The sequence below is a fragment of the Microtus oregoni genome, unplaced genomic scaffold (assembly GCF_018167655.1).
Source record: "Microtus oregoni isolate MIOR12 unplaced genomic scaffold, Mior012 000025F_ref0000491, whole genome shotgun sequence".
Lineage (NCBI taxonomy): Eukaryota > Metazoa > Chordata > Mammalia > Rodentia > Cricetidae > Microtus > Microtus oregoni.
The window spans coordinates 6,611,762-6,755,940 of record NW_024543084.1 but is presented as its reverse complement, the minus strand read 5'-3'; positions in this window follow the sequence as shown (position 1 = coordinate 6,755,940).

The window sequence follows — 144,179 nt, the reverse complement described above, 5'->3', positions numbered from 1 at the left end:
GTCCAGTAACTAAAAGGCCAAGAATTTCATTGTCCAGCATCCACATTGTATATACCATGTATCTATTTATCATTCTATAGATGCATAGAAAAACACTTATTGTCTATAGTGCTTTGTAATATCAGTGGTTTCACATATCCACTGGAAATTTTGTATTTTGAATTCACTGGCCAAAAGACAACTGTATTAACATCTGTCTCATCTGTCCCATGTTACACAGATTTAGTTAAATCTGATGGCACCAATTTGTAAATCACCTGATGAAGAGTCAATTTCTTATGTATGACATAGTGTAAAAAAAAAAATTAGACGTGTTTTTTTTTAATTTTTTTATTATTAGTGGTGGGAGCATACATGTGATAGTGCGCCCTGGGTAGAGAACAAATTTGGGAAGGCAGTTCGCTCCTGCTATCTTTATTTGGGTATTGGGGTTTTAACTTAGGTCTTCTATCTTGCACATTAAGCATGTTACCTTATGAGCCATTTAGCAACCTCTACAACTGTGTTTTTGAAAGGTATATTGCTAAACAGTATTTTATGTGCATATTTTTGATATTATGCACACTTTTTTTAAACATGGAGATATTTTATAAATTAATAATAAGTTTTTAAAAAAGATTTATACTAACCACCTAAAGTTATTTTCCTAAAATTTCAGGGTGTAATAAAGCATCCTTTGTTTTCTTATGAGTAGACAGTGGGGTAAAATTTTAAAGAAAAATTCCATTTGAAGTCCCTCAAACAGAGTATAGTTAAGAAATATGTCTTTAATATACAGGACTTCAGATAACAGATTCTCAGTGTATTTTAGGAGTAAAATTTGTCAGATCTCTTCACGCTAGTGGTGCTCATGGTTTCAGGCCAAAAAAAAAACTAAAATAAAAATTACTTCTTATAACTCTGTAAACATTTACCTTTTGTGTTATTAATCAAAGCAAGAACTAAATGAATCTGACATGTGTTCATATGTGTGAGAGATATAATATAGTTAAGTAAATATAGTGTAAACAAATGTAAATATTGTTAACTCTTTAGTATTTCTATGAATGCTAAGAATTGAATGACCCATATTCATCTCTTTGGGTGGGGGAATAATATCTAGTCTAGAAAATTCATACTTCAGACATTTATAGTTAATATAATCCCCATTGTCAGTCTGATGAACTTGAGTTCTAGCCCTATTGTTCTCACCAAAAGTTGAATCATTACAGCATATGTTTTAATACCCTCAATACTATCCAGTTTCTATTTACCACAGTGTCCTCATTTTATATGCAAATTATGCTGTAGTTTATTGCCTACATAAACCATAAACCAGAGTAATTTAACATCTACACAAAATACCTCCATGCACTGTTCTCATAGACTATTGTACACAACAAAACTAGTCATCAATGGCGTCCTTCCATTTCCTAAGCATTTTATTGCAATTATAACTGATACAAAGTTTGAATACATGATGCCCCTGAGCATGTCAAAAACTTTTACTATACCACAATTGCCCACTGCTCGTTATTATTTCACACAATGCATGTATTTCAATAAATTTCTAAGAATTCTAGACAACTGAATCAAAATAACTCTATATTAAACCTACTATCATTTAAGATTTACATTATTATTATTGACTTAGTTTGGGTTTCTATTACTGTGAAGATGCCATGATCACACCATGCTAACTCAAATAAAGAAAAGAAAAATGTTTTATTGCGGTGGCTTACAATTCAGGGGTTTATTCCATTATTGTTATGGTGGCATACAAGAAGACATGGTGCTGGAGAAGTAGCTGAGAATCCTTCATCCAGATCAGCATCATAGGGGGCTGTTTTCATTCAGAACACCACATTACACTCCCTGTACCTCTATCATAATACAAAATGGCATTCTGTTCACCTTCAAAAGTCCCCATAATCTGGAAAAGTCTCGACAGTGTCTAGAAGTCCAAAGTTCAAAGTCTCTTCTGAAACTCAGCATAATCTCTTCATTGAAGGTCTTTGTAAAACCAAAATGAAAATGTAGATCACATACTTCTAACATACAATGTCGCAGAATATACATTACCATTTTAAAAAGGCAAAAAAAGGAGCACAGAGAGGAAATACTGGATAAAGCAAGACCAAAGATCAACAGGGCAACTCCAAACTCAGCATGTCTATATTTGATGTCACAACACTCTTCAGATCTCCAATGCTTTTGAGCTTTGTTGACTGCAACATACTTTCCTCTCCTGGGCTGGTTCCACAATGTGGGATTTTTTGACTGTAAAGCAGCTAAGTAACCAACATATATTCTTTAAAGGTATTTTATCTTTAAAATTTCTGTCTAAAGATATGTTGCTTTGGAGAAGAGATTCTTCTTTTGTTTCTACAGAGGATAAGAATCTGTGAATTGTTTCCAGACTAGTATGGTTTTATAGACCAAGACCCCCGGAAAGGTTGGATGCATATGGAATAGAACTTAGGTCTGGGAGAAGTTGGGGAGGTGTTGAGTATGAATAAATACTATATCTGAAATCCTCAAGTAATTGATAAAAGTATATTTTAAAATTATAGATCTTTTAATCTCTGAGGTTTCTGAGATTCCGTTTCACTTTTGTATTTGTTTTTTTGGCTGATTTATCTTTTATTTTTTTGAAAATATTATTCTCACATACAATATATCTCAACCACAGTTTCTCTCCCTCCATTCCTCTCAGCTCCCCACCACATTTCCTCTCTCCTATATACTTTCCCTTCATCTTACATTACAAAAGAGCAGTCCTCCAACTCCAAAAGACAACAATCAAACACAACAAAATAAAATACAGTAATACAAGGCAAAAGTGCTCACACTGAACCTAGACAAGGCAATTCAACAAGAGAAAAGGAGTCTCAAGAGCAGGCAAATGAGTCAGAGACACACCTGTTCCCACTGTTCCCACTGTTAGGAGCTCCACAAAAACACAAAGTTATCAGGCACTACATATTAGCTGAGGACCAGGTGAAGACCCATGAAGTCACAGTACTTGTCAGCCTGTGAGCCTATGTGAACCCTGCTTAGCTGACTCAGTATTCAGTGTGCTGGTGTGCTCCAGTCTCTCTGACTCCTACAGTCTTTAGGCCCTCTCTTCTGCAGGGTTTCCTGAGCACCAAGATAAAAGACGTAATAGAGACCTCCAGTTTAAACTCACTATCTCCTCATAATGTCTGGTTATAGGTCTTTGTGTCTACTCCCATCTGCTGCTGGAGAGCCTCTCTGATGACAACTGGACAAGTCACCAAACTATGAACATGGCAGAATATCATTAGGAATTATTTTATTTATATTTTTAGAGCAGTGATGTTTGGTTTTACTCTAGGTCTTGGGGTGTCTTGCTCCTATGAGTTTTTTCTCCCTTTTACTTTGCTGTGGGTCCTACCCTTCATACTCTTCATATATTTTCCATCCTTTTTGATTCTAAGAGTTAGACATTTAATTTCACTTTTCAAGGTTTTTATTAAGATTTGTCTTCTTTGCTTATAACAAATATGATTATAATTTATTATTTAAGAACTTTATGACTCTGTTTATAATTCTTATGAGATCATTACATTACTTATATCATTTCTTGATTGCATTTGATGATTGAGTACAGATACTCCAGCTCATGATGTGATGGTGATTTTTTGTTTTAATTCTATATTATCTTAGTGTTTCATGGTCTACTGATCTTATATAAATGTTTTGTTTTAAAAATCAACATGTTGACATTGAAACAGGCTATAAATTATTTTACTTTAATCCATGAAGCAATTGACATGTGTGTCTGTCTGTATATCTTTGTACACCTCTGTTTTGTGGTTCCCTGAAATATATCACACAAGACTATTTTCTTTCATCTAAAGTTTTCAAATGTGAAATATATATGACTTTTCTACTGTTGTCTGTGATTGATGGAGCTGCAGTTAAAATTAAGGCTAGGTTTAAAACTCAGGCCCTTAAAATATTGACAATATGATACTCCCACTTATTCAGCCCATGATATCCAGTAAGGATTTTACTATTTTTAAGCCATTTTCACATAGTTTGGTGAAATCTCCCATACAAGTATGTGAAAACATATTAATTTGGGAATGGAGTGTTTCTGGATGTACATATGATGTCTGTGTGTGCACACATGTGCACGCCTGCATGCATGTGCATACTTCCTCTGTGACTCCTTTTGTTTTCCCTCTTCTTTATTCTTGTCTGTATTCCCAGTATGCAGTAGTAGTTATTCTTTATGCTCTAGTGACTTATTATCCCTGATATTTGACATTTACTTTTTAAGCTAACGGTTTTCTGATTGTGAATGATCCAGTGTCTCCCTAATTAGCAGCTGTGTTCTGACAACATTGATTTGGAATTAGAAAGCTGTGGATAATCAAGTAGGACAGTAATGTAAGGGAGATAGGTGTGTCGGGTCAATTTAATTTGTTCTCAGGAGTTAACCTTTCTGAATAGCTAACTGCCACATCTCTCCACATCCCGGCAGTGACTGGGACAGGCAAACAATTGCTAGGCCAGACTGAATAATTCAGAAACAGCTTTTAAATGTATTTTTGAAGTATCGTGTGCCAAGATCTTTCGAGATTTAATCTACCTTCGAGTAAAACATTTAAAGTAAATTAAAAGTAACTGTAAACATGTATAAGAAATTTAATCATGTACGCTTATAAATAATATCAAAAATAATAATTTCAGCAAATAATTAAACGGCATCATTTCATTTGGTTTATCTTAATGATTCAAACTAAAAAAAAGTAGAACTGAAATGCATTAGAAAATGAACATATATGGAAATTTGGGATAGTTAATCTGTATACGTTAACAATATATTAGAGGACTTCATCATAAGTAGATAGATAAATGGTAAGTGTACTGCTTCATATGAATCCTAGTTATAGTTTAGGCACAGTTGTTATTTCAGACTCACCATCACAGAAATTTGTTTCTAATTATTTATTTGTTCACCACCAAATGGGATAATATATCTTTGTGGTAGGCTCTCCCTTCTATTTTTATTTTTATAAAATATATTCTATTATATTTAAAGTAATTTTTAAATTTATAATATAGTTTGCTCATATTTTCCCCTCCCCCAAATCCTTCCAGATCTTCTCCCACTTCCTACCCACCCAACTTTAAGTTCTTTCTCAAAACATTAACAAAATGCCCAACACAACAAAACAGAGAAAAAAGATTACACCCTCCCCTCAAAAAAAAAAAACAAAAACAAACCTGACAAAAATTTACCCAAATAAAAAAACACACACACCACAAACCTGAGTAGTACAATATTTGTTTGTCAACTACTCCTGACCTCAATACCTGACCTGCAGTGGTTGATATAGCTGCTGGAGACAGATTTGGCTAATTTGATGAGCATTTTTTCATATGCTTTCTTTCTGCTGTTTCCTGTTTCTTTTGCTGCTCTGATATTTCTCTAACTATGTGCATCATGGATAACCTTTAATCTTTCTGTAATAAATAAACAGAAGTAGATCAACTTTACTGGCCATGACACTTAAGGAAGTGCTAGTCTGCTTGACCAGAGCTGTATTTCCTTCAGAGTCCATCAACGGGACTTTACGAGTCAGTTCAGATTTCCCTCCATTTCTAAGAATCCCACATTCTCCTTTATGACTAGATCTAGATGAGTAGTTGAAGCTGAAATTCTTGAAACATATTTTTCTTTTTACAAAAAGGTGTAACTAATAATGAATGTGACACCAAGATATGCCCTTATTTAGTTTAGCTCTAGAAATTATGGAAGCAGGAAGAATGACTTCTGACGTTCCTGAGGAAAATTCCTTATGCTCTTGTTAAACAGAACTTGCAGGGCTGACAAGGCAAAAGAAGAGAAAGAGTGAGCTACATTATAGAGAATGGTGTTAGTTTAAATATGATTTTTGTATAAGTGCTTCAGACAAAGCTTTCTTGTTGTGAAGATATAAATTGATATTTCTGTACCACAGTCTAATTTAGCCAAGCTTAGATTGAGTGTTTCCTGTTTAATCAAGCTGTTCCACCCCCTAGTACCTGATAGGCATCACGGAAAAAAAATAAAATATTCTCTATGATCCTGAAATGTGCACTATTTGGTCTCTTTGCTCTTTTTTTTTTTTTTGGTAGGAAGGAGTTGATTGTTTTGGACTCTAAGATTTAAAGTAGATTATTTCCTTATGCAGGATTCTCTTCTGAATGCTGTAAATATTTTTCTACCATTGAGTAATAAAAGACGCTTCTTTTATTAATATAGTTAGACTGGAAGAGATATAGAAAAAGAGTAGGCAGAGTCAGGGAGATGTCATGTAGCTGCCAAAGGAGACATATGCCTGGGAACCTTACAGGTAAACCATAAGCATCGTGGTAAGATATAAAATAATAGGAAGATATCATTTGTATTAATTTAATAATATTATTAAATTATAATATAATTATTAATATTAATTTAAGATATAAGAGAGAATTCATAATATGCTTAAGTGACTGGTCAAGCAGTATTGTAATTAATATAGTTTCTGTGCAATTATTTAGGAGCAAAGAATTAAAAAAAACAGATGTGGTTGAAATAATGAAGGAGGTCTGGATAAACATACAGTTGTAACAAATGCATGACTAATATAAGGGCATCATACTGTGAAGCTTCACTAAATCAAAAATTATAATTTCTAACATTTAGGATATTAGAGAGAAATTCTCAAATATTTTAGAAAGTTTTAGAGAGATCTCAATGCATCGTGAAGAAAGAATGCACAAAATAATGAGATTTAGTGGATATGCTTCCAGAGAGGTTTTGCTAGAAATCACATAAGGTCCTCAGTTGTCAATGTAAGTAAAATTGAGTGCTGTGCATCTTTTCTGAAAGTGTTCTCAGAAATGGGTGACACACGTTTGAGATAAGAAAGCAGATATGAATTTATTTTTTGAGGATTTGCAGTCTATGTATTTCTCAGAAATTCCTGGTGGGATATTTTCCCTTTAGTCTGAAAAGTCTTTGTGATGAGTTTTTTTTCTAATTGATAAAATAATTTGTGTTTAGTTTATTGTGGAACTCATTGCGGAAACCCTGTAATCAATTCTCAATTTTTAGTAAACATAGTTAAAAAGTTTACAATGCTGTCCTTTAGCAGAAATGTTTCATGCATTTCTTTCCCTGTTTAAAAATGATTTTTGACTTTATTATTTATTTACTTATGAATGTGCATGTATATATGTATATTTGAGGGTAGTCCCATGCCCCCAAACAGGTGGTGATCAGAAGACAACTTTCATTCTTTCTTTGCACCACGTGGGCTCCAGGAATCAAATTTAATTTAGTATTTGGCAGCAAGTACCTTTTCACACTAACCTATCTTTTCAAAGTCCTATCCATTTCTTATAGTGTGGTAACTACTTATTTTATAAGGAAATAAATGTTGTTTGCTGAAAGGAGGGTAGATCTTATGTTAATAAAAATAGTGATAGTGCCTTAGGCGAGGGAAGATGACTTAGTTAATATTAACAAATTAGTAGCATTTATATACCTGCCAATTTAAGATTAAAGGCATAATTAAAGTTTTATATAATAGATCAAATTTTGCCAATAGACTAAATATTTGTCAACAATAAAATTTTGTAATTCTGTAATTTGTCAGGAATGTACCACGCAGTAGAAATTTTAAAGTGTTTTTCTTACAATTAATGAGAGAACTACTCAACAAGTTAAAGCTTTACATGAAAAACCTACAAACAGCATTTGAATCAAATCTAAACAAGTTTTGCAAAGGTCATTCAGGGAAAGGTGACAACAGGAGCTTGTTCCATAGCTAACAAGGCATATTATTTTTACATAAGATCTAGCTTATATTCCTAGCACTCACACACAGCTGCAACTCCATCTCAGTTACCTGAATTTATGATGTCTGCAGGCCATTACATGAATGTGTACAGACCCACCCAAATAATATGCAGAATTAAAAATAAAATCTTGAGAATAAAACACAATTCCCATTCTCTAAGCTTGATTTTTTGCACATTACTAAGAATACCTTGTTAATAGAGAATCATTCACTAGTTTTATAGCAAGATATTGAATTTTTCATTGTAGAAATTATATGTCTACTCTATATCTTGGTGTTGGTTACCTTTCTCATACTCAGGCTTGTATTTTGGAATTAGGTTCCTGAATCCTGAATCCTGATTAGGTTAGGTTGACTTGTCTGCATGCTAGAGGGTTATTCTATTACCTCCACTCCCACAGCTCTAGAATTACAGGTATACATTGCTGCCAGTATGGCTTTTACATGAGAATTGTGGAATAAATTCAGGTCCACATGCTTCTACAACAAGCAATTTATCAGCTGAGTTATCTCCCCAGGATAACCTCATAAATTTTGTAATAACTCTTAATTGTATATAGTCCATTTAGTTATACCTATGCCATATTTTTTAAAGTTTTAATACTTTACATTCCTTTATAGTATACACTAGCCACATAGGGTATTTTACCCTATTTTTTTCTTTTAGAACATCCTTTAATTAGAGACAAATTCTATTTTTTATTCAAAAATTTCTTTTATATAAAAGTAATTTCTACTTTTTAAAAAATTTCCTTATCATTAGCATATTTCACATCAATAACTTTTGCTTATTTTTATCACATTGTTTCAGTATTATTTTAAATAAAGTTTATGAAACATTTTAATAAAATGTTTTGAAGATCCAGTGGAAGCTGAAACACAAGAAATAAAGATACTGCATATTCATTATCTAATAGTTATAAAGACGCGACAAACTTGGAAACTTATCTGTATTTGTTACAAAAATAAAGTAACTTTTTATTAGATCTCAGGATATCTATAGATAACAACTGGAAAATGCATTTGTTAAGAAAGGATCTTTTTATTTGGTTCTGAGAAGCAAATAGAAGGGTGGTCAAAGTCTCTCATCTTTGTCTCCTCCATGTTTTTGCCTCCTTTACTTTAGGGTCAACTATTTACCTTTGTATTAATCAAGTTATTTCATTAATTGAACAGCTTTTAAAAATAGTTTATTTTTTCTCCAACATCAAATCACAGAGATAATTATTGTCCTAAATATATTATATAAAGAGAATTTAGACTCATGGTACAATAAAACAAACAGGTATCAGTGTGGCATAAGGTGGCATAAGCTTATAGTCAGGGTTAATGTTTTTTAAGAGAGTCTTTGTATCCCTTTACATCCAAGTTATCTAGAGTAGTGACTCATGTTGGACTGGCCCACATAAACACACTGAAAATGTGTTTTTGAAATGAACCAGGAGCAGTTGAAAACTGTGTTAAAAACATTACAAAAGACTCGAGATTCTGTCCCACCCAGTCCCACAGTTGTTCAGTCTCAAAGAAACCCACAGAGGTTTATATTAATTATAAACAATTTGGTATATTAGCTCATGGTTATTATTAGTGAGCTCTTATATCTTAAATTAATTCACAATTCTTGTTTATGTTTAGCCATATGGCTTGGTATCTTTTCTCAATGAGGCATTCTCATCTTGCTTCCTATGCATCTGGATGATGACTCTGTGCCTTTCCTCTTCTCAGAATTCTCCTAGTCTGGTCACCCAGCCTATATTTCCTGACTGGCTAACTGGCAATCAGTGTTCTATTAAACTAATATGATTGACAAATCTTTATAGTATACAAGAGCACTAAGCCACATCACTACTGACTGAGTAGTAGTTTGAAACCATGACCCTGAGATTAATATGGGTTCAGCTTTGTCAAGGATCCCCAGTTCATGAATTCATCCATGACCTATCTATTTTCCATAACTATTCCCAGAGAGTGCTATTTAAGATGGAATTCCCATGCATTAATATTAACTTAAAAATTTTTTGAGATAATCGCCTCCATCTTGAACTTTTGTCTCAAGACAGTAGCCTCGAAGCATGACATGGAGTAGGGCTTTATCCAAGCAGGAAGTTAGGGTAATGAGCAAATTAATCAGAGAAGTTCTGGAATTAGTAGTTTATACCCATAGTATTGGATTACCCTTCATTGATGAATGGATAATGCAGCCTTGACAATCTAGGCATATCCATCATTTTCTTCTAGCTGGCTGGAAGTCAAAGTAGGAACATCTGAAAACAGCAAGCAAAATAACCTCAGGTAATACACAGGGCTCGGAATCAGTGCTCCAGTTTTTACCTGGTGAGAAGCCTCCAAAGAAGTCACTCAGCAGCTGGCAAGACAAACAGAACTGGGTTACCAAACAGGGATCAGTTATAGAAACATGAAGGTGTGGTATTTCATAACTAGCAATAAAACATAACTGAGAACATAAAATTTCATTTATTTGAAAGGTGATTTGGAAGGCTGACATGATTTAGTGAGAAATATTTACTACACACATGCTAGAGATGAGAAAGAGAGTATGTCATTGTAACACCCACAGGAAAATTGAAGGGGCATATGGCTGGTGTGCAACAAATTATCTTCTAGGAAAGCCTGGACAATGTTTTTGGTACCTGATTAAAATATTAATGAAAAGGAAAGACATTAAAATTTTCCATGAAGAAGTAGGAAATCACTAAAATTGTAGCAGATAGGCAAGAGAGCCTATTAAGAAGCCACTCTACTTGGGTATACAGTATCCAACATCTATTAAATGTGAGAGACTCTGTTGGAAAAGAAACAATTTTGATAATAGTGCAGAAAAAAATTTTCTCTTAACTCACTGAATTTGATTGAGAAATTTTATTTACATTTGAATTTATATATTTAGCATATACTAATATAAAAGCATAGCCAAAATCCAGTTCTATAAATATTTGAAATAAAACTCTAACGAATAAATTCTCTTCTTTGGAGACTTGTTAAGCTTACAACAAACACCTATGTTGAAGTAAAACAGTGTGCAAATGTTCTAACACTTGAGGTAATGATAAAATAGGTAATAAGAATACAAAAAGAGAAAGTTAAGATACATCAATCTGTGACTGGAGAAATGGCTTCAGGGTAAAGATTGATTGCTGCATTTGCAAAAGACCTGGGTTTGGGACCCAGAACTCACATCCTTGCTCACAAATATCTGGAATTCCAGTACTAGAAATCTGACACCCTCCTCTGATCCCCATAGGGCATCAGGTGCATACATTAATGCATTTACTGAAGTGCGGGGAAACACTCACATACATAAAATAAATCTAAATAAATACTTTTAAAAGATACACCAAATTACTGTGGTGCATTATGAAGCAAATCATTATTCATTACAAATAAAGTCATATAAGACATTGGAATTTTTGATGAATGAATGTTTAGTAGCAGCTCAGAGGATCCCTATCCTTACTTAAGGCAGGCTTGGTATTTTTGGAAATTCGGATTGTTATGAATCATTTCTAAGATAGATAGATAGATAGATAGATAGATAGATAGATAGATAGATAGACAGACAGACAGAATATTCTTTTCCTTTAAACTCTATTTTTGATCATTATTTTTTTGAGACAGGGTTTCTATGTGTAACAGCCCTGGCTGTCCTGGAACTCACTATGTTCAAGGCCAGGTTGGTCTTGAATCCACAGAGATCCACCTGCCTTTTCCTTCTCAGTCCTGGGATTAAAGTCATGTGCCACCACCACCTTTTAAGATGATTTTTTTTTGTCCATTATTTTTCCTCAAGTTCTTTCCATTTTCTTGGCTTTAAGTGCTCGCTTGTTAGAGAGGAAACTCCCTCTGACATACTCAAATCCAAGTAACCCATAGGTATGGAACTGTGTAAAAAATGTGCAAATATTTAGTATGGTACATTCTCTTAAACATACAGCCATTAGGCTGTGCTTTTTTGGAAATCAGTGCTTTGTGGTATACCAGAATTAGCCAAATAAAGATAGTAGTAGCCAGTCCTGCTTTCAGGCTTTTAAGACTCTTTGTTGGGCCTGGCCAATGAAATAATGGAGACAGGCAAGTTATATATGCTTTGCTCAAGAACAGTTATAAAATATAAGAATCATATTGTCATTTGGGACTCTGTGCTAGTATGAAGGATTTTGATGAGAAGGAGCTTCACCATTGTGAGCCTACCTTTGTGTCATTTAGACATCCATTTGCTCTTAGATCCTTGGGGGGTCATAGGTACCTCTAGTTATTCTAATAGTATAGGTACAAGGGCTTATATGTTGGTAGGAAAAAATACTGTTATCTAGACTTTTCTACAAATGTCACCCTATGACTTTCAAGTGTAATATCCTTGGTTATATTTATTAATGTCTTTGTTTTCCAAGATAAACGCTAAGTAGTCTGATAATTTCAACTGACAATGAAATTGGGAGTTAATGACTCAATTTTCTCTACTTATTTAATTAATATATTAAATATTTATCATTAATCAAATAATAATTGGACCTAATTTAAGATCTCTACTCTAAGGATCTTTGGAGTCTCTGACATTTTTCTCTCAGCTCTTCTTAAATGTCTAGCAGAGAAGCTGCACAATGGAGTCATTTCTACCCATTTAATTCATAGTATATTTCTGACTCCAGCCTGTCTTCAAGTTTGATACAATGTTCACAGAAACTAATCCACAAACGTAGTTACTTTTTTTATTTATTAAAAATTTCCACCTCTTCCCATCCTCCTATTTCCCTCCCACTCCTCCCACTCCCACTTCCCCTCCCTCTCCAGTCCTAAGAGAAGTCAGGGTGCCCTGCCCTGTGGGAAGTCCAAGGCTGTCATCCCTCCATCCAGGTCTAGGATGGTCTGCATCCAAACAGACTAGGATCCCAAAAAGCCAGTACACGCAGTAGAATCAAAACCCGGTGTCATTATCATTGGCTTCTCAGTCCGCCCCCATTGTCAGCCACATTCAGAGAGTCCAGTTTGATCACATGCTCGTTCAGTCCCAGTCCTGTAACGGCGTAAATGAATGCAGACAGAGTGTAAAAATATATATATATAGCTTTAATGTAGAAATAGACTTACAGAACCACCGTTCCCGCGGAGACCAGGAAAGCAGAAGCAAGCACTCGGAGCTTGCTCGCCAAATTTATAGGCAGACATTAGCCCGAGGCGAACACGCCCCCTAAGGGGCGGGACTTATCCCTACATCTCCCCTTTTTGTCTAAATAAGACAGAACTAAACCAAATACAACTACATACAATAACAACAAATAATAAATATAACAAACAATATTGAGAACAAAAGCTTTGCTAAACATTCTATCTCAAGGAGTCCAAATAATGTAAAGAGTAACTACAATTATATAATCTTCAACTCAGTCAAAGATCTGAGAAGGGAATAAACACTACTCAACAAACGAGATATATCCAAAATGTGCAACAATTGACAGAGACAACTGACTACCTGGGCAATCACCCAAAGTCTCGTTTGCAATGTTGAGTCAACCAATTTTGGCTAAGGCCTAACATAACTGACATACCATTATTAAAGGCAAGGAACTTTTCAAAACTATCTTACCCTGTCTTGGCAGGATATGACAGTCCTGTTTTATCCATTGATGCACGCTCTGTATCTGTGTCAGTGGTTGAGGTATGGGCATTTCTTTGCCCAAAGGCTAGTTCTGCCAAAATAGAAAGGCTCCAGGTGGAGTGTTTTTGGTGCTCAACATTCTCTCGGGAATAGAGCGGTGTTGCCAGGAGCAATTGTGTCTCACTATCACGAAACTCTGAGTTAGATTAAAGGCCATATTCTACAGCTCTTTGAAGAGGTTGAAGATTATCTATCTATACTGAGTATAATCTCTATATATCTAAAGAACCTGATTAGTCTAATTATAAATGACAAACTTAGATGACTATTTATCTATATAATTCTCAATATCTATCTAACTTAAAGACTAAGACAATAAACGACTGTGAAACAAATGAGGACAATGACCTCCAAATATAAACAATGTACAAATATACATTGCAGTAGGTAAATATATATCAATACACAAATATTATATAAGTATCTTAATCAGAGGTAGAAATGTACACTGCAATATGGTAAATATATACAATATATATATCAATACAATATATGTCAATACATAAAAATGTTTTAAACAGAGGTAGAAACATGCATGCGTACAATAGTCCATATAATTTAACTTTGTTTCATTATACAAGAATTGATACCAATATATTTGTCTAAAAGCAGTAACTCACAATTATAAATCTATTATCCCATCATTCCCTCTTTTTTTTTTTCAAAATGATCCTTGAGCTTATAAAATTCCTCTCCCAACCCTCAATCATATACTAATTATAATCAACCCCTAAATGATGTCCCTAAACCCAAGGGCAAACTTTACTGGGAGAGGGGACGTCGTTCTCTAGAATTACTTCCAGCTGTCATAGGGGCGACGTTCTTTCTGGGGGATCCTGTGAAAGTAAAATGATGGTTAAATTTCAAGATCAATGTCTTTTAAAATTGCAAATAGTCTCTGAGTATTTTCGTGCAGGTCTGGCCAAAATGTTGTATAAGATGTGCACCATTTCAGCCAACCAAGTTGGAACTGTCTTGTGCAGCTGGTACCAAAAGCAGGTCTTATAGTAGCGCTATCAGTATCATGACGTCATATCAACCAGGTGGAGTTGTTGTTATGGGGCCCCATCTTCTTCCTGGAAACTTCAAATGTCACTTCAGGAAAAACTCATTGTTCATTATGAAAAACTTAAACATTAATCATATAGACATATATATATATATTCAATGAAAGACATGATAGATATATTCAATGAAAAGTATGATAGATATGAAGAGAAGCAAAGATGTTTTCTAAACTCATATTTCTTTCTGTCCCATATCATGGCTCTTGACATGAGACAGAAACTCCAGAAACTCTGGGTTTTTCTCTTACTAACAGGCTTGGAATTGGAGAGGGACTGAGCCAGAGTCCAACTTCAAAACCAGCTTTATAAATTTAGAAATATGGTTTAATATTACTTACACAACCCATTCAGTTGTCTTGATATTTCCTATTGGGCAGGTATTTTTCCATCTGTCAGTATCCAAACATCCAGGGTCCCTTGAATTTCTCAAAGATGAGTGTTTTCCTGTGGAGATAAGAACAGAACCCTGGCCCCATTCTATATGTTTTTCTTACCACCTGTATGAATATCATCGTTGTGGATGAGTTGTCATTTCTCCTTTCCAAGAGGTTTCTCCTCTTCAAATCGAAACTTTATTAATTTTGATGGTATCCACAATTTTTCTTCTCCTGTGGAAACAAGAGCAAAACCCCTTCCCCAACGTAGCACATCTCCTGGCTTCCACTGAGAGGTCAGCACATCTTTGAAATAAATCGGTTGATTTAGTTCAGCAGACTTTTCCATTATCCAATGTCTTTCTGCTGCTGTCGTTCCTTTCTCATTAGCGTTAAGAAAATTCAAGGTTAGTAAAGCATTATGTAATCTATTTCTGGGGGTATTTTCAGTCCCTTTCTGTTTGTTCAGCATATCCTTTATAGTACGATTTGATCTTTCTATAACTGCCTGACCTGTAGGATTATTTGGTATACCTGTAATGTGTTTTATATTATAATAATCAAAAAAGCATTTCATTTTCTTAGATACATATGCTGGACCATTATCTGTCTTTATTTGCGCAGGTATACCCATGATGGCCATAACTTCCAATAAATGTGTGATTACTGAATCAGCCTTTTCTGAGCTCAGGGCAGTAGCCCATTGAAAACCTGATTATGTGTCTATGGTGTGGTGTACATATTTTAATTTGCCAAATTCTGCAAAGTGGAACACATCCATCTGCCAGATTTCATTCCTTTGGGTGCCCTTTGGATTAGCCCCTGCAGGCAGTGGCGTTTGGTTATAGAAAGAGCAAGTAGGGCATTTCTTTACAATCTCCTTAGCTTGTTGCCATGTAATTGAAAACTCTTTCTTCAAACCTTTGCTATTAACATGATGTTTTTTATGAAATTCAGAGGCTTGTAGCACACTACCAATCAATAATTGATCAATTTCTGCATTACCTTGTGCTAGAGGACCTGGCAGACCCGTATGGGATCAGATGTGTGTTATGTACATAGGGCAAAGCCTGTTCCTGATCAAATCTTGAACCTGGAGGAACAATGAGGTTAGTTCAGTATCATCAGGTATAAATTCAGCAGTTTCAATATGTAAAATAACTCTTTCTGCGTATTGTGAATCTGTAACTATATTAATAGGTTCTTTAAAATCCCTTAGCACCATAAGAATGGCATATAATTCCGCCTTCTGGACAGAAGTATACGGACTTTGTTCCACCTTATCCAAGTCTTCTGATTTGTAACCTGCCTTCCCTGATTTATTGGCATCAGTATAGAATGTACGGGCTCCAGTTATTGGAGCATCACGGACGATTCGAGGAAGAATCCAAGAAGTTCTCTTTATGAAGTTAAGCCGCTTGCTTTTTGGATAGTTGTTATTAATGTCTCCCAAAAAATTAGCACAAGCTCTTTGCCATGGTTCATTATCTTCCCATAATTTCTTTAGTTCATCAGCAGTGAAAGGCACTATAATTTCTGCTGGGTCTATGCCTGCTAGTTGACGAAGTCTCAGCTTGCCTTTTATAATTAACTCAGAGACTTTTTCCACATAAGTTTTCAGTTTCTTACTTGGTTTATGTGGTAAAAAGATCCATTCCAAAATAATATCATCTCTCTGCATTAAAATTCCTGTAGGAGAAATTTTTGATGGTAGTATGACGAGAATACAATCGAGCTCTGGATTCACCCTGTCCACATGTGCCTGTTGTAATTTTTCCTCAATTATTGTCAGTTCCTTTTCTGCTTCAGCTGTTAATTCTCTGGGACTGTTTAAATCTTTATCACCATCCAAGGTTTTGTTCAAGTGAATTATTAAATCAGGTGTTATTCCAATAGCTGGTCGTAGACTGGAAATGTCTCCTAACAGTCTTTGAAAGTCATTAAGAGTCCGTAGGCGATCTCTCCTAATTTGTGCTTTTTGTGTCTTAATTTTTTGCAAACCTATTTTATAACCTAAATAATTAACAGAATCTCCCTTCTGAATCTTTTCAGGAGCTAATTGCAATCCCCATTTAGGTAAAAGTATCTTTATTTCTTCAAACAGTCTGTTCAAGGTATCCATGTTTGAATCGGATAACAAGATGTCGTCCATGTAATGGTATACTATAGATTTGGGAAATTTCTTGCGTATTATTTGCAATGGTTGGTTCACAAAATATTGGCACAGGGAGGGGCTATTTAACATACCCTGGGGGAGAACGGTCCAGTGGTACCTCCTCGAAGGTTGAGAATTGTTATAAGTAGGCACTGTGAAGGCAAATTTTTCTCTATCTTCTTTTTGCAAAGGTATAGTGAAAAAACAATCCTTTAAATCAATAACTATGAGAGGCCATCCTTTTGGTAATAAAGAGGGCAAAGGAATTCCAGATTGCAGAGGGCCCATAGGTTGAATAACCTTGTTGATGGCCCTGAGATCTGTCACCATTCTCCATTTACCTGATTTTTTCTTAACCACAAATACAGGAGAATTCCAAGGGCTGGTAGATTCTTCTATATGTCCAGCATCTAATTGTTCTTGTACCAGCTGTTCTAAAGCCTGTAACTTTTCCTCAGCTAAAGGCCATTGCTTTGTCCATATTGGTTTCTCAGTCAACCATTTTAGAGGCAAGGCTGTTGGTATCTCTGAAGGGACATCAATTGCTTGTTCTTTTACAGCCCGAATGGCCAGTTTTCTCAGTTTGTAATATCTTTTAATATTATTCTCAGAAATATAGGCTCTAGATTTAGCAGGAATGTTAATTTCAGTATTCCATTGTTGTAATAGGTCACGACCCCATAAATTCATTGCGATATTGGCTACATATGGCTTTAATTTTCCTATTTGTCCCTCTGGCCCTATACATTCAACCCATCTCGTGCTCTGCCTTACTTGAGATAGGGTTCCAATTCCCAGGAGCTGAACATTTACATTCTGAAGAGGCCAATACAGATGCCAAGATTCTGGGGTAATGATACTTACATCAGCACCTGTGTCCAGCAGGCCAGTAATAAAAATGCCATTTACACACACTCTCAGTTTAGGTCTTTGATCATTTATAGAAGTTTGCCAAAACACACGTAACTTATCTTTCTGATCATTATTGCTTGTAACAGTAGGCATGGGGCTTCCTAATTGTCCTGATGAGGCACGTTCTCTGCAGAAACTGGATATGACTGAACCATGTTTGCCATGGGGGCCTGTGAGGCCCCCCCTCTCACGTTTCCCGGCTGTATCAGGTTGCCTTGTCTATCTCTTATAGACCTGCATTCATTCGTCCAATGTCTGCCCTTTCCACATCTTCTACATAAACCTGAAGGCTGAGTCCTCCTATTTCTGTTATTTCTAGAAGATGCATTATTATTATTATTTCTGAAAGATGCATTATTATTATTATTATTATTATTATTTCTGAAAATCCGTTGTTTACAATTCCTTTTAATATGACCCATTTTTCCACAATTAAAACATTTGGTATTCTGGTGTCTCCTTTTACCATTGGAAATTGCTTATTCTACCCATGCTACAGTGCCATAATCAAATGTATCGACATTGAGTGTATGCAAGACCCATTCTTCCAACGGTGCTGATCTGAGCTTTAAAGGACCCAAAATCCTTTTGCATTCCACATTTGCATCTTCATAAGCCAAAGACTCAATCATTATACGTCTTGCTTCTGGGTCAGATATTCCTATTTGTACAGCCTTAGTTAATCTTTGTAAAAAGTCACTAAAGGGTTCTCTCTGACCCTGTTTAACTCTGACAAATGATTCCATTCTCTGTCCTGGGTCTTGTACCCTGTCCCAAGCCCTTAAGGCTGCTGTAGTACACATGGAGATTGTGTTTTCATCCAAATTAGCTTGTTCCTGAGGATCAGAAAAGAGCCCTTCACCTAGAATTTGATCTAGGGAAATGTCAATTCCCTTCGCTTTTTCCTGCTGTTCTAAGAGTCTAGCCTCTTGCCTGAATAAGCATTTCCATTTCAATTGCGGTCCACTCTCCAGTACCGCAGAGCTCAGCTGGAGCCAGTCTGAGGGGGTTGCTCTGCTTGTCGTGGCCCAAGATCTTAGCATCTCTTTAACAAAAGAGGCTTGCATCCCAAAAGTCATGACAGCCTGTTTTATTTCCTTGAGATCATTCATACGCACAGGCTCCCATGTATCCTCCTTGATGACCCTAGGGTTTTTGGAACCAATCACCTTCTCTGTTGTTATTACTGGAAAGGCAGGTAGAGCTGTAGGTAGAGCTTTGTGGAAATTGTCCCGGAGAGACTTACCCACAGATGTAGTTAAAATTTTCCTTTCTACACTTTGCTCTTCCTCATCAGAATTTAGAAATTCCTCAATCTTTTCAATTCTATTCACCATTGCTTTCTGCAATGTCTGAATCTCCTGTCCAGAATTATGTTCCAAAGCCTTCATTGAGGATTCTAAAATATGAAGTTTGTCCGTTAGAGATAACATCTCATCTTTGGCCATAATTTTTATGGCATAAACCGTGCCTTCTTGTATTGACAATCTTTCCGTCAATCTGTCATAAGCTTTAGACAAAATCCGATTGTCACATTCAGCAGTTTTGATTCTCTCAGTTAATGTTTCATTTCCTACAGAAAGGGACTGAATCTTATGGTCCAGATCAGCTGTTCCCTCTTCCATAGTAATGAATTTCTCCTTAACATCAGCCTGAAGAACTTCAACCTGATTCTTGAGAAGATTGTTATCAGCCTGGAGAACTTCAAACTGATTCTCGAAAAGATTGTTATCAGTCTGGAGAACTTCAACCTGATTCTTGAGAAGATTGTTATCAGCCTGGAGAACTTCAAACTGATTCTTGAGAAGATTGTTATCAGCCTGGAGAACTTCAAACCGATTCTTGAGAAGCTTGTTATCAGCCTGGAGAACTTCAAACTGATTCTTGAGAAGATTGTTGTCATTCTCAATTGTTTTTAAGCGTTCAATCTCTACCTTAAGAATCCTGGATTCGTCTCGTAAAGACTTTATCATATTTCTATTATCAAACCATTTGGTGCCAATGAAAACTACGAATCCCAGAAGGATCCATATATGTGGGGTGATAGACACCTCTTGTAAAATCTCCCACATGGTACAATTAAAAAAATCATTAAATTCTTGAACAGTAATGTGTTCAGACATTTTATTTATAAAAGAAAATTTTTTTACCTGCAAAGATCGGTTCCTGCCAGTGGTGGTCTCTGTGTTTTTGGAGCCTGTCCTAGAACTAGCTCTTGTAGACCAGGCTGGCCTTGAACTCACAGATATCCGCCTGTCTCTGCCTCCCAAGTGCTGGGATTGAAGGCGTGCACTACCAAGGCCTGGCAGGCCTCAAACTCACAGAGATCTGCCTGCCTCTGCTTCCCAAGTGCTGGGATTAAAGGCGTGCTCTACCACTGCCTGGCTGGCCTCAAACTTGTGATCCTCCTGCCTCTGCCTCCTTCAGCAAATCCTACCGGCATGGGCCACCACAACCGGCCAAGTCACTTTGTAACAGACCAAATCTGACGCTGTGGCAGCTTTTGTTGCAAAACCGCAAGTACTTGAGCTTCTGCTAATTCAGGCAGTGGGGTTCCGCTGCAAAACTTAGCCAAGGCAGGCAGAATGGGCCTGTGTCGCAGAGTGTGTCTCGGACTCGGCACTGGGGCCAGAGTCACAAACTGAAAAACAGCACCGGGGAGGGTGCTGTGTTAGCTAGTGGGCTACCCGCTTGAGTCGGGGGCAAAATAGCCCGACGTTGGATGCCAAAATGTAACGGCGTAAATGAATGCAGACAGAGTGTAAAAATATATATATAGCTTTAATGTAGAAATAGACTTACAGAACCACTGTTCCCGAGGAGACCAGGAAAGCAGAAGCAAGCACTCGGAGCTTGCTCGCCAAATTTATAGGCAGACATTAGCCCGAGGCGAACACGCCCCCTAAGGGGCGGGACTTATCCCTACACAGTCCAGTTGGCCTTGCTGAGCTCTCATTATCAGTCCCACCTTCTCCATGGGTGGACGCACCCCTCGCAGTCCTGACTTCCTTGAAAGCACACATTAGAGACTTAACAGCACATCTGAAAGCTCTTTGGGCTGAAATCAAAAAATAGAAACACAGAAAACAATCCAAAAAATCAATGAAACAAAAATCTGTTTCTTGGAGAATATCAACAAGATTGACAAACCCCTATCCAAACTATTCAAATGGCAAAGAGAGAACATGCAAATTAACAAGATCAGAAATGAAAAGGGGGACATAACCACAGACACAGAGGAAATTCGGAGAATCATTAGATCTTCTTACAAAAGTCTGTACGCAACAAAATTGGAAAATGTGAAAGAAATGGGAAATTCTTTTAGATAAGTACCATATACCAAAATTAAATCAAGAACAGGTGAACAATTTAAAAAGACCCGTAAGTCGTGAGGAATGTAGTTACTTCTAAAAGGTGCATCGCATCCTCAAATTTTCTTTGATACTCTGTATCTAAGAAGTCTTTCTGACTTACTACAAGGTTCATTTAACACATAGATGCTTTGTATGTAAAATACATCAGTCATTAAGGATAAAAAAATAAAGTTTAATCTGTCTTACATAAATTCATTAAGTAATGGAGAGAAATAAAGTTATTGGATAATAAAGTGAGAAATGATGGGTAGGGAATTATGCTCAGTAGGGAAGTGCAGTCTTTAATTAATATGTAAAGTATGTTAGCTTTGTTCAGTTTTTATTTTATCTGTATAAAATATTGGGATTTTTGGTTGTACCTATTTAGATGTCTAGGAATCATTTGTAAGGCTGATGTGAGGAAAGAAGTCAGGAATTAAGAATAACAGGAGAAAACATCAAGAAAGAAAATTAGTATAGATGAGAGTGTTACTAAGCCAGGTCTAATCACAGAAGTTTCTCCAGACTTCCTGGAACCTGTCACCACCATGTGACTCTTAACTTGTTGTAGAATATTATTTTAAGATGTGTTGCATTTGCTGATGCTGTGGAATGTTTGTTTTAATGACGCAAAGATGTGCTGCATTCATTTATGTTGCATTTGTTTAACTCCATGAAGCCGTGATTCTTTGCTTGTCTAAATCACCTGATGGCCTAATAAGGTGGTGAATGGCCAATAAGAAGGATGGAGAAAGAATAGGTGGGGCTGGCAGGTAAAGAAAATAAATGGAGATATCCAGAGAGAGTGATATTAAGGGCTTAATACCCAGCAACACAGCAAGCCTAGAGAAAGAAGTAAAATAAAACATACAGAATCGAGAAAGATGGAAGGCCCGAGTCAGAAGATAGGGTCATTTGGGGTAAGAAAAGTTGACTAAAAACTAGCTAAGTGAAGGCTGGGCATGTACAAGTAAGTAAAAGTCTCTTTGTGCTTATTTGGGAACCAGGTGGCAACTCCCCCTATAGAGCTAAGAGTAAAACAACTAACAATATTAGCCTACTGAATAATCCAGAAAAATCCCCCAACTAAAGTCATTCTGAGAAAAACAAGCCACAGTAATGATGGCAACTAATCAAAGATGGAGAACAAGTTCTTATTAGCACTCTCCAGGGCACAGTGACATTAAAAGCATTTAAAATGTTAAAATGTATTTTTTTTTTGTCCTGTAAGTAACTCTTAACCATATAAAAAGTAACTCTTTCTCAGGGTAATGAAGTCAGCTTATATTTAGTAGTCATAGCCAGTTAGGGAATCTTTTCCCATGGTGTCTGAATGAAGGAAAATAAAATTGAGGTACAATTTTTTTAATTTATTTATTTATTAAGGATTTCTGCCTCCTCCCTGCAACCGCTTCCCATTTCCCTCCCCCTCCCCCGATCAAGTCCCCCTCCCTCATCTGCTCGAAGAGCAATCAGGGTTCCCTGACCTGTGGGAAGCCCAAGGACTGCCCACCTCTATCCAGGTCTCATAAGGTGAGCATCCAAACTGCCTAGGCTCCCACAAAGCCAGTACGTGCAGTAGGATCAAAAACCTACTGCGATTGTTCTTGAGTTCTCAGTAGTCCTCGTTGTCCGCTATGTTCAGCTAGTCCGAGAGTTAATCACTATCTGGAACAACAATTAAGTTGTTTCACACTATTTATTTTGGGTCAATAAATCAGATAGCTGGCTATATGTCCTTGACAAATAACATTGTATTGTTTTATGAGTAGTTTTTCTTAAAATCCATTTAACAAGGCATCTGGTCTGATCTAAAGTTATTTTGAAGTTCTATATCAGTTGATAGTGTGTTGCTATCTTGGCAGCTGGGAAAATACAGCTTTTTTCTTAAGTTGTACTCCTAAACAGTTCTATTTTTTTTTTCACCAAACTGTATTTGACACTTTTTAAAAACTGTTTTTAATTGATTTTATTGAGCTCTACATTTTTCTCTACTCCTCTCCCTTCCTGTCCCTTCCCCTTCAAGCCTCTCCCATAGTCCTCATGCTCCCAATTTACTCAGGAAATATTGTCTTTTGCTAGTTCCCATGTAGATTAGATACATGAATGTCTCTCTTAGGGTCCTCATTGTTGCCTAGGTTCTCTGGGATTATGATCTGTAGACTGGTTTTCTTTTCTTTATATTTAAAAACCACTTGTTAGTGAGTGCATATGATAATTGTCTTTCTGGATCTGGGTTACCTCACTGAATATGATGTTTTCTAGATCCATACATTTGCCTGTACATCTCAGGATGTCATTTTTTTCTGCTGTATAGTATTCCATTGTGTTTATGTACCACATTTTTTTAATCCATTCTTAGGTTGAGAGGCATTTAGGTTTTTTCCAGGTTTTGGCTATGCCAAACAATGCAGCTATGAACATAGTTGAGCATATGTCCTTATGGTACAATTGAGCATCCTTTGGACATATATCCAAAACTGGTATGGTTGGGGTCTTGGGGAAGGTTGTTTCCTAATTTTCTGAGAAATTGCCATACTGGTATCCAAAGGGCTATACAACGTGCACAAAACTCAAGTCAAAATGGATCAAAGACCTCAACGTAAAGCCAAACACATTGAACCTCATAGAAGAGAAAGTGGGGAGTATGCTTGAATGCATTGGCAAAGGAGACCACTTCCTAAATATAACTCCAGCAGCACAGACACTGAGAGAAATAATTGATAAATGGGACCTCCTGAAATTGACAAGCTTCTGAAAAGCTTGTCAACAAGACAAAACAACAGCCTACAGAGTGGGAAAATCTTCACCAATCCCACATTAGACAGAGTTCTGATCCCCAAAATATATAAAGAACTCAAGAAATTGGTTATTAAAGGAACAAATAATCAAGTAAAAAAAGGGTTGCAGACCTAAACAGAGGAATCTAAAATGGCTGAAAGACACTTAAGGAAATGCTCAACATCCTTAGCCATCAGAGAAATGCAAATCAAAAGAACTCTGAGATTCCATCTTCCACCTGTAAGAATGGCCAAGATCAAAAACACTGATGACAGCTTATGCTGAAGAAGATATGTGATAAAGGGCACACTCCTGCATTGCTGGTGGGAGTGCAAACTGGTACAGCCCTAAACCAGTTCTTAATGGAAATTTATACTCCCTGATTTGGGTATCATCACTCTGTTTATTTTATTCATCTAAACTCTGTACAGGCTAACATTATTAATATTTATTGGATAATACAGCTAAGGAAGGGCCACCTCTTATCAATAGACAAATAAAAGTGCCCAGCACATCAAGAATGTATTTATGAGATGCATGCACACATGGCACATTGTATGCAGGTTGTGGGGAATTCCCCATAGCTAATAGGGAAAGTATGTAATTTAGCATATATAAAATTACAGGCATAAGGAACAGATACTCTGGAGTCTGTATATCTCAAAGTCTTTACAAAAACAAGTTTCTATTAATCAGGAATTATTTCTTGTGTGTTGATATATCAATTGTTCTCTTCTGCTTTTATATCAGCATGGCTTCTAAAAATCAACCTCATATCTTACCTTGACTTTCAATAAAAAGAACAGTTTATAAATAATGAAAAGGTATATTTGGACTATTCTTTTAATGTGTATTTCAAAAGCTATCAACGTTTGGTGTTAGGACCCCCCCCCCCCCCCCCCCCGTCGGCTACTGGCGCGAGTTCGGCTTGGCACTAGCCTCCCTTCCTCAGCAGCAGCCTTGTTGGCGGCAGCCTTGTGGCCTGTGTCTTGTGCATGGAGCCAGCAGCTTAATACTTCCAGTCCCCACGCACCCTATCGTCTCCCTCCCCACATGGATTTAAACTCCACAGGCCTGCGTAGTCTCTGCCCGCGTGGTTTGCTCTTTTCTGAGTCATTTTTAAATCTCCCTTGCAAGCACAGCTCTTAAGTGGCATGAACCAGAGCACGTGGTTGCTGAAAGCTGCAACGCCTCAGGGTGACTCTGTCACGTGGAGGCATAAGCGGCTTCCAGGTTGCTCTTCTCTACCCCTGGATTCTGGGTTTCTGGTTCCGTCTCTGGAATTGATTTAATTACATTTACTTTGTTGAGAAACTTGCATTTTCCAGTTTTTAACATCTACTAAGGTACTGAAACAGGACCCCATTTTCATCAGGACTAGGTAACAGCGCCACCTGCTGGATAATAGGTAATATGGCAGTTTTCGTTTCTAACGCAAATTTTACTGCTTTGTTTCACTAATACAATGAATTAGTAAATTTATATTTACTAATACAATGGATTATATCATACAAGGTTTATATGATTATGGGGATACCTTAATTTGCCTGTTACTAGGTTTCAGTTTTCTTTTCCATATTCTATCATTAAGGAAGAATATGGCACTCCTAAGAATGATTGAATCTTTACGTACTAATAATGGACAGAAGAATATGGCACTCCTAAGAACGATAGAATCTTTACGAACTAATAATGAACAACTAATTGACAGGATTAAAATTATTGAAAATCAGAGGTTATCTGAACAAGTGGATACTATAACAGACAAAATTGACTTCATATCCAAGGGTATTAGAAAGTTACCTGAAAGGGTTCAGGCTGTTGAATTTGACGTTCAGACTTTATCACAAAGTTTTGATAAGGTAACAGACAGAATGTACCTCCAAGATGGGAATCTACATGATATACAAGAAAAGTTTAAGGAGGACATGCTATCTTTGATGGAAAAAAATTAAAGCTTTGGAATCAGGTGCAGAATGGGGACCAAAAAATTGATACCTCAGTGAAATCACTGGAAATATATACAGGTCAGGAGATTCAGGATTTAAGAGAGACAATGATAAAAAGATTTGAAAAGATTGGAGAAATTATTGCAGCTGGTGAACAGAGTAAGGAGGCACAAGGACAGGATACAATGCCTCCACCAGCTATTAGAACTGGCTTACCCAGGGTTCTAGCAACATACCCTATACTTAATTCTGACAAAGCGTCAACTTCTAAAGGCTCAAAGGGAGTCAGAGAAGCTAGATGGACGCCAATAGCAATGAATGATCTAAAAGAAATTAAGCAAGCTGTTGTTAATTTTGGCTTGCACAATGCATATGTAAAGGAAATGATAAGGACTTGGGCTTCTAATGCTAGAGCTAATCCCCATGATTTCCATCAGTTAGTATCTGCAGTTTTAGATAATGGACCTTCCTTGATGTTTGGAATTTATTTCAGAGAAGAATCCAAACATAAGGAACAGCAAGGAAGAGCAAAAGGTGTCGAGGTTTCCCAAAATCAAATTCTTGGTGCAGGAGAATATGCTGATCCACAGGTCCAAGCTCTTTATGACGATGAAGTACTGTGTCTATGTCACCAAGCAGCTTTAAATGCTTGGAATAGGATACAAGATCCAGCAAAAAGGGTTGAATCATATACCAGAATTAGGCAGGGACAGAGAGAACCCTTTATTGACTTTTTGCAAAGATTAATTAAGGCTCTGGACATAGGGGTAACAGACCCAGAAGCTAGACGAATACTTCTTGAATCTCTAGCTTTTGATAATGCAAACATAGAATGCAAAAAGATAATTGGGTCTTTAAAGTCTAGATCAGCACCTATGGATAAATGGATTCAGCATACGATGAATGTTGAGACGTTTAGCTATAATGATGAATCTTGGGTAGGAGAAGAGATTTCCAAAGCAATGAGGAGACATCAAACTGCCAGGTGTTTTAATTGTGGTAAATTAGGACATTTGCAAAGGGATTGCAGGCAAATAATTTGTAGGAATAATATCTCTTCTGGGAATGACAAAAATAGGAGACCTTGGCACTTCAGGTATATGTAGGAGATGCGGTAAAGGCTGGCATTGGTCTAACGAATGTAGGTCAACAACAGACAGACAGGGCAATCCGATATCATTGGGAAACTCCTTGGGGGGCCTATCGCAGGCCCCCAAGCCAACAGTGGCCCAGTCATTCCCAGTCACAGTGGAGAACGTGCCTCACCAAGAAAATTAAAAGTTCCAATTTCTGCTATAAAAAGTAATACTGGTCTAAATGATGAATTACGTGTGGAGGATGAGTCAAAAAAAAAAACCCAGTAGGACAGAGTAAACGTATATTTTGGCAGACTTCTATTAATGATCAAAGATCAAAGCTAAGAATCTGTATAAATGGCACTTTTATTGAAGGCTTATTAGACACAGGTGTGGATGTAAGTATCATTACCCCAGAATCTTGGCATCCAAATTGGCCTCTTCAAGAGGTAGATGTTCACTTCCTGGGAATTGGATCCCTATCTCGTGTAAAACAAAGCACAAGATGGGTTGAATGCATAGGGCCCGAAGGGCAAATAGGAAGACTAAGGCCATATATAGCCAATATTGCCATACATTTATGGGGCCGTGACCTGCTACAGCAATGGAATACCTAGATTAACATTCCTGTAGTTCCAGGAACTCAAAATTCTGGGAAGGATATGATGAGGTATTATGGGAAAAGGTCTCCAGCCATTCAGGCTGTACAAGAACATACAGCAAATACCAAACCTTTAGAGGTACCAACAGCCCTACCTTTAAAATGGCTAACTGAGAAGCCAATATGGATCATACAGTGAACTCTAGCTGAAGATAAACTACAGGCATTGGAACAGCTGGTGCAAGAGCAACTAGATGCTCACCATATTTAAGAATCAACCAGCCCTTGGAATTCTCCTGTGTTTGTTGTAAAAAAGAAATCTGGTAAATGGAGAATGGTGACAGATCTAAGAGCTGTCAACAAAGTAATTCAACCTATGGTCCCACTACAATCTGGAATTCCTTTGCCTTCTCTGTTACCAAAAGGATGGCCTCTTATAGTTATTGATTTGAAAGATTGTTTTTTCACTATACCATTACAAGAAAAGGATAGTGAAAAATTTGCCTTCCCAGTGCCTACTTATAACAATTCTCAGCCTAATAGGAGATATCAATGGACTATCCTCCCACAGGGTATGCTCAATAGTCCTACATTGTGCCAATATTTTGTAAGTAAGCCATTGGAAATAATTTGTAAACAATTCCCCAAGTCCATAATTTATCATTACATGGATGACATCTTGTTATCTGATTCAAATAAAGATACTTTAGAAAGGATGTTTGAAGAACTAAAGAAAGTCTTGCCTAGGTGGGGATAACAAATTGCCCCTGAAAAGATTCAAAGAGGAAATTATATTAATTACCTAGGTTACAGAATAGGGTTAGAGAAAATTAAAATGCAAAAGGCACAAATTAGGAGAGACTGGTTAAAGACCCTTAATGACTTCCAAAGATTGTTAGGAGACATTTCCAGTCTATGACCAGCTGTTGGGATAACACCTGATCTAATAGTTCATTTAAACAAAACCTTAGATGGTGATAAAGATTTGAATAGTCCAAGAAAACTGACAGCTGAAGCAGAAAAGGAACTGACAATGATTGAGGAAAAATTACAGGAGGCACATGTGGATAGGGTGAACCCAAATCTTAGCTGCATCCTAGTCATATTGCCTTCCAGAATTTCTCCTACAGGGATTCTAATGCAGAGGGAAGATATTACTTTAGAGTGCATATTTATACCTAATAAACCAAGTAAAAAATTAAAAACTTATGTGGAAAAAGTCTCTGAATTAATTATAAAAGGTAAGCTGAGACTTCGTCAACTAGCAGGTATAGACCCAGCAGAAATTATAGTGCCTTTTACTACTGAAGAAATAAAAAAGTTATGGGAAGACAATGAACCATGGCAAAGAGCTTGTGCTAATTTTTTGGGAGAAATTAATAGCAACTACCCCAAAAGTGGTAGACTTAACCTCATAAAAAGAACTTCTTGGATTCTTCCTAGAATTGTACGTGATGCTCCAATAACTGGAGCCCATACATTCTATACTGATGCAAATAAATCAGGGAAAGCAGGTTACAAGTCAGATGAACTGAGTAAGGTGGAACAAAGCTCTTATAATTCTGTCCAGAAGGGAAAATTATATGCCATTCTTATGGTGCTAAGGGATTTTAAAGAACCTCTTAATATAGTTACAGATTCACAATATGAAGAAAGAGTTATCTTGCATATTGAAACCGCTGAATTTATACCAGATGACACAGAGTTGGCTTCATTGTTTATCCAGGTACAAGACATTATCAGGAACAGGCTTTGTCCAATGTACATAACACACATCCGGTCCCATACAGGTCTGCCTGGTCCTCTAGCCCAAGGCAATGTTGAGATTGGTCAATTATTGATTGAAAATATGTTGCAGGCCTCAGAATTTCATAAGAAGCATCATGTCAATAGTAAAGGCCTAAAGAAAGAATTTTCCATTACTTGGCAACAAGCTAAGGACATTATAAAGAGATGTCCTACTTGTTCTTTCTATAAACAAACACCGTTGCCTGCAGGGAGTAACCCAAAGGGTACTAAGAGAAATGAAATCTGGCAGATGGATGTGTTCCACTTTATGGAATTTGGTAAATTAAAATATGTACACCATACCATAGACACGTATTCAGGTTTTCAATGGGCTACTGCCCTGAGCTCAGAAAAGGCTGATTCAGTAATGACACATTTATTGGAAGTTATGGCCATCATGGGTATACCTGCACAAATAAAGACAGATAATGGTCCAGCATATGTATCTAAGAAAATGAAATGCTTTTTTGATTATTATAATATAAAACACATTACAGGTGTACCAAATAATTCTACAGGTCAGGCAGTTATAGAAAGATCAAATCGTACTATAAAGGATATGCTGAACAAACAGAAAGGGACCGAAAATACCCCCAGAAATAGATTACATAATGCTTTATTAACCTTGAATTTTCTTAACGCTAATGAGAAAGGAACGACAGCAGCAGAAAGACATTGGATAATGGAAAAGTCTGCTGAACTAAATCAACCGATTTATTTCAAAGATGTGCTGACCTCTCACTGGAAGCCAGGAGATGTGCTATATTGGGGAAGGGGTTTTGCTCTTGTTTCCACAGGAGAAGAAAAATTGTGGATACCATCAAAATTAATAAAGTTTCGATTTGAAGAGGAGAAACCTCTTGGAAAGGAGAAATGACAACTCATCCACAATGATGATATTCATACAGGTGGTAAGAAAAACATATAGAATGGGGCCAGGGTTCTGTTCTTATCTCCACACGAAAACACTCATCTTTGTAAAATTCAAGGGACCCTGGATGTTTGGATACTGACAGATGGAAAAATACCTGCCCAATAGGAAGTATCAAGAAAACTGAATGGGTTGTGTTAGTAATATTAAACCATATTTCTAAATTTATAAAGCTGGTTTTGAAGTTGGACTCTGGCTCAGTCCCTCTCCAATTCCAAGCCTGTTAGTAAGAGAAAAATCCAGAGTTTCTGGAGTTTCTGTCTCATGTCAAGAGCCATGATGTGGGACAGAAAGAAATATGAGTTTAGAAAACATCTTTGCTTTTCTTCATATCTATCATACTTTTCATTGAATATATCTATCATGCCTTTCAGTATATTTGTACATTTTTTATATTTGGAGGTCATTGTCCTCATTTGTTTCACAGTCATTTATTGTCTTAGTCTTATGTTAGATAGATACTGAGAATTATATAGATTAATAGTCATCTAAGTTTGTCATTTATAATTAGACTAATCAGGTTCTTTAGATATATAGAGATTATACTCAGTATAGATAGATAATCTTCAACTTCTTCAAAGAGCTGTAGAAAATGGCCTTTAATCTAACTCAGAGTTTTGTGGTAGTGAGACACAATTGCTCCTGGCAACACCACTCTATTCCCAAGAGAATGTTGAGCACCAAAGACACTCCACCTGGAGCCTTTCTTTTTGGCAGAACTGGCCTTTGGGCAAAGAAATGCCCATACCTCAACCACTGACAGAGATACAGAGCATGCATCAATGGATAAAACAGGACTTTCATATCCTGCCAAGACGGTAAGATAGTTTTGAAAAGTTGCTTGCCTTTGAAAATGGTATGTCAGTTATGTTAGGCCTTAGCCAATATTGGTTACTTCAACGCTGCTAATGTGACTTTGGGTGATTGCCTAGGTAGCTAGTTGTCTCTGTGATTTGTTGCATGTTTTGGAAGTTGTTTTACTGAACTTCCTAATTACCCAGGTAACATTATTTCCCTTCTCAGATCTTCGATGGGGTTGAAGACTATATAAATGTAGTTACTTTCTCTCATGACTTGGCCAAGTTATTTATTATACAAGACCTAAGCTAGTTAGAATAGGTTATTTGTACTTATTGTATATAATTTCATAGTAGGTTTAGAACTCTCTTATTTAAACAAAATGGGGAGGTGTTGCGGGAGGTCCTCTCACTCCTCCAGCCTATAGTCGCCGAGATACCAGCCCATTGGGGCGTGGTCTCTCTCCCTTTAAAAAAGCGGCCACTTCCCTCTCCTCTCTCTCTTCACTTCCTGCTCCGCTGGCGACTAGACTCCCTTCTTGGTTGTGCAGAGGGCTGACGGTGATCTGTAAGTTTTTTCCCCTTTAAATAAATACCACCCTATTAATCATAATTCCAAACTGGTGTAGCATTGTTTGTGACTTAAACCTTCACCTCTCCCCCTTCCTCTCCAGTCCAAAGAGCAGTCAGGGTTCCCTGCCCTGTGGTAAGTCCAAGGTCCCCCCCCCCTTCGTCCATATCTAGGAAGGTGAACATCCAAACTGGCTAGGCTCCCACAAAGCCAGAACATGAAGTAGGATCAAAACCCCCTGCCATTGTCCTTGGCTTCTCATCAGTCCTCATTGTTCGTCATGTTCAGAGAGTCCGGTTTTATCCCATGCTTTTTCAGTCACAGTCCAGCTGGCCTTGGTGTACAAATAATATTTTAACATATACTTCAAACTCAGCTCTATGCTCTATCATATATGTACTCAAATGCATAAAGCAAGCTCATTTTCAGTACATAATTATGTTCTCTAAAACACTTAATTAATAGATAAAAACATAATTTGTACCTTTGAACTGAGTAGAAGACAGTGGCAGACAGATCTAGTGGCTTAATGAATCTAAATGTAAGTTTAATTTAACTTGTTTTCAAGACACACATTTAATCAATGCACCTGCAGGTGATTGCTGACTTTTAACGTGAAAATCATGTTTTTCAGGTAGATTGAAGAGGAACTGCAAGTTTGTAGCTCCATAAAATATGAATAATGAGGTTAAAATAGCAATTTAATAGGGGACTGTTAGAAGGATGAAGCTTTGCCTAAGGAGAGAGTAACAAATGGATGTTAGGTTAGACTCCACAGGGTTAAAATGCATTGAAAATCCTAATGTGTGCAGCATACAAGAGCCAAGCTACTTTACCCCAAAGAAAAAGTTCATTTGAACAACTGGAATATATTTACTTTTTGTTAGATCAGAAAAAAAGCTTTTCAAAATTACCTCTCCCTTACTCATCATTACACCCCAGAAGAAGTAGAAATTCTGGATTTAACCCTTTCTAAGCAAAATGCAAAATGAAATAAATGACTAGTGTGGCAACGAGGGCATGAGAATCTTCACCTTCTTGCTGAAGTTACATCTTCTGACATTGGATCAGGATAGATTTTCCTAAAGAGTTAACGCTCAGTACTTATGAACATATTTATGAGATAATTAAGCATATTCTAGAGATAGACATTTGGTTTCTTATTTTAAAATGTAGCCTCCTAGCTGTAGCTCTCCTACTAACTCCTACACAGTATATATATATATATATATTTTTTATTGAGAAAAAAAAATTTTCTGCCTCCTCCCAGCCTCCCACTCCTCCCCCCTCCCCCCACTCCTCTCCCTGTCCCCCCACTTCTCTCCCCCTCCCCCCACTCCTCTCCCCTTCCCTCTCAAGTCTGAAGAGCAGTCAGGGTTCCCTGCCCTGTGGAAAGTCCAAAGTCCTCCCCCCCCCCTCCCATCCTGGTCTAGGAAGGTGAACATCCAAACTGGCTAGGCTCCCACAAACCCAGAACATGTAGTGGGATCAAAACCCAGTGCCATTGTCTTTGGCTTCTCAGCAGCCCTCATTGTCCGCCATATTCAGAGAGTCCGGTTTTATCCCCTGCTTTTTCAGTCACAGTCCAGCTGGCCTTGGTGAGCTCCCAATATATCTGCCCCACTGTCTCCGTCTGTGGGTGCACCCCTCTTGGTCCTGACTTCCTTGCTCATCTTCTCCCTCCTTCTGTTCCTCATTGGGACTTTTGGAGCTCAGTCCATTGCTCCTACACAGTATATTATGTTATACTATTTAATAAATAATAACCCCCTTATCCTCCTTTTTTAATTACTAAATTTTGCAAGTGTTTCTTGTACCTTTTTATATACCAGATTTGTGTTAAATATCATTATTATTTTTTTTTTACCAAATAACCTAAACTTTATTTTTCTCTTTACTTAAAATGATATTAAATAGCAAAAGGCCATAAAACAAAAGCCAAAACACGAAAAAAAAAACCCTCCTCAGAACAAAATATCATTATTTATTATTATTTCCAATCATCACAACTGTAATGTATCTTGGCAAGTGTTCCTGAGTAACTTATACAAAATAGTAAGCCATGGAAAGAAATCCAACAACCTCTCTTTCAGTTCCTGCAACAGGTTCCCGCCTTAACTTCCTCAATGATGGGCTGTGGTCTGATCCTATAAACAAAATAACCCACTTTCTTCACAAGTTGGTTTTGATCATAAAAGTATAAAAAACATGAGAACATAGCTTGTACTCTCCATAATCTGTGTTCCCAAACTATGATGGCTATAGTTAGTTTTCTTTTTGATTCATGGCATTTTCAAATTAGGGTAAAAGTATTGAGTCATAACTCCATCATAAAGCCAGGAGGACCTGGAGTCTGAGAATGATATCAATAATGCCATATTGGAATACAAGAGAAAAATCCTGAGAAAGAATCTTCACTGACAATGCATAGTCCCTAAATGAACTGCCCCTGGGACAATTGTGCTTAGAAGCATGGTAAGGTGAAATGAGCAGTGTATGTATATTGCAGTCTCCTTTGCATAGAACTTGATACACATATCATTCTGAAGTACATTTGTTACAATGTCCTCTCTTTATAGGAAATTCCAGCCCATACCTACCATCGCACCTATTGATGTGGAATTTCCCTCTGTATGCTGTGCGTGCCATTGGTTAATAAACTTCTTTGAGCCTATAGAAGAACAGAGCTGGGAGGGGAAAACTAAACTGAATGCTGGGAGAAAAATGATGGGGTCAAGGAGAAGCCATGGAGCAGCCACCGGAGACAGACAGGACAAAACTTTGCTGGTAAACCACAGCCATGTGACAATATACAGTTTAAGGGAGATGGGCTAGTTTATGATATAAGAGTTAGCTATTGGCTAAACACTATTGCAAATAGTATAGTTTCTGTGTGGTTATTTTGGTTCTGAGAAGCTAGAAACAAACAAGCAGCCTTTGTACAGCACCCTGTAAATAGGCATATTGCCTCTCAATACTTCCTTTATTCTCTAATTTTTAAAAGGGTGGATATGAAGAAGTAGCATGTTGCCTACCTCTGTTGCAGTGAATCTCAAAGTTCCTAATGCTATAACCCTTTAATACAGCTCCTCATGTTGTGGTAACCCCTAACTATAAAATTATTTTGGTTCCTACTACATAACTGCAATTCTGGTACTGTTGTGAATTGCAATGTAAATATCTGCATTTTCTGATGGTCTTAGGTGAACTCTGTGAAAAGATTATTTGACCCCAAAAGGGTTATGACTCACAGCTACAGGAATGTGACTTAAGTAATGATTACCTGTGCAGGAGGTTCAATTTATGACAGTGATCAAACCACATGCACATGTTTAGGATCGTAGTCATACATTATGGATTATCCTTGCACGGTGTGGTATGCAATGTGATGGTAGTAGCAGAGGAATGATGAAGATTGCTCTCCTGGAACCCTATTGCAGTGAAGATACTCTTAACCATAAGCCTGATTTCCAGTGGACTATTTAAGGCAAAAGCCTCATAAATTAATTCATTTTGTTGCAGAGGTGTCAGTTCTTTCTGTTAAATATGTTCAGCTTATCTGGCATTATCGGTGGAAATAGATAACTGGGCAACAAGCTATATCAAGAAGCACTTTCAGATAAGATGATGATTTTTCTATGAAAATTGTGTTTTTATGTAAACCACAGCCCAAATATAGTTGAACCGCAGTCATATAACACATTTTTCTCCAAATTGTGCCCTGTGATGCATCTATGACCTTGAAGGGAAATGTGTTTGGAAAGGTTTAGTGTTGCTCTTAAATAGGGCTATATTTCTAACATATTAGTTTCTGGTGTAACTCTTCAGAACTTGAAATCAATACTTTAAGTTTAATGCCATAAAATGAATTTCCTTAAAATATACAAAGACGAGACTTGAATACTGAAGATGGGAAAACAGATAGTTTTGGTAAAACAGAAAGTGCCCTATAATTCTCAGTATTCTATGCAGGAAATTTTCCTTTTCTCCTTAAGACAAGGGGGCAGCAGTATCTATTTTTATTGTTTTGAAGTTTGAAATAGATGACAACATTGTAGACAATCTTGGCTATACACTAGGATCATATTTCAACATTCACAAACAACCAAATTAATTACAATCATTTAATTTTCCATGTTAAAAAAAAAGGTCTGGCTCTGATCATGTAGATGTCCAGGCTCACAGACAATTAAATTCAGATGTACCATGGACAGTGCTGAGTGTATAGCAAATCAGTTTTTACAGTGTTCTTTGCATAGCTGGTTTTCAAAGAACTCAAATCAGTTTTGTTATCTAACCTGGCTTGGAATAGAAAGTTAGAGTTTTTCTCTTTACTTTTGAATCAAACAATTGTTATAAACACTTGAAACATGCACCCCATGTGCACTAAGTGATCATGTTACATACTGGGAAGAAAGCTAACTTTGCCATACACTCTTCTCCTTGAATTGTTCAGATGTCTGTAAATCCCTGGGGAATATGTTGAGTACATTCCTTAGGCATCTGTTAAGGACTCTTCAGGGAAATCTTTCTTAGCAGAGAATGGAAAGTGGCATGACTTACCATGGTGTATGCAAATGCAAACAAGAATTCTTTAGAGGCAGCTGAAGTAGAGGGAACTCATTACTACCAAGTGATAAATTTCTGTCAAGGATTGTATTATTTGTGAAAAAATTCACTTCTGCATGTGGCTGGCATACAATAACTCCCTGAGACTAGAAGTTCACCCAAACTTTTGTGGTGGTTTACTTTATTTTCATACTCAAATATCCCTGACATTGTGCAAGTCAAGACTGTGTGACTTTGAATACAGAGAAAAATTACACCATGCAGTACAAACATCTGTTCTTGCTCTTAAATGCTATAGAAATTCCTACAGCCAGTAGCCTTTAAGTCATCTGCCCACTTGGGCATGGCCTCTTATACTATAAGTGGGGTAGGAGGTCCTTCTGTATTTGTGTTGCTTTCATTGGTAAAATAAAGAAACTGCCAGCAGGGTGATGGTGGCGCATCCTTTAATCCCAGCACTCGGGAGGCACAGGCAGGCGGATCTCTGTGAGTTCAAGACCAGCCTGGTCTACAGAGCTAGTTCCAGGACAGGCTCCAAAGCCACAGAGAAACCCTGTCTCGAAAAAACCAAAAATAAAATAAAATAAAGAAACTGCCTTGGCCTTTTGATAGGGCAGAATCTTAGGTAGGTGGGGAAGACGGAACTGAATGCAGAGTCATATGCCTAATAGATAGAATATATACTTGAGACAAACAGACAAGCAGTGGGAAAACACACAGAGCTGTTTTTATGAAAAGGATGCAGTTATTAGGGAAGAAATTAAGTGACACCTGAGAGAAATTACAGACAGAAAGAACTGGTCATTTACAGTCAGGAACTCACGGCCTTAACAGGTGGGACTCCCCATCAGAGAGTCATTCATCTAGTAGGTCGACTTGCTGAACACTCATTGTCACCTTTTGTATACTCCCATGCCAGCTCTGAAGAAGAACTCAGTTCATTTATGAACTGTTTAAGAGAATTAAATCAGACAAATACTAGGGAGAGCTAAAGCTCACACAGTTTAAATTTGCTCTACCCAAATAATCTGTTCTTCCCCCTTAGGCTATTCTGAATACACCAGACACTTGAAAATATCCCTGTAACTTTTATCCATCTATTTCTTTAGCCTAAAATGAGGTTTAATTTATTTCCAGTTCACTGCAGCTCACCTGAAGTGAAGTTCCTCTGAAATTACTTTGAGTTGTTTGCTAATAGACTCCAGTTAAACTTAATTATTCTTTCCCTATACCATCCTATGCATGAGAGTGGCTGTGGCCAGGATATTCTACCCCTATAAGCATAGACAGCTATTTGCCAAACAGTGTCTCTCTTAAATCAGAAATAGTTTTGTATCATCCCATGGCACGTACAATGTATTTTTTAGATAGTTTTTGATGATGATGTAGAATTGACTAAAGCTGTTTGAGAAATGTTCTTGAAGTTGGGGATGTGAAGGCAAAAATTTAAAAGTTAAGCCAAAAGTAAAATGGAAATGCACATTTTTGGTGTCAGATTATTCTCTCCACCTTCAAAAGTATAGATACAACATTTCCGGCAGCTTGCTCTTCCTTGCAATACCAACAAGACTTTTTCCATCACAGCCAACCGTTTTACTCAGTATTTGTGGTTAGTAAAGCAGTTGAAATAAATAATCCCAGAATAGAATTATCTCCCCCTCAAAAAGAACGAGAAGTTCAATCATTTCTACTCTTGAAAAGATAGAGATTCTGTGTAGAAAGACTTGTTATCACTGAATCCAGATTTCCTTATCTGTGATCCAGAGGATATAATCAATGGCATAAAACTTTTGCCCCACTTTTTAAACTTCATATGTTTTCTTTTCTTTTATTTGAAAGTAAGTTTTTTTTCAAGATAACACATTCTTATTAAATTTTGCCTTCCCTATCTCCTTTCAAAATCCTCACCTCCTCACCTATCCATTTCCATATCTTCTTCATTGTTCTCTTTTTTGAATTATTTCTTTCTTAATTATATTTTTCCTTTTTCCTTTTCATTAAAATGGTTGTTTTTTAATACAATATATCCTGATTAGAGTTTCCCTTCATTAAACTTCTCCCAGTTCCTATCCATCTTCTCTACAGTCCATATCTACTAGTTTTCTTTATCTCATTATAAAAGTACAAGTTTCTATGAAATAAAAAGAAAACATAATTAAATAAAATATAATGAGATAAATCAAAAAACATGACATCAATGTTTGACAAGGCAAACAACGGAAAGAAAAGAGTCTCAATTGATGTCATAACAACCAGAGGCCCACTCATTCACACAATCAGGAGTCTTATAAAAACACTAAACTTATTCCGTGCTCCCCTGTCCAACCTTCCTTTATCCCAATCCTCCTGTTTCCCCAAGGCCCCCCCTCCTTCCCTTCTAACTTTTCTCTCCCCATCTCCCCTTACCCCATCCCACCCCGCCTCCAAGATCCCAATTTTCTCCCTGGCAATTTTGTCTACTTCCCTTAGCCAAGAGGATAACTATATGTTTTTCCTTGGATTCACCTTCTTACTTTGCTTCTTTAGATTCACCTATTGTAGACTCCGTGACCCTTATTTATGGCTAGAAACCAATTATGAGGGAGTACATCCCATGTTCATCTTTTTGGGTCTGGGATACCTCACTCAGGATAGTGTTTTCTATTTCCATCCATTTGCATGCAAAATTCGAGAAGTCATTGTTTTTTTACCACAGCATAGTACTCCAATGTGTATATATTCCATACTTTCTTCATCCATTCTTCCATTGAAGGGCATCTAGGTTGTTTCCAGGTTCTGGCTATTACAAATAATACTGCTATGAATATAGTTGAACAAATGCTTTTGTCATATGATAGGGCATCTCTTGGGTATATTCCCAGGAGTGGTATTGCTGGGTCCAGGGGTAGGTTGATCCTGAATTTCCTGAGAAACCGAAACATTGATTTCCAAAGTGGTTGCACAAGATTGCATTCCCACCAGCAATGGATGAGGGTACCCCTTCCTCCACAGCCTCTCCAGCAAAGGCTATCCTTGGTGTTTTTGACTTCAGCCATTCTGACAGGTGTAAGATGACATCTCAAAATTGTTTTGATTTGCATTTCCCTGATTGCTCTAGCCAGTTTGAATGTTCACCTTCCTAGATATGGACGGAGTGGGGAGGACCTAGGACTTACCACAGGGCAGAAAATCCTGACTGCTCTTTGGACTGGAGATGGAGGGGGAAAGGAGTGGGGGGAGGGGGAGAAGGGTGGGAGGAGGGGGAGAAGGGTGGGAGGGGGAGAAGGGTGGGAGGAGGGGGAGGGAAATGGGAGGCTGGGAGGAGGTGGAAACTTGTGTTTTTTTTTTTTTCCTTTTCTCAATAAAAAAAAAACGAAATACAATAACTATTAAAAAAAACCACTAAACTGAAAAGTAGGTACATAGAGTTCTTGGTGCAGACCTCTACTTGTTCCTTCAAACTCTGAGTTCACATGAGCTCTGTTTATTTAAAGAGAGTTTTATTTTTATTTATTTATTTATTAAAGATTTCTGCCTCCTCCCTGCCACTGCCTCCCATTTCCCTCCCCCTCCCCCGATCAAATCCCCCTTCCTCATCAGCCCAAAGAGTAATCAGGGTTCGCTGCCCTGTGGGAAGTCCAAGGACCACCCACCTCCATCCAGGTCTAGAAAGGTGAGCATCCAAACTGCCTACGCTCCCACAAAGCCAGTATATCTGTAGAAGAATGAAAATAGATCCATATCTATCACCATGCACAAAACTTAAAGAGAGCTTTAAATAAATAAATAAAAATGATCTATTTTTCATTCAGTAGAATTGTCCATTTTCCATGAGTTTATAAGCTTTCTGTTATTGTGTTTGATGTGGGATTCTCCTGTGGATGCTTGATCTCTCAATGTCCTTGATTCCACTCTGACTTTATACTATAGTTTTATATTACAATATGAAACACTAGAAATGGTGAGACTTTCTGCTGTTCTTTTAGTCATCAAATACGCAAATCAAAACTATTTTGAAATTTCACCTTCACCTTTCAGAGTGACCAAGTTGAAAAAAAAAATGATAGCACGTGCTGTCAAGGATGTGAAGTAAGGCAAACACTCATCCATTGTTGATGGGAGTACAAGTCAGTACATTCACTGGAAACTTTGCAATGGTTCCTCAGAAAGCTAGAAATTGATCTACCTTTCTGAAGTTTTGAATGGCACCTTACTAATTCGGAAGACGTTCTCTCCATAGTTCTATTTAGCTAACAAATCAGAACACAGAGAGACAGTACATTGGGTCATCAAAATGACTCATTGAATAAAACACCTTTCACTCATGCTGTGTTAAATCTAGAAGATCTGCACATAGAAAGAAAAAAGCCAGTGCCTGCAAGTCATCTTTTGGTATCCATGTGTACATACACAAACAGAGTCATATACATTGACTGTAGTAAAAAGTGAATAAAGATCCAGGAATTTCTCTGTATACCAATTTGGTTGCTTTATGTAGAAGTTTCCTTTTAATGAATTTTGTTTTATTCAAAATACCAAACATTACTGTTATAAATGAAGTCATGGTGGTTGTAGAAGCATGATCACGAATGAGATAAACATGACCCTTGCTATATAGATTATATACTTTCACTTTTTATTTGCAGAGGATAAATCCTTTTCTCCTTGAATCTACATTCATGAAAATAATTGCTTTTAAAGGACTTGATTTCTGTTCTCTGATTCCCATTAGGAAAAGTCATAGTTTCCTTGAAAGTTCCTTTATTACCTAATTAATATTAGAAGTAAATCTGTCATTAGTAAACTCTTATTTCAGTCTGTTAGGGAAGTGTGCTCTGTTCTATTTAAACCTAAAATATTTATACTTTGGCACTGGTTAGTCCCCCAAACTCTTTTATAATTGATTCACAAAACCCTGAGTATGGTTTTCAAGAGAACTGGGTTCATGAAGGTAGATGAATGTGGCATTCTCTCACTATTTTCCCACGCTACACAAGGTGTAGCTTCCCTTCTCATATTTATGAAGGCAATTTGTTTAAAGTGTCTAAAGACTTGCTTCAACATTTGCTGATCATAACTAGTTTTCATCTTTCTTGGCCCTTTGAATAAAGTCTGTGGAAAACTTCTGATTGCAAAATAGCAAATTTCACTGTTATTAATTATCTCAGAAAATCTAAATAAATGATCATATAATCACAAAGACAACAAAATTAACAGAATTCTCTCACATATATCTGATTTCTACCTTTCTTGATCTTTGGTAGAACTGGTTTAGAACAAAGTCTGATTTATGTCCTTTCACTAGTATATATTGTCATAATAGAAAGTCCTGGAACCAGTAGCTTATTCTAAATTACATTTGACGATGTCTTCATTGTATTATTTATGTTGTCATATTGAGTATTGAGTTAAATGATGATGTAACTGAACAAGCAAATAGGCCAAATATTTAAGATGGAAAAAAGCAATATTTGAGATGGAAGTGTTTTTCTCTCATCTTTGAACAAAAGTTGAAAAAAAAAGTGTTTAAAATCTCTGGGAGGGATACATTTAAAGAAGTGATTAACTGAACACATTCATAACAATGGTTCTTCCAAGGTAATTTGTAAAAGACAACAAATATGAAGAAAGAATAATTAAAAAGATAAAAGTATTGAATTCAACAATATTCTTCATTTAAAGAAAAATGAACAAAATTAAGTCAACACAAAGTGGCACTACTCTGTGATTGACAAATCATCCCAAACACTTTAAAACTCCAATAGTCCCTTTCCTGAAGCACTAGAGTAGCAGAACAAGCTGAAATGCTATCTAAATGAACAGACTTCAGGAAATAGAAAAGCTGCTCAAATGTAACATAGCAGCTTAACAAACAACTTCCTTCCTGAGAAATCTTGGCAGAGTAATGAATGGAAAGTAGTCTATTATCGCCAACATCAATGGACTTAAAGACTCTCCATCTTTTATATTTAACTGACTGTGGTAAGTAATTTGTACCATTGAACAATGATGGTAAATTACTTAGCTGAAAAGAAAATAAACTCCTACTAAGAATAAAAGCAACTTTGATGTACAGAACAAAACAATAATGAATTGCTGTGGAAAATGAACTTCTAAATATAAAAACTTTCCATTCATTTTGGATAATGAAATAAGGGAAGGTGTAAATGGATTCTATGTGCTTTGCAAGCAACTTTGTAAAACGGAAATGTTAAGCCTACTTAGTGCACCACACATCCAGGGAAGCTTGGCAGTGCAATGCTGAGTAGCAGATAACAACAGTTTTACTTCTTACTGTCTGCACATTTTAGTAACAACATGAATCACCTCAGTTTTCTACTTTTGGCCAAGTATAAGTCAACTTCAGTACACCTATTGATGCTGCAAACAAATGATGTCCTAGGGCTATCCTGGCATGTCTAAGTGACTCTGAAATTAAATGTAGGTCATTGCTAACATACAAATAAACTCAAAGGCACTGAACCAATAATTAGAATTAATTTTTAGTATTATTGTCTGTCTTTGTTGGGAAAATTCAGTAATACTTAAAAACATAATATAACCATTTCTGCTTTAATCATTTATAAAGATGAAGAAATATAAACTTTTTTCCTCTGTGTCTGTGAAATATCCTGTGAAATAAGTTCAGTCAAAATATTTTGTAAAAGAACCTAATGCTGAGTGTGTAGGAAAGTTAGGAGGATCTAGGAGGAATTGGAAAAATAATTCTCAGTCTCCAAATTTCTCTAAAGATATTATGATTGTTTCAATATGAAATGTTTTTTACAGGCTCACGTACTAAAGGCTTGGTCTCCAGTTGGGAAATGGTAGAAACTTTAGGCTTTGAAGTCTACATGGGAAATTTGTGACTATAGGCATTCAAAGATTACACCTAGTCCCATTCCTTCTTTTTCTCTTTGTTTCCAACTGTACCTGGAAGGAAAGTGAGTTCAAGTGTTCTAGTCTTTACAGGGGCACACACACACACAGAGAGAGAGTGAGAGAGAGAGAGAGAGAGAGAGAGAGAGAGAGAGAGAGAGAGAAAGAGAGAAAGAGAAGGGGGGAAAGAGAAGTTAATTTAGTTGTTTGAAATCCAAGCCAAAGCAGGATACAAACTTTATATTCAAACAGGAGGCTGACATACCCATAAAACAGAAATTTGATACAGATATCTGAATCTGAGACAGTGTACTCTTTTATTCTATCCATGACTTATATTGTGTGGATGGGATAAAAGGGGTTATAGGAAGTACACAGCTCAACTTTCTCTACTCTCCTGAAAGGTAAGAAGAAAGGCAGACACAGATAATGTGAGCCTACAACATTCCATAAAGTCCCATCTCAGTCATGAAGAGTCAAGTATAAACAGATTGATCTCCAAAAAAATCAGAAGGAAAGGTTACAGTTAGCAGACAGAACAAACACTAGGCAATTCTAGCAGATAGTAGACAATGGTAAGAGAAACTTTACCTAAAGGATAAGGTGACTGAATTTGTGCCTAGCATCACAGCCTGCCCCCACATGACACCTATAGAGACTGTAACCAATGACAATCCAAGGAAAGAGATCAACCATAACATTAGAACCAGGAAGTAACAAATGGTGTCATAATACATTTTATTTAATTTATCCTTTTGTTAACCTGTTCTGAGTTTTGAAATATTTTCCCTTTGTACATTAATTACTTGGTAATTGTGTTTTAAATTTTGCTGGAGAAAGTGTTTTGGGTTGTTGTTTGTTTATATTTTTGTCCATATGTCTTTTCTATCCCAAATGTGATGTACAATATTATCTTAATTACTTTATGTATCTCTAGATTAAATAGTTCCTCTCTTGATTTCTTATTGCTTTGATAAAAAATCTCTAGCAAGATCAACTTGAGGGAGCAAATGTTTGAAGCAGTTGGAAGGTATAGTGCTTCAAGAACAGAAAATCCTAGCAGCAGCAGCTTCAGGCACCCGGACCAATTGCACCCACAGTCTGGAAGTAGAGATTGAATCCGGGAACTCAGCTAGCATTCTCATTTTTATGCAGCACATTACCCAAACCCAGGAAGTGTGCCACATAGAGTTGGCAGGCTTTCCCACTTCAATCCACCTGAATTAACTAATCCCCTGGCCATGCAAGCATGCTCTTCTCCAAGGTGACTCTAGATTTCAAGTTGGCAATCGAGTTTAAAGACAGTATGATTCTTTTCTCTCTTATATTACTTCATCTTTCTCTCACTTCTACTCCTGTCTCACTTCAATATTCACTCTTAAAATGCTTGAAGTTGCAGAATCTCTTGATATTTTAAGGTACACAAGCAAAATGCACAATTGCTGTCAAGTACCAGTTAGCACATGGTCTCCTGCCAAATTTTTATGTTTCTGACAGCAACCAGTTTCTGTCATAAAAGCAGTTGGAAACACAAGTCCACGTAATAGAGACTCATAAAATACAGCAAAAAAAAAGCAAAAAGAAAATAATACCTGAGGAAAAATAAAATTGGAGAGAAATATACAACAGACAAAAAATACAAAAATAAGAGACACTAATCTACTGAAACGTTTTTGAGCTCAGTTTCTTTTTCTGGTTTTTCTTTTTATTGTGCTATACATTTTTCTGTGCTTCCTCCCTTCCTCCCATCTCTCCTTCTACACTCTCCCATAGCCCGCATGCTTCCAGTTTGCTCAGGAGATCTATTCTTTTCGCTTTTACTATTTAGATGCATGTATGCATCTCTTTGTTGTCTATGTTCTCTGAGGTTGTGGATTGTTGGCTGGTTTTCTTTTAGTTTCTATCTAAAAGCAACATATTTGAATTTCTGCTTCTGAGTTACATCACTCAATATGGGTTTGTCTAGGACCATCATGGTTTGTTAAACATATGCAAATAAACAAATATATTACACCACATAAATATAATTAGAACAGGAATTTACACAATTGTTAAAAGATACTTAAAAATAGCATTTGATAAAGTCCAATAACTTCATAGTAAAAATTTTTTATGAACCAGGGTCAAGGAAGGTGTCGGGTAAAGCCACTTGCTATTATACTTAATGATATAAATTTGATCCCCAGGATCCACATACTAAAAGGGGAGAACTAACTTGTACAAGTTATACAATGACTCTCACCCATGTGTTTTGACACATAATTAATATAAAATAAAATTATATAATAAATATTATATAATAAATATATGTTCCTTAAAGTATAAGAACAGAAGAAGGTATCAACGTGTGAAATCTATAACCCACACTGTATTAGAAGGAAAACTGAGATCTCTAAAATTTCAGACAACATAAAGAGGTCCGCTCCCTCCATTCTTATTCAATACATGGCTAAAAGCTTTTAGCTAGATAAATGATGAAAGACTTTCTGAAAGAATAAAGATGGGGAACAAAGGAGTAAAATTACCCCTGTTTGCAGATGGTATGATCTTGTACTTAAACATCCTTTGAACTCTATCTGGCAGCTCTTTGATCTCACACTTTCAGTAAAGTATCAGGTTTTAAAATCAACAAACAAAAATTAGTATCTTTCCTATATACCCACATTGAATTTGATGAGACTGAAATTAGGAAAAATAGCCCATTCATAATAGCTTCAAGGCAAAATGCCTATGAATTAACTTAATCAAGGGAAGGTACTCTTCTTTGAAAACTTCAAGAGAGTAAAGAAACACACAGAAGATTAAAAGACAAGAAAAATACAGTGAAATGGCTACAGTGGTCTACAGATTAAATTTAATCGAAATCACACTTCCAGTTATATTCTTTTCAGCATGAAAAACTTAAATTTTAACTGTAAACACAACTTCAGAAAATATATATAAAATACAGTGCTGGAGGTATCTAATACCTGTACACAGATACAGGTACACAAAAAACAGTAGTTGCAAAAACCTTACATTAGACCAATGGAACAGCAATTAGAGAATTCAAAAATGTGATATGGGATGTCCCTTCTGTATATATGGTGCTTTTATTGGTTAATGGATAAAACTGTTTTGGCTAATGGCTTTGCAGAGTAAAGTGAAGTGCGAAATCTGAATAGATATATATATATAGAGAGAGAGAGAGTAGGCAGAGTCAAGGAGACACCATGTAACTGTCAAAGCAGAAGCACACTAGAACCTTACTGTTAAACCACAGCCTTGTGGAAATACACAAATTAATGTATGGGTTAATTTAAGATATACTAGCTAACTAGCTAGATACATGTGAGCCATTGACCAAATATTGTTTTAATTAATATAGTTTCTTTGTTGTTGTTTTTTTCAAGACAGGGTTTCTCTATAGTTTTGGATCCTAATCTGGAACTAGCTCTTGTAGACCAGGCTGGTCTTGATCACACAGAGGTTCACCTGCCTCTGTCTCCTGAGTGCTGGGATTAAAGGCATACATCACCACCACCAGGCATGTAATTAACATAGTTTCTGTGTGATTATTCAGTTCTGGGTGGCTGGAAATGCAAGCACAGTCTTTGCTTACATAATGGCACCTGCTGTCTTGGGCCTGAATCCACATAGGATCTAAAAAAGCTTAAGAAAAAAAAAAACCTCTGAATGGGTCATAGTGTGTTTAAAAAATATACATAGGCTTGGGAGAGAGAAGAAAAAGAATATAGATAGTTATAAAAATGATAATTTGAAAAAATAAAACAAAGTCTTTAAAGAGACAGTAAAAGTAACATAAAAGAGTACCACCAGTCATAGATTAATGGAGTAATGAAAAATAAGCCACATAAAGACTGAAAATATACATAGTGTTTGGATTATGTATGTTATTGTGCTTTTTTTGAATTTTTTGGCTACAGAGATATATTTGATTCTAGAGTCTGCTAAAGTAAACCAACATATATATTTTAAAGGTGTGTTGATTTCAAAATTTAAGTCTAAGGATAATATTTTACTTTGGAAAAGAGATTCAGATTTTGTTTCCACTGAAGATAAAAACATGTGGATTCCTTTGAGACTAATGTAGTTTGGTGGAACAGGACCCCTTGAAAAGTCTCTGAAAACCTAAAAATACTTCACTCAACAATCAGCAGGAAGCAGTTTGATGAAAACTATACCCAAATTCCCAAAATGATTGTTTTAAAATGATTTCTTTCATTTAAAAGTGGTTGGGTAAAAATTGTAAATGGTCACAGCCAATCTCTCTTTTTTTTTTTTTTTAAAAAAAGGGGGGATATATGATATAAAGATGAATATATTGCATTGGTATGGATCTTAGTCTATTGAAACAATATTGCAAAGTTTCCATAGTGAATGTACTGACTTGTGCTCCCATCAACAATGGATGAGTGTTTGCCTTACTTCACATCCTTGACAGCACGTGCCATCATTATGTGGTTTGCAGAATCATAAGAAGAAACCTGGTATATGCACTATAGGAGATAGAATAGTCTAAGATATAGAATGTAGTGATTCAGCCTTGCCTGATGAATTGATTGTGAGAGTTGAGATATAATTAGAGGTAAACATTAATCATTAGAAGCAAATCTTTCTTTCATTTTGCATGGTACTGTAACTACAAATGTTGCCAACTGGGAACACTGTTGCACCTGTAGGTGTGCTTAGTTAGAAAATGTCCTTTGTCGATTGCTGTACTGCTTATGTTTCTATTAGCTAGGCTACAAGTCAAGTAGGAAGGGAGATCAAAGAACAAACTGGCAAGTATTGTAATTTTTATTAGATGCTTAAGGAAATAAATATACCTGTAAAACTGTACATGCAAACTATTGAAACTGTATAATAAAAAAGGCTCAGGCTATCCGGGATCACTTGTTTGAAACATGTAATCAGACTTTTCTTCATTTTGCCAACTTCACGCATCTATCCCAGGTCAGCTCAGATCCATTAAGAGCAAGGCTCTCAGCAGGTGATCCCTGAACAGGCCTGATAGGATGGTAAGTACTGAACATTTGCAGTGTGATAAAACAATTTCTATCTGAGGAGCCTGCAGATCCCCTGGCTGGGAGTGAGATCAGTTGAGCAAGGGTAGATAATCCACTCGGGAGGCAGAGACAGGTGGATCTTTGTGAATTTGAGTCCAGGCTGTTATACAGAGCAAGTTCCAGGCAGACTTCAAAGCTACAGAGAAATCCTGTCTCAAGAGAAAAAGTAAGAAGTAGCAAACACAGTTTTCAAGATGAATTTTCTCTAGTAGCAGAGGAAATAGTTTCAAGAATATAATGTAATTTTATTTAAAATCAATCAATCAATATATAAGAAAGCAAGATTAACAATTCATATTATTTATGTGAAACTTTAAAAAATAGCTGTAAAACCCTCACATTAAAGGATACCATCAAAAGAGTAGATGGGGAAACTCTTTGCATACTGTACCCTAGACTGAGGGCTTATATATAAAATATGTAAGGAAATACACAATCTAATCACTAAAACCAAATATTTAATTAATAAATCAGTGAAAACATTGAACAAAAATTTCTCAAAAGATAAAAAGCAAATAACTGATAAGCATTTAATTTGTACATTGGCTAACAGGTAAAAGCAAAATGAAACCATAAATACTCCTTCTCATTGCAGTCAAAGTGGCTAATATCAAAAAATCAAATGACAATGAAAATTGGTAAAGCTATGGGGAAAGAGGAACTTCATTCACTGCTGATGAAATTGTGTAGTGTTGCAACTACTATGGAAATCAGCATAGATATTTCTTAAATCTTAAAAAGCAGAAAAATTGTGTGAGTCTGCTTTACAACTCTGACAACAGAAATACTAGCATAGTCATGTTTTTCTCACATTACTCAGAAGAGCCAAGATACAAGCTAGTTGAGGTACCAACAAACAGATTCATGAACAAAGAAACTGCTACATGCAGCAATGGAATCTTACTCAGCTACACATAAAAATAAAGTCATTGCATTTGCAGGAAAATTGGTGGAACTGGAAAACATTATTTTAAGCCAGAAACTCCAAAATCAAATACTGACATTTTTTTTTCATACACTGATCCTAGATTTTATTTTTATACATGTTGGGAGTCAACTAGAAGGTGGACCATTAAAGGGGGAAATGATTCTTAATTGAGTGCTGGTAAGGAAAATAAAGAAATAAGCTGGATAAATGAATACACATGACTTAGAAGAATAATACAGAGTAGTATCAGGAGGATGGGATCCCAGAAATTTAGCAGAAGTTTGGCAGATGTGGAAAAGCATCAAGGAGTAAATGTATATAAAGCTGCTATCTGAAACTCATTCATTCTCTGAACTAATTTCAAAACTATTAAAAATGAAAAATATAAAATTTTTCATAGATGCTACTCTTCAGATGGTGTGTCCATATCAATAGAATCTCTGTATCATTCTTTAGAAATTGCAGTTGAAATGATCCTTTTGGTTTTGTGTAATAGTGATAGTGTTGACAATAACTCATCCATTAAGGTGGGCCTGTTCATACTGCAATGCTCATCAGAATGGAGAGAGTTGATAGTCAACACCAAGGAGACAAGGGACTCCAAAATATACCACGATGGGCCATCATTTTTAACCTGTCGCATTAATAATAATCAGAGAATGACAAAAGTTGTATCTTTTACAATAAATTTAAAGTTAACTTTTTTTTTTTCTTTCCCTCTTTACATCTCTGTAAAGACCAAGCCGGAAACACTGGGGTGTTACTGAAATCGTATATTTGCTTCTGTTCAGGTTCTTTTATATACCTTGAAATCTCCAAGGGTACGCTAATATTATGTAGAATTTATAACTATTTGACTAAAAGGGAATGAACAAATACATTCATGCAAACCTGCCAAATACTGATTTGAATCCTACTGACCATACAGTGTCTTTCTAGAATTTATTTGATATTCAACACATGTCCAGAATCAATCAGCAATTTTATCTAAGTCTAAAATTGTATAACTTATATTATTTTATTCCTTTTTATTAGGCAAGGTATCAGTTGCAAAGCAGTTTGGATGTTAGTTCCTTAATATGTTCAAGGTGAAGGTTTAAAGTGTTCAACACTAGAATATGTGAACGGTTTCCAGTGCCCTAACTCAGTGTTTGTATTCCCCATCACTATATAACAGTCTGAACAACAAGGGACATATCTACTCTTTTACCTGTCTTGAATCTGATAATGACATATAAAGGCCCTCTGCCTATGGGCATTTTCAAATGACCTGTAGAAGAAAAGAGAAATAGTTGGCTTCCTAGGCTAAGTGTTAACTAGATAGATTCTTGATTTATCCTATTAAATGGTCCCTCAGCTGCCACAGCTGAAATCAAAATCTATTTCTTTGCTTCTCAGAATAGCGCTGTTTATGCAGTTTGTCTGATTTATCTCTTGATTGTAATAGAAAAATCTCAGTGTCAAATGATCCTGAGAATAAGAAATAAAATTGGAAACATATCTTCATTTTGCCCACATCTTTTGTTCATTTTTCAAAAGCCCCAGTGTCAACTGCTGAAGGGTAATTCTGTCACTATTTTCTTTATTTTAGTTACTTGATTCCAGGTTGCCACAGATGTGGAGTTACTATGATGATGGGAAGGCACTGATTGCATCATTCCAAAATAGGATTATAATAAGGAGCAAGTAAAAAGAATTCTGCAGCAAGAGAGGAAAACACCTCCTATGTATGTTTTCATTTCCCTCTTCTGATTGTTTTAAAAGCCTTGGAGCTCACTGTATGACCTTTGTTTGGGCACAGTAATACGGTTCTCCATTGACTGAGGCACTGTTGTATTTGTCTGACTATTTTTCTACATGTGAAGTAGGGTAAGGTATAACCACACAGAAGATAGAATTGGAATCAGGTAGCATAAAAATTGAGTAAGACAGGTCCATTTGTAGACAATAGGCCTTGAGTCTGGCTGTAGTTGATAACCTAGTAAAGGAAAAATGGGTCCTTGAGTGAATTAAACCTGCTTTTGCACAAGCACAAAAGCCCCAAATTAAACAGCATTGTCCTTGAAACAAAAGTGTGTCTCTGAAAATAGCTAGGAATAAAAATTTTTCCAGAAACCTTCTGTGAGTGTGAAGACAGCTCTCAGAAAAGCTCACATTATTTTGAATGTATACTTGACAAAAGGTTTGTTCAAGGACAAAGGATAACTTAATGATATGAGAATGAATTTTGATCAAGCAATGTAAATAATCCTCCTTGATAAAAAAAAAAAACAAGCAACGTTTTATGATGAAAGTAGCTCAGTGTGGTTAGCAACCCAAAGAGTAGAAATACCATGGAGAGTGTCACAGAGCAGATTTTCCTAAGGGGTATGTTTAAATTTTTCCACTTCCATTTAGCTTGGGCTTGACCAAAATTACATATGCACACAATAAATAAATAAAAATAAGTCTAAGACTGTGGGGGAAAGTATGGATTTTCCAAAAAGTAAGGGAGTTGAACATTTTCTTCATAGAAGAGAACTTTTGATCATTTAGTCATTACAGTCTGTAATTACATTGAGTCCTTACAGCAAAACAATGTGTAGCTATTATTGCCATTACTATATCACATGTTCGGACCTATAATAAGATTTGTTTAGTATTTATGTTTCTACAGCTAGTAAGTGGCAATGACAAATTCTAAGCCTAGTCCATAGTCACATTCCATATATTTGCTCACTAGACAATCTGCAGAACTGTCAAGGCTGAATAGATTGGAAAATGACTCTTGGCTCTATAATACCTGAGATAAACATCTGTCTGCAAGTCACATGACATAATTATGTATTAAATTGTCAGAAGCCATCAAGTTATAAAATATACTATAAGTATATAAATCCCAACATTTTCTCCAATACAGTTGAAAACTATTTCTTTTTAAGAGCAAGCTGTAGCATATCCAGTTTGCAAAGATTATGTCAAATGTGCATAAAGCTAAGTGAAACTATACTAGGGTCTATTCACAAACATAGCCATGTATAATAATAATAACCTCTAGTTCCCCACAAAATTGACAGTGACTAGCAGGTGGGTTCTTGCTCTCTTTCAGTTAAGGAATCAAAACATAGAACAAAAACTCATGTTAAAACAAAAGTAGTGTTTATTAGTAAGACTCCTAGGGTACAGGAAAGAATACCAGAGCTTAGGTGAACACAAATAAAATAATCCCAGGATAGCTTAGAATTGAGTATAATAAAGGAGTTCTTTATTTAGGGTAACTCACACATCATAGTCCTCTGCACAAATGGGAACAGGAATGGAATCCAGTATCCAGGTATGAGAGAAAAGAGCGCAAGAGAGTAGGTGGATACGCACCATTTTATTTCCAAGGCCACATTCAATCTGGTCCAGCCTCTCAAAAGCTATTGGCTGAAGGAGGTTCCCCATCAGATCTGAGTTTTTATTTGAATTGAGTATCTATACAATTAGTGATTTTCTTCCTTTAATCTATTGATCTGAAGATGTCCTTTGTCCCTTCTTGTTCAGGTATTGGTTTTCCAGTGTCTACCCATCAACATGGAAATCACTGCCATAGTGTATTCTATCATGGTGTACTAGTACAGAAACAAATCCAGGGTTCTTAGAGCTAAAATCATCCTATTTTACTTAGTTGTATTAGGCTGGAGAGATGGCTCAGTGGTTAAGAGCATTGCCTGCTCTTTCAAAGGTCCTGAGTTCAATTCCTGGCAACCACATGGTGGCTCACAACCATCTGAAATGGGGTTTGGTGCCCTCTTCTGGCCTGCAGACAGAATATTATATACTTAGTTGTATTAACACAAAAACAGAAACTTACTTTTGGGGAAAACGGAAATTGACCTATGAGAAAATGCTGAATGAATCTATTGGAATTAGGCTAACTGTGTAATATCAGAAGGTAATTTTGTTGTTTTTGATTATAGAACAATTTTATGGGCTCTAAATGGCCATATAGAGTCTCAAAAAAAACAGATCCTAATTTGTCTGTGGTGTTTCTAAGCTGATTTAAGGTACAAACTACAGGTCTCACTTGTGAGTAATGAATTCTTGTGTCAAGTGCTAATAGTTGTCTCTTAAGAATTTCTACATTTTTTGTTATATTTCCCCGATGAGTATTGAAGGAAATGTGGATGTCCAAAATTAAACACCTTTATATTAAATTGGTTTGAAATTCTTGTGTTCAAATATAATTTGGGTCTGGGGAGCAGCTGAACCTCTAATTTCCTTAGCAGCAAGGCTAACTGTTTCTAGGGATGTACCTAAAGATGTGGGAGTCCCCTTTGTGTGTTGTAATTACAATTAATGAATAAAGAAACTGCTTTGGACCTATAGCAAGGCAGAACTTAGGTAGGCAGGGAAAGCTAGGCTGAACCCTGGGAAAAAGAAGGGAGGAGTCAAAGAGAAACCATGGAGCTGCTGCCAAAATCAGACTGGCTGAAACTTTGCTGGTAAGCCACTGCCACGTGACAATACACATATTAATAGAAATGGGTTAAATTAATAGATAAGTTAATCAATAAGAAGCTAGAACTAACGGCCCAAGCAGTGATATAATTAAAACTGTTTCTGTGTAATTATTTTGGGTCTAAGATAGCTGGGTTACGTGGAACCAACAAGCAACTCACTCCCTCCAACAACATAGCATTTGAGGACAAGAGACAAAATGTAGTTCTTTTTACACCTTCTAATTTATTGAGTACCCAGGTTACTTACACCAATATGAAATATTTAACTTTTGGAAAAAACTAAACACTTGGAGATAAATCCTGAGTAGACATAGATAATTATTTTCTAAGTCAGTAGTTGTTAAGTATTGTCTAGAGTAAGTAGAACAATAACTTGAAATGTCTGTCAATTTAAATAGAGTTCTGACTGAAATATCATCTCATAAATATTACTAATGTTGTATGTGAGAGGAAAAGTATCAGCTTAGGACTCCCAGGACCAAGTTCTCAGCACAAAGGCAATTTATTTGCCCCAGAGGAACAGAGGGCAGGGATAAGGGACAAAGACAGGAGACAGAGAATGAGGGATAAGAAGAGAAACAGGGAAAAAGGGCAGAGAAAATGGAGCGGCAAAGGAATGCTTTTGGATAGAGAAGAAATCTGGCACATAGGAAAATGGTAGTTAATAAGGGTATAAGTGGAAACCCTGTGGTGTAGGCATGAGGTGTTTAATTTAAATTGGGCATGTTTAATGGGTGAGCTTAATAGGGATTTTGATGCTGAATTTCAGTACCTTGATAGCTGGACCTTGGTAGTCAGTTTCAACAAGAGGATTTGGCCAAGTAAGGGACTGGACCATGTAGGGAGGCCTAAAAATATGAGCCTATTTCAACATTGACCAAACATCAGAAAGTTGGAACTTACGTCTAATTTCTTCAAGGTTATTGTCAACAGGTATGCTAATAGCCAGACCTTACACTCCAGAAATAGAGAAGTATATCTGTTCCTATCTTAAACAATAGTTTAAGGATATAAGTAAGTTCCAGTTCCCTTAATGAGATAACTTTGGATTCCTCTCAGTGCATGGTTTGTCTACAGACTGTTTTGGACTAGGGTGTAAGCTTGACTTATTTTGTTCTAGCAGCAGGATGTATAACTACGACTGTAGCCCACAACCTTCAATTGGTATGTTCCTTTTCTTCTATCATGTTAATGTAGTTCTTAGTCTTACTCCTACCTTTTGGGGGCAGGAATATTTTAAGAAGTTGGAAATTAAACATGACCCTCAATTTCAGTACTCACTGTAATTCTCTCCTGATCCTATCCTATGTTTCTTTCTCCATTTTATTATTTTCATTCACATCTTCATTTTTTAACTATATTCCTAAATCCCCACTTTACTACCCTGGCAAGAGTTATTTTTGTCGAGACTGGTCCCCACCAACCATGTGGGGTATGTGGCTGAATGTTTTTTCTATCTAGCTGGTTCCCCTTGACCGATTTCTCTCCTGCTTGCTAGTTCCTGCACTTATGAAATAAAACTCTGAGGTTTAATATTAGTTACAATTATTTGTCAATGACTTAGGCCTCTTACTAGCTTTCTCTAACTATAAATTAACCCATTACTGGTAGTTTATATTTTACCATGAGGCTTATGAGTTACCAGTGGTGTTCAGTGCTTTGGCAACTACAAGGTGTCTCCTTGACTCTGCCTAGTCTTTGTCTGTATCGTTGTTTGAATTTCCCTTTTAGTTTCACTCTGCTAAGCCATTGGCTCAAACAACTTTATTCATCAACCAATAAAACAACACATATACAGAAGGACACTCCTCTTCAAGAATATAATCTAGTAGGCTTTAGGAAGGCAGAGTGAATTGAGAAGGGTGAAGTTTTCCAGATCCACATGTTTGAGTTGTATAGAGTCTCTTCAGCATATACACTTTCAAACTCTCATTTTAATATTTATCATAAACCATATTGACATCTTTTCTGACATTTTTTAGGTATTCCATCTTTGTCTTCATCATTTCCATTCTGGAAGCGTACAGTTCTCTCAACTTAGGACAAGATCTTCTCCTACAAAAATCCTTTCTTACTAGATATTCTTCTTTATAATATTCTTTGTAATGGTGTTTTTCTTGCTTTTTTTTTTAATGTCACGAGACAGACTAACAGTTAATAAATTTCTCATTTTTAACAAAGGAAAACTGAATCCAAATAAATTAAGATCACCTGTACACATGTTAGTAAACAATGAGGCTTTGGAAGTTACCATGAAAACTCAAAACACAGGACAGCCAAAAATTTGTGTTCTGTACAATTCACGTAATGGTCTATATGGTGTAAGTGTTTTGTGTGTGAGTAAGTATAAGCAGAAGTTAAAGATAAGCAGATGGTAGATGGTAAAACACCAAGTTGATGCTTGATACATCCAGTAGAAATAATTGGGAAAGCCCTCAGAGAGAACTGAATGCATACACGTTCCCAGTTCTTGGCTCACTTTCCCCACTCTTATTCAGTCCAGGGACCTGAGTCCAGGGGATGGTGTTGCTGAGAGTGGACTGAGTTTTTTCCCCTGTTTTATTATTATTTTATTTATTTATAAAGAATTTCCACCTCCTCCCCATCTTCCATTTCTTTCTTCTCCCCTCCTCCTCCCTCTCCAGTCCTAAGAGCAGTCAGGGTTCCCTGCCCCATGGGAAGTCCAAGGTCCTCCCCCCTCCATCCAGGTCTAGGAAGGTGAGCATCCAAACAAACCAGGCTCCTACAAAGCCAGTCCATGCAGTAGAATCAAAACCCTGTGCCATTGTCCTTGGCTTCTCAGTCAGCCCTCATTGACAGCCACTTTCAGAGAGTCCGGTTTGATCACATGCTCCATCAGTCGACATGGGTCAATTTTTATTCTTCTATGTGCTGATTGATATCCAGTTATGCCAGCACCATCTGTTAAATATGTTTTTTTTCCATTTGATATTGTTTGCTTCTTTGTCAAAAATCAGGTATTCGAAGATATGTAGATTAATATCTGGGTCTTCAGTTTGGTTCCATTGGTCCTTCTGTCTGTTCTTATGCCAATACCAGGCTGTTTTCAGTACCATAGCTCTGTGGTTGAGTTTGAAGTCAGGGATTATGATAGCTCCAGAAGTTGTTTTATTGTACAATAGTTTGGGCTATCCTGGGTTTTTTGCATATGAAGTCGAGTACTGTTCTTTCAAGGTCTATGAAGAATTTTGCTGGAAATTTTGTAATTACTTGAGTTAAATTTTATATCTATCATTAATCCTTTGAAATAATCTATTTATAATGAGTACAGCAACATTTAAAGTCATGTATGTGAAAGGACTTGGTGTATTTGCAGGTCTCAAAAATATAAAACAGTCAATTTAAAGGATTTTTCTACATAAACTCAATGATTTCTGAGAAGTATTCAGAATGATAATACAAATTTATGGCTAGTAATATAATATTAGAGAAATCTTAGTCACACTTTCAAAGAACACAACATTTAATAACTTCATGTCATACAGGTTTCAGTTGAACAAATGAATTTGGATTTATTGAGAGATACAAAAACAGTAAAATGAATGGCTGTCTGGTAAATAAGCTAAGTTAGTAAAGTATTTCTAGAAGGAACAGTTTGGTCTTAAGGAAGAAATAAAAACTATTCAATAATAGCAATAATAAAATTTGTCACAACATTGAAAACTTCATATATTTTAAGAAATTAACTGATTGCTAATCAGTATTACTCATTTTAAGTAAAATTTTGGCATTAAGACCTAAGTAATTCATTTTTTCATAAAAATATGTAGTTGAAACATTTGTTTTAACCAGATGACTTAATTTTTTTTTTAACAAAACTAGGAAGGCAGATCAGTAGGCCTTGTCTAACCAAAATTTAATGAGTTGAACACAGAAAAATCTACTAAGGCACTCACTTTCTCCATAGATATTAACAAAACATATCATGTCAATCCTTTATTGATACCCTTAAAATCAAAGCATATGTTAAAATATAGATCTATGTAAGAAATTATTCTGGAACTAATATAAGTGCAGTTATTAAAAATAGATTCTGTATCATATTTACTACATTTTAAATAATGGATGCATCATTTAAATTACTGAAATGTCAGTCAATCATCCAGTCTACTAATTAAGAAAGGGGGAAGATAAATATACAGCTAAGCAATCAGCTTCCTTATAACAGAAAACAATGTTGCATTACAGGCATATAGTACTACAGGTAATATTTTGTTGATGCTGAGTAATTTTTGTCTGTTTTGTTTTTGTTCTATAATTCTTCAGGTCAGGCTGACCTTGAATTTGTTGCAATCCTCTTTCCTGACAATATATTTTATGCAGTCCAAAATGAATGTGTGCTCTGGGTTCCAGTCACCATAAGATAAATTATTGGTTTATTGAATATGTAACTTAATTTCTCAGATACTGCATGAATCCACCTAAGGAAAAAATATTTTCCTTATTGTTATGACTTTACTCTGACAAGAAAATTCATGTTAATTGAATATGTAACTTTATTTCTCAGATTCAGCACAAATACATCTAAGGACAAAATATTTTCCTTATTGACATGACTTTACTCTGACAAGAAAATTCATGTTTCCTTTATGAAATAGAAAAATTCTTGAAAATTTATTTGCAAAATGTTGCTAATATGTGATTTTTCTCCCAAGTATCATTTTAATTGTACAGTATAGATTTTATTTTGAGATATCTTAGGCTACAATTTCTAAAATTTATTTTGGGCTCATAATTAAACTAGTTACACGTGGCTGCTTGTGTTTTCAGATAAGTTATCAAGTAGCTAGTATTGTTTGTGACAGTATTACCAAGACTACCCTTGTTCTTGTTGAAATTTGTTTGCATAAAACTGCTAATTGCTTCTACTACTGCCAGGTCCCTCTTCATTTTCAGTTTGCTTTCTTTGTTGCTCATTTTGCTGATTGTGACATTCTCTCTCTTTCTCTCTCTCTCTCTCTTTCTTTTTTATTGCATTGTTTTTTGAGGCAGAATTTCTCTCTGTAGCATCCAAAGTGCTGGAATTAAAGATATGCACCACCATCGCCCACCATGCTATACTCTTAAGAATAAAAAAAAAAAAATCCTTGTTATTCAGACACTCTCTCCCTTCTTCCTCTCTCATCTCCCCTATCTCCTACTCTTCAACTGAAAACATACTTCTGATTTTAAAGATATCTACTGAATAATTTTCAAGTTTCTACAGTATATATTTCTTTTTCAATGAAACATTCAACTACCTGTACTCATATCCAAGTTTTAATTAGACATGTATGTATGCATGTCTAAAAGAAGCATGAATTTAAACCATTGAAAAAAATCATTTTTTCTAATTGCTTTCCCAGTAATTGATTATAAATATAGAGGGAGGAAAGAAAACCAGTGAATGATTATCACAAACCAAGTCCAAGTTTTATTACTGACAGCTAAAATGAATGGGGTTGGGGATGACAGGACAGAAGAGAAGAGAGAGAAGGAGGGGGATAAGGGAGAAGGAAGGAGAGAAAATAAAAGTTAGAGAAACCAGCCATTATAGGACACAAAAATGCCAGAGGAAGTCCTGGGTCGATGAGGGGAAATGAAGGACTGATCCTGAGCTTGAAAGTCAGAATTTGTTACATCTTGATTTCACTGTGTTTATCATTGGTTCAAAGTTGTGCAGAATGCCAACATGCTTGTGACTGCAAAGCCATCTCCCAAGTGCTGGAGAACATTAGCAGGCCTATGCGTATAAGAGAGTCTCCTTCTCTATCTCCTCTATGCTTCTCCTTCCTCCACCATGCCAAAAAGAAATCTTTTTCCATTGCAGAGTCTCACTATAAAAATTAAGACAGAATCAACAAACTAATATATGCGAAAGTGCTGTGTAAGTAAAATGTTGTGTACTGAACAATTTGTGTTTTTCCTGAAAGGATACCATGCTGTCCTAAAACACACAGAGAATTTAATAACAACCTTATGCTAAGAAGATTTCCAGGAATATTTCCAGCTACTTCAAACTTTCCTCCATTCTCATTCCTTTTTCTGTCACTATTATTTTTTTTTTTGATATTTTAACATTCTCTGGGTATGAAAGATACCAGAGGTCACTCAAATCCATGAAAAGCAAAAAAAAAAAATCATTGAAATAAAAAACTTTATTGTGTACTGATTTATCAGGATTTATTTGTGTGTACTAAAAAATTATAGAGGTCATAAGTAACAGTAGGGACTTTATTTAAAAAGTACAGTTGGCCCACTGAACTGGAAACTTCCTAGAATCAGCTGGAGATTACGTAATATGTGTGGTTTATTCCTCCCCTAAGGAAACTGTCTCCAAAATTCACCTCTCACTGTATGTCTGGTTCATTGTCTGTTTCTAAAGAAAAGTCGGCTGTAATAGAAAAAGCACCTCTGGGATCAAGGTGCTCATACAGTTGATGTGAACAGTATGCTTTAAGGGCCTCTGTAGGGATTCTGGAGAAGATTTGTTCAATGGCTCCTGGTGCTGTGTTAATTTCTTTCACCCAAAGACCTTGTGTGTCTACAGGACCATGTGCAACATATAATATTATTTATAGTAGTTATACTTATATAAATATTTTTGAAAATGGATTCTTATCTCATACAAGACAACCAAGGCACAATATCCCACACTTCCACTCCTCCCAGAACTGCCCCCACCACACACACGCACACACGCAATGCATACACCCACAGCTCCTCTTTTCCTAATACACTTACCCTCTGTCTCCCTTCAGAAGAGAGCTGGCCTCCAAGAGTCAGCAACCAAGCATAACAAAACACAATACAATTAAGACAAGACAAAGGCCCTCACACAGATGTTGGACAATGAAACCCACCAGGAAGAAAGAAACTCAAGAACAAGCAAACTAGTCAAAGACACACCTTCTCTCACAATTAGGTGTGTCACACCAAGCTAACAGTCATGACACATAAGCAGAGGACCCAGTGCAGTCCCAAGCAGGCCTCGTGACTGTTGCTTCAGTCTCCCTGTGCCCAAATGAGGCCTGCTTTTCTGATTCAGTGGGCCATGTTATCCTGGTGTCCTCCATTCCCTCTGAATCCTACGACATTTTGCCCTATCTTCCATGGGATTCCTGAGCTCTGAGGTGAGGCTGTGGGTTTCTGCATCTGCTCCCATCTGCTGCAAGAGGCAGTCTCTCTGATGACAACTGGAAAAGACACCAATCTTTAGTGGAATACCATTAGGAATCATTAATTATTAATTAATTATTATTATTATTTCACTAACTATTTTATAGATCAGTCATGTTTGGTTCTACTCTAGGTCTCTCGCTGATGTTGATTACACAGTTTTTACAGTGGCATCTAGGCACGTGGGATTGAGAGGTTTCTAGATCTGGAGGTTGTTTTCTGATTTTTGTCTTTGTTGAGTGGGTTTTTTTTTTTTTTTGCTTTTTTGTGTGTTTGTTTCTGTTACTTCTGTAGATTTTGGAGAGTATGATGATTGTGTGTTGCCTGCTATGAAGTTTTCTTTGGACTTCATAGTTTTGAGCCATGACTATTCAAAGTAAAATGTACTTCTGGAAATTGGGAACTGATGCTTACAACTGGGTTTTGGCTAGGAATCTGAAGGACTTCGTAGGAGGGAAGGGAGACAACCTGCTTATTTTGTCTCCTTAGAATGGGAGAAGACAGTGAGAAGCAGTCACCTCAGAAGGTCTGTTATCGTGCTATGGATGAGACTGGGTGATTTGATCTATAGAAAGATCTACAGCTAGCCTACCTGCTTTCCTGCCTTTTTATTTAGTAGAGAGTACTTGCTTGAGTTGGGGTCTTGGATAAAGCAAGAACTAGGAAGAGGGACATTGGCAGGGGAATGTCTGTGGGCCCACAGAAGGTGTAGGCAGAGTGGGTAAGAAGGTTTTAATAAGTGTTCTGTTCAGAGCTAGGAATGAGACTGAGGGATTGGATATGGAGGAGAAGAGTCAGGGGCAAGAGTAGTAGCAGACAGCAGTCAGCTTACCTGTATCCCCGGCCTCCTGTAGTGTTCACAGGGAATACCTCCTGATGCTGAAGGCTGGGATACTGGGATGAGCTGTGGAAGGAATGTTTGAAGAGACAGTCTTTGTTTTTTATTGGGTATAGGGTAAGAGAGAAAGGAACACTGTAGCAGATTTCCTGCTACAGAGCTGGGATAAAACTGGGGGGGGGGGGGGGGGGGTGGGATCTGTAGAAGCAGAAGAGGTTAATCCACCTTCAGCTTTCTTGTTGCCCCAGTTGGGGGAGTATTCATTGGGTTAGCAATGAGTTCCTGCTGGGTTGGTTGCTGGGACAAATCAAAAACTGGCTGAAGGAAAGCTAGGAGGGAATGGTATGTGGAATCCACAGAAGATGTGGGAAAGGGGATGGAAGGCTGGAAGGAGTGCTTTGCTCAGAGGTGAGCGGAGAAACTAACAATGCTTCTAAGAGAACATGTGAAAAAAGCCTTTAGACATCCCTACATATATCTTACAGTTGGAGAAATAGGATTACATGGGTACAAATGGGCAGATCAATAAGCCTGAATTTTGACAACAAATTTAGTGTTGTTCTACTATACACACATCTGTTCTTGAAGACAGAAAATACTATGCACAGTGATACTTGGCAGAATTTTTCTAGGTTAGAGCAGCGCAGGATGCTACAGGAGTTGCATGGCATCAGCTGATTTGACAGCATGATGTGTAGAGGGACTGACGTAGACTGACTGGTACTACCTGTTTTCTTTCTTTCTTTCTTTCTTTCTTTCTTTCTTTCTTTCAGATTTCTGCCTCCTCCCCGCCACCGCCTCCCATTTCCCTCCCCTTCCCCCAATCAAGTCCCCCTCCCTCATCAGCCAGAAGAGCAATCAGGGTTCCCTGCCCTGTGGGAAGTCCAAGGACCACCCACCTCCATCCAGGTCTAGTAAGGTGAGCATCCAAACTGCCTAGGCTCCCACAAAGCCAGTGTGTGCAGTAGGATCAAAAACCCACTGCCATTGTTCTTGAGTTCTCAGTGGTTCTCATTGTTACAATTCCTTTCACTCACAGAAAGTATGCCAACTGGAGACCTCTTAGTACCTTCTGCGAGATGTGTTCTATGCTAGATGTTAAGATCCAAAGAGTAAAATGTCATAGTGCCTTTAAGGAGTTGACTGGATGACCATCAAAATCTTATTACAGTCTATACTTCTTTTTTTTTAAATTTTTTTTCTTTTTTTTATTGAGAAAAGGAGAAAAAAAAAACAAGTTTCCACCTCCTCCCAGCCTCCCATTTCCCTCCCCCTCCTCCCCCCCTATGCCCCCTCCTCCCACCCTTCTCCCCCTCCCCCCACTCCTTTCCCCCTCCCTCTCCAGTCCAAAGAGCAGTCAGGGTTTTCTGCCCTGTGGTAAGACCTAGGACCTCCCACCTCCGTCCATATCTAGGAAGGTGAACATCCAAACTGGCTGGGCTCCCACAAAGCCATCACATTACGTAGGATCAAACCCCCGTGCCATTGTCCTTTGCGTCTCATCAGCCCTCATTGTTCGCCATGTTCAGAGAGTCCAGTTTTATCCCATGCTTTTTCAGTCACAGTCCAGCGGGTCTTGGTGAGCTCTCAATAGATCAGCTCCACTGTCTCAGTGGGTGGGTGCATCCCTCGTGGTCCCGACTTCTTTGCTCATGTTCTCCCTCCTTCTGCTCCTCATTGGGACTTTGGGAGCTCAGTCCAGTGCTCCAGTGTGGGTCTCTGTCTTTATCTCTATCCATCACCAGATGAAGATTCTATGATGATATGCAAGATATTCGTCAGTATTGCTCAAGGATAGGGTCATTTCAGGTTCCCTATTCTCAACTGCCCAAGGAACTAACTGGGGACCTCAGCTTGGGCACCTGTGAGCCCCTCTAGGGTCAGGTCTCTTGCCAACCCTAAAGTGGTTCCCTTAACTAAGAATTGTGGTTCCGTGCTCCCCTGTCCAACCTTCCTTTATCCCAATCCTCCTGCTTTCCCAAGGCCCGACCTCCTTCCCTTCTAACTTTTCTCTCCCCATCTCCCCTTACCCCCAACCCACCCCACCCCAAGATCCCAATTTTCTCCCCGGCAATTTTGTCTACTTCCCTTAGCCAAGAGGATAACTATATGTTTTTCCTTGGGTTCACCTTCTTACTTAGCTTCTTTAGATTCACCTATTGTAGACTCCGTGACCCTTATTTATGGTTAGAAACCAATTATGAGTGAGTACATCCCATAGTCTAAGAGAGTGCAAAATACCACAGTGTGGGCCAATAATTTCTGGTATTCCGGATAGGCATCAGAAAGGCTACAAAAAGTTTGGAGGGATTGGAAGACACAGAAGACCCCATGCACAATTTACATAACAATTAGTATGTTTTATTTGCAAGTTCTAACTTCTTTAACAAAGCACTCGATACAATAACGACAAATCTAAAGGTGTTAGAAATATACTGCAAATTATACTGAAATAATAAGAAAAAGATTCAATTTAGTGAAGTAACTGGAAATCTCAGACAAATATTCCTTTCAGCAAGTTCCCATCATGATTTGTTCTTCTATGTTGCTGTGCTTGATGTTAAAAACAAGATTTCCCCAAATTCTCAGAACAGAGCATCTATAATTTGTTGTCTATTTCTTTTAGGCTGGTTTGATCAAAAAAGGCTTAATAGTGATTCCACTGAAAATGCACAAAACATTATACTTCCACTGTAGAGAAGAAAACCAAGACTTAAAACATGAGGAGGTTCTTTTTTGTAAAGTTATAGGAAGAAAGACAATATCTATATATCCACATATAGTACATATATATTTATGTTTTACTGCAAACGGGCACTGTAGTACATATCTATAATCACAACATACACAAGACTAAGGCATTAGGATTACCACAAATACATTATAAACCCGAAATTCATAATGTTATCAGAGCAGGCCTAAGAAACAAGCTCTTTTATTACAACAATAAACCCCTAATAAACAATAACAAAAGTAATAACAACATAAATCAGCATTTCGTGGAGTATTAATAAACATTTTGGAATCATGCTGAATTTAGAATTTCTAAATGCCACCTGACAAAGGAAGCTTTCTGCTGCCAAATTTGGGCCAGTTATTCTTCACCTAGAAAGTAAATGAACTTTAGAGAGATCACTGGCTCTCTATCTAGAAGGGAAATGGGTACTCTAGCTTTGGGAATGCAAGTTAAAAAAAAAACTCCCTTGTGGGTTTGATAATATATAATAGCACAAAGAAAATAAAGAGTCACAGCTAGTTAAGCCTACATGTAGAGAATTCTTTGCTCAATATGAAATATTGTTGTCATATCAATCTCAATATTGGAATCTTTGACGTACTTAATTCTGTCACATAAAATCTGTATTAGAATAATATTTTTTTTTCTCAACTATAGACAAAGCTCTCGCTCTAGCTACCATTACATCCATAGGTCCACATAAGCCTCCTCTTGAGGGGACATGTAATTTATAGTGGAGCATTTCCTCTGACATGTTGATACAGAGTGTAGACACAGCTTCAGAATGTGGCAGCAGCTCTGATCTCTGTCTTTAGCAACGATGCTGCTGACAGACACAACACAGCATGAAACCATTATACTAGAGCCTAAAGTAATCTAAATGATATACTTAATGTTTGTTGGAAAGGCATGGTGCTGATTAGTTTTACAAAACTTGACATAAAGTAGAGTCACCTAGTAAACTGTAACTAAGTTGAGGAATCATCTTCATCATGCTGACCTCTAGTCTTGTCTGTAGCCCATTTTCTTGATACAAGCCCATTGTCTTTATATCCCAGTGTGATACAAAGGTGGTATTAGGTTGTGTAAAAGAGAATTCTGTTTTTTTAATTATTATTTTTATTGAGTTCTACATTTTTCTGTGCTCCCCTCCTTACCTTTCCCCGCCCCTTCAACTCTCTCCCATGGTCCCCATGTTCCCGATTTACTCAGGAGATCTTGTCTTTTTCTATTTCCCATGTAGATTTGCTCTATGTATGTCTCTCTTAGGGTCCTCATTATTGTCTAAGTCCTCTAGGATTGTGACTTGTGGGCTGGTTTTCTTTGCTTTATGTTTAAAAACCACTTATGAGTGAGTACAGGTGATAATTGTCTCTCTGTACCTGGGTTACCTCACTCAAAAAAAGAATTTTGAATAAATCATAGAGAAAAAGCCAGAAGACAACACTCTTATACAGTCTCTGCTTCAGTTACTGCCCTGATATCCCTCAATTAAAGACTGTGATCCAGGAGTTATAGCATGCTGAGGAAGCCTTGGAGAGCAAGCATATTTCCTTCATTGTTTCTGTCTGTTTTCTCGATTAAGTTCTGCTTTGAGTTATCTCAGTAATGGACATGAATTGGGATGTGTAAAGCAAGTAAACCTTTGCCTTCTCAAGTTGCTTTGGTAAAGGAATTTTATTCCAGCAACAGAAAATCAACTAATACAGAAACTGGTACCAGAAAGTGGGATATTTTTTAATGGTACTGATCATGTTATCTTGAGAGAACTGTAGAAAGATTTTAAACCATGCCATTGAATACTCAGAGCATAAGTAGCCATTGTAGAAGCTTAGAGGAGAGGATTGTTGAGAAAGCTACAAATGATGGATATTTGGGTTATAAAGTACGCAAAGACTCTGTAAGGACTGTCCGTGTGATACTTTGATTTAAAAATCTGTGGTTTCTGATTACCTTGGGCTGAAGATTCAGCTGTGATTAACAAGAGATCAGTTCCACTGAAGCAAAACATGTGCTTTACTGGGAAAATTAACACTGCCTAGCTTGGATTGAAAACTAGCTATCAAGCCGGGTGGAGTGGTAAACGCCTTTAATCCCAGAACTCAAAAGTCAGAGGCAGGAGGTTCTTTGTGAGTTCAAGACCAGCCTGATGTACAAGAACTAGTTCCAGAGTAGCCAACAAAGTGACACAGAGAAACTAAGTCTCGAAAAACACACACCAAAAAAAAAAAAAAAAAATAGAAAGAAAACTAGCTATCATCAATTTGAGGCCAATGTCATTGAGGTGAAATCTTCATAGAAATATTTCCACGGGGTCAACATGCAGGGCTGTGGTCCAGAGGAAATAAACACTGTATCTGAAGCTGACTAGTATGTGTGGTAAAATATATGAGTCTCCCCCTGTAGTAACATTGGTCAGCAGTAAGGAGTGCTGAAGCAGCTGAGGCTTGGGAGTATTATAGGACAGGTGGGGTAGTTGCTATGTATTGCTTTGGAGGTACACACTAGAGAGAACATACTAGAGAAGACAGGACCGTGAAGCAATGTGCATTGACAGCTACAAGTGGGAAACAATGCCATTCTGCAGCTACAAGATAAACTTTGTGTGCTACAGATGGTAAATCATAGAACGGAGTCTGCTCAAGCCCTTTGTAATCTAGAAAATTCTAAGTGAATTCAGGGCGTAAGACACTGAGCTGCTTACACTGATGGATATTGATTTTTGCCTTGATTTGATTATAACTATGTTGAGCTACTTCCCTCTTGGATTATTTGTTAACAAATAAGTGTCTTGACTTGCGTTGGTTTTACAGGAGCCAGTCAAGATACAGTGGACATTTCAAAGAGATGATGACCTTTTAAAACGTTGAAAGTTTGAAAGACCATGGGATTTTAAAAAATTTGACTGTGTTTTATAATATAATATTAACAATAACATGAGATTTTAGGGATAAATAGGAAAGGAAAGTTTCCTCTGAGTTCTACATTCAGAACAGCCTCAATACTGCTGACTGAGATGACCTAGCATCACAGAATACTCCCAACAGGACTTGACCATAATCCTAAATTTTGTTTGGGTACACATAAGATTATCGGCACCTCCATCAGCAGCAAGTATCCTGGAAAACAATGTCTACATTCTCCAAGAAAAAAATGTGGATGTTTGTCTTTGTTTAGTTTGTTTGTTTAAAGTTATTACAGATAATGGTCAGGAAAAAGCTAAATAAAGTAGATATGATTCAGAGGTTTGTTGTTGTTGTATTGTTTGTTTTGTGCTGTGGGAAAATGCTTTTGTACACGATAAAGATTTGTCACTCATATTGGTTTAGTAAAACTCTGACTAGCCAGCAGCCAGGCCAGAAATATAGGCAGGGCAAACAGACTAAGAGAATTCTGGGAAGAGGAAATGGAGAGGTCAGTCACAAGTCATATGCACAAGAAGCAAGATGAGAATGTGCCACTGAAAGAAGGTACCAAGCCATATGGCTAAGTGTAGACAAGAATTATGGGTTAATTTAAGTTGTAAGAGCTGGTTAATAAAAAGCCTGAGCTAATAGCCCAAACATTTTATAATGTTTTAATATAAGCCTCTGTGTCTTTCTTTGGGACTGAATGGCTATGGGATCAGGTGCGACAGAAAATTCTGTTTATATATTGAAAGAGTAAAGGAGCAAGAAGGAGAGAGACACTAGGAGGTAGAGAGAGTGGCACAGAAAAAGACACAGAGAAAATTGAAAGAGGGATTGAGGGGTAAGGTATACAGTGGTTTCTCATGCTGTATTTGCAGGGTTTTTTTCTTGAAGCTGTAATTGAAGGATTTAATGTCTTTCCAAAATATAATAAGTAGGACAGACTATTATATGAATTTTCTTCAAAATAAATTTATGGGGAGAACTATAGTATCCAAAGTTGAAACCCTATCTACCATATCTACCATGCACGCTTTTCTTTCTCTGTTCTCTATGGTTAATGCTGCTTAATAGTATCTGATGATGGCCCCTAATATCACTAGAAGAAAAGATTTTCACTTGCTGTTTTGACCTTATTCTTTCATGTTGTGACAGACTGTAAATCCCCTTTCTTCTCCTACTGCAAGTTTGTATGCTAAATTCATATGAAAAGAATATTAGTTACTTACCTCACTACTATGATAAATGCCCTAAGTAAAGCATTTAAGGGAATATTTATTTTGTATCAAAGTTCAAGGGTAGATTTCATTTTAGTGGAAGAGTCATGGTGACAGTAACCCGAAGAGGCCAGAGCTCACGTTTTATCTGCAATTAAGAAAGCAATATGTTAATCCCAGCACTCGGGAGGCAGAGGCAGGCAGATCTCTGTGAGTTCGAGACCAGCATGGTCTACAGAGCGAGTTCCAGGACAGGCTCCAAAGCCACAGAGAAACCCTGTCTCGAAAAAAAAAAAAAAAAAAAGAAAGCAATATGTGATGAATGCTGGTGTCCAGTTTACTTTCTCTTTTTAATTAAGTCTGGAACTCTAGCCCCAGGTATTTATGGTAGAGAGTCCTACTTCAGTTAAACTAATATTGGAAAATCTACACAGGTATTCCAAGAGAGAAACCTAACCTAGATACCTTGTAAGAGTAAACTCAGAGGCTGTTCTAGTAGGTGATTGTAGAATGCTCAGTCTTAGGCTAATATTAACTCTGATACAAAGTATCCTGGATCTCTGTGAGTTCAAGGCCACACCGATCTACAGATTTAGTTCCAGGACAGCCACCCAAGCACAGCTACACAAAGAAACCTTGTCTCAGAAAACAGAAAAAAAAAGAAAGAAAGAAAGAAAGAAAGAGAGAAAGAAAGAAAGAAAGAAAGAGAAAAAAACTGACAACCAGGATAAACATACTCACACTAAGGATAACTTGATATTTTGTAGTTTTGTTGGGGGGGGTGGTGGGATTGTATACTTGTATGCGTATATTTGTGATGTGTGCTTAAAAAAAAAAACAATCTGTGTTTGAGTGTTTTGGATTAGTGTGTCCTCAAAACACCTTTTAATAAGACTTCAGAAGACTATTTGCTGTATTTTCTCTCATTGTTGAAGATAAGTAGACTAGTAATATATTCTCTCCATTACTTTGTATCATTGGCTAGCAAATGATTTGGCTTCTCTAGATTGGTAATAAAAATTATAATTTCTCATGATGAAGCAAATGACCTATACACTGCCTTCAAAGCTACAGCTTTAATCCTAGCCATATTGCTTAGCAAATTAAAGACTTATGTGGTCAGAAAAAGAGAGGTATACAGTAAAGATAGATTCAGATAGAAAAAAAACACCCTCTAAACTATTTATAGTGTGTTTAAAATATATATGTGGGTTTGGGAGAGAAAAGAAAAAAACAAAGTCCTAACAAAAAGAAAGGGTAGTTGGGTGTGGTGGCACACATCTTTAATCTCAGCATGTGGGAGGCAGAGGCACATGGATCTCTGTGAGTTCAAGGAGGGCCTGGTCTACAGAATGAGTTCCAGGACAGTCAATGATACACAGAAAAACCCTGTTTCAAAAAAACCAAAAATTACAAGTAAAAATAAAAGAAATAGTGTTTAAAATAAAGTCACATAAAGATGAATAATACACAGAGAATCTGGATACTGTGTGTTATTGTGTTGTCTTTGAATTGCTTGATGGCTGAAGAAGGAACAACAGCTGCTAAAAGACATTTGATTATACATGCTACTGGATTAATCTAGCATATATTTTGAAAGTTCCTTGACTTCAAATTTTAAGTCAAAAGATATGTTACTTCTGAGAAGAAGTTTTGTTTTTGTTTCCATGGGAAATAAGAGGCTGTGGATTCATTCTGGGTTACGAAAAATCAGATTTGATCAAGGAAGACCCCCTGAAAAATCTCTGATATAAGTGGATGGCCCAGGAAATCCAACATTTCAGAGAACCTCTGTTGGAGTTTCTGCTGAATTCTACATCCAGAACAGCCTCAAGAATGCTGGTTGAGATGATAAAGCCTCAGAGAGTATTCCAGTCAGTACTTGACCACAATCCTAATTTTTTTAGGTCCCCATAAGATTATCAGTGCTCCAAACCAGCAGGAAACAGCCCAGAAAATTATGCCTACATTCCCCTCAAAAAAGATTATTGATGTTTGTCTTTGTTTAGAATGCTGATTACAAGTTGTTATGGACATTGATCAGGAATAAAGCTAAACAAAGAAGATTAAATTCAGAGTTTTTGTTTTGATAAATTAAGGGGGAAATCTGTGGGACAATGGCCTCATACTCTGTAAAGTTTTGTAACTTATACTGGTTTAATTAAATGCTGATTAGCCAGTAGCCAGGCAGGAAGTATAGGTGGGGTGATCAGAACAGGAAAATTCTGGGAAGAAGGCCCAATCTGCAGTCATCACCCAGATGCAGAGAAAGCAAGATGAGAGTACCTCATGAATAAAAGGTACCAAGCCATGTGGCTAATACAGACAAGAATTATGAGCTAATTTAAGATATAAAAGTTGATAAGAAGCCTGAGCAAATAGGCCAACCAATTTATAATTAATGAAGACCTCTTGTTTTTTCTTCGGGACTGAATGGCTATGGGACCAGTTGGGACAGAAACCTCTGTCAGCAATCAGCAATAAGTTTATTTAAGCAAATAGTTTTGCCTCCTTTTTTCCCTATAGGTTACTAACAATATGACTTTGTTTCTGTTTTCTAGAATCCAAATAATTTATTCACATATAAGTGCTCTTACTGTCATTTGATGTCAAGATAGTCACATTAGGATGGTTTTTATTGGAGGTGGCATTCTAAAACACATTCAATACTTAGGATAGAATTGTACAATATCAGTAACACAGTCAGATAGCAGCTATGACCTCTCTGTTCACAGACAATGTTGTGTGGCTATATTGAAATACAAAGATCAGCAGTGAAAGAATTATTTTTTAAAAGAGGAGAATAATTTATACTGTATCCTTATTCTTTTATGCCTGTATCATAATGGAATAAGATTCTCTAGTGGCCTGGCTTTTCTTAACAATCCTGTATACTCTTGAGAAACAAGAATGCCAAGGTTCAATCAGTCTGTCCTAGAAGTAGTTCTTGTAGACCAGTCTGGCCTCAGACTCACAGAGATTTGCCTGCCTCTCCTTCCCAAGGAGATCAAAGGCGTTCACTGCTATGCCCCAATGTAACAGTAGTTTTGAATAGAAAATTTTACCTAGTTTTTTCACTTTTTGACATAATGATGATTTTCAGAGTTCCAAGTAGTCAAAGTGTTCACAAAGAAGTCTTCATGAATGACTTCCATGGTTCATGGTACTACAGTGGATAATGTTGATGTCAATGAACTATGCTGCCTTCAGGTTTGTACTTCTGTCAGTTGCTATGGACAAGGAAGCTTCATTTTCTGTGGTATCAATGACTGCAGACTTATAACTGAGAATGAGAGGCATTGAAGGCTTCTGTGATACCCAAAGGAAAAAAGAAAAAGAAACAGTCAAGACACAAAGCTGTTAAAGAGAGTCCATAAAAACTGTGATAAGGATACTGAAGTGTAGCTTTTCACAGTCGATAGCTTTTTCTTAGGGGCTGGGGAATGACTCACTTTTCTTTGAGGTGCTGACCACTGGGATTTTGAACATGCTCCAGTAAGTATATGGACAACACAAATTGGACTTGATGGGTGTTTTGGATGAACTGATTTTTTTTTTTTTAGAGGGACAGGGGAATAATGGGAAGCAAGTGTGATTGCACTGTACAAAATTTCCTAATAATCATGAAACTATTAGGTTGAGTGGGAAAAAGAAGTATAGCCTAGTTTCAGACCACTACATGAGTCCTTGTCCAATAGGTATGCAGGTGAGGCAAACCCCACAGGGACAGTCTCAGCAAAGACCACTGAAATTTAGAACAGCGCAGAATACTACTGTGACCATGCAACCTGCACATGCTCTTCTCTCTTATAAAATTGCTGATTCTCTTGAAAGTTTTTAGTCTCACTTTTTCAGTCGTGCATGGGACAGATGAGATCATTCTTGGTAACCCCATTTTTTTTCTCAAATATTTTCCCCTAAATTCCTTGGAAGCTGATGCTTCTCAGGTTTCTTGTTTGGGGTTTTCAGCTGTCCCTCCACATTCTCAGAGCTCTTCTGAGTCAGTGCTGATAGGATTGGAGGCAGATCATCCCTATTTCTGGAAATACATTTTGAACAAGATTGTTGTTCTTGAAAATGTGTACCTATATCAATCACCTTTTAGATTTGAAAGGACAAGATGTACCCAGCTGAATATTCAGCCAAGCTATCAAAGCGATAAGTATTGTTTTGTGTTTAAAGATGTTTTGATGTAAAAGTTGGGAAAAAACATATTTGACACATTTGTTTTTTTCCAGAGGTTGATGATGGAGGATGGAAAATACTTGTTCATTGGTATGAAAAAAAGTTTGCCTTTGATGTAAAAATAAAGAGAGCTGGAACTCTTTTGGTCTGGCCACACGTGTGGAACTCAAATGGTGCTCACACGGTTCATTTCTTCAAACAGTTGCCCTTCTCTGTTTCAGGATGGAAGGCAGGTTGTGGCGGAACATGACAATGTATAAAAATATTCTAAAATAATCACTTAGGAGCTTCTGAGAGAAATACAGTAGCAAGAAAGCAAACATTCAGAGTGCAAAGTGCTTCAAATGAGCAAATGAAGCAACTTACCATTCACATTTGGCTTGATCTTGGGGAGACGATGTATTTGTAAGGATGAATGAAATAGTTAATTGTGGGATTTGTCCCTCCTACTCTGTTATTGTTATTACTGTTACATTTATCTATCTATCTATCTATCTATCTATCTATCTATCTATCTATCTATTTATTTGTGTGTGTATGTGTGTGTGTACAACTAGTTACATTAAGAAGTGACAAAATGACAATCTGTAGCAGTCAGTTTGCTCCATTCCCAGCGTGAACTACAGGATGGAATTGATCATCAGATTTGTAAGCAAGTACTGCTAAGCACTGAGCTATCCCACCAGTCCTACCACTTCCATTTTGATTATTTATCTTTACTTATTTGGTTAATTTATTTGAAAACTTAATGTGTTTTGAGTGAATCTATTGTACACATCTCCCTTCCAACTCCTTATGTTCCTCCTTCCCTCTGCTTACTGCCTTTCCACATCAACTTCAAGAACCCTTCTCTAAGCTTCCAGTTCCACTTTGTGCTACTATCATGTACATTGTGGCTCTATACCGGAACACGGGCAGTCCACCATAGGCTACATACAAAGAAAATTGGCTTTCCCATTTCCAGTAACCTTCAGTTGCCTTTAAGCTAGGACTGAGACCTCGTGAGTAAGTTACTCTGGGATTTATCTGTTCTGAGCTTGCACAGGTATTGTACATTGAGTCACAACTGCTATGAATTATGTGTGCAATAGCCCTGTTATGTTGAGAAAACTTTTTATTTTCAGCTACTGTATGCACGTGGCACCTCAATCTTAGTGGTAATTAAGGTGATTTTTTTTTACTTTAAAAAAAAAACCCATTTAGCAAGCGATAAAAGTTGTAATTTTGTGACTATTACACTTAGAGACTTTAAATATTTTTGTTTTGTTTTACTCTCACTCTCTTCAGCTACCAATGTTTATAACTGAATACTTTTTTATCCCATATATATAACTTATTTACACATTTTTACTTCCGATTTTAAATTTTGTCTCTCTTTTTTATATTTTTTTAAAATTTATTTTTTAATTTTTGAGTGCTTAATACTCACATATTTATTTAATGCTTTTGGGTTTTTTATGTCTAGTCACTTTTTTTGGTTTTTGGGGTTTGTAGATCAGCCTCACGTCTGAGCACCGTTATAGCTGACCCAAATATAAAGTATCTCTCTTTGGACCAACATGGAGGCAAGGAAATAAAGACACAACTCACATGGCTTTATTGGGAGGGAGAGTTTCAGAGATTCCTCATGAAATCCTGAGCTCACATTCTGAATAATTTTTCTTGCTTTATTCTCCAAACAGCCTTATATATCAAAACATAAACTGAGGAGAAAAATCATTAACATTCTGTTTCCTAGGTAACCAGGTGAATGGCTTTTAGTCACGTGCACATCTACCTTTGATTGCTATCACGTCTTCCTGGTCTGTGTGCTAGCTCTGTCACATAGGCTAAATTAGCACTTCTTTTCAGACATCCTCCAAATTACAAACAAACAAACAAAGAAAAAACAAACAAAAAAAACATCCTGATCTTTTGTTAGGTTACAAACAGCCTGTCTAGAAAGTTACATGACCACCTCAGGTGGAAAACTATGGCTTATTAGCCTGGCTGCCATAACATATAAAAATATGGGCCTACAGAGAGGCAGGGAGGGGAACAAAGAAAAATGTATAGCTCAATAAAAGCAATAAAAAATAATTGGAGAACTAAATTATTCATAAAGAATAAATACTGGAGGTATCATCATCCCCAATTTCAGATTGTACTAAAGTACTAACAAGAACATGATATTAAAATAAAAACAGACACACTGATCAACAGAATCGAACTGAAAACCCAGACTAAGTCTACACATCAAATTTTTGATGACAAAGCCAGAAAAAAAAATCAAAAAATCTTGCTGATCCAACTGATTGGCTAACTGTAAAAAAAAAATGCAAATAGATCAATAGAACAACTGACAGCTCATGCAGGCAAGAATGTGAAGTAAGGGAAACACTTACTCATTGGTACAAATATAAACTGATACAGCTGCTGTAAAAATCAATGTGGTAGTTACTCAGAAAAATTGGGACTTGGATTACTACAACTAGCTAGATACAATTGTAGCACTCTTGGACATATAATCAAAGTATGCTTCGTCCTACTGTAGACACTTGCTCAACCATGTCCATTGTTGCTCTGTTCATAATAGGTAGAAAATGAAAGTAGCCTAGGAGTCTGTAAATGGATGAATAAGCAAAGAAAATATTGTAGGTACATTTACACAATGGCACATTACTCAGCTGCGTAAAAAATGAAATCATAAAATGTTTAAGTAAGTGGATGAAGCTAGAAAACAATCACCCGAGTGATGTAACCCAGAAAACCAACTATGCTATGCATTCACTTATATGTACATGCTATTTGTTTATTCTTGAATAACTAAGCTACTAGTATAATCACAGAAGATAGTTATAGAGTAAGGAATAGGTCGGAGGGATTGATCTCTCTAGGAAAGTGAACTAGGATAGATAGTTATGGATGAACAGGTCAGATCAAGAATCGGAGGATCTAACTGGGTATTGTGTAGGATATCATTGTCTAAATATGTTCTTGAGTAACTGAAATTTATTCCTGTTGAGTTTCCCTTTCTTCATCTTCTAAAACCACTTTTCAAATTTGACTATGTGGGTTTAGCTAGTTTAGACAGCTCATGTAAGTAGAATAATGAAATATGTATCCTTCTTTGATTGATGTGCTTTATTTAGGAAGAAAGAACATGATATTTGAGAAGCCAGTCTGAGCTATCAGAAAGAAATGAAGAAGCTACAACATTCTTGGCCAGCCTCACATCTAAATACCAAAATGAAATAAGGGGTCATCATATATCACTTACATCCTGATAATTCATTCCCAGCGTACTATTAGCAACCACATGTAGTTAGGTTACTACATAGAAATACATGATTCTGAGATTCTGTTCAGGTTTTCTAGCAGATAAAGTGACTCTGTTAAGTGCTGATAAAATAATTTGCTGAACTATAACCACATGTTTGCATATGTTTTTAACATAGCAAAATGAAATATAATATAATAAAACAAAAACAATTATATTGGAGTTGGACAAGACAAGCCAACAGAAAAATAGAAGAGGCCCAAGAGAAGGCACAGAGTCAGAGAACCACCCATTTACACATTCAGTAGTTCCATAAAAGTACTAAACTGAAAGCAATAGTATATGCAAAGGACATGGTGCAGACAAGGGAAAAATTAAAAATATTTGGCCAGAGACATCATTTTATTTTCTCTAAATTAATTTTTTAATTGTTGAAAGACATTTCTTCCATAAAGCATTTTACCAACAGTTAATGAATGAAGCAACTAATTTCCTAAGAAGTTATACAGCCCTATAAGTTTCTATTTGGAGAATAATTTCAATATATCTCATGCTCCATGGGCTTCAAATTCTTTAGTCTTAGTATTTATTGAAGTCAAGGGCTAATTTAATAAAAAGTACTTTAAATGTCAAAACAACTCTTAGTCCAATTAATACTGCCTATATGCTCAGAGGTGTGGTTCTATCCCCGCTAATTCTACCAAATTCCTCTCTCTAAAGAGTAATGGTTCTCCTTCTCCCATCTGAAATTGATTGCTAGGACTTGAGAGTTTCTCTACTATCTGTATGGGAATTTGGGCTAGTTCGTCAGGTAACTACCACTACTGTGAGTTTGTGAGTGTTATAGCCGTATAAGGTCAAATTCTGGAAGTCTGTCCCCATCCTCCAGTTTTTATGTTCTTTCCACCTTCTTTTCCTAAGATGTTCCCTAAGCCTTGAGGTTAGGAGGGGCTGTTTGACTAAGTTTCCCAAGGTTGAGTGGGGGAATTTTCAGTGAATTCTCAGCACTTTGACCAGTTATGCCTCTCTGCATTACTTATTGCCCTCTGCAAAAAGAATTTTCTCTGACCTACATTGAGAGAAATCCTGGTCTATTTATATCCATAGATACAATTAGACAAGATGATTATTAGGAAATATGACAATAGTAAGTTCTACCCTAGGACCTATAAGCTCTCTAGCTAATGACTTCAAATCCAAATAGAAAGTGGTTTACTACCTCTTAATAGTCATGTTATTTCACAACAGTAAGCATAACTTGCTTAACAGCTTGGAATTGTAGCATATAAACGTATATCACTAGGTAAGACCATTTTTGGTAACTTTTTTTTTTCCCGAAGCATCCTGAGTAGCAACTTTTGGCACAACTTTTGGCTTGGTAACATGGAGGAAGCTGTCTAGATCATTTGGGAATGATCTGTCTATATGCAACCAAAGTGTTTACTGTCTTCAGCAACATTGTTTTCCCACATAGTTATCATAGGAAGCCAAAAGCAGTTGACATAATCTGAGTTGTTTTGGAGACATTTAGAACCTCCCTGGCCAATAACTTGTGGTAGCATAATCTGCTTATGTAAAGTAATTCCATTTGAAATATTTTTAAAAATGTATTTTGAAATTCGCTAACATTTTATGATGGGATTTCTCTATGTAACAACTCTAGTCATCCTGGAACTCACTCTGTAGAATAGGCTGACTCTGGACTCATACAGATCTGCTTGCCTCTGCCTCCAGAAAGCTATGATTAAGGTATATGCCGCTACCACACACCAACTAAGTAATTTCAATAAAGCTTTTTTACACATTCTTAGTTTTAATAAACCCACCCACAAACACCTCTTCTCCCCACCCTCTGCCCCCATTCCTGTTTAAGCATTTAATGCATTAATGTTTTACCACATATATGTTATACTCAGCTTCAAGTAAACTTTCTAACTTTTTGTAAGATAATGTATCTGTATATTCGTTTTTTTACATGTTATTCCTTTAGTTAACCATTCATCTTTCTCACTTTTTGCCCCTACCTACTTAGGCCTTTATACTGCCAATGTTCTACTTTTCTGTTTTTGTTTCACTTATAATCTACTACACCCTCCAAAATGAGTTTTTATTGACTAGAAGTTGTGAGTAAAACAAACCATCCCAATGCAAAATCAAGGAGACAGTTCACACATGCAGAATCAAAATAGAGTTCATTAAATTCACATTCTTAGAACATTTCCTTAATCCATGAAGTTTGGACAAATGTGTGGAAAACATAGATATTGTTTTGGTAAGTAGTGAAAGGATATCATAAAACATCATTAATAATGAATTCTAGAAAAAAAAAGAAAAATAGGATCTGAATGGGCCAGGCTCTTTGTTCTGTTTGTTATATCTACATGTATACAAAATTTGCTGACTCAAGCTATCTTTATTTGATACACGGTACACCACAGGCACTAGCACTTAATTACAGAGCCAGGGTTACCTGGTTGTTGTCAGAGGGAACATTACTCAGGAAATGGGGAGAGGGGCCGCAGAAAAAGAGACTGAGACAAATTTATTGCAAGCATTCAGACTTTTTAAACCCTTACTAGAAATGGAATACAATGGTAGTTGTCAGGAAGAAAACAATCGTGGTTGGCAGGATTAAATGATGTTTGCAGGTTATCCAAGGTGTACAAGATTAATGTCTAAGAATTACTGTTCTGTAAAATTCTGTATGCTTCACTGACTCCTAGGGAACACCAGAGGTACAAAATTGGCCTGACTGCTCCACTGCCTTTGGGTATACCTCGATTTCTCAAGAACTTAAAGGCATACAGTGCCCCAGCAGCAATGGACTCTAACCTGAAAAACCAATGATGCAAGCCTTTCAAGGCAGGTAGAGCAGGTCAGCTCCTTGATTCTCTGCAGTTCCCTATTTTTTACTTTTGAATTTCAGTGTATGCAAGTCAATCTTCAAAGCAAACAAGGAGTAGCCACTCAATATCAAGTCTCTAATGTTTCTTGGTATAACCAATAACAAAATTACCAAAGACATTCCTATGAACGACAGTTAAGAAGTAAAATTAGAGACAGAAAAATAATGACCAAAAGTAAGTTTCAACGTCCTGATATAATTTTAGTTGTGTTTGCAAAGTGTATGAAAGATTATTAGACAAATCATTAACATATCTAATCCCTTGGACTGAAGCCATTGCACTAGTAATAGCAGAGGCTATGAGCATAGCAATAGCTGTAAATTCTAGTAGAATCAATCCCATAGTTTTTTTTTTCTTTTTAGTTGCATTGTAGCATGATTAATAAAAAACCCAGAAACAGAAATTGGGATTCAACCTGAAGGTCATAAAAGCAAACTAGCCAGTCACTGGCTCTAACATCTCCCTCAGTCTGAAATGGAGATCCTGCCTCCAGGAATCTCAGAATGAGAATGTGCTGAGAGCTGTCTCCTTTCATTTTATATTCCACTTTAGGGCTAGGATTAAAGGCTTGCACCACTGGGATTAAAGGTTCCAACCTCCCAGTTTCTATGGCAAACTAGTGTGGCTACTGGGATTAAAGGAATGCATTACCACTGCCTGGTCTGTTAGGCTGACCATTGGGGTATTTTATTCTTAGACCTTCAGGCAAGCTTCATTTATCAAACTACAAATGAAATAAAACTATATGTATTTACTCGGAAAATTACTGTAACATAGAAGTGCTGTTTAGGTAGAAATATAACATAATGTGGGTCAGCTTTCTCAAGGCAATTACTCAAATATTAATAAGCACTGGGATGGTACATAGCTTCTCGCATACTTCACTAAGGTTTTTTTTTAATATATAATCTGGCAGAATGTGATTGGTGACTTTGTATGCTCCATAAACAAGACAAACATGGTGGGGAGCAGCAATTAATTTTCAAAACATTTTCTATCCATGTCCATCAGGATCAGACAAAGCTCCTTGAGTAAATACTACATGAGTTTAAAGTTTGTATTTTCATCATTGAAGACCTGCAAGTAAGAAATAGACAAGTGTAAAATGGTATACAAGCTCAGAGTATCTCAGGATATATTGCTTTAGTAAAAACAGAAGTTTCTCAGGATGGAAAATATAGGCAAATATATTAAGACTTTTATTGACATATTGGGGCCTTTACAGTAGCATTTTGTTCTGTGAAAATATTATGTGTGAAGGATATCTTTTCCATTTGATCCAATCAGGTCCTAACTGCAGACTGATCATGATGAGTATCTATTTTATGAATTTGAAACCCCGAACTCAAACATAGCTAGAATTCCTTAATTGACGTAAAACAAATAGGCATTCCCACAACCCAACCCACAAAATTAACCATCTTGGCCTGGGGAATGATTAGCAGTGTGGGTACCCATGATCTCAGAGTCACTGATATAAACATGAATGGTATTTTCTTCCCAATTAACCAATTAATCAGGAGGATCAGGCCATAAGCTCAATATGCTTCAACAGTGAAGGATGTACATAGAAAAGACAGCATAGTGAGGACCTGCAATTCTGCAGTCACATTATTCCCCAGCTCTTTTCACTCAATTGCTTGTTTCTTCATCTGAGTCATTGTTGGTAGAGAGATGCTGTTCATCTTGGCTTGATAACTGTTTGATAACTGTTGCCTGTAATTTCCTTAGAGATAGCCTCTGAAGATGTGTTGGAAACTTTTTGTTCATCATCCACAGGTTAAGTTGTCTTTCAGGTATCCATATTGGCTTTTCACACCTTGAAGAAGAACACAGCATTGCTCCTGTTCCAGTGAATTACTTAATTTAGGTTTTCTCACTGAACTGTGACCCTGAATTGTTTCAGAGGGTACCAAAGATCTTCAGCGGGAGTGACCCTATCCTTTCCCAAATCTTCAAACTTTAAAGCATATGAAATAAAAGATACTATAGTGTGAGGAGTAGCCATATTACCCATCCTCTCTCCTTTATTTCTAAATAATGTCTAAGTCATGGACTAACTCTTTCCACAAAAGATTGACCTTGAGGGTTATATGGAATGTCTGTGATGTAGGTTACAGCATAGTCTTGACAGAATTTCTTAAAAGACTTTGCAGAGTATGCAGGAGCATTGTCAGCTTTTTAATATTTTAAAGTGGCCTAAAAATGGTTTTTCAAAAAAAGAAAACAGTAATATCATTAATTGCTTCTCCTGAGGGAAACCTCCAAAAAGAGCAATAAATAGGTGTCCACAATGAAGCTAACATATTTTACCTTCCCCAAACTATGGACATGAGTAAAATCCATGTGTCAAATAAGATTTGGAAATAGTCCTTGGGAATTTAGGGCATAAGATGAAAGAGGAGCACTGTTAACTTTTACACAAGAAGGCACTCCTTAAGTGCCTGCTCTCCGGTTAGTGAAAAACATTTTTTAATGTTGAAGCAGTTTGATTAAAACATGCATGATATTCTCATGCTTTCTTTAAGCTGATACTTCCTAGAAAAACAGACAGTGTTAAAATGGAATCTACTTTTGCATTTCCCATATGCAAAGGTCCTGGAAGATGAGAATGTGATCGAATATGACCAAAATAAACTTGGATTTTTCCCATGCATGCAATTCCTGTTGAATTAATTGTAATAAATCATAAATAAAACTGCCTGCTGAAGTGAGTCACACTGTTTCTAAATGCTGCATTGCTAGCACTACACATTGTGAATCAGAATATACATTTAGGGGTTGAGGGTAATGTTGTAAGACAATGTAAACAATGCATAATTCCATGTGTTGTGCAGAAGCCATTAGGTGAGTAAATATCAGTGAAGCATCTCTAGAAACCAAGAGACTTTAACCATCTTTGAAATATCTACATATATTCCTTGTGTAGAAAGTACCAGCTGAAGCCTGGTACTTTTAGAGAATAAAATAATATGCTTTGATGCAAAATCAATAAGCTTACTAGAAATAAAATGATTATCATTTTGATAGGGCTAAACAGGAAAATCTAACCGAATTTTCAAAATTTTTATCATAAGGAATACAAAGTTTTACTGATTTTTATTCAAATAATTGCTTTGTATGAAACTTGCCTACAATTACCAACTCAGAAATTATAAACCAGTATGGAAAGATAACCTTTTATGGACTGACAGATGTATTCTTTCTATTGGGCCCTCATCCTAAAGTAATCCTATGGGGATGTTGGAAGAAGTGATAACTAACAATGCAGGAACAGCATAGGTACTTGAAATATGCTGTAAGTGGGCATTTCTAGGCACCTTTTCCACCAGCTATACTGCTATACATGCAGGCTTTCATCATGCTGTAAGAGATGAAGGATCCGGGTTCCCTTTAAGGATATCCAATAAAGACTACAGTTGTAGTGTTGAAATTTTTAACATAGATCTAGTCCAATTTGTATACCCTAGCAGTTTTTCAAAACCATCTAGAGTTTTTAAGTCATCCTATCTAATTTCCACCGTTTGAAGAATGATTGTTGAGGACTTTATCAACTTCCATAAATATAAGATTGAGGAAGTACAATGAATTCTCTCTGGAGTTATAAGCAATCCATAATAGGTTAACTCATCTTTTCTTTCAACAAACAAGTCTTCCAGCATTCTATTATTATGAGCAGAAATCAAAGTATCATCCACATAATGAATGATAAAATTGAGAGGAAACAGCTCTCTAGCTCTGTGAAGTGATAGTAACCAATTTTGGACACAATGTTAGGTAATGACATTACCTGAGGCAACAATTTCCAATGGTATATTTTCATTGGTTTGGATACGCTAAGAGAAGTTTCACAGAAAGCAAGTCTTTTAGATTCTTTAGAGAGATTCAAAATATAGTATTGAAACAGTTCTTTAAATCTTTCACTATAATAGGTCCCCTTTAGGAGCAGTAATAGATGATGAAAAGACTGGTTGCATTTACTTGTTGCAGATATTGCAACAGATGCAATATTCATAACCTTTTCTTAATCACAAAATAGGGAAATTTCATGGACTCCTAGGTTCTTCTATATACCCATTTCCAGCTGTTCTAGGAATAACATCTAGGTGACTACTACCTTTTTTAGTAAGGGGCCACCGATCCATCCAGATGAGATCTTCAGAAATTCAGGTTATTGGATCATCATGATATTTTTTTCAGTAGCATCTAGCAAATCCCAAAATTTGTTTATTATATTTTGGAGTAGGGCATAAAAGTTGATGTTATTCCCTTTCCAGGAATCCATGTTGTGGCAATATCATCATGGGTATTGAGGACAAAGAGATACATACCCAAGTTTTGAAGGGCATCTATTCCTCACAAATTAACTGCCAACTCTCGCATCACATAAGGTTAGATGGAATTTATTGACCATCATCAATTTTCTAATTAAGAATTTTTTGACCTCTATTGAGGCCCATGGAAAACTTCCACTCTTTAGGCTCCACTAGGGTGCTTTGAAGAGGCCAATGGTTGGGTCTATACCACAATAGGAAAAAAAATCAAAATATAATTGCCAGTATCTATCAATTCTTCAAATTTCTTACCATTTATCCATAAAGGAAAAGGGGGCTGCTCTTTAGAAACTGGTTCCATCCTGTACACATCTGAGGACCCAAAACATTCTTTTCCCCATTTCTGAGCCCACTTTAGTGGATTCAACACTGACACTGGAATCGACGACAGTTGAACAATATGTTGTTTTGTTTTGATACTGTGGATTCTAGTAGAAACAGATCCGATGTCTTTAATCTCCCCAATATAATCCCAATCTCTAACTCCTGAAAAAAAGCTGTAGACCTTTCATATTCACAACTTCTGCCTCTTCCTTGTGACAAAGGTACAAATATACCAGCAGGTATAGCCTGGTCCCAATTTTTGGTGTTGATATGAATCTGCAGGTTGCAATGAAGTCAGCTCCAGCATTGCCTAAGGTTGCCCTGGAAAGTCTTGATAACTAGGAATCTTAAACACTATGGATGGTATTTGGCCTTGGGGATAAATCTGAGGTATTATCAGATGAACATTCAACTTGTGGCAGGCCCTGAGTCTGACCTCTGGCCCAGTTTCCATGAGAGAAGGGCTGTCCTTCCCTATCCCTCTTAGATTTACATTTATTTGCCAATAACTTCCTAGTTAACTTCACAGGCATAAACCTGGGGCTTTAGCTTCCATAACTCAGAAAATCTGTCTTCCTTGTGAACATTGCCTTTTAAAGATATAGAAATATATAATGCAATGTGATAAATACATCCTAAAATTATATCAATATTCAAACAAACACATGTAGAAACGTGACATCCAATCTGACAACATAATTTTACATAGGTGTACAAATATTGTCAGCATAAACAGGAACATATTTAATATGGCAAACATAATTTGAAATAGTATCAATATAGAAAAATCTATACCAATCTTTTTTTTTTCTTTCTTAAGCCTCTTTACATTGTTAAACACCACTGTAAACTGTTTTGAGAAATTTTTCTGACTGGATCTGTCTTTAAAGCACATCTCTAGCCTATTTTGTCTGCTTGAGCAAGAAACTTCTAAGCAACACAGTTAGGACCTTCATGCAGCTTTGGTGGCTGGGTCCACCTGCAACTCAGTCTGTGAAAACCAAACCAAAAGCTTGTGGCCCAGCTGATAGTGCTTTTGACCAGGAATTACATTCAATTCACCAGCTATGGAATATGGGTGCCTTCCACTATGGCAGGCAATTTTTCTTAATTTTCTATCTATATTGTGCATTTAAAAGGCTGTTTAAGTGCTCTTTTGTTTAAGAGAACTTATTATAGAAGTATCCATTCAAATCATTAATCACAATTTCAGTAATAGAAAAAGAATAAAAACATACCTTAATAGAAATTTTAACTTGCTTTTGATACCTCTCATAGATCAACTATTAGAACCAATCTTCCAAAGGAGAACCAGAAGACATCACAGTCAAAGTCAGACATACAATCAGCGATCTTAGCAAAGTGGATAAAACATCTGTAACATTAAGGACAAACATAACTGAGTAATAACCCGTTTCTACCTTAGCAATTGCATGGACAATATCCTTCTTAAAATTTAAATGTGATTCTAATGTTTGTCACTAATTATAAAGGGTAAATTATTGGTAATCATATGATACCTTTATGTAATAAGCAAAGTCATTTAAGAATCATTTATAATTTATCACATAATTTTTGAAAGTTGGAGTTCTTTATTTGAAAATTATGTTCATTTTTGTACACGAAACCTAAATTCTGAAAGTCCAGAAGAATACAGACATGGACATTGCAGGATGTGGTTGAAGTTGCTTCATATTGTTTAACATATCAATGAGTGTTGAGGGGAAAAATTCGATATGTACATAGACCACAACAGATTGCATGTGTAAATGTGGGCTCTGACCTCTAGAGTTGCATTGTCTTTTCAAGGGCAAAAGAACCATTTTTTTTTTACAACTTTCCTTCCTACAAATATACCAAAATTGTTTTAACTGCTTCTGTAACCATAAAAGCTTTGAGGAATGGTTGATACATAGAAAACATGTATTTAGAATGTGCTCAATGAAAATAAATGTTGAATTTGCAAATAACAAATGAATGAGTAAATAAGTAATTTTAAGTGTTTATATAATAAATGAGTTGATATTCATACTAAAACAAATAGTCACAGCTTGATTGAAAAAAATGCTTCAAATAAGCAATTGAATAATCATTTTCTTTTCTCTGGTGAAGAAGCAAAGAAATTCCCTGAGTAGAATGAAACATAACAGAATTCATTGAATGATTTAAAAGAAAATGATGTGAGGAATTGAAGCAATATTTAGTCTTGAATAAGCACAGGCTTGAAATAAAGTATGTAGAATATTATAAAATAGCCGGATTATTTAATATTTCAGATTCTGTGCACCAACTGAAATCCTAGAAGGACAAAAATGATTATTTTGCATAGGGGATTTGAAGATTTGTAAATGCAGAGGCTTTTCAAAAGTGTGAAAGGAGTTTAAGGTAATTCATATGAGATCGTGAATTATTCCTCAGGTGCAGAATAACGGAGTTACCATTCTTAGACCTGAAAGAGAAGAGGAAGGAAAAGATTGGAAAAAAGTTATTTCAAGATTGTAAGTACAGTACTATATAGTGGAAAATTTTTTGATAGAGAAACTATCAATGTCTATTTTGCTTGAACTGGTGCTCTAAACTCTGTCACCTGCCATTTCCTGCACATTAAACTAATTGCTAAACCCAATCCATGTTTTAACCAATACCCAGAGAGAATGTCAGATACCCAGTGCCTTCCAGAGTTTCATTACAACATTCAGAAGCTTCAGTAGCCCATGAAACTGCTTAGAGCATGTGTCTCTTTTTGGTTTCTTTGACTCATTTTTTTTTTTTGCTTTGTTTTGTTATGTTTTAGAGATAGCGTCTCACTATGCAGTTCAGGCTATTCTCAAACATATTATAAAGACCAGGCTGGCCTTGAACTCACAGAGATCCACTTGCCTCTACCTCCCAAGTGCTGGGATTAGAGATGTGTGCCACTACCTTTGAATGGCTCTCTTAATGCTTCTTCTTTTTACCATGACTTCTTTCATTTTAGGTTTATTTGTGTGAATTTATTTTCATCATCATCATTTATGCCCCAGCAATGCTTAAGCATGTATGGGCAGCCTGTTTATGGTGATTCTTCCATTGTTTCTATCCTGGGCAATCCTGAATGCTAGTCCTCAATACCTAAGGTTCCACAGTCTTCCTTTATGGTATCTATAAAGCGTTCTTTGGGTCTTCTTTTTGCTTTATCCTGTGCCCTCCTCCAAGCAGGGTTATCGTTGAATATCTGATGTCATTTATTCTCATAACATAGCTGAAGTATTTCAATTGCTGTTGCTGTATCCTATAGTGTACTTCCTTCTGTAGATGGAGATGTTTCTTAATGTCATTGTTGCACAGCCTTTCTCTTCATGTGATGACTAAAATTCTCCCGAGACTTGACATTTCAAACACATTCAGGTGCTGTTCTGAGGAGGAGTTTCAGAGTTGTAAAGAAGGCAGTTCAAGATAAGTGTCTCATATACTTGTAATTTTGTTGATATTATGTCTCTTGTTGATCAAACTTTTCCTAGTGCTTGGAATGCAGACCTCACTGTCCCTGTCTGCCTCTTGACATCTGAAACAGTTCCCTCCTTTGAGCTGAAGTTTCCTCCCAGGTAGACAAAGTTAACTGTGTGCTTGAGGTTCTGATTTTTCATTACAGTGTTTAAATCTTTGTGTGCCTTTCCCATGTGTTGTATCTCAGTCTTCTGAATGTTTATTTTCATTCCAAGGTTTTCACTTGCTTCTACCACTTTTTTTGTTTTTTACCATGGCCTGCAGCTCTTTGGACTTTCCGCAAGTAGTGATGTATCATTAGTGAAACACAAGTTATTTATTTACATACCACCTATCTGTATTTCTTTCTCCTTATTCTCCAGGGTTGTTGCTATTACTAATTCCAGGAATATATTAAAGAGCAGTGGTGAGAGGATGCATCTCTGCAACACTCCTATGATAGTTTTAAACCGATCACTTAGTTCTCCACAGACTTTGGCTGATGCAAAGGTATCTTTATAGGCATTATCTAGTATTTTTATGATTTTCTCTGGGTACCTGCAGAACCTCATTGTTTCCCAGAGCCCTTTCCTCCAAATCCTATCAAATGTCTTCCTGAAGTTGATGTAATAGATATATACATCTTTTCAAAATTCTTTGTATTTTTTTCTTAGTTGCCTCAAAGTAAAGATCTGGTCAGTTGAGTTTCTGTTAGCTCTGAATTAAACACTGGGCCTCTTCTAGGATTTCCTTTGTTCTGTCCTTGATCACTTGCAGGATAATGGAGGAGAAGGTCTTACTGCTTTGGCACAACAAACTTACAACCTTGAAATTTGAGCAGTTAGCATATCTTTCTTCTTGGTTATGGAAATTATGACTGAGTGCTTCTATTCCATGGACATTACTTCATGTTCCCATATCTCTTTGAAGAGTTTAAAAAGTGTGTTGGTCCCTGAATTTTTTGTAGCTGCTTCCAGCTCCTCCACCATGATGTTGTTCACTCCTGGAGTCTTTCTGCATTTTTCTCTCTTGATAGCTTCCTCTATCTTCCTCCTGTTAATATTTAAAATTTCCTCATCATCTCTTTTGTTTGAGTGGCTGCCAAAGTGTTTCTTCTTGTAGTCTATGTTTGACAATATTAAGATCATGATATAAGGTGTCAAAGTATTGTCTGCATCTTTGCTTTAGTTCCCCTGGTTCTGTTAATAAATGACCTTGCCCATCTTTAATCACTTGTATCTGAGGAGCATATTTGGCAGGTACCTGTCTGATAGCTTCCTGGACAAGATGTGTTTTATTATGGTGTCTAGTTTCTTCAATCTCTTTGCATATACCTTGTAAATTCAGTTCTCTATCGCTCTTCTTTTGATCTCCCCACACAGGTAGCTGTGGTGTTTTGCTGCCTGTGGATTGCCTCTTCATTTGCTCTTTAGCGTCCTTCTTTCTACAGTCAGGTTGATCTTCTCTGCAGTAAGCCTTCTTTCTGGTGTTGCCCTTTTTGCATAATCAACTGTCTCCAATGAAGCCTTCTGTATAAGTTTTTTGATTTTTCCCATGCACTTTCTATACTTTTAAAAGGTTGTTTAATAATTTCCTTCATCTGTTTTTGAGCAGTTCTCTTATACTTTCTCCGTACAACGGAGTTCCTCAGTTAATTATGATTGATCTGTAAATTTATGGTCTGTAAATGACCGAATTTATTGTACAAAATAATAAATAACCAACACAACATTTTTATGCTTAATGTCAAGGTCAGTTCAGCTCCCAAGGGTCTAACTCAAGGAAAATAATTATCTTGATTAGTCAGAATGATAGACATCTGCTCTTTAGAGTTATATCTCTGCACTTCCTGGCTGTATATGCTTGTTTGTGTTGCATGCATTTTCTGTATTTTGTTAGCTTAATCTGTTAAGTGGACTAAGAACAGTTCCTTCTTCATAAATTCTTTTGGGTATTATGTGAATACTAGATAAATACCTTTTGTATTGAAAGGAATCAAATGTAAAGAGTTTTTGTTGTTTTGTTTGTTCGTTTTGCTAATAATTTGTGCTATGAGTCTCAAGGGATCAACTTTAAAAAAAAAAACAGCTCCTGAAGTATGATTGTTAGTCTTCATATCTATTTCCCCATACATCTATCATCCACCAGAAGAAATGATTAGAACTGGTAAATAAAAGACAAATATAACGGAAGAAAAACCTGAAGGGATCTTTGCTGAAAATTAGTGGGTTGAGAATCACCCAGGGAATATACCACACATGTCTCTATGGATATTTTCAGAGATTTTTTAACTAAAGACATGACTTAAACAGAAAGTGGGCAGCATCAACTCCTAGATAGGGTTTCAGACTAAGTGAAGAAAGAAAGCGAAGAAAGAGAGATGTCTATGAGAGTTTCTCATTCTATGCTTTCTGACTGCAGGTTCCACTTCAGATAGTAAACACACAGCAGGTACCATAGCTGCTAGCATTTATTTATGTCAAGTAAAAACATCGTGGATTCCAAGAAAATCTCTGAAGTTTTAGTAGATTCCTATAATGACTCAAGATTCAGGAAAGTACTTCGTATATGATGACGATCTATAATTTAGAAAACATTTTAGGAAGAACAAAAGGAAAGAGACGTTTAAGGCAAAGAATGCAGACTAGGATGTAAAAATTGTGTGGCTTGACTTGGGATATCGTATCTATCATATGTTTGAAAGCCTGGAAACACTCTGTGATTCACCATGTAAAAGATTCCCTTATACAGGCAGGTGTTGCTAAGTCATTAGTCCTCAGTGGTCTAGCTCAAGCCCAAGTCTTTCTCCAATACTTGCTACTTAGCATCTGGCACTAAAATTTGACACCCTGTAATCGTATGTCTTATCTTTCTGATGATCAGTCAACCCTAAAGTTATCTAGGAGATTAACGATGAGACATTTCATTATCATAAACTGAGGTGTGATCCAGAAGAACTTGTAAATGTTATGAGGCTATTTATATCTGGGAAAAGGAAAAAAATATGCATCCATCTCAGTGTGGCCCATGTGAGGTAATTTCAGGGAACCTCTTAGTCAGATAGTCAGAACCAAAATTCTGTTGAGAGAGGAATTCCTTTGTATACTTATAACACAGTGAATAGCAGGATGTCCAGAGAAGATGGCTAGAACCAATTATTTCTTTAAAAGGAAAAGTGACACAAAGAAAAAAAAGTGTTACTCTACCAAAATCTTTATACTGTTCTATTTCATGTTAACTAAGTAGGAAGGGTATTGCATAGGACATAACACTAAGAGAAACTTTATGATCACAATTGATGCATGTTTTACGTCTAAGCACACAGTTTGTGCGTAGTCACAACCTTAAAAGACTCTAGAGAACAGCTACTCTAAAGCAAATTTTAGTGATTGTACAAAAAATATTTCAAGATAAGGTACAGGGTACCTAAGATAAGTTTTAAAATAATCAATTTTCCACTGGAAAATTAATATTTTTATAATTTAGAAAGAAATTAGAAAAGCAAAACAATTTGAAACCTTCTTAATTTATTCTCATTTCTGATAACAAGCCCTTCTCCACTTGAAGAGATGTTTTTTTACATGTTCCTTCTCATTGTATAACTTTACAGTTAAATAAAAAAGAAAATTAGGTCATTTGTAATAAGTCAGTTACTGACTTAAAACTAGTCTTAAAGTTGGTATATCCTAATGATTATCAAGGTAAAGTTGAGCTTATACTTCCTTTTGTCTCTATAGTTTATAAGCTTCTATCAGAAGTGAGAAAATATGATCTAAAAAGAAGGGTTTTGGCACAGGGAGGGTTTGTGGACACAAGTAAGGTTTGTGGACTTAGAGTGTATAGAACAGGGTGGTATCCACAATGTTTTCTTTCTGAACTCTAGATCCTCACACTAATTTGTTAATTTGTACAATTGCAGAGATCATGAATTATTGAGAGCATGACACTACAAATGGTCTCCTAGAAGCCAGATATACACTTAGAGAAAATAAGAAGAAATTCAAATTGTCTGATTATACCGCAAAGTAAAGTGCATAAATAAATAAGATCAAGATAAGAATTAAAAGAAAAACAGGAAACCTAAAAATACACACAGAGAAAGTATAATAAAAAGGAAAATCAGGAAGGACAAAACAATTTTAATGACAAAAATAGGAGTGCCTTCTTGGATCCCTAACTTTGGAATCTTGTGGGTGGAGGGGTGGTCCGTTGGTGTTGAAAGCTCACCTTCACAATTGCTGTGGGAGCGCCTCCCACTCCTTCAGCCAATAGCCTTTAAGATACCAGTCCTTTCAGACATGGTCTCTTATACTTTAAAAAGCAGCGGGAAATGGGTACTCTCTCACTCTCTCTCTCTCTCTCTTGCTTCCACCAATGAAATTAATCAATTAAAAACAGAAATTCTCAAAGACAAGTAAATATAATAGCTATAATAAAACCTTTTAGATTACCTCTTTACTGCAGGTCTCATACATTAATATCTAGAATTCCATTAATAAGGATAGTATTTATCCTTATTATTTATCAAAATTGTATTTCAAATCAAATACTTTGAGTACAATACATATTTACTTCACTTTATGTAAAAATGTATGAGCAGTTTTAGATCTGTTCTTAAGTGTTGGACTTCGAATGAAGTATATATGAAAAAGTGTGGATAATATATCAGACAAAGCGTACAGAGGAATCTGGGACACTGAGTTGCTGTTTTACACATTTCCCAAATCATGAAGGTCACCTTAACCAGCATTGCATTTCTACAGACACTCTTTTGAAAGTTGATCTATTTTTTAACCGAATTATTAAAAATTCAGGCTACAAAACAAAGTCTATTTATTATCTAGGTCAGCCTGACCTACCGTACAAATCTGGCTTTGGCTAGCATGTGGAATTTATCTTTCTATTTGAGGTCATTATAGACATTGTTGTTACATTATTCTTACAATAACAGACAGAATACTCCTCAGGATCAACTTGACTGCTATCTGAAGGTTACATTGACACAGTACACACTAGAGCTTTCCATGTTTTATAGGGAAATATTATTTTGGAAATATCTACATATGTTTTTAGTAAATGAGATTTGATTTCACAATGAACTAAAGAAAGTTTACTAAAGATTCCAGTTACAAAATTTGTCAAATCAGACGTAAATTTAACATTTTGCATGTCTAGTTAAGGGTTTTAAATATTATATTATCAAATTGCTTTCCTTTAAACTACTACCTTTTCTTTATTTATCTAATAATTTAAAAATCATCTCCAACAAAAGAGAGTAGAAATGACATTCTTCTCCATATGCTTTTCAGGCAAGGGTCTGTTTTAATGTTTTAATGCCCTATAACATGAATGGTATGGTACACATTCTTGTGACGTTTTTATTAAAGAAAAAGTGACTTTTGAAAGAGTGTTGACTAATTGAACCCATTAAACACTATTATCATCATGAGTAATTTAGCTAAATTAAATTTCTGGGTTTCTAGTATTCTCTAGACAACTGTGGTTTATTTCTCAAATATATTTTCATGATAGGCTGTAGGATATTCTATTAACACTATCTTAGAGGATTAATAAGTGATAACAAAAATACTTTCTTTTTTTTTTTTTTTAATAATTTTTTTTTATTAAGAAAAGAAGAAAAAAAAACATAAACAAAAAACAAGTTTCCACCTCCTCCCAGCCTCTCTGAACATGGCGAACAATGAGGGCTGATGAGACGCCAAGGACAATGGCACGGGGTTTTGATCCTACTTAATGTGCTGGCTTTGTGGAAGCCTAGCCAGTTTGGATGTTCACCTTCCTAGATATGGACAGAGGGGGGAGGACCTAGAACTTACCACAGGGCAGGGAACCTGGACTGCTCTGTGGACTGGAGAGGGAGGGGGAGAGGAGTGGGGGGAGGGGTAGAAGGGTGGGAGGAGGGGGAGAAGGGTGGGAGGAGGGGGAGGAAAAATACTTTCTATTCTCGACATTGGCTATTCTTTTCTCAGTCTCTACCTAGGGACTTAATGTATGATGCCAGACTCCTTTGCTCAGCTCCTGACTATTTGTGTTTGGATATTTTTTAACACATTTTTGATCGTGAGAAATTTTACCATGGCTCATAAGTCCATTTGTGGTACAACAACTCTTTACATATCTTTTTATTCTCATTTTTACATAACATAAACACACTAATTAAAATAGAAAAATAAAAAAGGCACTAAAACTACCCATGGCTAGAGTGATGCTCAGTGGTTAAGAACAGCACTGTCTGTTCTTCTAGCAGTCCTGTGTTCAGGTTCCCAGCACCCACATTGCAGCTCACAACCACCTGTAACTCCAGGCCCAAAGTCCCTGATGCAGTCTTGTGGCCTTTATAGGCAGTCCCTGCATGTGATGTATAGACATATATTCAGGCAAACAATTATATACATATGTAAAATAAAAATAAAAGAAAATTATAAAAAAACAAACTTTAATAAAGGAGGGCATAAAAACAGCCCACTTCCTAGGAATTACTTTAGTTGTTTTGATGTTCATGTAGAGGATGAGAAGTAAGAGTGGAAACGAAACACTTCTATGATCAAAAAATTCAGGTCAGATAAAATATGAGAAAATTTGAACTATGAATCTTGCCAAAATCAAGAAAAAGAAACTGCAATAAAACTGACAATATTGATTAACTTTAAATCTCTGCTCCTTAACAAAGCAAAATCCTACCACTAATTTTCTAAAAATGCAAGTTATATTTTTTTTGCTAACTGCATTAACATGATAGAAGAAAATGAACAGAGCAGTTGAATATCACAGGTTACATCCATAGTTAAACATTCTGTTGCTAGAACAAAACAAGTCATATTTACGCCCTAGACCAAAATATTCTGTAAGCAAACCACAGCCTGGGTTGAATCCAAACTATCTCCTTAAAGGAACTGGAACTTAGTTGGATCCATACATTTTTGTTTGATGTAGAAACATATCTACTTCTCTAATCCTGAAATACAAGATCTGGCTCTTAGCCACACCTGTTGCCAATAACCTTGAGAGAGCAGGACCTTTGTTTGAGGTAAAAACACAATGACCTTGAAGGAATAGAGGTAAGTTCCACTTTGGTCAGTTTGGAAAAAGGCTCACATTTTTGGGTCTCCACAGACCCCTTAGACAACATTTTAATTGAATGCAGCCAGTCCCACCACTGGTAGCTTCACCTGGTAAGCACAGATGGTCTGTTGAGCCTCCATATCTCCCATTACTAGGAATTCCCATTAAGATCACTTTCATGGATTCCATGAAGTTTTCATTGTACTATGTTTCCACACCTCCCTCAAAAGTCCTTCAATTCCAGTCATCTCTCCCCTGCATTCTCTCCCTGCACTCCATAACTGCTTCCTGATATCCCTGCTCCCATCCACACCTGCATCCATTCTGCCCAAATCTATTCTATTTCCCCCTTGCAGGGAGAGTCATAATACACCTTAGACTACTACTCTGGATCTATGGATTATAGTTTAGTTATCATTTACTTAATGGGTAATAACCAATTGTAACTAAATACACATCATATTTTTATTTCTGGGTTTGGGTTACCTCACTCGGTATGCTATTTTCTAGTTGTTATGGTAAAAGTAAAACACTATAGTTCCCAGAGGGGTTCAGTGGCACTCCATGAAGGCCAGCGGTTCCAAGACCATGGTGGCCTATGAAGGTACCTGGTCCCATGCAGGGAGCTATGTGGCAGGTGAGAGACAGAGACCTATTAGGCACATCATGCAGAGAAAGGGGGTATTTATTTAGTGGGTTTTGGAGGTGAAAGGGAGAGGTGGAAAGTGGATAAGGGAGAAGAGCAGAGAGAGAGAGAGGCAGAGAGAGAGAGAAAAAACAGAGGGGGGGAGAAGGGAGAAAGGCTGAGGCTGCCTCTTTGGGATAGAGATGGAAAATGAAGGACTGGCAGGCTGGAAGTGGAAGGAAGATCTGCTTGCCTCAGCAGATGAGAGGAGAGAGAGGGAGTGGATGGGGCTTGTCTCCTAAAGGGACAGGACAGACCATTATATTCCCATCTCTTTTTATAATAAAAAGGCAGAAGGTTATGTATAACAGGGTTAAAGGAATTGGGGCTGTGGATTCTAAAGACTTCTTCCTGCTTATTTGTGGGCATGTCTTTAGGGGGAAACTTGAGAAACATGGATGCTGGTCACATCCTAGGGTAGCTGGTCTCTTGCTCCTGCCTGGTGTTTCTGGTATGGAAATGTCTAGTGTCTCTTAGACCTGTCTAAGGTAATGGAAGAACTGAGGTCAAAGTTTAGTGAGTAAAAATATTAGATCCAGGGAATTGAGAGGGGTATATCTGACCTGTTTAAGGTGGATGCTTTAATTTGGTTCCCTGAAACTCACAAGAATTTTTGGGTTTATGAAAACATAAGTTTTAAACAGCAGCATATTTATATCAGAATGACTGTGAGAGATATTTTTGCACAATGAAAAGTATCTTTAAGACTATGAAAGGAAGTATGAAAGAGAATTTCTTATTGAATTTGTTCGGTGAGGCTGTCCTTTAAAATGACAAAACCTCTCAGCTGTCAAACCACATCAAAGATCTTTGAGAAAGAAAAAAAATTTTACTTGAGTAATTGATTAAAAAAACAACAGGAAATTTACTTGGTTGCCACCTAGAGCTAATCCTCAGGGTCTTCCATGGTCGCTGAGAGTCATATTTGCATTTTGCTGCTTAGCACAGGGCCTGCCAGGCTCCGGAAGATACTGTGAGCTAAGAAGTCTGTAGGAAGACAAGCCTACCTTGACCTGAGCAGCTAGAATGTTAATTCCAGTGATTCTGTCCACTGTCTGGTGATCTTCAGTTTATATGAAAGGCAGAAGAACTTTGGGTGACTATCTGACAGCAAGATGTCTCTGTCAATTTTAGAGTTTTAGAATTTGCTTACAATGCACTTCCTGTTAACTTAGGTTATATATATATATATATATATACATATATATATATATATATATATATATATATATATATATATCCTTTGGGATATATATTATCCTTCAGGAGACTTTGATGAAGTTTAAGAACAGACAGTTATAATTATAGTTTTCCTTAGTTATAATAAAAGATAAAGTAGATATAAATGTTGTAATTGTAATTCTTGCCTAATACCTGTTTTGTTTTATGTAATTTTATTATGTTAAATTAAAACCTTCCTTCTTATTTAGACAGAAAAGGGAAATGGTGTGGGAAGTCCTTCTGTATATGTGTTGCCTTTATTGGTTAATGAATAAAGAGTCTGGCTTGGCCTGTGATAGGATATAGTAGAACTAGTAGTTTTTAGGAAAAAACTAAACTAATTGCTGGGAGAAAGAAGGTGGAGTCAGAAAAGCCGTATGTTATTTCTACTTTATATTTCTGGCTTCTTTATCAAGAATCAAGTGTTCATACGCATATGAATTTATTTCTGGTTCATTGATTCAGTTTCATTAATCAATATGACTGGTTTTTAATGACAATAATATGCTGGTTTTAATTACTATAGCTCTGTAGTAAAACTTGAAATCAGAGATGGGAATTTGTCTAAAAGTTCTTCTGATGTTCAAGATTGTTTTAACAACCCTTATTTTGATAAATGAAGTTGACTATTTTCCTTTCAAGGTCTATGAAAATTATGTTAGAATTTTGAAGGATTTTTTTTTTGCCAGGATGGTCATTTTTATTATGTTGACCCTACTAATCCATGAGCTTTAGAGATCTTTCCATGTTCTGATACCTTCTTCAAAGATTTGAAATTTTTGGTATTTTTGGTTTTCATATTTTTAATTTTCTAAAAATATTTATTTTTTAAGTTTTATTTTACATTCCAACCACAGTTCTCCCCACCTCTCCTCCTGTCCCCAATTACCTCCTCCATAGCCTACCCCCTATACACTCCTCCCATTGGGTAAAAACTTTTATGGGAATTTGGAAAGCCTGACAAAGTAAGTTGGGACAGGATCAAACCCCTACCCTCTGCACTAAGGCCAAGCATGGCATCCCACCATAGGGAATGGGCTCCAATAAGCTAGTTCATGCATCAAAGATAGATTCTGGTCTTATTGTCAGACCCCCCTCAGATAGTCCATGATTCACTGTGGTCTTCCACATCCAGAAGGCCTTATTTAGTCCCATGCTGACTTCACAGCTGTTGGTCTAGAGTTCATGAGTTTCTATGAGCTGGGTTCAACTGTCTCTCTAGATTTCTCCATCATGATCTTGACCTCCCTTGCTGATATATTTCCTCCTCCCTCTCTTTGGTGGGATACCCAGAGCTCTGCTTGTTGCTTGGTTACAGATCTCTGCATCTAGTTCCATCCCAGTTGCTGGATGAAAACTCTATGATTCTGTTCATGTATTCTTATTACACGGGAATTCCAGTTTGGGTACCTTCTCCACATTTGCTAGGAGTCTTACTGGGGGTTATTCTTCTTGGGAACTTCCCTAGTACCATGGTTCTTCCTAGCCCCATAGTGGTCTCTCTATCAAGAATTTCTGTTGCTATTGAAATCCAGCTTCAATTTGTGGTGGTTTGATAGGATGTAGGGGATTATTTCAATGTCTATATATCTCTTGAGACTTGCCTTGTGGCCAAATATATGGTCAATTTTGGAGAAACATCTATGAGTTGTTGAGAAGAAGTTATTTTCTTTTGCATTTTGTTAAATATCTATTATGTGAATTCAGTTTATAATGTTTGTTAGCTCCAGTATTTCTCTACTTAGTTTTTTTCAGTTTTTAAATTTATTTATTTATTTATTTTTTTATTGAGAAAAGAAGAAAAAAACATAAACAAAAATCAAGTTTACACCTCCTCCCAGCCTCCCATTTCCCTCCCCCTCCTCCCACCCTTCTCCCCCTCCTCCCACCATTCTCCCCCTCCCCCCACTCCTCTCCCCCTCCCTCTCCAGTCCACAGAGCAGTCCGGGTTCCCTGCCCTGTGGTAAGTCCTAGGTTCTTCCCCCTCCGTCCATATCTAGGAAGGTGAACATCCAAACTGGCTAGGCTCCCACAAAGCCAGCACATTAAGTAGGATCAAAACCCCGTGCCAATGTCCTTGGCATCTCATCAGCCCTCATTGTTCGCCATGTTCAGAGAGTCCGGTTTTATCCCATGCTTTTTCGGTCACAGTTCAGCTGGCCTTGGTGAGCTCCGCGTAGATCAGCTCCTCTGTCTCAGTGGGTGGGTGCACGCCTCGTGGTCCCGACTTCTTTGCTCATGTTCTCCCTCCTTCTGCTCCTCATTGGGACCTTGGGTGTTCAGTCCAGTGCTCCTGTGTGGGTCTCTGTCTCTATCTCTATCCATCACCAGATGAGGTTCTATGATGATATGCAAGATATTCGTCAGTATTGCTCTAGGATAGGGTCATTTCAGGTTCCCAATCCTCAGCTGCCCAAGGAACTAACTGGGAACCTCATCTTGGGCACTTGGGAGCCCCTCTAGGGTCAAGCTCTTGCCCACCCTAAAGTGGCTCCCTTACCTAAGAATTGTGGTTCCGTGCTCTCCTATCCACCTTTCCTTTATCCCAATTCTCCTGTTTCCCCAAGTCCCCCCTCCTTCCCTTCTACCTTTTCTCTTCCCATCTCCCCTTACCCCCATCCCCCCCACCCCCAAGATCCCAATTTTCTCCCCGGCAATTTGGTCTACTTCCCTTAGCCAAGAGGATAACTATATGTTTTTCCTTGGGTTCACTTCTTACTTAGCTTCTTTAGGTTCACCTATTGTAGACTCCGTGGCCCTTATTTATGACTAGAAACCAATTATGAGCGAGTACATCCCATGTTCATCTTTTTGGGTCTGGGACACCTCACTCAGGATAGTGTTTTCTATTTCCATCCATTTGCATGCAAAATTCGAGAAGTCATTGTTTTTTACCGCAGCGTAGTACTCTAGCGTGTATATATTCCATACTTTCTTCATCCATTCTTCCAGTGAAGGGCATCTAGGTTGTTTCCAGGTTCTGGCTATTACAAATAGTACTGCTATGAACATAGTTGAACAAATGCTTTTGTCATATGATAGAGCATCTCTTGGGTATATTCCCAGGAGTGGTATTGCTGGGTCCAAGGGTAAGTTGATCCCGAATTTCCTGAGAAACCGAAACACTGACTTCCACAGTGGTTGCACAAGATTGCATTCCCACCAGCAATGGATGAGGGTACCTCTTCCTCCACAGCCTCTCCAGCAAAGGTTATCCTTGGTGTTTTTGACTTTAGCCATTCTGACAGGTGTAAGATGATATCTCAAAGTTGTTTTGATTTGCATTTCCCTGATTGCTAAGGAAGTTGAGCATGACCTTAAGTGTCTTTTGGCCATTTGAACTTCTTCTGTTGAGAATTCTCTGTTCAGATCAGTGCCCCATTTTTTAATTGGGTTAATTAGCATTTTACAGTCTAGTTTCTTGAGTTCTCTATATATTTTGGAGATCAGACCTTTGTCTTTTGCGGGGTTGGTGAAGATCTTCTCCCAGTCAGTAGGTTGCCTTTGTGTCTTAGTGACAATGTCCTTTGCTTTACAGAAGCTTCTCAGTTTAAGTAGTTCCAATTTATTCAATGTTGCCCTTAATGTCTGTGCTTCTGGGGTTATACATAGGAAGCGATCTCCTGTGCCCATCTGTTGTAGGGTATTTCCCAATTTCTCTTCTATCAGGTTCAGTGTGTTCGGGCTGATATTGAGGTCTTTAATCCATTTGGACTTGCATTTTGTGCATGGTGATAGATATGGGTCTATTTTCATTCTTCTACAGGATGACATCCAGTTGTGCCAGCACCATTTGTTGAAGATGCTTTCTTTCTTCCATTGTATAATTTTAACTCCTTTATCAAAAATGAGGTGTTCATAGGGTTGTGGGCTAAAATTTGGGTCTTCTATACGATTCCATTGGTCGACTTCTCTGTTTTTATCCAGTACCACACTGTTTTCATTACTGTAGCTCTGTAATAGAGTTTGAAGTCAGGGATGGTAATGCCTCCAGAAGATCCTTTATTGTATAGGATTGTTTTGGCTATCCTGGGTTTTTTGTTTTTCCATATAAAGTTGATTATTGTCCTCTCCAGATCTGTGAAGAATTTTGATGGGATCTTGATGGGGATTGCATTGAATCTATAAATTGCCTTAGGTAGAATTGCCATTTTTACTATGTTGATCCTCCCAATCCAAGAGCAAGGGAGGTCCATCCATTTTTTGGTAACCTCTTCAATTTCTTTCTTCAATACCTTAAAGTTCTTGTCAAATAGATCTTTCACTTCCTTGGTTAGATTTACCCCAAGATATTTTATGCTGTTTGTGGCTATTGTGAATGGTGAGGCTTCTCTGATTTCCCTCTCTGCTTCCATATCCTTTGTGTATAAGAGGGCGACTGATTTTTTGGAGTTGATCTTGTATCCTGCCACATTACTAAAGCTGTTTATCTGCTGCAAAAGTTCTTTGGTGGAGTTTTGGGGGTCGCGTAAGTACACTATCATATCATCTGCAAATAACGAAAGTTTAACTTCTTCCTTTCCAATTCGAATCCCCTTGATCCCACTTTGTTGTCTTATTGCTATTGCTAGAACTTCAAGCACTATATTGAAGAGGTATGGCGAGAGTGGACAGCCTTGTCATGTTCCTGAGTTAAGTGGGATGGCTTTGAGTTTCTCTCCATTTAATTTGATGTTAGCTGTCGGCTTGCTGTATATAGCTTTTATTATATTTAGGTATGGCCCTTGTATCCCTAATCTCTCCAAGACTTTTAACATAAATGGATGTTGGATTTTGTCAAATGCTTTTTCAGCATCTAATGAAATGATCATATGGTTTTTTTCTTTCAGTTTATTTATATGCTGGATTACATTGATAGATTTTCATATGTTGAACCAGCCCTGCATCTCAGGAATGAGGCCTACTTGATCATAATGGATAATTTTTCGTATGTGTTCTTGGATTCGATTTGCCAGTATTTTGTTGAGGATTTTTGCGTCGATATTCATGAGTGAGATTGGCCTGTAGTTCTCTTTCCTGGTTGAGTCTTTGAGTGGTTTTGGTATCAGAGTAATTGTGGCTTCATAAAAAGAATTTGGTAATGACCCTTCTGTTTCTATATTGTGGGATACATTAAGGAGTATAGGTATTAGGTCTTCTTGGAAATTCTGGTAGAATTCTGCATTGAAACCATCTGGTCCTGGGCTTTTTTTGGTAGGGAGGTTTTTGATAACAGCTTCTAATTCTTCGCGACTGACAGGTCTGTTTAGATTGTTCACCTGGTCCTGGTTTTGTATTGGTAAATGGTATTTATCTAAAAACGTGCCCATTTCTTTTACATTTTCCAGTTTTGTGGCATACAGGCTTTTGTAGTAAGATCTAATGACTCTCTGAATTTCCTCTGTGTCTGTGGTTATGTCCCCGTTTTCATTTCTGATCTTATTAATTTGCGTGTTCTCTCTCTGCCGTTTGATTAATTTGGATAGGCGTTTTTCAATCTTGTTGATTTTCTCCAGGAACCAGCTTTTTGTTTCATTGATTCTTTGGATTGTTTTCTGTGTTTCTATTATGTTGATTTCAGCCCTCAGTTTGATTATTTCCAGTCTTCTACTCCTCCTAGGTGAGTCTGCTTCTTTTTTTCTAGAGCTTTCAAGTGGGCTGTTAAGTCTCCAATATGTGCTTTCTCTGTTATCTTTAGGTGGGCACTTAGTGCTATGAACTTTCCTCTTAGGACTGCTTTCATAGTGTCCCATAAGTTCGAGTATGTTGTTTCTTTATTTTCATTGAATTCAAGGAAGACTTTAATTTCTTTCTTAATTTCTTCCTTAACCCAGGTATGGTTCAGTAGTTGAGTGTTCAGTTTCCATGAGTTTGTAGGCTTTCTGGGGGTAGCATTGTTGTTGAATTCTAACTTTAATCCATGGTGATCTGATAAGACACAGGTGGTTACTAATATTTTTTTGTAACTGTGTAAGTTAGCTTTGTTACCGAGTATGTGGTCAATTTTCGAGAAGGTTCCATGAGCTGCAGAGAAGAAGGTATATTCTTTCCTCTTCGGGTGGAATAATCTATAGATGTCTGTTAAGTCCATTTGCTTCATTACCCCCATTAATTCTCTAATTTCTCTGTTAGGTTTCTGTCTGATTGACCTGTCCATTGGTGAGAGAGGAGTGTTGAAGTCTCCTACTATTAGTGTGTGCGGTTTGATGGCTGTCTTGAGTTTTAGTAATGTTTCTTTTATGTACGTGGGTGCTTTTATATTAGGGGCATAGATATTCAGGATTGAGACTTCTTCCTGATGAATTATTCCTGTTATGAGTATAAAATGTCCCTCTCCATCTCTTCTGATTGATTTAAGTTTGAAGTCAACTTTGTTAGAAATTAGTATGGCCACACCTGCTTGTTTCTTAGGTCCATTTGCTTGATAAGCCTTTTCCCAGCCCTTTACTCTGAGTAGGTGCCTGTCTTTGTGGTTGAGGTGTGTTTCTTGTAGACAGAATGTTGGATCCTGTTTTCTTATCCAATCTCTTAGCCTGTGCCTTTTTATAGGTGAGTTGAGCCCATTGATATTAAGTGATATTAATGACCAGTGGTTGTTAACTCCGGTCACTTTTTTAGTAGTAGGGTTTGTATGTTTCCCTTCTTTGATTTGCGCTGATGAAGGGTCTCTAGATGTCTGATTTATTGTGGTCACTGTTGGACTCCTTGGTTAGTGATTTTCCTTCTATTATTTTCTGTAAGGATGGATTTGTGGCTACGTATTGTTTAAATTTGTTTTTATCCTGGAAAATTTTGTTTTCTCCATTTATAGTGAACGAAAGTTTGGCTGGATATAGTAGTCTGGGCTTGCATCTGTGTTCTCTTAGTTTTTGGAGTACATCTATCCAGGACCTTCTGGCTTTCATGGTTTCCATAGAGAAGTCAGGTGTAAGTCTGATAGGTTTACCTTTATAAGTAACTTGACCTTTTACCTTTGCGGCTCTTAATATTCTTTCTTTATTCTGTATGTTTTGTGTTTTGATTATTATATGGCGAGGGGATGTTTTCTTTTGATCCAGCCTATTTGGTGTTCTGTATGCTTCTTGAACCTTCATAGGTACATCTGTCTTCAGGTTGGGAAAGTTTTCTTCTATAATTTTATTAAGTATATTTTCTGTACCGTTGAGCTGCACTTCTTCTCCTTCTTCTACTCCAATTATTCTTAGGTTTGGTCTTTTTATTGTGTCCCATATTTCCTGAATGTTTTGTGATGAGAGTTTGTTTGACTTGCTGTTTTCTTTGATCAGAGCGTTTATTTTCTCTATGTTATCCTCAGAATCTGAGATTCTTTCTTCTATCTCTTGTATTCTGCTGGTTATGCTTGATTCTGTAGTCTCTATTTGTTTACCTAGATTTTCCATGTCCAGCCGGCCCTCTGTTTGTGTTTTCTTCTTTGCCTCCATTTCAGTTTTCAAGTCATGAACTGTTTCCATTATCTGCTTGATTGTTTTTCCTTGGTTTCCTAGGGTATCATTCACTGATTTACTCAATTCCTCGAACTTTCTGTTATACTTCTCATCCATTTCTATAAGGGCGTTTTTTATATGCTCTTTAAGGGTGTCAATCACTTTCATGAAGTCAGTTTTTTCTACTTCTTCTTGATTAAGCTGTTCATGTCCTCCTGTTGTGAGGTCACTGGCTTCTGGTGGTTTCGTGTTGTTTTTCAGATTGTTGGGAGAATTCCTGCATTGGCGTCTGCCCATCTCTTCCTCCCAATACTCCCCTTTGGATCTTCTTTTACAGGATCAGGTCTTCTTGCCCACTGATGTACCTTCCCAGTGATGTCACTCCCCAGAGATGTTTCTCCACAATGATGTTTCACTTGGGGCCCAGATCGAAACTCCGCGCTGCTTGGTTAGCTTGCAAACAAAGGGCCCACCCTGCTCGCTGCGGGCAGGCTATGGGAACAAAGGAGCTACCGGCCACCCCTTTGTCCTCCCGGTTCGGGTTTGGTCCCAGCGCCCTAGCAGGCTGCTATGTGGCCAAAGAAGGGAGGGAGGGAGGGAGACAGGGGGTGGGGGGATCTGGATGTAAGCTGTATGGGATAGGAAGAGAGAGGAGGTATGGGCAGTATAGCCCCTGTAGGATGGCCAGGAAGTGTGGGCAGGCTGAGGTATGTTCCCAGCTGCCACAGCACTCACTCACCACAATGATGTTTCACTCGGTGCCCAGATCGAAACTCCGTGCTGCTTGGTTAGCTTGCGAACAAAGGGCCCACCCTGCTTGCTGCGGGCAGGCTATGGGAACAAAGGAGCTACCAGCCACCCCTTTGTCCTCCAGGTTGGGGTTGGGTCCCAGCGTCCTAGCAGGCTGTGCAGGGAGGCGCTATGCTGCCAAGGAAGGGAGGAAGGGAGGGACTCTACTTAGTTTTTGTCTGGTTGGTTTTCCATTTAAAGAAGTCTCCCACTATCAATGTGTGAGGACTGACATGTGGCATAAGTTATAGTAATGTATCTTTAACAAACATGGGAAACTTACATATGGGACATAGATGTTAATAATTGGAACGTTATATTACTGAATCTTTTCTTTAATGGGTGAGAAGTATCTTTCCCATATCTTTTGGTTCATTAAGGTTTGAAGTCTATTTTGTTAGAGTTTAAAATGGCTATACCAGTTTGCTTCTTGGATCCATTTGCTTGGAAAATCTTTCTCCAACATTATACTCTAAGATCATGTCTATCATTGATCTGGGTATGGAATGACTAAAGGTCTAGGTGCTGATTTGAATGGGTGATTTGTTCACTGATTTCTGTTTTCTTTCTGGGTTTTCAGAGCATGTGATTTTTGTGTGAGTTCTCTCTCTTTTGTTGCCCAGGTCAGAGGGAATCAAACCACCCTATAATCACTCCAATTTCAGATGCCTAGACATTAACAAAAACAAAAAGCAAAGTCAATAACTGCCTGGACAGTGTGTACACAGAGGCAAAGCCACCATACAACAGCAGACACTTATTATTCTAACATAGATGAAGCCCATGAAAAAGATCAAAAAACAAGGTTATGAAGATAGAGGTAATTTAAAGAGGAAAGTAATAAATCCCTTAACCAAATCCAGGAAAATACATAACGAACAATGTAGAGGTATGAATATAGTCATTCAAGAACTGTGCATGGTAGTATAATCAGCAAATAACCCAATCTGAGGGAATTCTGCAAATAAAAATTTAGAAATTTGAAGAGAAACTATAGAGACATGCTTCACCAACAGAATACAAGGGATGAAAGAAAGACTCTCAGGCGCTGAAACTATGAGAGAAAAAAAGTAGATCCATTGGTTAAAAAAAATGTTAAATCTAAACACGCCCTATCACCAAACATCCAAGAAATTTGGGACACCATGAAAACACTAAATCGCAGCGGAAGTTGAAGAATTCCAGTTCAAAATCCCAAATACATTTTCAACAAAATCATAGAATTATTTTTTCTAAGCTAAAGTTTATGCCTATATAAGAAGTAATGGAACATAGAGGCCTATATCTCAGTCCCAGCAACCTGGCGACCTAGGCAGGTGGATCTCTGAGTTAGAAGACAACCTGATCTACAGAGCAAGTTTTAGGACAGCCAGCACTTTACAGAGAAAATTCACCCATTAAAAAATACAGAGGAATAAAGAATACCAGGTATAATGGACCATAAAAGAAAACCTTCAACACATATTAATCAAAACATTAAATGTTGCTGGGCAGTGGTGGTGCATGGCTTTAATCCCAGCACTCTAGGATGCAGAGGCAAGTGGATCTCTGGAGGTTTGAAGCCAGTCCGGTCTCCAGAAAGAGTTCTAGAACAGCCAAAGATACACATAGAAACCCCATCTCAAACAATATACAATAACTGTGGAGGCTGAAAAATGCAGACCCGCTTCCACCTTGTCTGATAGTCAAAGTGTTTGGAGTTTGACAAGCATAGTTGCACGTCCTAACTCAGGAGGTGATTACTTGGTTATTTTGAAATTAAGATAGCTCAATGCCATCCTGACAGGTGGTCAGGATATACAAAATTACTTCTCTCCTTCTTTTGTAACTATAACATCACTTAGGGAAGGGTGGTCTTCAGTATATGTGATCTAGAGCACCTTCATTACCTAGACAACAGAATGCTAATGATTTGATGTCTCAGAGTAATAAAATCATTGACTGTGTGAGTTATCTTTTTGTATCTTGTTGATAAAGTCTTTTCTTACCTGCTTCTCTATTTATGTTTAGTATAAAATCTCTGGATAAATAAATACAGGCAGATTTCAGGCTTTCAGTCACTGGAATGCCCTCTTTATATTTTCTATGTTTTCTGTGTTGTTATTTTTTTACATCTTCATATTCTCTACTTATATTCTTTTCAATTTCCACCCCCCTACTCTGGTAAGAAGTATTTTGTCGAGGCTGGGGAAGAGGGAGGAAATGATGGGAACAGCTAGAATTGAGGGACATAGGAGGGGTGATAAAGAAACCTAATGCAGTGGAAACTTACTACAATATATGAATGCAATTCTAGTGTTACCTTTAGATAAGATGGCATCTTAACTGCCATATCTCGTCATCAAGTGAAGCTGTCTGTACCAGGATAGGGTTCTTGAACTGGATTTGCAAGTATTTTGAGAAGAATTTTTGCATATATGTTCAAAAGGGTAATTGGTTTGTAATGGTTTTTTTGTTGGGATTTTATTTTGGTTTGGGTATCAGGATAACTGTCACCCCATGAAAAAACTTAGGTGGTAGCCCTTCTGTTTCTGTTTTGTGAAATAAGTTGAGGATTACTGGCATTAACTCTTCTTTGAATATCTAATAAAATTTTGTGCTAAAATCATCTGGCCAAGGATTTTTTATGGTTTGGAGACTTTTGATGACTGCTTTTATTTCACTAGTAGATAAAAGTCTGTTTAAAATGCTCATCTGATCTTGCTTTAATTTTGGTAAGTGGAATATATCAAGAAAACTTTATGTTGACATTAGCCAAAAAATGATAAACAACTTACAAGGCATAGGCATAGATAGGTTACATAGAGAAGAAGGGACTAATAAGAGACTATGAATCTCCATGGAAAAGGGGTATGGTGTTTGCAAAAAGTAGCCCCCAAAGGGAGTGGTACTATTAGACGCTTTTGATAGAGGAGTGACCCAAAACTTCACTTCTGTTGAAGTCTTTGGCCTTTGACCTGCCTGGATTAGGTTGTAGTAGTTTCTCTTTGATTCTAATCACAGGAAATGATAGCACCGAGAGACGACCTAAGGGATCTTCAACACTTCAGACATGTTCTTTTTTAACTCCATCGTGAAAAAGCAATCCAATTTCCCTATGGTAATATGGACCAATCACACCACCTAACACTGTTATTTCTTTTTTAGCCTATCGATTTAAGGGCACTAGAAGCCAAAAGTAGCCAGAGGGAAGTCTGAGTGTCCAGTTCATTGGGATGTTGTTGTGGCTCCTGACAGGAGAACTCCCTGCTCTGGAACCAAATCATCAGGGCCAACAGGAAATAACCACAGGATGTCTTTAATGACCCATTGGACCTACTGTGAGTTGGACTTCAGCCAAAAACTCCATTAGTAACCCAAACACATAAGCCCCTACTTTAGCTGGATGGCAACCATGTTTCTTGGGATCTCCCAGAATCAGCATCAATTCAGAACTAGTATTTAATAGACCCCAGAAAGTCTAATTATTTATTTTTCACAGAGTGCAAGTTGCTCTTTTGAAAGACAGCCAGTCCCTCTGGGGAAGAACTAGGGAAAGGATAGTAGTATGGCTTTCAGGTATTTTATCCAGGTCTATCTCTGAAGAATTTGACTATCCCTTTACTCAAGCTGTTCTGGATTTTGAAAATATCTCATCTAGAAATTGATTCGTGGGTCTTTTGCCATGACCCAATGTCATGGCAAGTATTTCTTTCATTTGCTTGAATTTTTCTGCTGATATAAATCAATTAAGAATTCAGTAGGTTTCTTATCTGTTTCATTCCTGTAAACAATAGGATTGATTAGCCCAAACAAAGATACATAGGAGTTATGCCTCCATAAAATTTACTTTGCCTAGGTCAAACATCATGAATCAGGTTATTATAGACGTTATTTTGTTTGTGTTGATCATGATGATTACTGAGATCACTTTGCCATGGGTAATTCAGTGTAACCATCACAATGCTTTTCATCTGACTATTAGATAATGACAAATTGGTACATTATACACTATGAAATACTGAAGCAATAAACTGTGCAGAAAATGGATTTAACTAGAGAAGGTCATGTATGTCAGAATGTAGTCCAAGAATACATTTCTGCAAACAGAATTCTGAGTGCCTTGTGAGAAAACTACAAAACAAAGACAAGAACATTGTGATGTTGGTTTCTAGTAAAATGGAATTCTCCTTGGAATATGCTTTCTTGCCACTCCAAGGTTTAGCCGATAGGAGCGAGTTTACTTCGCGATTGTTACTTTATATGCCTCTATGGAAAAACATGATTTTGCCACATGTGGCTTGTCCTTGTGATTGTACCCTTTGTTCTTGCTAATCTTCCTAACCCTCAGCTTATACATTGTCTCATACTCTGAATAATGGTGGCTATTGCATTGGACGCTAGTCTGCCTCATTTTTAGGCTCCATTCTCCCAGGTTCAACCATCAATTAGAGCAGTAAATAAGCGGCACCTGGACAAGGCTCTGAAGTCAGCTCTGAGATAAGAGAGTAGGGACCCTCAGAGAACGAGGTGAGTGAGCATAATGGGACAGAACCCACGGAAAGCACTGGCTTCTACAGAGTTTATAAATCATTTTTTGAAGAAGAGAGGAGCACAAGTAACAACTATAGATCTCTTGCAAATTGTTTATGATTATAATCCCTGATTTCCAAAAGGAAATTTAGATAAAGAAGCAAGGGATAGAGTACGAAAGAATATTGAAAAGACATGTAAATGATAGGGAATGATTCCTGTTTAATTTGGGGTAACTTGGGTATTGATTCAGGCTGTCATTAAAGTACTATAGCTAAAGAGGATATTAATAATGAGGAAAAGATAAATAATTCATTGAAGGAATATAAACTGGATAATCATACCTTAAAATTGGTAAATAGAGGCAAAAAGAGATTTTTTTCCCATTCAGGCAAAATTGAAAGAAAACCCAGCACCACTGACGGTGATGCCAGTGACAGTTCCCTCAGCTTCCTTACAGAAGCCCCCTTTAGATACAGATCCTCCATTGCCTGAAAATGACCCTGAAACTCGGGGTGAAGAATTTATTAATTAATTTCTTCTTGAATCTCCTCCTTTTTTTGACGAGGACTTAAGAAGCCTTATGAAAAACTAAATTTTTAACCTAGACAAGCTAGGTAATGGCAGATAAAACGGATTTGTTTATAAATAATTGTGAACTAACCATCCTATTTAAATTCATCGAAAGAGAGGGAACATTGGAAAGTTCTAACATATTATCTTGAGAAACAAAGAATAACTGAAGCTAACTGAAACCAGAATAAAATAGGCATTTATGCATCATTTGGATCCTTCACTGCCTTTGTACTTACTTTTTTCCCCACTAAATTGTCTCCTACAGATAGTATAGCACATGAGGAAAAAACTCTGTAATAAATTTATTTTCACCATAAGGCCCAGAAAATACTATCTACTTGTTTTTTACTCTTTTTTCTTAATTAGTTAATCAGGAGGATGATCCAATAACAATCATTATATTGATTTGATCTTTGATGTATTATAATATCCTTAGTTATTGATCAGTTTTTAAGATTATTGTAGAATTTTGTACATTTCCAAATTTTATTTTCAGACTATTATGGAAGGACAGGACATCATCACCCATCTGGCAAGCTATGGGATTTTCTCATATGAACTGAACAACCAGATACTTATTTTATTGATGGTGAATGTAGTGCATTCATGGTCCAGGTATCTATCAATATGTTAATGGTATTTTATCTCAGTCTTGATTAATCTATTATATCACTTCAGATTCTGCTTGCATTGTAGGATTATTTCCAGCAATAGGCTCATACTCACACATATACTTTAACATCCCTGATGTTTTTTTCTGAAGAAGGAAATATACAAGGTGGTGCTCTAACTTGCCCTATTTCTACTTCACCAGAAGAAGGGTTTGAAGGAGTATGTGTCTGTCATTTTAGATGGGTTCACTAAGACGTTTGGGTTTTCTTTACAGCTCCTCCAGCCCCAGGCCACCAAGTCGACTTTAGAAGATGAAAAGAAAGTGGAAGTCACTAGAAAGATAGCAAATCTCCAGATAAAATGCAAAATGGGTTATCAACAACATAACCAAAAATAATTCTGTCCACCTGGGGTCAAGTTAAGGCCCTGTGCATCAAGGGGCAAGTTATTCCACTAATGACTGGGTTTATGAGTGGACCTTGATACTGTAATAGACTCATTCATTCATCTGACTACATTTAGGTTTCCTTTGGGATTTAAATTACTTTCTATTTTCAAGGATGTCATGACATTCATATTCCTACTAAAGGATAATACAGGTCTCTTTTCAAGTTAGTCTCTAGATTTTTCTAATCAATATAATAATGTAACTAAGAGTAGTGAACATTGTTTGGATCCTAGTTTTGGTGACATGGTATTACACATAATGCTTTCATTTTTTAATTATTATAATTTGCTTGCTTATGGGATACTTATGTATCAAATGCCAATTAGATTTATCTATAACATTCAGATCAAAGTCACTCTGCATATATTGATATTACCAAACAAAAAGGGGAGATATCAAAACACCATTCAAGAATAGAGTTGTGCAAAGGGAATTCTGAGTACTTGTGAGAAAACCCCAAGAAAAGATTCTCAGTTTGTTGAAAAACATGAAAATTTTTTTCAGATGTGCTTTTATTCCCCTTCCAGGTATAGCTGGTAGGAGTGGACTTACTTTAGATTGTTTATTATAAGTGGTACAGTTATTGGTTTATATGTCTCCATGGAAAAACATGTTTTTGGCACATATTGCTTGCTCTTTTGATAGTACACTTTGCTCATGTGATTCTTCTTAATCCTCAAGTATAAACTGACTGTATACAGTTGACTCGTTGGAGACTTTAGTCTGCCTCAGTTTTATACTCCATTCATCCAGGTTCCACCACCAATGAGATCAGTAAAGCAAGTAATGAATAAGGTAACCCAAACACTAAAATGCAAATATGGCAGGTTCTCTCTCAACAGAGGCTCATACTTTATATATATATATATATATATATATATATATATATATATATATATATAGAAGGAAAGTAAAAAATGGACCATTGCAAAGCTAGTGAGTGGGGAGGAATAGTGAAGGGAATAGAAAGAACTATATGTCCTTATAGGTAAAATAGGGAAAGGGGTGTCTTTAGAGAGGAATTAGGGAGGTAAATACAGAAGACAGTGGGAGGAGTGTAACATAACAGTAAGAATGTCTGAGAAAGTTATAAAGGAATCACACGATTAACTATGTATCTATGTAACCTATAATGCACATAAGTCTCTGTATAAATATGCATATACAATTTATTAGAAAATTTCTGATCTTGGCTGACAGTGCTTCATCCAAGTGCCAAAGACTATCTAAAAAAACAATTACTTGGTGTAAGAATCTCCCTTTTGAGTTTTTACTCTGTATTTTCCAGGAAAATGCCGAAACAGCCAGCCTACTGTTATTGCTCTTCATTGTTCCAGAGAGGTAGAAGGTAAGTTCCTGTTGCTGGAGACACCATGTTCTTCAGTCATAGGACCCAGAGGCACTTGAGATAGGATGTCAGAATGGCAAATGAAAACAAACATTCTTGAGGATTACTATCCATGGTACCAATAGGCACAATGAAAGCTTTCAAATGAGTAAAACAGTCAACAGTCTTTATTTATATTATTCTCTATATACTTACTTATTAATATTTTTCCACAGTTTTACCATTATGTAAAGACTTGTTTATTCCAGTGATTATTCCTCATACTGATGTCTACTTCCTAGTACTTATATAATGATTCTACCCTTTTAAATTATTAATATTTATTTGACACCTCTGGGTCTATCTTTGTGCTTTTAATCCACTATGTCATTATGGTTTTCTGGTTTTTTTATTTGTTTCTTTGTTAGGTAGGTGGTTTTCAAGAACGGGTTTCTCTGTGCATAGCCCTGGCTGTCCTGGAACTTGTTCTGTAGACAGGTTGGCCTTGAACTCATAGAGATCCACTTGCCTCTGACTCTTGAGTGGAGTGTTGAGATTAAAGGCGTGTACTGCTACCACCTGGCATTTCTTTACTTTTAAATGATATTCCTCCATACATAACTGGGCTTTAGATTTGTTTGTTTTGGTGACTTTTTAAAAATCTGGACTGCCAATCTTTTATTAGTGTAGTCAACACTTCTTTGAGTCAGAATTCTACCAGTTCAAATAAAGAAAATAAAAAAAAAATGTAAGAGCCAGATGACAGAGAAAAGGGAGAGAAATGTTGTCTTCTGGCTATCACACAGCTACCATTGCCTTCACTGAATTAATTCAAGATTGTATCTCATGTAGCCAGACATACTTAAGATAGAATTTCTGGGGTACCTAACTCTGTGTGCTGAATTTCCAGATATTGAAGGATTCTATGTGGGGATAGTCATTATCTTTAGATATGAACCCAATAGGGAGCTCAGCAGGCCTCAGTGGATAATTTCATAACACTGTTCACATAAAATTGTGGGGAGAGGGAGTTATTGTCTTCAAATGTGAACCCACTTGAGATATCAGAAGTTCCACTGGACACTTTTATACCCTTTGATATAGATGTTTACAATCAAAACAAAAGAAAATTGTATGGACAGGGGATCTGCATGGAAAAGGTAAATTTTGCTGAGGTTGGAAGGAGAAAGGTTGGAAGTAAGAGTGATGAATAATGAATTACACACATGTATGGAGTTGTCACAGAACAAGTTTAATTAATAAAATGTGGCAATGGTTAAAATCATGAATTACTTAAACAATGATTTGTAATTATTTGTTAATCTGAAGTTTAAGCAAATTTTGATTTATGTTGATAGAAAGATTATAGTAAATGTCTAAACTACATTCCAAATAAGATACAGTGTGACCCTGCATACCTTTAAACTTCTTGGCGGTCACATTTAGTAGATGTGTTAGAAATCTGAGAACGGCTACTAAATGACCGTTCCACAAATACAGATATGTTAGTATGGTCACAAGACCTCCCCCTACATTAAGTTCAGCACAATAGTAAGCTGTCATTTTGCCTTATGGCCCAAATGATTTACATGAAGGAAAAATGTAATTTTTTTTCTGTTGAGCATCACCATGAAAGTGCATATTGAATTGTCTTGTTATTTTATTTTATAAATGTTATATTATGCAAATAGTTCATTATGTTAATAATGAGGAGTAAGGATTTTATTATATATTCATGGAAATATATCAAATTCATAAAGTGCATGATGAAAACGGGAACATCATAAAAAAACAATCCAGTCTCAGAACTATACAAACCAAAGGCAGATTTGTCAACAAAATTGTTTAGGAAGATTTATTATTGCCATATAAAAGTCAGGAGCCATTTGTGATTGATGAAGGGAAAAATGAGGACCTTATTTATGTAACAGACATGATGTTCTGAATAAATCTAAATATTATTTATGGTATAGAGGCCCCTCATGAGAGCCATATAAATCTCTTCTCTTCAGAAATGGAGAGGAAGAGGACTGACACTTCAGTTTCACAGCTGGAATATCAGGAGTGTTGAGCAGCACCATCGGCTAATGCAGTGTTTAAAATGCAGGTGCTCATCCTTCCAGGAAACTGTAGCTAACTGCTTAAACCAATTGCTTAGGTCCAGTTCCCAGCCCCAGGTTTGGTAATCACAATTCGGCAATCTTTATTTTTTCATCATGTAAACAATCTTACCCATTCTGGATCATTGTCATATAATCTATTGAAGTTCTTCAAATCATTAAACCTTGAGATGTTTGGAAAGGCTACAGTGTGTGTATGTGTGTGTGTGTGTGTGTATGTGTTTGTGTGTATTTATAGGCATATTTATCTGAGACTGTGTATTTATGTGTATATATGTGTGCAAGTTTGTGTGTATATACAAGTGTCTATATACATGTACATATAAATATTTATGTGTGTTATGCATATGTATATGAGCAAGTATCTGTTTATTTGTGTATGTCTAACTATTAATGAATGGTCCTGTGTATGTGCATGTGTTTACATATACTCATGTGTCTCTGCACATAAATGAATGATGTCAGGAGAGAAAAGGGGACCACCAAAGGAAAATTATTGGTGGTGCCTTTGTCCTCTTGAGATATTTTGTGGAGAGGTTGAATTGTCATATGATGTCACTTTCTCTTCTTCTTTTACAAAATTTATAAAGAGATTTGTGCTAGGGAATGGTGGTGTGTGCTTTTAATCCCGGTATTATGGATACAGAGGCAGGTGGTTCTCTTTAAGTTTGAGGTCAGCCTAGTCTACAGAGTGAGTTCCAGGACAGTCTGTGCTCCACAGAGAAACCCTGGCTTGAAACAAACAAACAAACAAGCACACACAAACACAAACAAAAAGAAAAAACAAAGAAAAGAAAAAGCAAAAGAAAAGGAAGAAAGAAAATAAAAGAAAGAAGTCTTTGCTAGTCATAAAGAACTAATCAATATGAGAAAGTATGAGTATTCAGAGATACTCAGAAGGTATGATGGGTAACTTCTCTGGGGATCCTGAGTGGGATCTTGGGCGGAAGGGAGAAAAAAAAACTCAACAACAGTAATGAAAATCATGAAAAGATGGCTTTTAATTTGTAATATCTTGGAATTGGTTTCTAAACTGTGGCAAGTACATTTTGGTAATGTAAAATATTAACCAGACAATATGTGTTGTTCAGATACACTAGGAATCCCTGAACTATCTTTGCTGCTTACTATTAATGCTACAAATGGTCTAAAATAATAGTTATTTAATTATCATTTGGAATCACATTTGAATTTCTTCATTTCCATTGCTACCTCGCTTTATTCAGGCAGATAAATTCTGGAAATAACGTAGCAAGAAGTGTTTAAGAATATTAAATTAATCATCAATTTATTCCAACAGAAAACAAATATCCTGTAACATGCTGGTCAACTATTTACATCAGGAAAATTCTGATAACTCACTCTAGAAGATAATTTTATAATCCCTGGAAACAAAACAAAATGCACCTCTGTAGCAATAGTTCACAGAATGATGAGGCTTGCTGTAATGCTTTCGGAATTTAATAGGAAAACATAGTCTCCAAGAAGGTAATTTAAATGAATAATTCATATCTTCTTGAAAAATACAAAACATCTCTAGAGAGGAGGGTAGAATACAGATGTTATGAAGAAGAAATGGAACAAGGGAGGAAGTTTCGCTGTAGAGAAAGTTGGGAGGCTTTATCAGAGGAAGAGTGAGGTGAAGTAAATAACTATAAGGATGCCTGAAAAAGCCACAGGGAAATATAATATTTTGTAAATTTACTATAACATACATTTTGTGCTTGTATGTATGCATGCTTATGATATGTATAATCATATGTATATATAGTTTAAATGGAGTTATGTCTCATGGGGTGATAATACTTATCCAAAAAAAAATAGTTTTTAAAAATTCCCTAGTTCCAGGCATAGGAAACATCCATTTAATTTGATGGTCAGCAGAGTCCAAGAGAACCTAACAGTATAAGCTATTGCCATTGTCCTTGATCACCTCCTGGAGTTTGACCCTATTATTGAACTCATACACTTTTGTGTACTCTTTGTTAATATTTTTGCAATGCTGTGTCTCCACAGTAGGGTTGCATAATATTTCAGCTGGCTTTAATATTTACATCCACTGAGCCAGGCACCCATGGTATTTTACTAATAGTATACCTAAGTAAATAACAGATCTGTGTATCCCTTACCAGACACGGTGTGATGAAATTTTAGTAGTACTCGTATTCATGCCAAGAACTAGATTAAAAGTCATTGAGGTGATCAGCAATTGGTATTTCAAGAAGCAACTAGAAATGTCACATATGTGGATGTCATTCATTATTAAATTATTTTGATATGATTTTTGATATTACTAAAGTATGAAAAATTTAAGAACCACGAAAATCCCATGTGTATCTTGCATTACAAGGAAAGATAAATATTAACAGGAAGGAACATACACACATTTTTCTCTGCTCCCCTCCCTGACTCTTCCCTCCCTTTCAATCCTTTCCCAAGGTCCCTATCCTCCCAATTTACTCAGGAGATCTTTCTTTTTCTACTTCCCATATAGATTAGATCTATGTATATCTCTCTTAGGGTCCTCATTGTTGTCTAGGTTCTCTGGGATTGTGATTTCTGGGCTGTTTTTCTTTGCTTGTGTTTAAAAACTACTTATGAGTAAGTTCATGTGATAATTGTCTTTCTGTGCTGGGTTACCTCACTCGAAATGATGTTTTCTAGCTCCATACATTTTCCTGCAAAATTCAAGATGTCATTATTTTTTCTACTGTGTAGTACTACATTTTGTAAAAGTGCCACATTTTCTTTACCCATTCTTCGATTGAGGGGCATTTAGGTTATTTTCAGGTTCTGGCTATGACAAACAATGCTGCTATGAACATAGTTGAGCACATATCCTTGTGGCACAATTGAACATTCTTTGGATATATATTCAAAAGTGGTATTACTGGGTCTTGAGGAAGGTTGTTTACTAATTTTCTGAGAAGTCACCACACTGATATCCAAAGGGCCTCTACCAGTTTGCATTCCCACCAGCAATGCAGAAGTGTTCCCCTTTCCCCACAACCTCTCCAGCATAAGTTGTCATCAGTGTTTTTGATCTTGGCCATTCTTATAGGTGTTAGATGGAATCTCAGAGTTGTTTTGATTTACATTTCTCTGATGACTAAGAATGTTGAACATTACCTTAAGTGTCTTTCAGCCATTTTAGATGACCCTCGACCCAGTTGGGCAAGGGGTATCTGCCTGAGGCACAACAAGTGAGGGGGCCATAATAGCAGGTCTACATAGTCTTCTAGAAGTAATGCCCTTTGACCTAGCAGGGGTCGCCTACCTGACTAAGGTGAGAGAGTAGGAGGGGAAAATGAGGGTTGGACCTATCTGGTCATTTAGAAGACATAGCATATGGTAGGGTAGAAGGTATAACCTGCAGGAGTGGAGAAGATAGTAAGGGCTATGGATGACTAGCCTACCAGAATTTTGTAGAAGGTATAGCATATAGTTGGGTAGCAGGTGTCTTCCCAAGGAAGTAGAGAGTGTGTTCAGTGTACTTCTGCTGTAGTGAAAACCAAATCCTGTTTACACTTCAAAAAACTTTCCTCTACTGCTCCAAAATTACCTCTGTCAGAAGAACAGAACATACATTCTCAAGTTTTTGAAGAGAGTGCAAATACTAGTGTTTCTACAACCACAAGTACATTGTTATAACTACACACCTCACAGAGAACTACTCTGTGAGCTGGGGTGTATCATTACAAGAAAGCCCAACACAGTTTATTGTTGGAACACTGTACAAGAGTTTTAGGGTGATGTTAAGAGTTAGGGTAGAAAAGAAAGAGTGAGAGACCAGAGTATAACTACCAATGACTCAAAATGCACAGTATCATCTTTTGGAGATGTACAAACACTGACTCAAATATTACACATAGGCATATTTAAAAACAAAACAAAACATTGTACTTCTACCTTAGCGAATGTTAATTCTGTCTTTGAAAGGATTGACTCATGCAATTTTACCTTTGCTTTCATATGAAGATGGGCACATAGTCTCCTAAGTATAACTGGAGTGTTAAGAATGGAGAGAAAAACAACAGGACTTTCACAAAAGTAAAAAAATTTGTTATCCCAATGCTCCTCACAGATAAGTCAAGTAAGCAAACTGGTGATTGATTGCAATAAAGTGAGGACAGAAGTTTTTCATTGTGGCACTGCAGAAGGACATAAGTGTTAGCATGAGTGTTAGAGCAAGAGTTAAATGAGAGAGCAGAGGATAAGTATCTGTAACCAAAGAACCACATAGTATCTATTGTCTTTAGAGAACACACACAAAGGAATGACCATAACATAGAACACTGACCTGTTTACAAAAGCCCATGTTCTTCTGCTGCAGAGAACACTGATTGCTGTTTGCAACAGTTTGGATCACTTTCTTTATATATCTTTGAAAGTGTGTTCATTAGAAAACCAATGGATGCATCTCATTGTGAAACTGGATTTTAAAGAGCAGAGTACATATGTTAGAACTTTTCCGACAACCAGAATTTCCTTAGAGCAATGCAACACCCAGAGAACTAATGCAAAAGAAAAGCGTCATTATTTAAAATAAAGCAGTGCCTAATAAGTTTGTTATAGTAGCACTAAATAAGGAGGTAAATATTTGGGGTAGTCTTAGGGCGAGAATTAGGGACACAAGCTATGCCTGTGAGAGCAAGGTATAAACATTTTTAACATTAGAAGCACACAGTGTTATCTTCAGAAGAGATATTCAGAAGCAACTAAAAAATTGCACAGTGGCCTATTTGAAATATATACGTCTACTGTAGTGAAAACTAAGTAACTTTGTGTAAAACATGTTTGAAAGCTTTCCTCATATATCTCTGAATTACAGGTACCAACAGATCAGAGTATATATTCCTAAGTGATGCAGTCATGTTCCTAAGTAATGTAAATGATAGTATTTTATAACAAGTATTTCTTATAACAATAAAACTCACAGAAAAGTACTGTAAGGAATGTGGTAAATAATTACTAGAAAGTTGAGCACATGAGTTTATTATTGTAGCACTGCAGTTAGGTTTGGGCTTAGGATTAGAAAAACAGAAACAGGGAGCAGAGGACAATAATTTGGGATTTGAGCAGCACAGAGTGTATATTGTGGAAGAAACAAGAAGATTGATTAAAACATCATGAAGCAATGTAATAAAAAAAACCCAACAATGCACTTCTCTTGTGCAAATCCTGTTTTCTATGCTTTGGAAAACGCTACTGAGACATCTCTTAAGTTGTTTATATCATAAGAGAAAAGCATTTATTCCTAGGTACATCAGGAGTGTTTTAGAGCAAAAAAAAAAAAAAACAGTAGCACTATAAAAAGTAAAAGATTTGTTATCCCACCAGTGCACCTCAAAAAAGTAAAGTAAGCAAAGTGGTGACAGATTGCAAAAAAAATAAGCACATGACTTTTAGCACTTCACAATGACAAAAGGGTTTGCGTTAGGGTTAGAACAAGAACTGAATGAGAGAATAGAGTATAAGCAACTGCAATTTAAGGACCACACAGTTTCATCTCTAGGAGACACACATACACACACACACACACACACACACAACAATAACTTAATTAAGTGATGTATTGTCAAAAACAAATATACTTCTGCTGAAGCAAACACTGAATCCCATTTACAAAAGTTTGATATCAGTACTCACAGATCCCTGAAAGTGTGTTTATCACAAGCCCATTGCACACATTCTGATGTGCTACTGATTTTTAATCATCACAGTGTATACAGTAGGAATTTCCCAACAACTATAATTTCTTTATAATAATGTACCTGACAGAGAAGTAGTCTTAAAAATGTTGATTTTTTTTAAAAAGTAGTGCCCATAAACTTATTACAGTTTCATTAAATTAGGACATTAATATTTGGTTGAGATGTTGAGTTAGGGTTAAAGATAAAACAAGATAAGAATGTTAAAGCAGAGTAAAAGTATCTCTAGCCTTAGAAGCACACATTGTTGTCTTTAGGAAACAGCACACAATGGCATACTTTTAATAACAATGTACTTCTCATGAAGCAAACTCTAAATTCCACTTACAACTAAGCACATGGTTTTACTCCTACCCCCCCTAGAATTGCTTGCTTTACAACAACAGCTAGGCTACGGGTGCCTGGGTAAAGATAATTTGTTAGTAACACACAAAATATGGCAGTATACTTTAACAGCAGTGAGAACTTTGATGTACCGATGCACCTCTCTGGGATGCACTCTAACAGAAGTAGTGATGATTTGGGAAAACAGAGCACTCAAGAATACAGTATCAGTGTACCATGACACTGGAGCAGTATACAGTTTCTTCTTTGGATAACACACAACGATTTGACCAAAACTAGGTACAAGGTGTGTCGGCGAATACCAATGTACTTCTTCTGCAGCAAAATTGAAATCCCATGTACACCATTTTGGATGGCTTTAGTTGGACAACTCTGAAGTTGCCTCTATTAGAATATTACTAGGTGAGTTACTATGTAAAGCATACTTGTAAAGCATGCAGTGAAAATGGTAGCACCTTTACAGCAACACCCTTGTGTAATTCTACATGTGCTTTCCAATGATGATAGCATTATGGTGCACAGATACACAATTCTCATGTGTTCTGTTTTCTCAGAAGTGTACCTCATAGGGTTGCGCTGGAATAGAAATATTGATTCATTTCTAAAACAGTAGAGTTCAGTGGTCATTATATCATTGTGTCAGGGATTGAATTAGTACACAATGTCATCTTTGGAAAATACAAGCACAAGCAAATAAGCACCTGAAAATGGCTTATTTGAAAAAGATGAATGTAAACCTTCTTCTGTGATCTTCAATGAAGCAGAGTAGTTTTCTTATACAATTCTGAAGTTAATTGCATCAGCAGGGCCTTGAAAATGATCCTAGCGAAAGTGAGATTGTTAAGAACAAAGTGAAAACAGTAATAGTTTTACAGCAGAACAATTCTGCTTTTGCAATGGATGTAACAGAAGTGGTGATTGTTCAATTAGTAAGCAGAGGGTATGAGATTATTATGTAGTATCGCATGGGGACACGGACTGAACAAAATTGGAATGGGAGTGCTCAGCATAACCTGTAATTGAAGCAGATGACAATGGCATCTACTAGTGAATAAAACGCCTAACAGCAGCATATTTGCAATGGCATATTTTCAAAAATCTATATACTTGTAATTCAGTGAAATCTAAGTCCCTTTACAAGGAAGCAGAAGGGTTTACTCTTACAACTCTTAAGTTGCTGCCATCAGTTGTTTCCTAGTTAAAAACAGTCTGTTAAGAGCACAACAAAAACAGAACTATTGTTACACAAGGAATAACTTTAGTGTAATAATGCACCCACAAAGATCTTCTAGAACAGAAGCTATGATTGTTGTACATGAAAACAGAGCTCATGATATTGTTATTTTGGGGATGCACCTGAACAACGACCAAAAAAGAGTGGAATATAACATCTCAGCATAAGTACTCTGTAACGGAAGCCATATTCAGAGGCATTTTTAAAAAATATACACATATGTCACTAAAATACCTCCAAGTGAGACAGTTGCAAAAAACAACAAAAACACCATGCATTTCTTACTGCAGTGAAACAAAATCCCATTTACAAATAAACAGATGGTTTTTTCTGCTATAACTAATTCTTAACTCCACAGCAGACCACCTGCGGAGGCCTTCCTTCTCCACCTTGCAAGAGCTCCAATGGACTGTACAAGGATTCTCCTTGTAGTCTTTGAATCCCAAATTATTGCTTTGACCCAACCCACAACAAGTAATCTTTGAGAACCCAGAGGCCACTCTGCTTCTGGCGAAAGGTAGGATAAGGCTTGATCTTAAGATTTCCACAGGATGATTGGGATAAAGGAAGGTTGGTTAGGGGAGCATGGAAGCACAATTCTTAGTTAAGGGAGCCACCTTAGGGTTGGCAAGATATTTGAACCTAGAGTGGCTCCCAGGAGCCCAAGGCGATGTCCCCAGTTAGTTCCTTGGGCAGCTGAGGAAAGGGAACCTGAAATGACCCTATTCTATAACAATACTGATGAATATCTTGCATATCACCATAGAACCTTCATCTGGTGATGGATGGAGATAGAGACAGAGGCCCACACTGGAGCACTGGACTGAGCTCCCAAGGTCCCAATGAGGAGCAGAAAGAGGGAGAACATGAGCAAAGAAAGAAGTCGGGACCACGAGGGGTGCACCCACCCACTGAGACAGAGGGGCTGATCTATTGGGAGCTCACCAAGGCCAGCTGGACTATGACTGAAAAAGCATGGGATAAAACCAGACTCTCTGAACATGGCGATCAAATGAGGGCTGATGAGAAGCCAAGGACAACGGCACGGGGTTTTGAACCTACGTAATGTGCTGGCTTTGTGGGAGCCTAGCCAGTTTGGATGTTCACCTTCCTAGGAATGGACGGAGAGGGGAGGACCTAGGACTTACCACAGGGCAGGGGACCCTGACTGCTCTTTGGATGGAGAGGGAGGAGGAGAGGAGTGGGGGGAGGGGGAGAAGGGTGGGAGGAGGGGGAGGGAAATGGGAGGCTGGGAGGAGGCTGAAACCTTTTTTTTCTTTTCTCAATAAAATAAAAAAAAAACAAATTAAAATAGTAAAAAAAAAAAAAATATATAGATTTCCCTCAGCTCAGCTAAACCCAATCCCTGGTTGCATTCCTAGCTTTGCAGCAGACTCTTGCTGTATTCGAGTGCCCCATTGCAGCTGGGGCTTTTTGCTAATTCACATGCTACTCCAGTTAGAGAATCAATTAGGCCAGCTACTAACTGGTCTTCATTTCTCTTTCTGCTCCACCAAATAGATTCCTCCAGTCTCATCCCTAGCTCTTTACCAAACATTCTGATGCGGCCTCTTCTTTTCTCTTTCTCTGCCCCAAAACACAGAATACAAACTTAGTTTATCCTGGTGGAACACCCTGCTGTCCTCACTCTTTTCAAACTCCTATACTGCCCCCAGCTGTTCTCCATTCCTTAGTGTCAGGTCTCTATGGCCACAAACAATTTTTTCCAGGATCATCTACTACCCACACTCATCAGGACGCCAGATGACTTTCCTACTGGTTACACACAGTCACCATACTATCCAAAGAAAAAGAGAGGAAACAAAACACCCACCTAAGAACAAGACCGAACATCAGCACCTAAAATTATACTATTCCCATTCCCAGATGTCTAGACAGAATCCTAAAAGTACGAACAATAACAACCAGGACAAGATGCCTCCACTAGGGTTCATCACTCCTATCAAAGCAGCTTCTCAATATTTCCATATAGTTGAAGCACAGGAAAAAAGACCTTAAACAAACTTTATGGTTATGATAGAAGTTATCAAAGAGGAAATGAGGAAATTCTTAAAGTTATCCAGGGAAACGCAAAGGAAGAGTGAAAGGAAATGAACCAAACACCTCAAAAACCTCAAAGTGGAAATAGAATCAATGAAGAAAAAACAAAGTGAAGCAAATATGGAAATGAAAAATTTAGGAAATCCAACATGCACTACAGAGGGAAGCTTCACAAGCATAATACAAGACAAGGAAGAGAAAATTTAAGGCATTGAAGGCACACTGGAAAAAGTAGATATATCAGTCAAAGAAATGTTTATGATAAAATCCTCCTGGCATGAATCATCCAGAAAATCTGGGACAAAAATGAAAAGGAAAAATATAAGAAAAAAAGGAATGGAGGAAAAAAAGAAACACAGGTCAAAGGCACAGAAATATTGTTAACAAATTTATACAAGAAATTTTCTCAAGAAATACAAGAATATACAAGAAACTTTAAGGAGATGCATATCAAAGTCCAAGAATCATACAGAACATGAAATAGACTGAACCAGAAAAGGTAAATCATCGGCACAAATAATCAGAACATTAAATATACAGAACAAAGAAAAATATTAAAATCTCCAAGGGAAAAATACTGAGTAAAATGTGAAGGCAAACCTTATAGATTTACACTTGACTTTTCAAAATATTATAAAAACAAAAGACCCTATAAAGATATGCTATAAGCTTTAGGATACCACAAAAAGGAAGCCCAGCCATTAATATCCAGCAAATGTTCGATTCCATTCATGGAGAAAATTTCCATACATAAGACATTCCATGACAAATTCAAATGTAAACAATAATGTAAAAACAAAATAATGTAAAAACAAAAATGTAAAAAAAAAAAAAACGGAACCTGGTCGTGGAGGCGGATGGAGGACGACCCCCCGAAGCCTGTGGGGACCGGCTGGGACCCCAGTGGCAGCAGAGGACGCAGGCCGCAGGCGACAGGAACCATCGTGGCAGCAGATACAGGCTGCAAGGACCGCACACCGAGACCAGATCGCCCCACTACAATTAAATCAAAGAGGTAGGCCTTTGGTTGGCAAAGTCCCTGGCAAAGGAGAGGCCAGGCCCTATTCCTGAAGACCCTTCTGAGGGGTGAGAGGGACCTTGCCCCCCCCCGCCCGCCCCCGGCAGCAACCAGGAAACAGAGCAAGGGCATTTTGTAAGAGGAGCCCCTGGCCAGCAGGGAAACCTGATCCAGTTTTAAAAGACCCATTAGATAGCATCCATAGGAGGAGATAGGCAGGCACCAAGGCAAGAATTCACCCAATAATCCAAAAAACAGCATGAAAACACCAGAACCCAACGATCTTACAACAGAAGGTCTTCAACACCCTAACACAGAAGAAGTGGAAAAAAATTGACTTTATGAAAGCAATAGAGTCCCTTAAACAGCATGTGAAAAATGCCCTTATAGAAATGGAAAAGAAGTATAACCAAAAGTTTGAAGAAATGAGTAAATATGTACATAATACCCTGAGAAACCAAGAAAGAACGATCAAACAGGTAATGGAAACAGTTCAAGAATTGAAAACTGAAATGGAAACAAGGAAGAAAACACAAACTGAGGACCAGCTGGATATGGAAAATCTAGGTCAACGAGCAAAGCCTACAGAAACAAGCATAATCAATAGAATACAAGAAATAGAAGAAAGAATCTCAGATTCTGAGGACACCATGGAGAAAATAAATGCAATGATCAAAGAAAACTGCAAAGCCAACAAATTCTCATCACAAAACATTCAGGAATTATGGGACACAATAAAAAGACCAAGCCTAAGAATAATAGGAATAGAAGAAGGAGAAGAGTCACAGCTCAAAGGGCCAGAAAATATTTTTAACAAAATTATGGAAGAAAACTTTCCCAACATACAGAAAGAGATTCCTTTGAATATTCAAGAAGCATACAGAACACCAAACAGACTGGTTCAAAGAAAAACATCCCCTTGCCATATAATAATCAAAACACAAAATATACAGGTTAAAGAAAAAATATTAAGAGCTGCAAAGGAAAAAGGCCAAGTAACTTATAAAGGTAAACCGATCAGACTTACACCTGACTTCTCTATGGAAACAATGAAAGCCAGAAGGTCCTGGATAGAAGTACTGCAGAAGCTAAGAGACCATGGATGCAAGCCCACACTACTATATCCAGCCAAGCTTTAGTTCACTATAAATGGAGAAAACAAGACATTCCAGGATAAGAACAAATTTAAACAATATGTAGCCACGAATCCAGCTCTACAGAAAGTAACAGAAGGAAAATCGCAACCCAAGGAATCCAACATTGCCAACACTGCCTACAATAACTGAGGCATCTAGCGACCCTTCACCAGCACAACTCAAAGAAGGGAGACACACAAATTCTACTTCCAAAAACAATAAGAATATCCGGAGTAAACAACCACTGGTCATTAATATCACTTAATATTAATGGGCTCAATTCACCTATAAAAAGGCACAGGCTAAGAGATTGGATATGAAAACAGGATCCAACATTCTGCTGTTTGCAAGAAACACATCTCAACCACAAAGACAGGCATCTACTCAGAGTAAAGGGTTGGGAAAAGGTCTTTCAAGCAAATGGTCCTAAGAAAAAAGCAGGTGTGGCCATTTTAATTTCTAACAAAACTGACTTCAAATTAAAATCAATCAGAAGAGATAGAGATGGACACTATACTCATAACAGGAACAATTCGTCAGGATGAAGTCTCGATCCTGAATATCTACGCCCCTAATATAAAAGCACCCAATTATGTAAAAGAAATATTACTAAAACTCAAGGCAGACATCAAACCACACACACACTAGTAGTAGGAGACTTCAATACATATCTCTCAGCAATGGACAGGTCAATCAGACAGAAACCTAATAAAGAATTAAGAGAACTACTGGAGGTAATGAAGCAAATGGACTTAACAAACATCTATAGAACATTCCACCCAAATAGGAAAGAATATACCTTCTTCTCTGCAGCTCATGGAACCTTCTCGAAAATTGACTACATACTTGGAAAAAAAGGAAACCTCCACAGATACAAAAAAAATCAGTGTCCACCTATGTCTTATCAGATCACCACGGATTAAATTTAGAAGGCAACAACCATGCTACCTCCAGAAAACCGAAAAACTCATGGAAACTGAACAGTCAACTACTGAACCGCACCTGGGTCAAGGAAGAAATCAAGAAAGAAATTAAAGTATTCCTTGAATTTAATGAAAATAAAGGGACAACATACTCAAACCTAGGGGACACTATGAAAGCAGTGCTAAGAGGAAAGTTCATAGCACTAAGTGCCCACTTAAAGAAAATGGAGAAAGCATACATCGGAGACTTAACAGCACACCTGAAAGCATTAGAAAAAAAAGAAGCAGACGCGCCCAGGAGGAGTAGAAGACTGGAAATAATCAAACTGAGGGCAGAAATCAACAAAATAGAAACACAGAAAACAGTCCAAAGAATCAATGAAACAAAAAGTTGGTTCCTGGAGAAAATCAACAAGATCGACAAACCCCTATCCAAACTAATTAAACGACAGAGAGAGAACACACAAATAAATAAGATCAGAAGTGAAAAGGGGGACATAACCACAGACACAGAGGAAATTCAGAGACTCATTAGATCTTACTACAAAAGCCTGTATGCCACAAAACTAGAAAATGCAAAAGAAACGGACATTTTTTTTTTAGATAAGTACCATATACCAAAGCTAAACCAAGACCAGGTGAATGATCTAAATAGACCTGTTAGTCGCGAAGAACTAGAAACTGTTATCAAAAATCTCTCCTCCAAAAAGAGCCCAGGACCAGATGGTTTCAATGCAGAACTCTACCAGAACTTTCAAGAAGACCTAATACCTATACTCCTTAATGTATTTCACAATATAGAAACAGAAGAGGCATTGCCTAATTCCTTTTATGAAGCTACAGTTACCCTGATACCAAAACCACACAAAGACCCAACCAAGAAAGAGAATTACAGGCCTATCTCACTCATGAATATCGACGCAAAAATTCTCAATAAAACATTGGCAAACCGAATCCAAGAACACATTAGAAAAATTATCCATCATGATCAAGTAGGCTTCATCCCAGGGATGTAGGGCTGGTTCAACATACAAAAATCTATTAATGTAATCCACCATATAAATAAATTGAAAGAAAAAAACCATATGATCATTTCATTAGATGCTGAAAAAGCATTTGACAAAATTCAACACCCCTTTATGATAAAAGTCTTGGAGAGATTAGGGACACAAGGGTCATATCTAAACATAATAAAAGCTATATACAGCAAGCCGACAGCTAACATTAAGTTAAACGGAGAAAAACTCAAAGCCATCCCACTAAACTCAGGAACACGACAAGGATGTCCACTCTCTCCATACCTCTTCAATATAGTGCTTGAAGTTCTAGCAATAGCAATAAGACAACATAAGGGGATCAAGGGGATTCGTATCGGAAAAGAAGAAGTTAAGCTCTCGTTATTTGCAGATGATATGATAGTATACATAAGCGACCCCAAAAACTTTGCCAAAGAACTCCTACAGCTGATAAACACCTTTAGTATTGGGGAAGGATACAAGATCAACTCCAAAAAATAAGTGGCCTTCCTATACACTAAGGATAAGGAAACAGAGCGGGAAGTTAGAGAAGCATCACCTTTCACGATAGCCACAAATAGCATAAAATATCTTGGGGTAACTATGACCAAGGATGTGAAAGATCTATTTGACAAGAACTTTAAGTTTTTGAAGAAAGAAATTGAAGAGGACACCAGAATATGGAAGGATCTCCCTTGCTCTTGGATTGGGAGGATCAACATAGTAAAAATGGCAATTTTACCAAAAGCAATCTATCGATTCAATGAAATCCCCATCAAAATCCCATCAAAATTCTTCTCAGATCTGGAGAAGACAATAATCAACTTTATATGGAAAAACAAAAAACTCAGGATAGCCAAAACAATCTTATACAATAAAGGATTATCTGGAGGCATTACCATCCCTGACTTCAAACTCTATTACAGAGCTACAGTATTGAAAACAGCTTGGTATTGGCATAAAAACAGAGAAGTCAACCAATGGAATCGAATTGAAGACCCGGATTTAACCCACAAACCTATGAACACCTGATTTTCGATAAAGGAGCTAAAAGTATACAAAGGAAAAAAGAGAGCATCTTCGACAAATTGTGCTGGCAAAACTGGATGTCAACCTGTAGAAGAATGAAAATAGATCCATATCTATCACCATGCACAAAACTCAAGTCCAAATGGATTAAAGACCTCAATATCAGTCTGAACACACTGAACCTGATAGAAGAGAAAGAGGGAAGTACTCTAAAACACTTGGGCACAGGAGACCACTTCCTATGTATAACCCCAGTAGCACACACATTAAGGACCTCATTGAATAAATGGGACCTCCTAAGACTGAGAAGCTTCTGTAAATCAAAGGACACTGTCGCTAAGACACAAAGGCAACCCACTGACTGGGAGATCTTCACCAACCCCGCAACAGACAAAGGTCTGATCTCTAAATTATATAAAGAATTCAAAAAACTAGACTGTAAAAGGATAATCAACCCAATTATAAAATTGGGCACTGATCTGAACAAAGAATTCTCAACAGAGGAATTCCAAATGGCCAAAAGACACTTAAGGTCATGCTCAACTTCCTTAGCGATCAGGGAAATGCAAATCAAGATAACTTTAAGGTACCATCTTACACCTGTCAGAATGGCTAAAATAAAAAACACCAAGGATAGCCTTTGCTGGAGAGGTTGTGGAGAAAGGGGTACACTCATCCATTGCTGGTGGGAATGCAAACTTGTGCAACCACTTTGGAAAGCAGTGTGGCGATTTCTCAGGAAATTTGGGATCAACCTACCCCTGGACCCAGCAATACTACTCTTGGGAATATACCCAAGGGAGGCCTTATCATACAACAAAAATATATGCTCTACTATGTTCATAGCAGCATTGTTTGTAATAGCCAGAACCTGGAAACAACCTAGATGCCCTTTAATAGAAGAATAGATGAAGAAAGTATGGAATATATACATATTAGAGTACTACTCAGCAGTAAAAAACAAGGGCTTCTTGAATTTTGCATGCAAATGGGTAGAAATAGAAAACACTATCCTGAGTGAGGTAAGCCAGACCCAAAAAGAGGAGCATGGGATGTACTCACTCATATTTGGTTTCTAGCCATAAACAAAGGACATTGAGCCTATAGTTAGTGATCCTGGAGAAGTTAAATAAGAACCCAAAGAAAAACATATAGACATCCTCCTGAATATTAACCTTCATCAGGCGATGAAAGGAGACCCACATTGGAGCACCGGACAGAAATCTAAAGGTCCAAATCAGGAGCAGAAGGAGAGAGAGCACAAGCAAGGACCTCAGGACTGCGAGGGGTGCACCCACACACTGAGACAATGGGGATGTTCTATTGGGAACTCACCAAGGCCAGCTGGCCTGGGTTTGAAAATGTCTGGGATAAAACAGGACTAGCTGAACATAGCGGACAATGAGGACTACTGAGAACTCAAGAACAATCGCAATGGGTTTCTGATCCTACTGCACGTACTGGTTTTGTAGGAGCCTAGGCAGTTTGGATGCTCACCTTACTAGAACTGGATGGAGGTGGGGGTTCCTTGGACTTTCCACAGGGCAGGGAACCCTGATTGCTCTTCGGGCTGAGGAGGGAGAGGGACTTGATTGGGGGAGGGGGAGGGAAATGGGAGCTGGTGGCAGGGAAGAGACAGAAATCTTTAATAAATAAATAAATTTAAAAATTGTATTGTTTTGGTGTACTGAAAATATCTTGTACCAAGGAAAGCTTCATTCTTCATAAAGTAATTTACGTTCATTAAAAAAAAATGAAAGTCAAAACACACAACAACAACAAAAGCAACAAAAACGCACCACAACAACATGAATACAGCAGGAACCAATCATCACTGATAGCTCTCTTTTCCCCATTAAATAGATACAGACAAAAATAATGAACGTGGGAACAGTTTCCACTCTTCTGCTGCATCCAAGCAATGTAACTTAACATCAAGGATAGATATCCCCCAAGGGTAAAGGGTAAGAAAGAGATATTTCAAACAAATGTATCTATGCAAAATGATACAGCCATTTTAATTATTATCAAAATAGTCATCAAACCAAATTGAGCAAAAGAGATAGGTAAAAATATATACTCATCAAAGGGAAAATCCACAAAAAGGACATTTAAATTTTTAATGTCTGTGTATCAAATACATGAGCACCAACGTTTGTAAAAAAATATGACTAAATCTTAAATCACATATTGACCCTCACATGCCAATAGTGAAAGATTTTACTATTTCTCCTCACTTTCACCACGAGACAAGTATTCCAGAAAAAAAAACATAGAAATGCATAAGCTAACTGATGTTAATTAGATCAAATGTACCTAATAGGTATTTACAGAACATTTCACCCAAACACAAAGGAATAAATCTTCTTCTCAGAACCTCATGGAAGTTTTTACAAAATTTACAACATATTCACACACAAAACACCTCTCAGCCGATACTAGAAAATGGAAATAATACAATAACACCCTGCAATCTCTCAGAGCACTACAGACTAATGCTAGATATCAATAGCAACAGAAACAGCAACAAGTTTACAAAACCATGGAAACTGAAAAACTCTCTCCTTAATGAAAAATAGGTCAAAATAGAAATCAAGAACAAAGTCAAAGGCTTTCTAGAATTGTATGAAAATCAACACACAATATACCCAATTTATGGGACACCATAAAGGTTGTTCTAAGAGACAAATTTAAAGCACTAAATATCTATATCAAAACAATAGTTAGCAAAATATAATCCAACTCATGTCTTAAATCAATAAAATAGAAATAATAATAAAAAAGAACAATGCAGTTGCTTCCTGGAGAAAATCAAGAAGACTAACAAAACTTTACCCAAATTAAGTAAAAACATAAATGGGAATATAACAACAAACACTAAGGAATTTGGAGATTCATAAAGACATGATTTAAACTTCTGTATTTCTTGAAATTGAAAATATAAAAGAATTGCATTATACATACTCTTTATCAAAGTTAAATCAAGATTAGATAATATTTTAAACAGACCTATAATCCCTAATGGGAATAGAAGAAGTCAAAGCCTGGGCCCAGTTTGTTTCAGTGCGAACTTATACCACGGTTTCAAAGCACAGTTATTGAAAATACTACTGAAATTATTCTACAAAATTCAAAAAGAAAAATCAGTATCCAATTCATTTTGTGTGTCCATAGTTACCCTGATACACAAAACATATAAGGACTCAACAAAGAAATACTTTCTCAAAAATATTTCTTTTATGAACATAGATGAAAAACTCTCACTAAAATACTTGCTATACAAATCGAAGAACACATCAACCACCAAGAAGTTAGGATTCATTCCACATATTCTGAGGATAAATACATCCACCACATAGACAAATGGAAAGAATAAACCACATGGTTATCTCATTAGAGGCTGCAAGGTATCTAACACTGTCTAAGATCCCTTCCTGAGAAAAGTCCTAGGGAGATTAAGAATATGAGACATACTTCAACATAATAAAGGCAGTTGAGAGACAGCCTCTGGCCATCCTGAACTGAAATGGAAAGAACTCAAAGCAATTCCATTAAAACCAGGAACAAGACAAACACTTGAAGTGATAAAACAACTGAAGGAATAAAACATATCTAGAACAATAAGATAATCAAAAGAGATCTAAGGAATAAAAAACTATCTTTATTTACACATGATTGAATATTATACATGAGTGATGAGTGGCCTGAAAAATTTCAGAATACTCATTCAGCTGATAAGCACTTTCAGTAAAACAGTTAAACACAAAATTCTCTCAAAATAATCAGTAGCTTTTCCATACACAAACGTTAAATAATCTGAGAAAGAAAGCAGGAAACAACTTTCATCGTGGGGGTAACTCTAACCAAGCAAGTAAGATTTGGATGATATATACCTGGAGTCAATGAAGAAAGAAATTGAAGAAGACATCAAAGGATTGGAAGATGTCCTGTGATCATGGATTGATAGGATTAATGTAGGCCAAAGGACCATTCTAACACAAGAAATCTACAAGTTCAATGCAATTCACATCAAAGTCCCAAAACAATCCTTCACAGATCTTGAAGGAAAAACTTTCAGTTTCATATGGAAACAGAAAACATGCAAGATATCTAGAATAATTCTGAACAATTAAAGAACTGCTGGACATAGCACCATCCCTGATTTCAAAATGTACTACAAAACCATAATATTAACAATAAAAATAACATAGCTTTGCCCACAGTACAGAAACATTCACCAATGGGATCAAACTGAAAACCCAGAAATGAATCCACCCATCTTTGAACACCTGATTTTTGGTAAAGAAGCCAGAAATACACACTGTGAAAAAGAAAGCCTCTTCAACAAATGGTGCAGGTTGTACGGATGGCTGCATGCAGAAAAATACTGATGAAACTATATTTATCACCCTGCACAAAACTCCGAATGGATCAAATGCTTCAACATAAAACCAGATACACTGAACCTTAGAGAAGAGAAAGTAGTGTAATAACCTTGAGCTCATTGGCACAGGAGACGTTCTGAACAGCAAATACATTTTGAGGTAATTCAATTTATTGTGAAAACAGCAAGAACTTCGTTATGCCAATTGAACCTTGCAGACATGTATGGTAGCAGAAGTAGTGATTGATATGCCAGAAACCAGAGCATATGAAATTGCCATATCACTGCATCGGGACAGTGAAGCAATACAGAACATCATCATTGGAAGAGACACACACAGCTTACTAAAATATTGCACAATGGTCCTTTCCCAAAATCCAATGTATTTCTACTGCAATCAAAACTAAATCACACACAATGAATTTGTTGGTGTTTCTCCTACAATGCTGGAGTTACTTGCCTCAGAGCCACGGTCATATATCCCTAGGTAAAGCTGCTTTATTAAGAGCAAAATGAATGGATAGTAATTTCACAGTGGCAAGAATGTTGGTATACCAATGTACCTTACTGAGGTGTATTCGCGTGTAAGTGATAGATATACAAGAAAACAGAGTAAATGATATTATTGTAGCGCTCCACCAGGGCACTGATGAAAGGGGAGTGAATGAGGAATCTTCAGAAAAGACATCTGTAAGTGAAGCAGCACACAGTATTGCTTTTGGAAAAAAAAAATCAGAAAAGACTAAAACACAGCACAGTGGCATACTAGGGGGAAAAACAGTGACCATTTACCACAGTGGAATCTGAATATAGTGTACAGTGAAAGGGAAAACTACTCATACAATTCAAATTGCCTGTATTGTTTTACTAAACAAAGCGCGTTTATTAAGAACAAGCGAGTACCCCTACCAGGGAAGCAGTTAAGTATCTCAGTCACTTCCCCACCTCTGCAACACAGTACAACCTGTAAACTCCATTCCCTGCTTCCACCATCTCCAATGTATATCAAATAACCTTTCCTCTTAAACTTAGTGTTCCTTGCTTTATCTCAGCTGGCACTCCCTGGGTATCAACCGGAATCTCCCACAAGCAAAGCTGGTAGGCTGATTTTAGATCTTCACCTCTCTCTTCCTCACTCCAGATCCAACGCCAATCTCCCAGTCTCATGCCCTGCTCTGCAGAAAAATACCTGTGGCTGCTTCCCTGACCTGATCCTTAGTGGGTCCCACCCATCTTCACCTCCTAACCTCTCCTCTCATCTTGTTGCTTTTTCCCAGCCCCAGACTGAAGCAGGTATTACCTGGGAATCTAGTAGTCAGGTAATACTGTAGTCAGGGAAACAGTATGCTAACACTAGGCCTTCACCTTCCCTGAGATGCTTCAAATCCATTTCCCCTTTCTTATCCCTAGCTCTGCTGCAGACTACCTGGGGAGGTCTCCCCTGCCACCTTGCCCCACCCTATTGGACTCCGTACAACCTTCCCCATGACTAGTTGCTTTATCCCACTCCACATTCCAGCAGACACTTTCTGGGAGGAGTTAGGCCAAATACCAACCTGCACTTCTTCCTTTCCTCCAAATCAAATGCCCCAGACACATCCTCAGCTCGACATTTAGCCAACATTCTGCTATGGCCTCTGCTTACTCTCTATCCTAATACCCACAGCATTGACCAGATTTTGGTGGAACACCCTGCCTTCCTCTCTCTTGCCAAGCTCCTATACTGCTCCCAGTTCTTCCCCATTCTTAATTGTCAAGTCCTAGTATGCTGAAATGACTTTTGCCTGGGAAACCTACAACCAACACCTATCAGGACCCCAGAAGATTTTCCTACAGGCAACATACAGTCCTGACACTTTCCAAAGAATGAAACAGAACAAAGGAAAAAAATACCCACTCAACAAAGACACAACCAGATAGGTCTACAGTCTTTCCCATTCTCAGATGCCTAGTCACAAGCATAAAACTACAAGCACCACTGTCCAGCTTGTACCAGATTCATAAACATGTGCCAAATGTTAAAAGGCATTTTTTACTCTGATGTATCTATGGAATATCAGTACTGTTTTTCTTTTTCTGGGTGCCATTCCTGGATGCTATGAATTTCTCATGTGTGTCCATTGAACTAGCGGCAGTGTTGGGTCTGCAGTTGTACAATACAGAGGGATACTTAGTCATTGTTCTTTGTTACAAGGAAAACCAACTCACTGTGGGGGAGAGTGAGAGTGCTCACTGCAATGCAGAGTTTCTCCTTGGCAACTTTTAGTGGACTTAACTAGCATGCTTTCTTTTTTTTTTAATCAACAGAGATAGAAAATGAGAAAAAAAAAGACACACAGTCGTCAGTTTTTTAAGAATATTTCTTAGCACAGACGTCTGAGTCAATTTCTCCCAGGCTGTTGTTGGTTATGACTTATGAAAGGGCACCTGTCGGGCCTGACAAGTGTACTCAGTGCTTCAGGCTTCAACTTTCCATTAGTAGCAACAGCCCCAAAGGTTAATTTGTTTTGGCACTTTCTGATTACTTTTCGTGTTCATTTTATTCCGTGACTTCACATTCACCACGTGATTTAAAGACTCTACTTAGCAACACATTGCCATTTTCACCAACTTATTGCTAGTTTTGGTCTTGTGATCTCTAAGTGCAAGTAAATAGCTAAAATCAATTTTCTGCTTAGAGTGCTTGATGATACCTGGTGGAATTTGCAGATCTCTTTTCTCAGATATGTTTGAGAGTAATGTGGAAATATCATAATAGACAGATAGTACCAGAAGCCTTCTCGCGTTTGTGACCTTGGTTTTTTTTCCAGTTAACAAAATTATCATCTCAAGTATTCCAGCAGTCACAAATATTTTGATTAATATTTTAGTCAATTTTTATGAATTTTCAGAATAAAAATAAATCCTGTCCCACTTACTGATGTACAGAGCCTTCTAAATAAATAGACTTATTTATTATACTTCTACGACAGTTCATGGACTACTTTAGCATGATAAAGATGAACATACCCTCCATCATCTTGCTAAAACATCAATTCACTCGGTCTATGCCTCCCAGGTCACTGAAAATTCTATATGCTATTTTCTGTCATTTTCCTTTGTACTTTCTCCTTCAGATTTCCTATCAAAAGGTCTAAGTAGCATTTGAAATACATTAGAGTCCAGCAATGGCCTTTTATAAAAATATCCTGATCAAACTATTATCACTCTTATTTTCAGCCACTCCACGATGTTATCAGTGCCTTCACAAGAATAACATTTTTATTTATTAATGTACTTATTTCTGTATTCCTTCACTAATGTTCCAAAAAAAACCAAAAACTCATATTAAAAATGTCTGCTTTTGTAAGTGACCAAACCAGCTCATGCTCACAATTCACATGGCATGGCTTACATTGTGGATATAAATGTTATTCCTTTCTAAGATACAAACAATAATGCAATTATTTTTATCTTTTTTATGAAGTTAGTGTTAAGAAATAGGTCATTATCTAGAGCCCTTGTTTTGGATTGATTCTTATCAGCATTTTTACCCAGAGAATGATTCATTCTGGATCTTCTGTTTTATTCCACTGGTTTATTAGATTCATTTCCAGATTGTCTTCTTGACAGAGGTGTGCCTAATAGTTTGCCATATTTAAAAATTTATCAATATGTGGCAGGGGACAGAGGACATGTAGATAAAAATGGTTATGAAACAGGTTGGGATCTCATGCAATTGGCTGGTGGATTGCCCAGCTCCATGCTGCCTTCTCACCTGGTTGTGAATATTTGCTTTTAATTCTTTAAAATTATATATACTTCATTGTTTTTGCTAAAGTTGAATGATATATTTTCCCCATGAAACAATTTATCATCAACTTTCTCAGGATCTGTGGTGCTTTGAAAGAAAATGGCCCCCAAAGGTATTGGCAATATTAGCTGGTGTGGTTTTGTTGAAGTATGTGGGCCTTAATTGGAGGAAGTGTGTCACTTGGAGGCAGATCTTGACAGTTCATAAATGTTCAAGCCATGCCCACTGGGACTGGTTACTTCCTGTTGCCTGTAAGATGTGAGACTCTCAGCTACTTCTCCAACACCACATCTAACTGCAAGATGTCATGTCGCACTGTGATGGTAATGGATTGAACATTTCCACTGTAAGTGAGCCACCCCAAATAGATGTTTTCTTTTGTAGGAGTTACCATGGTCATGCGTCTCTTCATTGCAATAGAAACCTTAACGAATACAGGAACCCTTCCAAACTTATCTGAATTTTCAAACTGTTTACTTCTCTTTTAATAAGGTCCCTTATTGTTTTAACCTTGTACAAAACATGTAGCTGTTCAGCAAACAAAATATTTAAACATTTCTAATATTATAAAGTAAAAACAGTATATTAAAAGGAATATATACAACTTGTACTCTCAAAATGTTCTTCATCCAAAAATATAACAATTCTAAAAATTTTCTATCAAAAATACTGCATTCTGTGGATCTAATGTCACCAAAGTATGGATTCTGATGCAAATACAGTATTCTATAAGCCCAATATCACTACAAAATGGCTTCTCTGAGAATTTTCCTGTGATTCTTGTAATGAGAAATAGTTCCAGAAGGCTCATGATTTTGAGTGTCCAGTTTATGATACAGTATAGGGGGATTATAGAATGTTAAGATGTTTATGAAGAGAGTTATAACCTCACCCTTTTTCCTGTGTATATGCTCTCCAGTCTCTCCCTCTCTCTCGCCCTCCCTCTCTCCCTCCATTCCTCTCTTTCTCTCTCTCTCTCTCTCTCTCTCTCTCTCTCTCTCTCTTTCCTTTTGGCATGTTAAAGAACTGTGAACTCTGCCTCCTGCTTCAGCTCCTATGTCCCTCATTCCTCACCAACTCTCAAGAATCCTAAGTTAAAATAAACACTTTCCTCCTTAAGTCACCTTTGGTCCTGGTCTTTTAGAACATACAATAGAAAAGCAACTACTATAATTTCCATTTTATATACACAAAAAAATAAAAAATAAAATGATTGTTTAGATGTGATAGAGCACACCAAAAGTCTCACAAATTGAAAGATTAGGAGAACAGTATCAGTAATTCAAAGCCTCTTGACTTCCTAGAGATCTTAGAGCTATCTTGGAATATATAATACTTGGCACAAACAAAAACTATCAAACAAGCAGAGTAACAACCAAGTTGGAAAAGGCAAACCAACAGAAGAAAATGAGTCCAGAAAAGGTATGAGAATTAGAGATCAATTCTTCCACAATTCAGGTATCCCATAAAACACTAAACTGAAATCTATAATATGTATTTAATGGTCCTGGAGCGGAGCAGGACAAAACAACTACCCTCACCCTTTTACCTATGTATGTATACATACCCTTGCATACACAAATATACACTCATAAACTTACACACAAATACCACATATAGATAATAGTATATACATATGCTATATGTCTATATATTCATATGTGCATAGTATTACATATACATACAAATGCATACACACATACATACATCTTTTCGCAAATCCATATAAAATTTATGTCCTGGCAGTGCTGAAGCATGCATGAGCAGCCTATATATGGTGGAAGGTGGTTCTGTTGAACTTTTCCATATTGGGTTTCATGGTCTAAACTGATGAGAACAACGAACCAGGTGTCTTCCTCAAGAGGGCACCAGATCTCATTACAGATGGTTGTGAACCACCATGTGGTTGTTGGCAACTGAACTGAGAACCTTTGGAAGAGCAGGCAGTGCTCTTCACCACTGAACCATCTCTCAATACGGCCCCCATAATCACATATAAATACATGTAAATATACATATACATTCTCAACCTATATACATACAAATCCAAATCCTCATACAAATGGATCCACACATTTTAAGACCCATACACATGTAAACTCACAACTTTACTCACATATTTACGTATGTATGTATACAAACACATAAACACATATATACGACAATCCTCAGAGAACATTTCTGGAGAAAATTCAATAGGTTGTATTTTAAAACTAGTGGCAGACAATACTAAATACAGTGTTACAGAGATTTGTGAGTCCTAGAAACAAAATGAACAATGTATTTTTAAAAACACTTCCCATACCAAGACTGGTAGAGCACAATAGCAGAAATTAAAACAGCTTGCAACATGAGAAGAACTGTGTGTGTATCTATAGAAATATGGACATATATATGGGTGACTATTGCTGAAGAAACATACTCTAGAATTTGGTATTCATGATTGTTCCAGATCTTTCACTTCCACTAAATGTATACAGCAAATTTTGGGAGTTTCAGGGTCTATCAAATTGTTTTTGTTTTTTAGAATGTATACATGCTAAGAATATTTTCATTTAACATTGAAAACATTACTGCTGAGCTTTACTTATTTTTTATTAATTATTTATTAAAGATTTCTGTCTCCTCCCCGCCACCGCCTCCCATTTCCCTCCCCCTCCCACAATCAACTCCCTCTCTCTCATCAGCCCAAAGAGCAGTCAGGGTTCCCTGACCTGAGGAAAGTCCAAGGACCTCCTACCTCCTTCCAGGTCTAGTAAGGTGAGCATCCAAACTGCCTAGGCTCCCACAAAGCCAGAACGGTGCAGTAGGATTAAAACCCAGTGCCATTGTCTTGACTTCTCAGAAGTCCTCATTGTCCGCTATGTTCAGCGAGTCCGGTTTTATCCCATGCTTTTTCAAACCCAGTCCAGCTGGCCTTGGTGAGTTCCCAGTAGAACATCCCCATTGTCTCGGTGTATGGGTGCACCCCTCACGGTCCTGAGTTCCTTGCTCGTGCTCTCTCTCCTTCTGCTCCTGATTTGGACCTTGGGGTTGTAGTCCGGGGCTCCAATGTGGGACTCTATCTCTGTCTCCTTTCATTGCCTGATGAAGGTTAATATCCAGGAGGATGACTAAATGTTTTTCTTTGGGTTCACCTTCTTATTTAGCTTCTCTAGGATCACAAATTAAAGGCTCAATGTCCTTTATTTATGGCTAGAAACCAAATATGAGTGAATACATCCCATGTTCATCTTTTTGGGTCTGGCTTACCTCACTCACGATAGTGTTTTCTATTTCTGTCCATTTGCATGCAAAATTCAAGAAGTCATTGTTTTTTTACTGCTGAGTAGTACTCTAATATATATATATATATATATATATATATATATATATATATATATATATTCTCCATACTTTCTTCATCCATTCTTCCATTGAAGGACATCTAGGTTGTTTCCAGGTTCTGGCTATTACAAACAATGCTGCTATGAACATAGTTGAGCAAATGCTTTTGTTTTATGATAGGGCATCTCTTGGGTATATTCCCAAGAGTGGTATTGCTGGGTCTAGGGGTAGGGTGATCCTGAATTTCCTGAGAAACAGCCACACTGATTTCCAAAGTGGTTGCACAAGTTTGCATTCCCACCAGCAATGGATGAGTGTACCCCTTTCTCCACAACCTCTCCAGCAAAGGCTATCATTGGTGTTTTTTATTTTAGCCATTCTGACAGGTGTAAGATGGTATCTTAAAGTTGTCTTGATTTGCATTTCCCTGATCGCTAAGGAAGTTCAGCATGACCTTAAGTGTCTTTTGGCCATTTGAAATTCTTCTGTTGAGAATTCGTTGTTCAGCTCAGTGCCCCATTTTATAATTGAGTTCTTTATATATTTTGGAGATCAGACCTTTGTCGATTGCGGGGTTTGTGAAGATCTTCTCCCAGTCAGTGGGTTGTCTTTTTGTCTTAGTGACAGTGTCCTTTGATTTACAGAAACTTCTCAGTCTCAGGAGGTCCCATTTATTCAATGATGCCTTTAATGTCTGTGTAGCTGGGGTTATACATAGGAAGTGGTCTCCTGTGCCCATGTGTTGCAGAGTACTTCCCACTTTCTCATCTATCAGATTCAGTGTGTTCAGACTGATATTGAGATCTTTAATCCATTTGGACTTGAGTTTTTTGCATGGTGAGAGATATGGATCTATTTTCATTCTTCTACAGGTTGACATCCAGTTTTGCCAGCACAATTTGATGAAGATGCTCTCTTTTTTCCTTTGTATACTTTTAGCTCCTTTATCGAAAATCAGGTGTTCATAGGTTTGTGGGTTAAATCCGGGTCTTCAATTCGATTCCATTGGTTGACTTCTCTGTTTTTATGCCAATACCAAGCTGTTTTCAATACTGTAGCTCTGTAATAGAGTTTGAAGTCAGGGATGGTAATGCCTCCAGATGATCCTTTATTGTATAAGATTGTTTTGGCTATCCTGGGTTTTTTGTTTTTCCATATAAAGTTGATTATTGTCTTCTCAAGGTCTATGAAGAATTTTGGTGGGATTTTGATAGGGATTGCATTGAATCTATAGATTGCTTTTGGTAGAATTGCCATTTTTATTATGCTGATCCTCCCAATCCAAGAGCAAGGGAGATACTGCTGAGCTTTAATAGCAAATTGGGAATATAAGGGTTTATTTCTTATAGTATATTATTCAGAGAAGTCATGAAAGAAACCAAAGGCAAAAACTGAAGCAGACACTGTGGAGAAGAGCAGTTTACTGACTTTTCCCTCATGCCTTTATCAGCCTGCTTTGTTATAGTACCCAGGGCTACTTACCTGCCCAAGTATGACAGTTCCAAAAGTGAGGTGAATTCTCACACATGAGTCACTAATCAAGAAAATGCACAACAGGCTTACCTGCAGGGTACCCTGGTGGGGATATTTTCCAAGTTGAAGTTCTCTCCTCCTAAATGTCTTTAGCTGGTTTCAAGTTGATATATAACTATGTCGCACAAGCATTTAACTAAGTTTGTCATGCACGCATTACAATTGTTTCTGATTTGATTTACTCTCTGCATGCAATTAAAAGAGACCTCGTCATTTTTCTTTGTTCCTTCACTGGAAATACTGAGATTTCCTAAAAGAAAAATGCCCTAAGAGCAGTGGATCTCAATCTGTGGGTTGCGACCCCTTTGGGGGTCAAATATCTGATATGCTGCATATCTGATATTTGTATCACAATTTATAATAATAGCAAAATTAGAGCTTTAAAATAACAATGAAATAATTCTGTGTTTAGGGCTCACCAGGACATGAGAAATGTATTAAAGGGTCAATATATTGGGAAGGTTGTGAACCACTGTGTAGGAGTAACTGGAGGAATTTAGACAAAACTATTTGTCTCACACATCATCTTGAGGTCATTCAGAATGGCCATTAACTTTGTCAGGAATCAGTGTTATACGAGAGACTTGAGTGAAGGAGCTGTAATTTATGTTTCAACCTCAATCGTTCATTGTCATTTTGACAACTTTCTATTGGTAAATGCCTGTCTTCAGCTGAGTTGTTTGACAAGAGAGAACCTGAGTGAATCTGTCTTAGCTAAGTTGTCACAGCAGATCACCATGAGTGGAGTGGGAGGTATTAACATCTGTGGCCACTGAGGAAGGAAAGTCCAAAGTGCTCGCAAAGATGCTGGGCCCAAGCACTGTATTATTGTGCTGTGGCTGGCAGATGGGTTTATGAATAGCTTTCCCTCAGTCTCTCCACTCATTTTGTTATGCATTGTTTAAAAGAACACATTTGTCCTAGTCCTGGACTGTTTCCAGAAGGGAAGACAAAATAACTAACTACATAAACAAATAAACAAATAAATAAGCAGAAAAATAAAGGCACGGTGTTGTGTCTAATACCATAGTGTCCACCCAGGCCTTTTTATTCTCATAGAAGAATCATTCTCTGAACTACATTTTTCTCTGGCTGCCTCAATTCTTTATCGCTACTTTCCCATTTATTCAATTTATTCATTTATTTTACATCCCAACTGCAGTTTCCCCTTCCTCCTCTCCTCCCATTCTCTCCTCCTCCACCTCCCCTACCCCACCCTTACCCCCAATCCACTTCTTTCTATTTCTGTTCTGTTAAGGGGAAGGCCTCCCATGGGTGTCAACAAAGCATGGCTTTCAAATTGATGTATGACTAAGTTCTTCCCATTGTATTAAGACTAGACAAGGCAACCCAGCATGAGGAAGAAATTCCTTGAAGCAGGCCAAAGCATTAGGGGCAAGCCCTGCTTCCACGACAAGTAGATCAAGCTACACAACCATCACAATGTGTAGAATGTTTAAGTGGGTCCTATCCAGGATCCCTAGCTTTCGGTCCAGAGTCTGAGTTCTCCTATGAGCTCAGGTTGGTTGTTTCTGTGGCTTCTCTTGTGATGACCCTGATCCCTCTGACTTATATGATTCTTTTTTTCCTCTCTTCAACAGGATACTGGGGCTCAACTCAGTTCTTGGCTGTGGATAACTGCACCTGTTTCCCTGAATCAGATTTTTCCATCATTGGATGAAGGCTCTCTCATGACAACTGGGGTAGTTATCAATCCGATTACAGAAGATGGCTAATTTAGGCTACCTATCCACTACTGTTAGGAATCTTAATTGAGGTCATCCCAGTAGATTCATGGGAGTTTCCCTTGCACCAGGTTTCTATCTGACTACAAAATGACACCTCACCAAGACTTCTCTTTCATTACTCTTCCTCTATACCCCCCAACCCAATCCCTTATGTTCCCATTCCCTTTGGCCCCCAGACTACCTAGGAGAGCTCCTCTATTTTCTCTTTCCAGGGAAATCCATACATCCCTATCATTTTCACTTTTAAAGAAGTTAACAGATAATTGTGACTTTCTCCCAACTTTTAAGAAGTCAATCTCACAGTGGCCTGTGTTCCCAATTTCACTACTTGAGATACCATTTGCATGCAAATATCAGAGAAATTTTACAGGTTCATTATTTGACAATATTTTTATTTGACAATGCTGCTTAACTGCAAGGAATCATGGAGTTGGCCTGGACTGGGTGTCTTGAGAGGCATGAGTTAGGTTGGAGTCTGTGGCTCCTGGAGCATTGTCTCTCTCAGTTCTTGAGAAAACCTAGGCGTTCACTCAGGCTAGTGGATCATTCAGGTCACATGTGTATCCCTGCATTCCTTTCAAGTCAGAAAGCATTTATGTTTGGCAGATCAATTAGTTTTTTGATATTAGTCTTGTGTACCTTGTATGGTTTGCAAGCACTATTATTGTAACCTGCCAACTACATTTGTGTTCTGTCTGACAACCACCAATATATTCTGTTTCTGACAATGGTATAAAAATTCTAATTGGTTACAATAAACTTGGCTCAGCCTTGGTCTTGATGAAACCCTGACAGCCTAGGCCTGATTTTTATTCCTATTGACCATATCAGGAAGCTATGGTTAAGTAAGTAAGCACTGGTGATTTCACTTATAAAATAAAACCAAACAAAGGAATCGAAAGGTGAAACTCTGATGTCTAGAGAAATAGAGGAGTGCTTGCTGCCATTCCACACAACGTAAGTTCAGTTCCTATCACACTTCTTGTATACCAC